Below are 144,179 nucleotides of genomic sequence, written 5' to 3' on the forward strand. Positions count from 1 at the left end.
AGCTTAAAATATAGACTTATTTAATTCTTTTCTGAACAATTTCTCATGTTGGGGCTTCAATACAAGAGGGACATTACATACAAGCAGCATGGAGGTATTTGGATGTTTTTTGGTGTGTCTTTTTGGACGAAGAAAAGTGAGCTCTGTTCTCAACCGTTATATGGACATGCACTGCTACGCCGAGACCCCCTGTAACTCAGAGAAGCCACGGAGGACTCTGAAACTTCTCCCAGCCCTTAGTCCACATGAGGGGGAGGAGGAGATAATGAGGGAAATTTCAATTTTGGGTGAACTATCCCTTTAACCCTAGAACACTAACGTTGGGTGATTTTCACCCATGAAATTATTGCTTCATAATTTTCATTATGTTGCTGTTGTCTGAGTTTCATGGGTCCCTGTAGCTTCATCCTGCTCACTGACGTCATTGAAGGTCGGCATGTTTCCCTGCTCCCATCCCTAGTTTTTGGTGTTTCTGGTGATGCTGAAAATGTTTCTTTTTTCTTTTTACTCCACCAAATAAGGCTCAAATGTCCCACAAATGGGTGAAGGACAAAGTCCCAGCTCCATTAGTTTTTTTCTTAAGGAAGTTTTTGTTAAAAAAACAAAAAAAATCACACATTTTTGACATTTTTTTATAGGGTCACCATGATACATTTTTTTCATTTTGTGAAACATTGTATAGTGGAAAATTAAGGAAGTGTACTTCAATTTGCCATGTATTGTTGTATTTTAATATACTTTGATGAGAAATATTTTTTTATGGGTATATTATATCGGGTAAAAAATACCCAGCGTTAGTGATGATGTTACTTTTTGTAACGTTAGTGTTCTAGGGTTAAGAACATAGACTTTTTAACAGTGGAAGGTCAGAATTACAGTTCAGTGAGTCGCTGAACGTTGTTTCCCAATAAACAGCGAGAGTTAAATAATAATCTGTGATGCTGCATGTTACCGTGGTGATGAGGCAACATAAACAGTTGTGATGGGGCAGTAAATTCTGTCTTTATTTATACTTTATTTATACTTTAATTATACTTTATTTTGCAACCGAGACCCTGACCAACATCAACACAACATCCGTCCATCCTCAGGCTCTCTGCTCAGACAGGTGGCTGCATGTTCCTGACTGTCTCTCTGAGCAGCAGCAGACTTGTCGTTGCCGCGGTGACGGGTGATGTTGTGCTGCAGCTGACTGTGTGTGTGTGTGTGTGTGTCCACCTCGTGGTCGTGTTGGTCCGCCACCGCCGCCGCTGCTCAGACCGAAGGAGGCGTGCCGCTTCCTGCAGAGTGTGATGACACAACGATGGTTTTAGGGAAGTGACCTCGGGGCAGGAGAGAGACAGAGAGACAGAGAGAGAGAGAGAGAGAGAGGAGTTCTCAGAAAGAGAAAGGAAGTCAGAGAGTTGAAGCAGTTCAGATCTGATCTGACACGGACCGAGACCGAGACCTGAGAGACCTGAGAGACCTGAGAGACTTGAGAGACGGGAGTAAAGATGGCCGCCTGGGACGAGAAGATCCTGTGGAGCTTCGTGTTGCTGTTGGCTGGTGAGTCTGTGTGTGTGTGTGTGTGTGTGTGTGTGCACTGCAAAAACTCAAAATCTTACCAAGAATATTTGTCTTATTTCTAGTCAAAACAAATCTCATTCTACTTAAAATCAGACTCATCACATTAAAAGCAGCTTGTTTTTAGACACTTTTTACTTCTTTCAAGCAGATTTTCACTTGAAATAAGTAGAAAAATCTGATATCGGAGCAAGTTTTTCTTTCTTATTACAAACACAAAAAAAAACTTGCTTTCACTGGCAGATTTTTCTACTTATTTCAAGTGAAAATTAGTTTGAAACAAGTGAAAATGATCTAAAAACAAGTTCATTTTTAGGTGATGAGTCTTACTTTAAGTGGAAAGAGATTAGTTTTGACTAGAAATGAGACATTTTGACAAGAAATAAGACAAATATTCTTGGAAAGATTTTTAGTTTTTGCAGTGTGTGTGTGTGTGTTACACAGAGATGGACAGAGTACTCAACCCCAGTACTTGAGTAAGAGTACAAATACTACTCCGTTACAAGTAAAAGTAGCTCAGTCGACATGTTACTCCAGTAAGAGTAAAAAAGTACTTGCTTCTAAAGGTGCTTAAGTATCCAAAAGTACATGCTTTTAAATTTACTTTAAGTAAAAATAAGAGTAAGAGTAAATTTCTTATTTTTCACATCAATGAATTACTATATTTTTTTCTAAATGAATTTAAGGAGCTTTTAACTCTTCTTCAGCTTGTGTCCAATAGGATTTTAGAAAAAAAAAAGAGAGCAGACCTGAAAGTAACGAGTACTTTTCAGCCTTCCTAGAAATTAACTCCAGTAAAAGTAATAATAATAATAATAATAATAATAATAATAATTCATTTTATTTAGAAAGCGCCTTTCACGCCACTCAAGGACACTTTACAGCAGTTAAAATCATCAAACACCAAAACACAGAATAACAACATTAAAAAGCACAGAATAAACAACATTAAAAACATCGGTAAGAAAGAAAGAAAAAAAAAAGTGTATTCAAGTAAGAGTAATAAGTACCAAAGAAATCTAATACTCAAGTAAAGTACAAATCCTCTGGATATGTACTCAAGTACAGTACTACTACAGTGTGATTCAGTTCTTTCTGGTCTAAATGTGTTTCTGAATCACTCTGTGACGTCTCTGTTCCCACTCGTTTGTGTGTGTGTGTGAGTGTGTGTGGTTTACCAACAAATCTGACACTAAATTCTGACTCAATACATCATCATAATAGTTTGATATAATATAAGTACAGCTCAGTTACTGTGTATTGTTCTCATTGGGTCGTACAGTGTGTGTTATAACCAGTAAATGTGACTGATTGTAGATACATATCTCTAAATTATGGTTTGTAATCATTTAATAGAATCTATGATCAGGTTACAGATATCAATCACTGAGCTGTACTGAACTTTAACTCTGAATCACAGACTCCTTCAACTGCCACCTCTCAGTGACGTCACTGCTAAATATGAACGACTGCTTATTTATTTAAAAAGGACAATGTACATCAGCTCTTTTCTCTTTTTAAGGAAAAGAGAAAGGAAAAAGCCCAACGTAAATGTTATGTACCAGAGTTAGCAAATAGCTAATTATCACCCGCTGTCCTCTGGCAGTTTACATAGAAAAGATTTCATTACAATTAGACAAAAGTCAAGACACAGGTAAACAAGACAGACATAGAATCAGACACAATATTGACAGATGAAGTAAGACAGACAGTACAATAAGAACTCGACAGAGCAAAGCACAGGGATCAGAGGTACGAAGAAGTTCTAACAAACATTCAAAACAGGCAACAAAACAAAAACCTGACATACAAAAACCAAACACAGAGACAGAGAGGTAGAATAAAGTGCTGTAGTGGCCATGCTTTACACTGTAAAGTACGTTAAGTGCAGTAAATCAGTTAAAATTAGAAGTGAGTGCAATTTTGACTGCTTTTCAGCCAGTTTTCTAAATGTGTTTTGAATGTGGTGTATGTATGATGTTCTCGTATTGTTAGTGGTAAACTGTTCCAAATATGACTGCCTTTGACTGACAGTATACTGACTGACTAAAAGTGGTGCGTCTTTGGTATTGCACAATCCCCGGTTAGTATTTACCTTCTGCTTAATGTAGTCGCTCAGTGGAGGTGGTGCAAGTCCTTTCAAGGCAAGGCATGCCCTTAGACCCTCACATCCACTGAGGAAAAACTCCATGGAAAACCCTTTTAACAGGGAAAAATCTGAGAAACCTCAGGGTGAGCAACAGAGGAGGGATCCCTTGAGATTGCTCAGGATGATGACATTGTTAATGTCTGTATGTCTGATTAAATATTAAAACAACACCATCTCTAAATACTGAAAGTATTGAAAGTGTTGTAAAGTCGGGGTGATTGACAGCTAGAAGGTAAACTGTAGTCTCCGATAGTCAGATCTTTACCTGTCCACCATCGATGAACCACAGCTGGGTCTCAATCCGAACCCTTCCATGAGTCGCCATGTGTCCATCCAAAGTGATTCGAATCACTGGGAAATGTGCATTAAAAAAATTCAAATCCAGTGTGTTTCCATTAAAGGTACGGGCTTTGGGGCGGTGTTTAGCTCAGTTGGTAGAGCACCGTCCCATGTGTTGAGGCTACAGTCCTCACTGCAGGCGACCCCGGTTCGAATGCTGTGCCGAGCGGCCCTATCCTGCGTGTCATTCCCCCCCTCTCTACCTAACATTTCCTGTCTCTCTCTGAACTACCCTGTCATTAAAAAGGTGAAAAAGCCCCCCCCCCCAAAAAAAAAAAAAAAAATTAAAAAAAATAGTACGGACTTTGGTGAAAAGTACAAACTCGCGCCAGTTTTCCGCAAGTTTGCACGGCAACCAGCCTGTGTAGCCGATGTTAAACTGGCGTTCTGCATTGTGTTACGTTATGGGCTGCCCCAGGTGGGGTTCGAACCCTGGTCTCCCACATGGCGAACGACGATGCAAACCATTGTGCCAAGAGGTCAATGACCGCTTGGCAGTCAGGTTAGCACGTCCTTTATGGTTGAATGAGTGCATCAGGACCCTCCATTACACCTATAAACGGTATACTGCCTTCCCGACCCAGAGTGTGGGTATCACCATGGAGAGAGAGTGGACTTCAAGCTTTACTGACAAGTGGGAAAGTGGATAGCAGTGATGTTTTTCTCCTTTATTAATGTTTAAAAAGTTACTACGGTGTTTCGTCCTCCGTCCACACAAATCTTATGTTGTCCACCATGTTGTTGTCTTGTGAGTGAACCGCAAACACCGGGAGCAGTTGGGGTTGAAGTGCTCTACGTCACGCTTAATTCGAACATAACTGTTTCCATCCCTTTCGAATCAACTAAAACCGGCTGTTTGTGTGAATCAGGGGATTTTAGTTCCAAGTACGGCGTTTCCATCATAATTTTCCGATGCGATACATCTAGATGCATCTAAACGGGTCCAGGGTGCCATTCCGAACGTTTACTTTCATGTTTTGGAAAGCTGGCCCTTGACTATTTTTTGAAAAAGAGAGTGCCATTCCAAACCTGAAAAAATGTCCGCCATCGAAAGGATTAGGGCACTTGGCACCTGGCACCTGGCGCAGTAAAAGCTATGGTAGTACAGTAGTAGTAGAGTATCTGCCTCCGTAGAGTATCTGCCTCCGACGAAATTTCGAAGGGGGGGGGGGTCTGGTCTACGTGCCGCGGGCGATCGTGTCAGGCAGGAAGTCAAACACAGAAACACGAGAGAATCCGGTCAATGTTCAAAATAAAACACATTCGGAATGACGGCCCTTCGGGGATTTTCGGAATGACGGACTGTCGGAATGGCGGTCGCGCCCCCATCTAAACAGGCTGATGGAAACATGGCTACTGTTATGTAGTTTATGTTCTTCTTACTTCTAGTTAGTAGCTGTGTCTCAATTCAGCGGCCGCAGCCTTCGGAGGACCCAGCCTACGCGGTCTACAGAGGAAATGGCTTCGGAGGCTCCTCTGAAGGCCGCATCAACCATCGGTAAATGAGACGGTCTAGCCTTCGGAGCATTTCCTGATTGCGTCCGAATGTAAACAACGCCCTAACGTTAAAAATTTGAAAGTGGTGCTTGCAACGGCTCTTCCGTTCCTCCGCTCCTCACCTAACGTTCGATAGCATGCTAGGTTGCTAATAACAACAACAGCGCACAAGGAATCTTGGGGTACGGGAGGCCATGAAGGATAGGTGCGGTGCGTCCTCTTAGAACTGGTAAAGGAAGGCTGCATTTGGAGGAGCCTTCAATTTAAATTGAATTGGTTTGTTACATGTTTAAGGGCTTGATGCATGTAGTGGAGTTTAACACCAGAAACACGAACAGCACCAACAGACTGCAGTTCCTAGTCTCCTCACCACTGGAGTCAGTCTCCATGGACTCAACATGTTTACAACCTGGTACAGAAACAGACTGGGTCTCTACTGATCACTGGAACTCTGTTTACTTTTTATTAAAGGGCCCATATTATGCAAAATCCACTATATACTGGTTTTGTAGCAGTTGTACGTGTTCCCTTGGACTTTCTATGACGCCTGAACGTGGAAAAAGTGTGTTCCCTTAACTAATACGTAGAGACAGTGTGTGTTGTTTTACAGTCACTCTGTAACTTCAGTCTGATGTCACTGTGTTTGTGTTTGTGTGTGTGCAGGTGCTGTGGGTCAGAGTGTGAACTATCCCCGTCCTGTCTGTGGTGTTAGAGGATCGACTGTCACCCTCCCCTGCTCCTTCACTCCTCAGTCCGAGAGGAACGGAGAACCGGTCTCAGTGAAGATCATCAGAGTCCTCTGGTGCAGAAATCATGAAATTTGTCAAGGTGGGACTCGATCTGTGTTCGACAGTGAGTCACGGACCAACAACCCCATCGACCGTCGCTACAGATACCTGGGAGACAAGAAGGGAGACTGCACTTTACAGATCACAGATGTACAGGAGAGAGATGAGGGAAGGTTTCACTTCAGGATGGAAGCTGAGGATGGTGTAGGACACTATGCTGGACGAAAAGGAGTGAATGTTACAGTTGTTGGTGAGAGAATCAATGACCTCATTCTGACACTGACATGAATCATTAATATTAATGAGCTGATGTAAAGTGTTGAATGAATTTCAGGGTCCATTAAACTGAGACTGAGCAGCTCCAGTGGAGAGAAAGAGACCCAGAGAGAGGGCGACAATGCGACTCTGCTTTGCTCCTCCTCCGTCTGCACCATCCACCAGCTGAACTTCACCTGGTTTAAAGATGACCTCGTCCTCTCAGAGTCTGGCCCCGCCCTCCAGCTCGGCCCTCTGACTGCACAGGATTCTGGGAGCTACAGCTGTGCTTTGAAGAGAGACCTGAGGTCACGCTCTGCAGGGTACCTGCTGCAGGTGGAGGCTGGTGAGTCATGTGGTTCCGTCTGCTCAGGGTTCTGGGGGCCGGTAACGGTTCATGCTCTTATTTTGAAAAGCTGACAGCGATGTAAAGTGGAGGTTGGATGTGAACGTTTTCCTAGGATGAGTGAACTGATGACCTAACAGGAAGTGGTTCAATGTGCTGTGGTGTTTCAGGGGGGGGCTCTGTCCCGCCCGTAGCCAGGCGCGCAGGAAGACGTTTTGTGCCAGGGGGTGCGGGTGCGCCGGGGGGGGGGGTTTGGGAGGGGGGATTCTGTACCCATTTCAATTTGCGCATCTGTGTTTTTTCCTTTTTATTTTTATTTTTCATAACATATGCGCATCGAGAGTGAGTGAGTGAGTGAGCAAGCGCCAGAGAAACAGCGGGTGCGCACCAGATGATTTCCAACCGGTAAAAACTGAAATTAGACGGTTAAAGAGAGGAAAAACACAGAATATAGGCTTATATGTCCAAGAGACTTTGTCCCGTGGTTAAGACGTGAGGGAGGGAGGACCCAGGTGAGGAAACTGTCACTGTCAGCTGCACATCTGTCAGCAGCTGCTCCAAACACACATTACAAACTTTATTTTGAAGGGACAGATTAGATTAGATGTTGATTTTGTTAACAGTGACTTTGTTGCACCCAAACATATCGGGTGCTGTCTTATCCGGTACAATCGACCTACTCCCTCCCCTCCAGCCCCCCTCAAGAGACCCCTCTCGCCCCCCTCCCCACGGTGCAGCTTGAAAACTCCTCTTTCTCCAAAGAGGGAGATGACAGAGTCTGAGAACTACTGTAGCCTAATCAAAGCTATATTGTTGCGAGTTGGCTCCAGCAGAAGCTTCGCGCCATGCACACTGCTTCGGCTGCCTATAGTTTATCAACGTTTTTTCGTCATTCTTCATTAGGATAATGTTAAGTTAATTTTGTGGTGGGGACACAATTGTTAACAAAAAGTGGTTCATCTCAAGTATGGCTTACAATGTTGTGGAACAGAAACAGCAACCACAAATATTTATAATCTATCATTTTATTGTCATCGCATTTTATTGTCATCGCAAAACCAGGGGGTGCTGCAGCCCCTGCCGCACCCCTACTTCCGGCGCCCCTGCCCGTAGCTGTGGCTGTCGCCTGTGTGCTGGTTGCTCTGGCTGCTCTGGCTGCGCTCACACTCTTCATCATCATCAGAAGGTCTGGAACAAGCACTTAGTGACACACAAATATCACAAATACAATGTCACATATACTTTCAGCTCTTCATTGTTGTTGTCATGGTCGTTTTGTTGTGTTTGTAGAAGACGAGCAGCAGCAGAGACAACTGTGGGAGGTCGAGACGGGCAAAACGTGAGTGACATATTGTTATTATGATTATACTGCAAAGGCGTGTCAGCCAAGTAGGCCCCACAACATCCAGAGAGTTGAGGTACTCAGGGCGGATCTCATCCACCCCCGGTGCCTTGACACTAAGGAGCTTCTGAACTACCTCAGTGACTTCAGATTGGGTGATGAATGAATCAACCTCTGGGTCCTCAGCCTCTGCTTCCTCTACGGAAGGAGTGTCGATGGGATTGTCTAAGTATTCCAGAATTCCTTCGGGGCCAACCGGTAGTCCTCCTCCATGGCCTCCCCGAACTCCTCCCAGACCCCAATTTTTCCTTCCACAACCACCTGTGCTGCCGTCCGCTTGGCCTGCCGGTACCCGTCGGCTGCCTCAGGAGTCCCATCGAGCCAAGCAGTCTCGATAGGACTCCTTGTTCGTCTTGACGACATCCCTTCCTTCTGGTGTCCACCACCAAGTTTGGTGGTTGCCGCCACGGTATGCACCGGAGACCTTTAGGCCGCAGCTTTGAAAGGCCTCAAGACTCAATGCCTCTGGCCTCTCTTGGGATCTGGAAGCTCTCCCAGAGGTGGGAGTTGAAGACCTCCCTGATAGAAGGTTCCTCCAAGCATTCCCAACAGACCCTCACAATACATTTAGGTCTGCCAAGTCTGACCAGCTTCTTCCGCCAACCAATCCAACTTGCCATCAAGATCCAACAAGTGGTGATCAGTTGACAGCTCAGCCCCTCTCTTCACCCGAGTGTCCAAGACGTACGGCCGGAGGTCAGATGACACGACTACAACGTCGATCATTGACCTCCGGCCTAGGGTGTCCTTGCACTGACGGACACCCTTATGCCTGAACATGGTGTTCGTTATGGACAAACTGTGGCTAGCACAGAAGTCCAATAACAAAACACCACTCGGGTTCAGATCGGGGAGGCCGTTCCTCCCAGTCACACCCCTCCAGGTAGCACTGTCCCTTAACAGAACGATGGAGTCCCCGTTTGGAGCACCTTCCAGCCCTCCCAGGCATACCCGTCAACATTGGGATTTGAAAATAAGGGACATTATCCACGACCCCGCTGGAGGAAGTCCCATGACCTCTTACATTTTAGAAAAGTGTACAAGACACTTAAAATGACCCCTAGTCAACCACTTACAAACTACAAGATGGTTTTCACAGCTCCTGTTTCCTTCCTGTCCTCTACTATTTGGTGGAGTGATTAATCAGGTGTTCCTGATCATTGTACTGAAGTCATCACATCTGATAATCACTTCATCCAGTAGTGGTGGACATGCTGAAATAAAGATGGCCACCTAAATTCAGAAAGAAGGAGCTGTGAAAATCATCTTGTAGTTTGTAAGTGGTTGACTGGGGATCATTTAAGAGTCGCAGGGTCGGGGCTTCGCGTTTGCACTTGTGATTTTTAAATCTCACGAATCTTTATGCGTACTTGTGGCGCTACAACTACTGTACTGCCACCTGCTGGGCCGGAGGGGAAAAAACGGTAGATTTACGGGAAGATATGTAAACAGGAAGACGGCTAGACAGATAGTTAAAATAACGGAATTTCCCGGGGAAAACGGTAGGGTTGACACAGGTCTGCTCCCGGGGCCTCCAGGAAGGCCGGGTACTCTGCACTGCTGAAACAACAGGCCTTGGGAGACCAGGGGCAGTTATCCCCCAACAACGTAGCTCATAGGATTGATTGATTGATTGATTGATTGATTGATTGATTGATTGATTGATTGATTGATTGATTGATTGATTGATTGATTGATTGATTGATTGATTGATTGATTGATTGATTGATTGATTGATTGATTTTATTTGCACACACACACACATCAACTGGAAGCGTCTTACAAGCATATTTCATTAGCTACGGTGTGTGAAAACGGGGTCACCCCATGGAAGCTACTTAAAGCTTCTAACAGGGGGCCCACAGACACACTTACACAACAGACATTAGTACAATAACACATTAACACAACAGACATTGAGTACAATAACACATTAACACAACAGACATTGAGTACAATAACACATTAACACAACAGACATTGAGTACAATAACACATTAACACAACAGACATTGAGTACAATAACACACTAGGACAGACATACAACACACATTACTAGCTTTCAAATGCAACTTTGTGTGTGAAAGAAAAACAACAATAAAATAAAATGAAAAAGAACGAGTAAGGACACAACATATAAAGGGCAGGATACAGTGCTTAAGGGCAGTATTGCCAACACTTGTCAGGGCTACATCGGTGAGAGAAGACACAGCGCTAGTGCCAAATTACCCGCTTGTGTACATGACAATCAATCAGACATGCATTGACAAGAGTTGTTTTTTTAGGTTTTAGGATATTACCCCTCTAATATGATAAGGTGGCGGTACAGGGACAAGTTCACAAAGTACTTCTACATATAAATATAATGTAAATAGAGGGCTCAGAGTGTATTTGATTGAATGAAGCCTTTTAAAAACAGTGACATGAGAATAAACTCTCACTCACATGTTTCACTGAGCTGTGATTCAACAAATATTAAAATAGATCTTTGCTTCATACTTCACAGTGTGAAACCACTGATGAGTCATTATTACTACTGTCATGATGTCTTTATATGGTGGTGACGCTCGTCCTCCTCCTACTCAGGCTCAGCCTCCTGATAACATCTACTGTGACGTGCTGACGGCTCCAGAGGAGGGGGCGGGGCCACAGGATGATGTCAGCTACGCCGCCGTGCTCTTCAATCACAGGAACCAGGCCAGGTAGGACACTCACCTGTGGACAGGAAGCTGCTCAACGGACAGGAAGCAGACTGAGTTCAGAGGAGGAGAGAGCAGCTTCAGTCCTGTGTCACAGTTCATTTATTCAAATCAATTTATTTATAAAGCACATTTAAAAACAACCAAAGTTGACCAAAGTGCTGTACAGTTCAGTGAACACAAAATTACAAACAAAGTGCTGTACAAAATAGCCATGGCTGGGACAGCCAGAATGAAAAATGACACACACTTGAGACCATCAGGGACATTTAAAGGCCTGGGAAAACAAAAAGGTTTTTAGGTTTGCCTTAAAGGCAGCTGCAGAGGAGGAACATCTGATTGAAATGGGTAGGCTGTTCCATAGCCTTGGGGCTGCAACGGCAAAGGCACGATCGCCCTTTCCTCGTAGCCTAGACCGAGGAATGGTCAGGAGCAGTTGATTCGAGGATCTAAGAGTCCTTGGGTTGGAAAGGGGGGAGAGTAGGTCACAAATGTATTGGGGGGCCAGGCCATGTAGTGCTTGAAAAACAAATAAAAGAACTTTAAACTCTGTCCTGTACTTGACAGGGAGCCAATGAAGGGATGCTAGTATGGGTGTTATGTGTTCTTCCCTCCTAGTTCCTGTTAGCAATATGGCAGCAGAATTCTGAACCAACTGTAAGCGGGATAGAGATGACTGGCTAATACCTAAATAATGTGAGTTGCAATAATCCAGCCCAGAGGTAATCAAGGCGTTGGTAACTGTTTTAAGGTCAGAGAGGGAGAGAATTGATTTAAGTTTGGCAATGTTTCGTAATTGGAAAAAACAACTTTTCACCACAGAGTTTATTTGTTTATCAAATTTTAAATCTTGATCGAAGATCACCCCAAGATTTCTGGCATGGGTATGAAGATTGGGCGCCAGGGGACCTAAGTGATTTATTATACCTTTGGAGGAGTTTGGGGGGGTCAAAAAAGACCACTTCTGTCTTCCCATCATTTAATTGGAGATAGTTATTTACCAACCATAGTGCACTTTTGTACTACTGTCGTACTACTGCACCAAATCTGTATTATTATTATTATCTATTGTACTGTAAACTAAATGCTGCTATTTTATAACATGCTTTTGTTTTTATTTATTGTATTTGTACCAGGGAACATCTATGTATGGGATGGAAATTAGCCTGTGGCTACAATCCGGCTTGTTTACGATTTTATGTTTCGTTCATGAACTTGCACTGTCCCACCTCAAATAAATTGAATTGAAATGAATTGACGTCTTGGAGGCAGTCAAGAATGGACTCCAAGGTGGAGTTGTTGCTATGACCAGGTTCGAGTGGAAGATATAACTGTGTATCATCGGCGTAGCAATGATATGAGATATTGTGCTTTTGGAGAATGGAGCCTAAAGGGAGCAGGTATAGGGCGAATAGGATGGGGCCTTAGATGGAACCCTGGGGTACGCCGCATGTGATTGGAGCAGATGAGGAGTAGAGATTACCAGAAAAGGATTGGTTAGAAAGGTTCATTCATTCATTCATTCACTGTCACAGAAAACAGCTGTCTCACTCTCTGTCTCTGTCTCTGTCTCAGGCCGGTGGTGCGGGAAGAGGACGCCACCATCTACAGCTCTGTGGCCACCAGAGGCTGACCACCCCGTCCTCCACACACTCTGTGAGTGTCTCCATGGTGACGACCTGAGGCCTTCTGGGAAACGGAGTTCACTGCTCACTTGTTGAGTTGTGACACCGCCACATTGAAGGGCGTATTAATCGATGGCTTGGACATTAACTCTGGTTCATTGTTCATGGTGTTATTGTTTATGAAATAATATATGAATGTTATGTCTCCACTGACGCATGGTTGGTATGTCTACGGGCCAATCAGAGTCCACCAGACACTGGTCGTGGGATAGGCTGAAATCATATAGGAAGGACTTCCTCTTTGGGTTTGAATGAATGGGGACCGATTCCTGAGGGATCTGCAGCTTTATCGTGTTTATTGAAAATCCTTTGTTGAAGTGTTACTGTGCGTTCACACCAAAAGCTTCCAAAGCATCAAAACGCTGGAAGTCAATTCATTTTCAATGAGAGCCCAGCGACCTGAGCGACCAAAGCGTCAACTGGTGTCACCGTGCTTCCAAAGTGTCCAAAGTGTCACCAGACGAGAAGTTGAGTCTTGGTTAACCTTAGGGTAATTAGCTAGTGGTTCGGTGGCAACCTCTCCTTCTGCTCCCCAATGACCAGCGCAATCGAACTTTGACGTCAGTCACGTGACGAGCGACCAAAGCGGCTAAAAATATTTGCCGTTTTGGAAGCTGTCTTGTCTGAAGTGCACCCTCGAGCGTTTTTGACGCTTTGGAAGCTCTTGGTGTGAACGCACAGTTAGGAATTACAGTAATAAGAAGAACAGCTGGGACCGGGGACAGGCGGAGGATTCCCTGATGCAGCACGGCACCGGCTGAGACGCCGGACAAAGAATCCCTTCATTCTTCTGGACCTGGGGAGACCGGTCTATTTTTTGTCTTTTTGCATACTTTGTGGAATATTTCATTTGGATTTGGAGACAGGATTAATTCGAGGTGGTGGACTCATATGGACTCGGGATTATGGACTTTTTTTTTCTCCTTTGAAGGGACAATTGTGCCGATGACTGATTTACTACTGCTTGTTTTGGTTGAGTGATAATTTACTGGAGAAAATTTAAGTGGCACCAACAGAGAGACCCAGGGTTTGTGATTTTTTATTTTTTCTTGTATTAAATAGGCGGAATTATTTGGAGCTTGTCTGTTTATCACTGAACACATAATCTAGTGTCATTATTCGTTAACATTTCTTTTAAAAAAAAAATCCCTTGAGCATGTTTTGTGGTAACTTAACTGAAATGTTTGGTTAAATTGTTAAAGAGTCTCTGAGGTGGTCGTGATGTCACCACTTGTTTTTACCTCTCACTTTTATGTCTCGTTTCTCACCTGTTTGCTGTGAATGATTGTGTAAGAGTTTTATCTGGCGCTTTTGTTAAGAAGCTGTGATGTAAATAAAGTTTTATTGGTTAAAAAACAACAGGCGCCTATGAGGGTTTAAATCACGTCAATACCGACAGTTAGCATTAGCACAACTGCTAACACTGTGTCAGTCACAGCTAACAAGCCATCAATTTGTAGTGTTGTTTGAATTATTTGTGGTTAATTTCATCCACTAGTGGACTATAACATAATGCACAGCAAATGTGAGTGAACACTACATTGTAGTCCCGTATACCACAATGCAATGCGGTCGTGTTTTGCCAGAGGAGAAAAGCAGTTGTGTAGATGTTATGTGATACTCAGGTATAGTATTCCCTCTGAAAATGGGGGGAAACCGCCGTTCCAACATCCCACCAGTCCAACATAGGCCTCTAATTGTCTAAATGGCAACACTTAATTTTCTATCAAACGTCCCGTCATTCCGACAATTCTTTCCTCCTATGGTCGGAATGACGGTATTTTTTTCTTTTTTTAATTAGATGCATCCTACCCTATGAAGAGTCTGAAATCTCCTCTCCTCATTCCCTATGTAGGTGAGCTATATCATAAACAGGGAGTAGGGAACAGGGAGGGAGTGAGTGTGCGATTTCAAACACGGCTCAGATGTGAAGAACCGAGTTAAAAACATGTAGAGAGGAAGTTTAAAAGCTGACGACTGAAGTGACGACATCGTCGCTGTGAAGTGTGAATGACAGAAACATCGAAGGCAGCAGTTTCACAACAGTTGAGACACCAGAGAGAAGGAAGTTGGCAACACAGACTGAGACAACAACACTTCTGTCTTGCTGCTCTGAGATCTTATCTCTGCTTTTAAAGGGATACTTCACCCAAAATTGTCACTCATTATCTCCTCTCCCTCATGTGGACTAAGGGCTGTGAGAAGTTTCAGAATCCTCCGTGCCTCCTCTGAGTTACAGGGGGTCTCGGCGTAGCAGTAGGCTATTTGTCCATAAAATGGTTGTGAATGGATACCAACTGTCTTCGTAACAAAAAGACACACCAAAAAACATCCAAATACCTCCATGCTACTCGTATGTAATGTCCGTCTTGTATTGAAGCCCCAACATGAGAAATTGTTATGAAAGAAATTAAATAAGTCTATATTTTAAGCTTGTTTGTAGCAGAAGCTCCCAGTGTCTCAGTTCACTGCTCTTCCTGTGTCAGTGCAAATCTCGCAAGATTTGCATTGACCGGCAGAACAATTTCTCATGTTGGGGCTTCAATACAAGAGGGACATTACAGACGAGCAGCATGGAGGTATTTGGATGTTTTTTGGTGTGTCTTTTTGTTACGAAGACAGTTGGTATCCATTCACAACCGTTATATGGACAAATACTGCTGCGCGGACCCCCCTGTAACTCAGAAATTTGAATTTTGGGTGAACTATCCCTTTAAACTCTGCAGACTTGTTTTCAGGAACAAACCTGAACTCTGGCCTATGAACAGCTCAGATCAGATCAGATCAGATCGATAAGGAGGGACGGAGGAGGGAAGTCTGAACCCTTCACCTCCAAAAGCAGAAGTTTCATCATCTTCCTCGGAGGCCGTGGGTCACTGCAGCTAACAATAGACACACAACACACACACTGCTGCTGCTGCATGACCTGCCAATCACTTTGTTTGTGTGTGTGCACACAATATGAGCTGCTGTGACTCTGCTAACATTTTATTTTATACAGTATATATTGTTTGTGTAAATTTCACTCAGCATTAACACATCATTCAAACGTTCATCACATTGTCCTGCTCCGTATTAGACAACAGTCTGATGTCTGGTGCTGTGAAGCTTCGTGAAGATGATTCCTTTACTCTATTTATTCATTTTTTAAAGGCTTTTTAGTATAGTTTAGAGCACTGGAATAAGAGAGTAACGACACTTCCATTGACTCCCGTGGTAAATGGGTTTTCTAGTGGCAGGATATGGGTAGGCCTATTGCAAAAGTGCCCAGAAAACCCATTCACTCCAATGTATGTGTGTTGCCCAGTTGCTGGTAAATTGATGAAAACGGCCGTGTTTTTGTTTTTAGGTGTCTTGGTCATATCAGATTATACTTATAATTTGTTTATTACAAAATGTAGATTGAAACATTCATGTAGACAACTGTTTTGTTTAGTTTTTTACTCTCCTATGTGTTAATGTTTATCTGTAAAGGATCCTCAATGATGCTATTAACGTGGGTGATCTATAAATGTCCTTAAATTATTGAAAACACCACACTGCTCATTCACCAACAATGCAGAGATGTCAGTTCTTGGGCGCTTTTGCAAAACCCATATTCCTCCACCAGGAGGCGCTGCCATTTAATTAATTAATTTAATTGGACCAATGCGTGTCGTTATTCTCTTATTCCAGTGCTCTAGTATAGTTGAGAGAGACAGGAAATGGGGAGAGGGAGAATGACATGCAGTAAAGGGCCGACAGCAGCACGGACTGGAGCCTCTATGGGCGCCTGCTCAACCCACTGTGCCACTCGGCGCCCCATGTTTATTAATTTTCATTAATAAAATAGAATTTAGAATTTAGAATAGTCTTTATTGTCATTGCACACAAATTGGACAACAAAATTGGTGAGGCATCCCCCCCAGTGCACTTCAATCTACTTAGAAACAACAACACTACACCTATTAATAATACATAATGGATATAAATGATGAATAAATATTGCGCTGTGTGAATAATGTAAGAAATTGGCAATTATTGCACTTAAAGAAAGAAACATGGCTGTTCTAAGTGTTTGATATTTCACATACTGTAGTAGAGGTACAACCCAACACTGTCCTGTAGGAGGCAGAGTTCAGCTGCTTTCCTTTTATTCTGTTTTCTAGTTCAGAGACAAACTGTATTTTTACTGTTTACTATTCAGATTAGAAGAAAAAAAACATGCAGATTTGATCAAATCCAGCATGTTGATCTCATTAAATAGAATAACTGTAAATGTTCTGTTGTTTATTAGTTAAATATGAACTCCTGACTTTAGATTGATTGATAACTGATAACATTTCTGTTTTCACAGTGACACTGCAATAAGTAGGCTATCGAAGCGGAAACTCAGTTTATAAAGATAAAGTGGAACTCCCCTCAAGCAGCAGATGTCGTCACAAACAAAATAAAGGAAGTTTACATTGGGCCATCTCCATGTTTATGTGAACAACAGGAGGTGGAAAATATTTGTCACCTTTTCTATGAATGCTGTCATGGTAACCTGTTCTGGGTCGAGGTTGGACATTTGCTTGAAACTTTAACTGGTATAGGCCTGAAGATTAAACTTGATAAAAAAATAAAAAAAAGAAAGAAGACAAAAGGCTTACGGGTAAGGACATATATTTTACATTCACAAATGTAAACAGTCTTCAAAAAGACCAAGGACTCAGGAATTTAAAATAGCAATCCGCCACCTACATTCGAACACTACATGGTATGAAAAACAGAAAAGCTATTGCACTTTTTTTTCAACTTTACTTAACAAAATCATGTACAAACAACATGGCTTACATCATTTTTGGAGGAATTGAGGAATGCAGAATAGAGACTTTACATGAGAAAGTAAAATACCCATGAAATAAATACAATATAATAAAATTAAAATTAAAAATTTAGCTAGGGCTTTTGTCGCAGAGCATATTTTTCAAATAAACTGAAAAGTTTCATTGCATATTTACCTTTCAATATGTGAAGGGCTTTGGTGAAAGAGAGAAATTTGTTATGAAACACATAGAACAGTGGTTTCACTTTCATATATTTACATTTGTGTATGTAAAATTTTCCGAGGATGAGTACGTTGTTTACCAGAAAGTCGTATTCATTATTGTCCCTAACAACTCCATAGATAATGTCTTTTTAGGAAAAGGGTTTGTAAAGCCGCATTATGTAATAACGCCGCATTTTGTAATAATCTGCAACATTTTGTAATAAAAATCTTGAATGCAATATGTAATAAACTTTGCCGCATTTTGTAATAAGTTGTTACATTTTGCGTCACTTATTACAAATTGCGGGTGTTGCACTTGTTTTTGAAGAAAATGTAATAATTTGGTGCATTATGTAATAAACCACCAACACCCGCCAATGTGGCACAATAGCCTATATGAATATCTACATGGACTGGACCACGGACTCCCAATTGGGGATGCACATTTAGATTTTTCTTTCTGACCGATAACCGACGCCCATTAACCGAATAAACTGATGAGATTAAAACGCTCGCGGGGGCGATTTTTTTTTTGCCGTTAAACACAGGGCCGACCCCTGGCATAAACACTCTATGCGGTTGTTTAGGGCCACAGCCGTTAGGTGGGGGGGCCACATGATCAGAAAGGTACCGGGGTTCATCAAGTCATTTAAACATCCTGAGGTCTGCACGTGCAGCTATGAGCTTTATATGTAATGTGAAGTCAATATTCAGCTTCTTTTATCTCACATTTGAGACATTTGGTGAAAATAGAACGGCAGAATGACAACATTTGTGCTCAAAAAACAATTTTACAAAATGTCATTTTAGACTTGTTTTCTACACGTATCTATTACTGTATTCATATCCTATTTCAAGCACCAAAACAGTTCATTCTCATGACTGAAGGAGTGTTTTCACAAGGGATTTGAAATGTTTCAAAAAGCAGACCTCAAATTTCCAGCATTTGTCCTAAATTATTTCTTTCTACAGTGTTCTAGGACAAACTGGCCTCAGTGTGCTTACAGCGGAGGTTCTAATATTTAGACATAAAACACTTGAGTATTGTTACATCTGCAAGTATCTTAAAAAGATACATTTAAGAAAATATGTAAAAGTTGAGAAAATGGCCTCAGACCTCAAAGGGCATTAACACGTCTGTTTTCAGTTTTAACCAGTGATTTGGTGTTTGTCTTAGAGTGCAGGGCCACAAACAAAAATCTTGTTTAGGGGGCCACCAACATCCTAGGGCCGGCCCTGGTTAAACATACACGTGCTCTGCAACAGCTGATTGCACTCATAAGGAGGTTAGATCATCCAATGTTTAACTGTTTTTATACTAAGTGCAGCCAAACTCCAGGCTGAAGAGAGAGGAACAGCCACAGGTGAACCATTGAATTTTTTATTTTTTTGCGCAGCACTGTTATTACAGGTGGTGCACATCTACTGTAAAATGTCTGTGTAGGCTCCATTGGTTGTCTGATCTTCCTTCACGGGGACTGCACAGCACATAGGCTACTGACTGTCAGTCTTCCTGTATAACTTTTTGCTGGGAAATATGACTGAAGGCACATGGAAGTCTGCATGGGTTGACACGCCCCCATGTTGACGATATATAGCTAATTAAAAAAATAAATAAATAACCAGTCATAGTTCTTGTTATCAGTTAAACAGTTAAACGGGTCATTATCAAAATACGGTGAAAAACATGTCCCTGCACTTTCCAGACACACAAATGCTTGAAAATTTAAAAAGATCATCCACATTAAACCAAAATTATGTGATTTAAAACCATCTTAAATGATGATGATTATTTCAGTTTATATATTTACTGTTTTGTTTTATTTTTTTCAGTTTTAATTTCCTTTGTACCTAAAAAAAACACTTGTCCCACTGCCATGGTTCAACTCTATTGGACAGTGTAAAAATATTTTCTCTTTTTTGTTTAAAAAAAAAAAAAAGTGGTCAATAATGAGCAAACACTGGGCTTAATATATGAATAAAATTAAATCTAAATTGGCTGTTTAACCCTTTAACAGTTTATGTATCCTGGGGGATGCAGACATTTGGCAGGCTGTGGGGGGGAGGGGCATTAAGTATCTGAACTTAATATCATGAGGAAGTCTTAAGGGGGGATGGGTCAAGTACCCAGGTCATGTGACTTTATGGCAGCATTCAAAACTAAATTGATACTTTTATGTCAAACTCCAAAATGGCCAACTACATGGACAGAGACACTAGGCATAAGTAAAGTGTTTTGGTTTTTCTTGTTAATTACATTATGGGGGGATTTGTTTTTGAAATGATTACTCTTTAAGGATAATTTAATGTATTCTTGTTGAAAAATAATGAATACCATTAACACAACTTTGATAAACAGGCATTGAATGTCTGTATCCTGGGGGATACGTTGTCCAGACAGGGGTATATAAACTGGCATAATCACTCTCAGATATATTTATGTTTGGAAGCCTAAACTCTACAGATAATCAATAATATAAAGGTGTTAAAGGTTGAAAATGGAATATTACTAGAATACCACCATCTATTGATCAACACAGGCAACAAATAATTAGAAAAGGGAGTGAACGACAGTAAAAGAGGGAGGATGTTCAGGTCATGATTAGAGTAGTATAGTGAATTCTTATGTAAAAGATCCAGTGATAGATACAGCATCTGACTGCAACAAAACATGATGTGTTGTGGGGTGGTGTTTAGCTCAGTGTTGAGGCTATAGTCCTAATTGCAGGCGACCCTGGTTTGAATCCCGCACCAAGTGGTCCGATCCTCCACACATACACTTGCACACACACAGAGCCACAGAGAGTGGCTAATTAATTGCTTATAATATGTTTTAAAAGTTCATAAATGAAATATTTGATAAATTGGTAAATGGCAAATTTATACCCTAAACGGGCAATGTATCTTGGGAGATACAAACTCTAAAATGAAAAATAAAGGTCATATTTTGAAAAAAATCATGAAATTGTGTTATTCTACCCCAGAAACATTAGAAAATAACATTTTTTTATTTTTCCAAAATTTTTATATATGCTTGTCCATTTAACAACAAACGAACAAACAATAGAATTCTGTCCTTCGATTTGGTGTCATTGGTGTTACTGATATCACAGACCATTATTTTGAAAGGTTAAGAATATGTAAGAGAACTCCCAAGGTCAGAAAGAAGAAGAAAAAGAGCCATTTAAGACAATACATTGTGAGTGTCTCTTTCATGAGTAAAAAGTAAGATATTTCCAATTAAAATGTCATTTTTCAATGTGGTTCTTTTTTTGTGTCATTGGTGTTACTTTGATTTGCGCTATAATTAAATATTTTTATGGAAAAAAAACTGTTTAATAAGTATAATTTATAGATTTTGAGGTGCTGACTCATGCTGGCTTTGAGCTAGCTTGGACACTATTTTGTGTAATTAGCCTTTTATAGATATTTGTCATTGGTGTTACTGTCATTGGTGTTACCAATGACAGAAAACTCAATACGTTTGATAGATGAAAAAAAAAGAAAAATATTAGGCTATAGTTGTCCATTATAGTTGGTAACATGGTCAACATGCTAATAAATACCAAATCTCTGTCGTAATAGTTCACCAGATGGGTAAGCTATTACACATACGCAAATTTTTTTGAATGTCGTTATACCTATTTGTTTTGGATAGAACTAGAAGACATGTTTACATTTTTGACAGGTATCAAGATTTAACTTAAAAAAAAAAAGATATATAATTCTCACTTATGATGAAAAAAAAACTTGTTTTTGTTTAATCTTTTTATTTTACAAGGAAAATATTACATCCATAAATGTAAATGGTCATCCAAAAAAACTAAATTTTATGAGTTTAAAATAGAAATCATATATTATATGCAGCTACTACAAAATATGAAAGACAGAAAAGCTATAAAAACCTTGGAATATTATAAATTATTACAAACAACTATATGATTTAATAATACCTATAATATAATATGAATAGCCCTTTCTATGTGTATATATTTTTTTGTTTATTTGTTTATTGTATGTTTATTGTTTGTATGTATGTATGTATGTATGTATGTATGTTCACTTATGATGAAAAAAAACTTGTTTTTGTTGAATCTTTTTATTTTACAAGGAAAATATCACATCCATAAATGTAAATGGTCATCCAAAAAAACAAAATTGTATTAGTTTAAAATAGAAATAAGATATTATATGCAGCTACGTTGTGTGTGTGTGTATGTATGTATGTATGTATGTACCGGTATGTATGTATGTATGTATGTCTTAATAAAAGAAAGAAAGAAAGAAAGAAAGAAAGAAAGAAAGAAAGAAAGAAAGAAAGAAAGAAATTACACATTGACAAAAATCGCTGTGCCTCTTGTAAACAGAGAGGCTCTTATTTTGGTGGTGCACGCTTCGCTGACGTCGGGAGTTTCTCTTCCGGGGTGAAGGGTTCACTTCCGGTAGAAAGATGGCGGCGCCGGACGAGTTGTTTTGCTGGGAAGGAGACTGGGGTCTGCCGTCCGTCAGCACCGACTGTCTGGTGGTTCTGGTGAGTTCCCGTTAACACTGAACCGGACCGAACCGGACCAAACCGGACCAGACCAGACTGGACTGAACCGGACTGGACCGGTAGACCGACTGTTGGTCAGAGTCTTCCCCGGCGGAGACGCGCGGTTCCCGGCTGCTCTGCGGGTCAGAGAGCGGCGCCGGTACCGACAGTCAGTCAGTCAGTCAGTCATAGATGTTTATACTGAGTTCATTTGCAAAAGCAGATAAGAGCCATTTTGAAAAAAAATGAGCTGAGGCTTTGTAATTATTCTTTGCATAGTGTTGCTTTCAATAAAACTTTATTTTTTTGAGATATGTCTGTTTTTTTTACATCTCAAAGTCACTCAACTTTGGTTTGACTGATATCACCTTATGTAAATAAAAAATAAAAAATGAAGATTCTAGAATTTTTTAAAAAACGGAGTTGTTGTTCTGCTTTTGCAAATGAACTCTTCATACATACTCAGTATATACAGTACAGGTCAAAAGTTAGGACACACTCGATGCATTTCCTTTATTTTCATGACTATTTACATTGTAGATTCTCAGTGAAATTCCACTAATGAACCTGACAAGGCTCAACACCTGTGAAGTGAAAACCATGTTCAGGTCAGGTTCACCTCTTGAAGCTCATCAGGAGTGTGCAAAGCAGTAATCAGAGCAAAGGGGGGCTACTCTGAAGAAACTAGAACTGGTGGGGGCAGAGATAGAGGAGGAGGAGGAAGAAGGAGAGGAAGAAGAAAAGAAGAAAGAGAAGACAAAGAAGAAAAGAAAAAGTGTTTTCAGTTCTTTAATTTCACACTTTTTTTTTTTTTTAATTCCACATGTGTTCATTCATAGTTTTGGTGCCTTCAGTGAGAATAAAGGAAACACATTGAATGAGAAGGTGTGTCCAAACTTTTGACCTGTACTATACTGAGTATATAGTCAGTATATATACAGCGGGGAAAATAAGTATTGAACACGTCAACATTTTTCTCAGAAAATATATTTCTAATAGAGCTATTGACATGAAATTTTCACCAGATGTCGGCATCAACCCAAGTAATGCACACATACAAAGAAATCCGAACATTAATGTCCATAAATTAAGTTATGTGTAATATTTATATATATTTAGCCTATATTTTCTGAGAAAAATGTTGACATGTTCAATACTTATTTTCCCCGCTGTATCTATGGGTGTTAGTCCGCTGGTTCTGGTGTGGGTTCGGACAGAAACGGGTCAGAGGTCCTGGTCCAGCTGCTCATGTCTCCGTTAAACCGGCGCTGAAGTTTCAGTTTAACGTGAGGTCTGATGACGTCCACACAGATGGACAGAGGCAGGGAGACCGGGGACAGCTGCAACATGCTACAAATACAATATATTTCATGTCTAGTAAAAGGATTATTATCAAAAATGTAAGTTCTATAGTGTTATTTATTCATCAGCTTTGATCAGATGGCATGCAGTTACAGTATAGATTTGTCTAGATGAGGAGGAATTACTGCATGTGCAGATGTCAAATATTCAAATTGATTGAAAAGAAAAAGACTTTCAGTGACATAGGATGAATGGAACAATTTGTGAGGGAATAACTTTTATATTGCCATTGTCATTTATTCTCTCATCATTTTAATATTAGCAATACAACAGTAAAAAAAAAAATTAATGTCAAAATACTGTTTTGTGGTCTGTTTTTATTCATATACAGCCATGATTAAACCCCATGTGCTAGCTAAACAAAGTGCTCTTCATGCTAATCATATCATATTCTCAGTGAGAATGAACTCTTTGCTGCTCAGCTGCACTGATGTGCTGCTTTTAGGGGTTAGGGTTTCCTTCACAGACAAACACAGCTTGTGTCCAATAGGATTTTAGAAAAAGACCTGAAAGTAACCAGTACTTTTCAGCCTTCCTACTAATTAACTCCAGATGAGTGCACATATAATGTTACAGCCTTGATAACAGTTAAACGTTATTTCCGTCACATACGAGGAACACAATTTCACACCATACAACAATCACAGCTTAATATAAACGTATTTCATACAGGCTACTGCAATAATACACAAAAATATGCATTAAAACCTCACCAAGAACTTAAAATGTCTAAATTCTAACCGTTTAAGACGAGGGCATGACGCCATGTTTTGATGTTGTTGTGACGTCAAGTCGGAAAGTCGGAGCTCTGATATACGTTACGTTACTCTGCGTTACTCAGAGTGAAGTAAACACAACAGTGGTTATATTTTCCTTTCTCTCTGTCTCAGTTTATTTAGTGTCTTAATGTTGTGGTGTTGTAGTGAGTTACTTTACTTTATTAAATTCATTCAACTGGTTCTTTCTGGTTCTGCTTTCTAGCTTTTTCTTTAAATTCAGTCTTTGTCCAAATCTCCTCCAGACATTTAGTTTCTTCATCAGACCACTGCAGATTATTTTCCTCCTCCTCCTCCTCCTCCTTCCTGCTCAATGTCACACTATTATTTTGGTCTGAACGAGCAACATTTTATTAAATCCTTCCCTGCATCTAAGGCTACGAGTCAGCGTGCCACATCCTTTCTCCTCTGAACAGGAGACATTAAACAGAAAATCTAGACATTCATTCATTCTGTTAGAGCAGAAATATTAGAAACTAGAGCCCCAGGCTGAATGAATTTACCTGAAATTGCCCTTTAACATTGTACTTAACACAGAGGAATGAGCTCAGTATGATAATTACCAACTTGCCAGATTCTGATTTGTCTTTTTTTTTAATTTTTCAATTCAGTTATTAAATTCAAATTCAAAACAGGACAAGAGGACAGGATAGGAAGTAGGGTTGCAAAGGGGTGGAAAATTTCCAGTAAATTTCCGGAAAATTTCCAGAAACTTTTCATGGGAAGTTAAGCTGGGGAATTTTGGAAATATTCCAAATTGGAAACTTTCCATGGGAATTATGGAAATGTATGGGAATTATTGGGAATTAATGGGAATTAACTGGAAATTGGGGGTAATTAATTTAAATAAACTGTATCATATGAGTAGAACTTTATCAAGTTTTAATTCTTGTATGAACAATCAGTTATTTTACTGAACCACAAAAACATGAATGTTGAGTAAAATATTACTCACCCTCACCAATCAAATTTGTAAATTTCGGATTTATTCCCGTTTATTCCCATATATTCCTATTAATTCCCATATATTCCCGTTCATTCCCATGGAAAGTTTCCAACTTTGAAAATTCCCGGAATTTTGCAACCCTACTAGGAAGCCATTTCATTCTGTAGATGTGATGTTTTTGTCAGAGTAATAATTGAATTCAGTTTGAATAATTATAAATATCTCTATTAAATGATATTTACCTAAAGTGTTCTATCTGTTTTTGTTAGTATATAATAATAATATGTAATAATAATAATAATTTGTTAGTATCGCCTCTCTTCACTGGCTCCCTGTCCAGTTTAGGGTGCAGTTCAAAATTTTATTGTTTGTTTTTAAAAGCCTAAATGGTCTAGCCCCTTTCTATTTATCTGACCTCATTAAGCATCATGCTCCAGCTAGAGCCTTGAGGTCAAGCAACCAGTTACTGCTGGCTTGCCCCAGATCTAAACTAAAGAGCAAGGGCGACAGAGCATTTTCTGTTGTGGCCCCAAAATTGTGGAACACGTTACCCCTCCACATCAGAGCAGCTGAAACTCTGGAGCTTTTTAAATCACTTTTAAAGACTTATCTCTTCTCTCTGGCTTTTAACTCACCTTGACACCCTGACACCCTGACTTTTTATGTTTAATGTTTAGTATAGCTTTTAATTGTTTTATCTTATCTTAGTAACTGTTTTTACGGCCCTATTTTTCTGTTAATCTATGTTTGATGATTTTGTTGTTTTATTTATACTGCTAGCACCTGTATGTTGTGCAGCACTTTGGGCAACCAAGGTTGTTTTTAAATGTGCTATAGAAATAAACTTTGAGTTGAGAGTTGAGTTGAGAGTATAATGCGGCATCTTTTCAGTCGTTTCTCTGAACCGGTTCAAACGAGCTGCAGAGAGCTGGAATAGTTCTTCATACGACCACCAGGTGGCGCCAGAGCCTCTCTACACACACACACACACACACACACACACACACACACACACACTGCTGTGACTTCACACCTGTATCAGCTGCAGTCAGACCAGACATCCAGATGTTTCCTGGTAGACAGTCAGCATGTGAAGAACTTTCACCGTCTGACAACCTGTAAAGACTCACTGTTGTGTTTTACGTGTCACTAAAGTGCTTTACAAGTTGTAACCACTCCTATGCACGCACACACGCACACACACACACACACACACACACACACACACACACACACACACACACACTCAGACAGCTGTGAACGCTCTTTAAAGCAGAACTATGCAGGATTTGGGCTGTAATTATTGTGGCTCAGAGACACTGTGAGTACGAGATAAGAACGCTATGAGATAATAATAACACAACGTTACCACACAGAGTTGTTTTAGAGGGAAATTCATGCAAAACCAACTGATGCGTGTTGCCTTCAGGGACAGTTTTTCATCATCAGTCTCTGTATTTCCCTCTAAAACAACTCTGTGTGGTAACGTTGTGTTATTATCTCATAGCGTGGTGAATGTGCAGCTCACAACTTGTCCACCAGAGCGTTGTGGAGTTGTTGGATTGTGCACTGCAAAAACTCAAAATCTTTCCAAGAATAATTGTCTTATTTCCTGTCAAAATGTCTAATTTCTAGTCAAAACTAATCTCTTTCCACTTAAAATAAGACTCATCACCTAAAAACTAACTTGTTTTTAGATAATTTTCACTTGTTTCAAATAAATTTTCACTTGAAATAAGTAAAAAAAATCCACTTGCTCCACTATCAGATTTTTCTACTTATTTCAAGTGAAAATCTGCGTGAAAGAAGTAAAAAGAGACTAAAAACAAGCTGCTTTTTATGTGATGAGTCTTATTTTAAGTAGAATGAGTTTGTTTTGACTAGAAATAAGACAAATATTCTTGGTAAGATTTTGAGTTTTTGCAGTGTACAATCCAACAACTCCACAACGCTCTGGTGGACAAGTTGTGAGCTGCACATTCACCACGCTATGAGATAATAACACAACGTTACCACACAGAGTTGTTGTAGAGGGAAATACAGAGACTGTTGATGAAAAACTGTCCCTGAAGGCAACGTGCATCAGTGGTTTTGCATGAATTTCCCTCTAAAACAACTCTGTGTGGTAACGTTGTGTTATTATCTCATAGTGTGGTGAATGTGCAGCTCACAACTTGTCCACCAGAGCGTTGTGGAGTTGTTGGATTGTGTATTTGATGAGTTTGATGAGTTTGAAACCAAGAAATCCCATAATGAGCCTCCGTAGTGTAGCTCTGAGCAGCTCACGGCTCTGCTCCGCCGTTCTAAAAATAGCTTGCACCGTCAATTAAAGGTAACGAACCTACTGCTATGACTATAGAGAATGTTAAAGCAGATATCATCGGCACGGCCGTTTCGGCTAATGCTGTGTTCAAGGCAGGCTTTTGAAACCGTAAGTTACAGCTTCAAGTCACAACTACGACTTGGTAGCGTTCCAGGTAACCCGTAGCTCGTGTTTTTACCGTCCTGTTGTCTGCGAAAGTTCCCTATAACGGCCACTCGTAACTTCCGACCCGTGAACTCGTACCAGATCGAACTGGTATGACTTCACAGGAAGGAAAAACACAAAGTACGAGTTTCCTTGAACGCACCATGAGTTAGCAGCCCCCGCCCTTGTCAGGCATCAATTGGTCCTCGTGCTACGTCACCACATTCACGCGCATCCCTTGGCTGCACACACAGCCCTTCATGCCGTTCTCTCCCCTCATTGGATAACACTTGTATCCCACAAGGAAAATTTTCTCCTCGGGTTACAGCAGAGCAGAGTGACGGAGAGACTCGTGTTTAGGCTGAAATACTTCATGTAAGTGATTGCTGACGGAAAATAGGACTATTTAGGACTTATATTAACAAAAACATTCCACTGATATCTGCTTTAAGTTACGTCACGCCGCTTTGCATTGTGGTACGTTGGGCGCCATCTTTGGAGGATCGCGGATGTAAACACTTGCTCGTACGTCTCCCAAAAAAAAGTCCCCCAAAGTCTTGAATCCAGTCCCTTAACGGCAAAACGTAAGTTAGGGATCAACACCGTTAATTGTTAAAAGTTGTAGTTTTTCTGTGTACCTTTGTTTCTCGTTAAATTTGAGTTTATCACGATACGTTCCTCCTTCGTTTCCCTTCCCCTTCTCCATTTCTTTTTTCTTTTTGTTCGTCTTCCTCATCTCTTTTTCTTTCTTTCTCTTTTTCTTCTTGCTCGTTTTCCTCCGTTTTCCCCGCTCTCTGTTTACGTTTGTGTTCCTCCAAAGATGGCGCCGACTTCCCACAATGCAAAGCGGCGTGACGTCAGCTTCACATTCTCTATTGGGATTATGGCAATGGGCCAATTTGCCAAAATGTTGAACTATCCCTTTAAAAAAAAAATTGAATAATTAATCAGTTGTTGATTAGTTGTTTAATATCGGCTGTTATTATAATATATATTATAATAACAGTGATAATCAAGTTATTGGTGAAACTCCTCATCATGTGGGTCAGGCTGAAGAATTGAGGACGTCGTGTCTTTAAGTAGAGGGGGGAGGGGGGGACGAGGTCGTCACGGCGACCACCCACAATGCTCCGGGGCCACCGGCGCTGGTTGTTTCCATGACTGATGTATGTGGTGGTTGGTGGGCGTCATGGTGACAGCAGCAGCAGCAGCGGTGCAGCCTGCAGACCGCGCTCAGGGCAGCGCTGCTCCTGATGCTGATTAGAGCCGACAGAAACATGTTGGTGTTGGACGGAGATCTGAGGCCGCGGCAGCAGTGCACTCTGGGTAATGACGGCTCTCCTCCTCGCACAGCGGTCGGAAAAAACACTGATGATCTGCTGCTTTTTCCAAGAGCTGCTGCTGCCGTGGAAACGGCTGCTGCTGCTGCCGTGGAAACGTCCCACAGAAGCTCCTCTGTCTGTCTGTCCACCTGGTCCTGGTTTACTGTAAACCACTTCCTGTTTACGGCCTCCCGTTGCCCTGACGACCCAGGCTGCGTCTGTCTGTGTCAGAGAAAGAAAGTAAACCAATCCCATTAAAGGAGACACATTCTGCCCCCTTTTTCCACCAGTTTTAAAGGTCCAGTCTGTAAAAATGTTGGGAAAACCGTGACATCCAGCTTACAGATTCTAGTTTGCAGCGCAGATTCTAGTTTGTTGATGTTTTAAACAGGTAGAGGTCAGAGAGTTTTATCATGACATCAATCAATCAGATCACGAAATAAAACTTTGACTCCCATTAACTTACATGGAGATTTTTTCTGAATTGAGGTCCCATGGCGACGTTACTTCCTGCTTCCACTTTGGCTCTCTATTGCACGGAATGTTCGTGTCAGAGTGCGTGACATCATCGGTCCAGATTTTTTCTCTTTCCACACTCCTCCTGGACACAATTTACACTCTACACACATGATTTTTTCCACATTTGTAGAGAAACTTGTTCTGTCTCTCACCATGTGCTCAAAATATCAGAGAGATTTACAGAATTTGAATTGTCAGCCTCTAAGTGCGGCCACGTCTGTCTCTGCTACTCATTGACTCCAATACAAATATTTTCTGAGAGAAGCAGAACGGACCTCTGTTTTAAACTCGCAAGTGTCTCCAAAATATTTACTGTAGAAACACCAAAATCACACCAAATCGTTCAGGAAGTCCTTACAGCGATGATGGTCTGCTTCTTCTTCTGATAGGAGTTACCGTTTTGTCACAGTAAGCCTAAATGCGAGACCGATGCAGAGGCAGAAAATCGCTCTTTTTCTCCACGTTTCTGTCTGTCTCAGCCTGGGGGGCCTCTATCGTCATTGACAACCACCTCAAGTTGCCGTAACCTCTGATTCTCAGGCCAGAGCTTGTTAAGGTTCATAAACAATCCACCTGGCGCTCGTTAACACGTTTATAAACACACACAAGTAACTTTATGTAGTTACAGCTCCTCCATATCAGTGCCTGTCAGATCAATTCTGTCTTGACCTGAAGATCGTGGGTTTGATTCACATGTTGACAGACCAGTTGATGAACTGAAAGAAAGAAGTGTAGGCTTGTTTATCCTGTTACATGCAGCGTCTGTTGTCTGTCTGACGTCTGCCCCATTTCAGGTGAATGCAACATGAAAAATACGTTCAGATATGCAACCGCACCGCTAGATGGGGGGAATTCCTACGTACTATACCTTTAAACTTCAAGTCTGAGTTGTTAAAATGACAGAAATCTGTTTCGATGAATGTAAATAAGCCTCAACTTTGGATTGACTTAAAATTTTATAGCCGATACATTAAAAAAAAAGAAGAAAAAACAGGTTTGTTTTCACTTTAAAGTTTAAAATTAGACAGATAAAGCAGTGCAAAACTATAAAATAATCACTGCATTCAAAACTAAAAACCTATAGACGCTTGTTTATCCTGTTACATGCAGCGGCTGTTGTCTGTCTGACGTCTGCCCGATTTCACCTGAATGCAACATCAAGATTAGAATACGTTCAGATATGCAACCGCACCGCTAGATGGAGGGAATTCCTACATACAGGTAATACTCAGAAAATTAGAATATCGTGAAAAAGTTCATTCATTTAAGTAATTCAACTTAAAAATATATTATTTAGACTCATAACAGGCATTGCAAGATATGTCAAGCTTTTATTTGTTAGAATTTTGATTATTATGGCTTACAGCTTATGAAAACCCCAAAATCAGAGTCTCAAAAAATTTGAATATCACATGAAATAAACAGAAAAATGAGTTTAAATAAATGAAATGTCAGCCATCAGAAAAGTATAATCATTTTGTGTACTCAGTACTTGGTTGGGCCCACATTTGCCTGAATTACTGCTTCAATGAATGAACTTTTTCACGACATTCTAATTTTCTGAGTATTACCTGTATACAGGGGCTTTAAAACCAGCTTCCTCGGGTTGATTCAGGTCAACACAGCACTGACATCATCACCGCTGACATCACCACTGACATCATCACAGCTGACATCACAGCAATGACATCACCGCTGACATCATCGCTGACCCCCATGTTCTGCTTCAACAGGTCAGAAGTCAGAGGTTAAAACTGTTGAGCGGCTTTCAGCAGCTCTGAGTTCACTCACTGCAGCTGTGTGTGTGTGTGTGTGTCTGTGTGTGTGTGTGAGAGTAAGTGTGTGTGGTTGTGTGTGTGTGTGTGTGTGTGTGTGTGTGTGTGTGTGTGTGTGTGTGTGTGTGTGTGTGTGTGTGTGTGTGTGTGTGCGCTCCCTCCCTCTGTGGAACAAACGACTTCATGGCTGCTGCTTCAGATTTATGAGGAAATTCTTTCTCATTTTTCCTGGTTGTAAAACTGAGTGAAGTTCGACTCAGAGGAGGCGTTTGATTTCTGCTGCGGGACGACTGACTCACTCACTGCAGCCGGGAGGAGCTACAGAGTAGACACCACACACTCACTAGCTACATGTAAACAACAGTGTCAGTACCTGATTGGTTCCCAGAACAGCATGTTTCCACGGAGACAGTTTCCATCCAGAATGAGTCTTTCAGGTTTTAACTGTTTAATCTGATCTGATGGCGACCTGTGGTGTAAAACATAGATATAGAAGCCTCCTCTGACGCTGCTGTATCAGTATTTTTCAGTATCAGTATTTTATTTTACACAACACACATGATAATTGTAGGCAAAACAGAAAAGGAAGAAGGCTAATGTGTGAAGCGCCAGGTCTCCCAAGAAGCTACTTAAAGCTTATGGCAGGAGCCTCCAACATAAAGCTAACAAATACATATTTATACATATATCAAGTCATGAAGGTCCATTGGAACGATACGTCAACGTGGCGGCCATCTTGGTCAGCGGGAAGCCGTGTCTACTTCCTGCATTAGAGGTCTATCAACCATTAACATCACCACAACTCACTGAATATTCAACCCATTCTCAAGCCGTTTGGTTTATTATAAATGTCAGACAGATATTTATGATTTTATTTTTTATATTAAACATACACTTCCATACTCAGACACACACCCACATGCACACATACACTGAAATGTGTTCTACAGGCAGGGTTTCCCCCAGAAAACTTGTTAAGCCCGGTGGTAGGGTGGCACCGGCGGCCCATCGGCGGGCCACCGGTGCCCAAGCATGTTTTTTGTGACAGGGGCCTGACCCTGACCGATGGCAGGGCCCTGTAGGTAACAGATTCATTAATGGAGCAGTAGCATTTATAAGGTGTGATTCCATAAGGCCTTAGGATCCATGTTAAAAGTTGATTAGTAGTTTGATTGGTAGTTTATTATCATAAACATCTGTTATTATAAGACATTTATGTAACATATTAAACACCAGCTATAGCAGAGTCTTACAGAAAGGCACTCTTGAAATGCTGTTCAATAACCACAAAAATAAATAAATAATAATATTTAAATAAATAGCATCAACTGTTTGCATTAAAAACTAAAAAGAACAACTGCCTGGTGTCTCCTTTAGCTTTATTTCTCAGATTTTTTTTTTTTTTATTCTCCAAGATTTTTTACATCTGGAGCATAGACTGTAAAAGATTTGGAGTCACGTAATGACGTACCACGCTCTTTTTACAGTCAGTCGTCATGGAAACGTGACACTCGCGGATTTACTGTTTGGACCAGAGAAAACAAACGTGTGTGATCGCGAACTTTACGAGCTGAAAATGAAACAATGGATCATTTTCACATCAGGTCAAAGCCCCGCGGCTCACAGGAGTCCGGAGCTCTGACGCTGCAGGGGACGACGTGCTAACAGCTACCAGCTAACAGCTAACAGCTAACAGCTAACAGCTACCAGCTACCAGCTACCAGCTAACAGCTAACAGCCGCTACAGCAGCTGACTGAGCCTCTTGGAGCCTTGGTTCGGCCTAATATAATACATCCATGGGCTCCGCTCACGTTAACGTGGACTCGGTGCGTTCCTCTCGGTGCGTTCCTCTCGGTCAGCTGGTGAAGCAGCGGTCTGATGCTGTCTATTGTCTGAGGAGCAGGATGTCCGTGACGTGTCCCGTTATGCGCGACGAAGTTGTGACGTTGTCAGGTGATGAAAAAGACACCTGATCACGTGTTTATTGAGTATAAAAACTGATAAAATAAATAAAATAAACGATGCTTAGCCTGGCGGGGGGGCAAGTAAGGCCTGGCGGCCCTCCAGGCTTATAATACACTGGGGGAAACCCTGACAGGGTCTGACTGCTGGTCAGAGGTTTATATGTCTATGGTCAGAAAGCCCTGACCAAGATGGCCGCCGTGTTGACGTACGCTGAGAAGCCTGGATGCTGCATCTACGTGTCTCTATCTATGGTGTAAAATATAATATAACACCTCTCTGTCTCTCTGTCTTCAGGCCTACGCTCAGTTTGCTGGAGCTCCTCTCAAACTGAGGAAGATCTGTAACCCCTGGAGGAGTCCTAGTGGTGAGACTGCTGCTGCTCTTCATCCTCTTCTTCATCTCCTCCTCTTCTACTTCTTCATCCTCTTCCTCTCTCCTCCTCCTCCTCCTCTTCTACTTCTTCCTCCTCTTCCTCTCTCCTCCTCCTCCCCCTCCTCCTCCTCATCTCTCTCTTCCTGTCTCTAGGAGCTCTTCCTGCTCTGAGGACCAATCAGAAAGAGACTTTGTCCAGAGTCTCTGACATCATCATCCACCTGAGGAAACAGGTAAAAACTGTGTGTGTGTGTGTGTGTGTGTGTGTGTGTGTGTGTGTGTGTGTGTGTGTGTGTGTGTGTGTGTGTGTGTGTGTGTGTGCAGCCGAGTGGAAACTCTCATAAACACCGGGAAGCAGCCGACACATTCCTGACGGTCCATAAAGCCCAGAGCCAGAGGACACAGGAAGTAATCTGATTACTTACAGGGGAGTACTCTGATACTCTGGTACTCTGGCTGCAGGAAGTACACACACACACACACACACACACACAGACAGCTGGAAGCCATTACCCAGCATGCCCGGTGGTCGGGGCCTTCAGGAGAAACCACAGAGACAGACGAGCTGCTGAGGAAGGAGACCAGACCACAGACAAGTCAATTCAGTTCAATTCAGTTCAACTTTATTTATAAAGCAGTATAGCTACATAGTTACAGTAGATAAAAATAAAAACATAAATCATAAAAAATCTATTAGAAATATAGACGTACAGTACCTTTACATGCAGTCAATATTCGGGTTGAAGGGATAGTTCAACATTTAGTCAAACTGCCCCATCACCATAATCCCTATAGTCATAGCAGTAGGTTCGTTACCTTTAATTGTCGGTGCAAGCTGTTTTTAGAACGGTGGAGCAGAGCCGTGAGCTGCTCAGAGCTACGCTACGGAGGCTCATTATGGGATTTCTTGGTTTCCCTCATCAAACTCATCAAATACACAATCCAACAACTCCACAACGCTCTGGTGGACAAGTTGTGAGCTGCACATTCACCACGCTATGAGATAATAACACAACGTTACCACACAGAGTTGTTGTAGAGGGAAATACAGAGACTGATGATGAAAAACTGTCCCTGAAGGCAACGTGCATCAGTGGTTTTACATGAATTTCCCTCTAAAACAATTAATTAATTACTGATTAAACACCTGTAGCTACGCCTGTCTTCAATATTTACAGGTACGGTAGCTCCTGTAGGTCAAAATACCTACATTCCATCATGTGCAGAACACAAATTAATATTCCTTTCAATGGGTATATCCCAATAGGCGTATACATGACCAGATATTCGGGTTAGAAAGGAGTCTTTTTTGGGTTTAATATGAGCATATATGTCACGATTACTTGTTTTCACAATTAATCGTGGTATTAAACGGCACAATTAATTCATCGTGGGGATTGATACTTGGTCATATATTAATAGATACTTGAAATATTTTGTGTAAACAATGAGTAATGTAATTATATTCTGACTATATTTGATTTTACACATTCATAGTGTTGTTAAATTAATTAATGCAGAATAATCGTGATAATCGTAACACCGTGATTATTTCTCTGCCGAATAAACGTACCAAGAAAATGTATAATGGTGACATCACTAGTCATCTATAAACGTCCACAAAAAGGGACCGTCAGAGACCTCTGGGATTTTTAGCTTTTAGATGAACATCTCTAAGAAAGATGCGTTTTATATTTAAGCAATATATCCCTCCAGGCCGTGGTCTATCCTCATTCTACCACTCTAAGGGGCGTTGTTCCCCCTTAGAGTGGTAGAATGAGCAGAGACCACTGTTAGCTTAGCATTAGCCTTTAGCCCCTTAGAGTGGTATAATGAGCATAGACCACAGACTGGAGTGATATATAGCTTTTATAAACCGGTTACCAATAATGACAATATGAAAGAGGACATGTAGTTTTCTGTTCCCAGCTGTCCAGACGTTTAGCTCCAAGTAGCTCTGTCACTGCTCAGTCCCCTCTACCATTGTTAACCCTCTGGAGGTCAAAGTTCACCTTCAACATGTCAATTACACTACTTTACTACATTTTTAACATCGTAAAAACATCGACTGTCTGTTGCTACGGACTGCGACAGTCCGTTGTCATGGATACATGACAACAACTTCCATTCATACCAGTCATACGTGCCTGAGGCGGAGTGATAGCCTACGCTGTGATAAGGCTTTAGAATAGTAGCCGTGGTAACTGCTCATTATACCACGGTTAACAACCAATCAGATCGCAGGATTTCACCTTTACGTTTTTAACTATTTTTATATATCAATCTGTGTGTGTGTGTTTCAGAAGTACAATGCGGACTACGACCTGTCGGCGAAGGAGGGGGCCGACAGTCTGGCCTTCATCTCCCTGATGGAGGAGAAGCTGGTTCCTGCTCTGGTCAGAACACACACACACACACACACACACACACTCACAGTTACACACACACCCAGTCAGTCAGCTGTTGGCGGTGTCCAACGTTCTCATGGTTGTTCAGATCTACACGTTCTGGGTGGAGCCTAAGAACTACGTGGAGGTGACTCGGCGCTGGTTTGCTGAACACATGCCGTTCCCCCTCAACCTGTTCCTGCCCGGACGCATGAGAGGAGTTCAGCTGGAGAAGCTACGGCTGCTGAGGGGGGACGAGGGGCTGGAGGCCGGGGACGAGCTGGAGAAGGAGGTGAGATCACTGGTTTCCATGGTTTCACTGGAGCGTTTCTGTGTTTCCGTGGTTCTGGGATGTAGACACTCTGACCCCGACCCGACCTGTCAGACTGTAGATCAGTAGCATGTCTTGAAAAGTACTAAAGGTGATACATCAATTTTGGGAAAATGAAGACCCTTAAAAAGTATTAAAAAGTCTTTTCACGACTCTATAAAGTCTTAAATTTTGAAGGTATTTTTTCTGAACCAGCTGTCCAAGAGTTTGAGTCCTAAAAAACATTGTAAAAGTGTGTGAATTTATTCATTTTATGAAAAACAAAGATAAACCGGTATGTAAAAAAGAAAAGAATGGTTTTTTTTGGATAAACTTTGCCTTTGATTTGTTATCCCAGCCTATTTTTAATTCTGTTGTATCATAGTGGTCTATAGTCTTTATCACAAACTAAAACTGTCAAGTTAAAAGTGTCACGGATGTAAATGGTCACAGCTTGAAGTGGCGGTGAGGAAAAAGTCTTAAAAAGGTTTTAGAATTAACTTGAAGATTCCTGTATTTACCCCGTTCAGAGTCTCCTGTCAGCGTTTCCATGGTTTCCGTGGTTCCGTGGTTGAGGGATGTAGACAGTCTGACCCGACCCAGACCTATGAGACTGTAGATCAGTAGCATGTTTCCTACCAGGATGAACTCACTCATGGTTCACTCTGATTCTACTGACAGGGCGTAGAATTAACTAACCCCCGCCAAGCGCCGATGGCGGTAAAAATGAGTTTGGTGTGTAAAACAAAAACACAGACCAGCCAGTGGCTGACTGCAGTTCCTTTTTAGAGTTTATTTCTCTAGCCCCTATAGGACGAATCTCCTTGTTGTTTACAACTACTTCCTGGTAGAAAACCAACATGAGAACAATAGTGACGGACGAGAGTTTCACTATATTTATCTAATTTTTCATGTCACTATATCACCGTTTAGACTAATCTGATGTTTGTAAAGTTTATAAAACCAATGATTGGACAAACATTACTATTTCTGTGTGCACATTTTTGTAATTAGTCATGGTTATCATAGATTAGCTGGGCTAACGGTTAGCTACCTGTTTAACTTTAATAACTCAGTGACTCAATAAACGCTCCATGAAAAAATATTTTCTCCAGCGGATATCTGAGTTCCAACATGACTGAGCTAACTGGAGTAGTTTCATGTGGTGTCCCACAACGGGAGGGTTTTAACAGCTGACGTCCTGCTGTTAGCTTAGCTGCTGCCGTTAGCTTAGCTACCGCCGTTAGCTTAGCTACCGCCCGAATCGTTGCTTTGGGGCTCTGTTACGGACAGAAAGCACCACATTTACATCAATAAATTAATGTTTTACAATGAACCGATCGGTCTACAGTCAATTTAATTTACAGAGGGAAGTTTGGTGTGACGGGCTTGTGTTTTCATGTAGCTACATCCACGGCGCACAGCTCCGTTAAGTGCTCCGTTTAGCGTTGTTGGAAATCTGTACTTTGGAGAAAGCCATTAAAAATAGTCTTTGAATTTAAATATACTTTCTTTGTGTTTATTCTACATTAATTTGATGATAAGCTTCAGTCTTAAGCAGAAAAAAATGTAATTTATTGATAAATTAATCGCGATTACAATTAAAATTGTTCAGTTAATTAGTGCACATAGGCTACCAATCACTGCTACTATTTCCAATCTACAGGTGCATCAGGATATCATGAAAGTTTATTTATGTCTGTAACTCAATTCATAAAGTGAAACTAACACATTATATAGATCCATTACACACTGAATGAAACGTCTCATGTCTTTTATTTAGTCAGTTTATTTTAATTCTGATCATTATTACAATTAAAACAACGATTAGCATCTTTTATTGGTCCTTCCCCGATGGTTTCAGTAGATAGATTGTATGTTTCCATGGTTTCAGTGGAACGTGTGCAGTCGGAGGAAAAAGTGGATCAACAGCTGGAAACTGGTAAAACACACTTACAGTCAGAGTTATTAACTTATTAACTGTGTGTGTGTGTGTGTGTGTGTGTGTGTGTGTGTGTGTGTGTGTGTGTGTGTTGCAGCTGTACCGTGACGCTGCAGAGTGTATGAACCTTCTGTCCCAGAGACTCGGCTCACACAAGTTCTTCTTCGGAGACTCGTAAGTTCACGTCAGAGTCAAACACACACACACACACATAAAAACATTTAAAAAACTCACAGATGATTGGAAAACGTGTACTAACTGTATCTGTGTGTATCTCTGTGTATCTGTGTGTGTGTATCTGTGTGTGTGTGTGTGTGTGTGTGTGTGTGTGTGTGTGTGTGTGTGTGTGTGTAGCCCCTCCTCCCTGGATGCCTACGTGTTCGGTCACCTGGCTCCGGTGCTCAGGTCCAAACTGCCCAACATGAAGCTGCAGCAGCACCTCAAGTCTCTGGAGAACCTCAACCTCTTCTGCTCCAACATCCTGCAGCTCTACTTCCCCCGGGACGGAAGAGGTGAGACGACCCCTGACCTCTGACCCCCTGACCCCTGATTAATAAAATGAAACTAAAACACAACGTTAATAGACCGAATCTCAACTACTTCCTGGTAGAAAACCAGCACGTAATCTGAACGAGAACAGTAGTAACGTACGAACGAGAGTTTAGCTATATATCATATTTTTCACGCCCTATCACCGTTTAGACAAATCTGAAATGATTGAAGAAACATTACTATTTCTGTGTGTGTGTTTTGTGTTGCTATGTGTTGTATTTATTCAGTTTGGGGGAATCACAGTGTCTAGAAAGCATCAGTGGCTCAGCTGACAGGGACAGCTAACGGTAGCTAAGCTAACGGTAGCTAAGCTAACGGCGGAAGCTAAGCTAACAGCAGTAGCAAAGTTAACGGCAGTAGCAAAGCTTTATTTTTATTTATTTTTATTTAACCTTTATTTAACCAGGAATAATCCCATTGAGATTCAGAAACTCTAACGGCAGCAGCTAAGCTAACGGCTGTAACTTAGCTAAGCTAACAGCGGTAGCTAAGCTAACAGCAGGACGTCAGCTGTTAAAACCCTCCCGTTGTGGGACACCACATGAAACTACTCCAGTTAGCTCAGTCATGTTGGAACTCAGATATCCGCTGGAGAAAATATTTTTTTCATGGAGCGTTTATTGAGTCACTGAGTTATTAAAGTTAAACAGGTAGCTAACCGTTAGCCCGGCTAATCTATGATAACCATGACTAATTACAAAAATGTGCACACGTAAATAGTAATGTTTGTCCAATCATTGGTTTTATAAACTTTACAAACATCAGATTAGTCTAAACGGTGATATAGTGACATGAAAAATTAGATAAATATAGTGAAACTCTCGTCCGTCACTATTGTTCTCATGCTGGTTTTCTACCAGGAAGTAGTTGTAAACAACAAGGAGATTCGTCCTATATACTCAGTTTGTGGAAAGAGGACCAACAGTTAAAAGCTGGAGCTTAGGTCATGCATGCAAAGTTATCAGACATTTCGAAATGCACCTGCATTGTTTTGTGACTCAGTTAAATAGAAAAGTCTGTTAGTCCAGTCATAGATTCAGTCATTGTAGTTTTCTTAAAAGTAAAGTTGAAATATCGTCTGGTTCTCCTGAACTCAGTCTCGTGTATCGTTCACCCCACTGAGCTGCATTAGAGCTCCTCTCCACTGTCTGTGTTGCCAGAACAGAAGCTGCACTGCAAAAACTCAAAATCTTACCAAGAATATTTGTCTTATTTCTAGTCAAAACAAATCTCATTATACCTAAAATAATTATATTTATACATATACATACATAGTTATAGATAATTTAGACACTTTTTACTTCTTTCAAGCAGATTTTCACTTGAAATAAGTAGAAAAATCTGATAGTGGAGCAAGTTTTTCTTTCTTATTACAAGCACAAAAAACTTCCTTTCACTGGCAGATTTTTCTACTTATTTCAAGTGAAAATTAGTTTGAAACAAGTGAAAATGATCTAAAAACAAGTTAATTTTTAGGTTTTAGTCTGATTTAAAGTGGACAGAGGTTAGTTTTGACTAGAAATGAGACAAATATTCTTGGTAAAATTTTGAGTTTTTGCAGCGTGATCTTGAGTCTGAACCCTAGAGAGGAAGTGGGCCTTTCCCCTTTCACAAAGTCTTACCAAGAATATTTGTCTTACTTCTAGTCAAAACTAATCTCATTCTACTTAAAATAAGACTCATCACATTAAAAGCAGCTTGTTCTTAGACACTTTTTGCTTCTTTTAAGCAGATTTTCACCTGAAATAAGTAGAAAAATCTGATAGTGGAGCAAGTTTTTCTTTCTTATTACAAGCACAAAAAACTTGCTTTCACTGGCAGATTTTTCTACTTATTTCAAGTGAAAATTAGTTTGAAACAAGTGAAAATGATCTAAAAACAAGTTCATTTTTAGGTTTTAGTGACAAATATTCTTGGAAAGATTTTGAGTTTTTGCAGTGTGATCTTGAGTCTGAACCCTAGAGAGGAAGTGGGCCTTTCCCCTTTCACAATAAAGTGCACACTGCAGAAACTCAAAATCTTACCAAGAATGTTTCTCTTATTTCTAGTCAAAACAAATCTCATTCTACTTAAAATAAGACTCATCACAGCTTGTTTCTAAGACATTTTTACTTCTTTTTACTTCATTTTGACTTCTTTTTACTTCATTTTTACTTCTTTTTACTTCATTTTTACTTCTTTCAAGCAGATTTTCACTTGAAATAAGTAGTTTTAGTCTTATTTAAAGTGGACAGAGATTAGTTTTGACTAGAAATGAGACATTTTGACAAGAAAGAAGACAAATATTCTTGGAAAGACTTTGAGTTTTTGCAGTGTGATCTTGAGTCTGAACCCTAGAGAGGAAGTGGGCCTTTCCCCTTTCACAATAAAGTGCACACTGCAAAAACTCAAAGTCTTACCAAGAATATTTGTCTTATTTCTAGTCAAAACAAATCTCATTCTACTTAAAATAAGACTCATCACATTAAAAAGCAGCTTGTTTTTAGACACTTTTTACTTCTTTCAAGCAGATTTTCACTTGAAATAAGTAGAAAAATCTGATAGTGGAGCAAGTTTTTCTTCCTTATTACAAACACAAAAAACTTGCTTTCACTGGCAGATTTTTCTACTTATTTCAAGTGAAAATTAGTTTGAAACAAATGAAAATTATCAAAAAACAAGTTCATTTTTACGTTTTAGTCTTATTTAAAGTGAACAGAGATTAGTTTTGACTAGAAATAAGACAAATATTCTTGGTAAAATTTTGAGTTTTTGCAGCGTGATCTTGAGTCTGAACCCTAGAGAGGAAGTGGGCCTTTCCCCTTTCACAATAAAGTGCAGGTGTTTGACCCGTCCTCCACCTTGTCGTCCTCAGAGAGCGGCGGTCAGAAGTCGTCGTCCCCCCACCAGCCCGAGGCCGGGGACTTCGACCACGTCCCCAACAAGCTGAGGAAGCAGCTGCTGTCGGCGCTGGTGGCGTTGGGCGCCATGCTGAGCTACGCGCTGCTGACCGGCATGGTGTCCATCCAGCACGCCCAGCAGGAGGCGCTGGAGGAGCCGCCCGACATGCAGCCGCTCGACGCCGAGGACGAGGAGGGAGACGGCTGAGCGTGGCCGACGCCGCGGTCGCCCACGGCAACGCTCTGTACGGACACATTCAGCTGCACTGTCACCAAAGGAAGGAAGTCACGAAAAAAGAGACGATTTTCAAAATAAAATAAAAATCATCGGCACAGCACTGCACATCCCAGAGGTGTTGGAGTGTCGGTGACATCACAGAAACAATAAGTGAACCAGTAAACATCTGTCTGTGTGTTTTCTTTAAAGGGATAGTTCAACATTTTTGGCAAATTCCGCCCATTGCCATAATAATCCCTGTAGTCGTAGCAGCAGTAGGTTCGTTACCTTTAATTGTCGGTGCAAGATGTTTTTAGAACGGCGGAGCAGAGCCGTGAGCTGCTCAGAGCTACGCTACGTATGGAGGCTCATTATGGGATTTCTTGGTTTCCCTCATCATCAAACTCATCAAATACACAATCCAACAACTACACAACGCTCTGGTGGACAAGTTGTGAGCTGCACATTCACCACGCTATGAGATAATAACACAACATTACCAGACAGAGTTGTTTTAGAGGGAAATTCATGCAAAACCACTGATGCGCGTTGCCTTCAGGGACAGTTTTTCATCAACAGTCTCTGTATTTCCCTCTAAAACAACTCTGTGTGGTAACGTTGTGTTATTATCTCATAGTGTGGTGAATGTGCAGCTCACAACTTGTCCACCAGAGCGTTGTGGAGTTGTTGGATTGTGTATTTGATGAGTTTGATGAGAGAAACCAAGAAATCCCATAATGAGCCTCCGTAGCGTAGCTCTGAGCAGCTCACGGCTCTGCTCCGCCGTTCTAAAAACAGCTTGCACCGACAATTAAAGGTAACGAACCTACTGCTATGACTATAGGGGTTATGGCAATGGGCCAATGTGACTACATGTTGAACTATCCCTTTAAGACGTGTGACTTCATGTTAATCCAACTGGCTCAGCTCATAGGGGATCAATAAAGATATCGATTAGAGAACTGGCATCTCATTGTGTGAAGAGGGGGGTTGTTCGGGGTCAAAGGTCACATCTGGACCTGAGCTGTGGGGTCGAGTCACAGCTGCTGTCAGGGAGAAAAACAGCAGCTGAACCATCACATCATCTCAGCAGAGCAGCCAATAGGAGCAGCCCACACACACACCCGTCAGTCCCCGCCCGTCCTGACCGGGTCTGGACCCCGGGGACAAACAGCTGCACATGACGGCACCGCACAGGAATCTGGTCTGAGTCCAGTCACAGAGAGAGAGTTAGTTAGAGAGTTTGAGGAGCTGCTGCTGTTAAAGCTGCTGCTGCTCTGAGGCTCTGAGGCTCCACAGGCCCAACGATCAGATCAATACCTCAGGATCTAACCAGTCTATCAGTCAATCAGTCAAGACTACAGAGACAGTAGAGACAGAGACAGTGGAGACAACAGAGATAGTAGATACAGTAGCGACAATACAGACAGAGATAGTAGATACAGAGACAATAGAAACGAAGAAAGAAACAGTAGATACAGAGACAGTAGAAACAGTAGAGAAAGAGACAATAGAAACAGAGACAGTAGATACAGGGACAGTAGATACAGAGACAATAGAGGCAGAGAAAGTAGAAAACAGTAGAGAACGAGACGATATAAACAGAGAAAGTAGAGAAAGACAGTAGAAAACAGTAGAGAAATAGACAATAGAGACAGAGAAAGTAGAGAAAGAGACAATAGAAACAGTAGAGACAGAGACAGTAGAGATAGTAGATACAGAGACAGTAGAAACAGAGAAAGACAGAAAACAGTAGAGAAATAGACAATAGAGACAGACAGTAGAAAACAGTAGAGAAATAGACAATAGACACAGAGAAAGTAGAGAAAGAGACAGTAGAGACAGAGACAGTACAGAAAGAGACAATAGAGACAGAGACAATAGAAACAATACAGAGACATTAGAGACAGACAGTAGAGAAAGAGACAGTAGAGACGGAGACAATAGAGACAGAAAGTAGGGAAAGAGACAGTAGAAACAGAAAGTAGGGAAAGAGACAGTGGAAACAGAAAGTAGAGAAAGAGACAATAGAGACAGTAGAAAAAGAGACAGTAGAGATAGTAGATACAGAGATAATAGAAAGAGAAAGTAGAGAAAAAGACAGTAGAAACAGAAAGTAGGGAAAGAGACAATAGAGACAGTAGAAAAAGAGACAGTAGAGATAGTAGATACAGAGATAATAGAAAGAGAAAGTAGAGAAAAAGACAGTAGAAACAGAAAGTAGGGAAAGAGACAGTAGAAACAGAAAGTAGAGAAAGACAGTAGAAACAGAAAGTAGAGAAAGAGACAGTAGAAACAGAAAGTAGGGAAAGAGACAGTAGAAACAGAAAGTAGGGAAAGAGACAGTAGAAACAGAAAGTAGAGAAAGAGACAGTAGAAACAGAAAGTAGAGAAAGAGACAGTAGAAACAGAAAGTAGAGAAAGAGACAGTAGAAACAGAAAGTAGGGAAAGAGACAGTAGAAACAGAAAGTAGAGAAAGAGACGATAGAAACAGAGACAGTAGAGACAGGAACAGTAGAAACAGTAGAGAAAGAGACAATAGAGATATATACAGAGACAATAGAGACAGACAGTAGAGAAAGAGACAGTAGAAACAGAAAGTAGAGAAAGAGACAGTAGAAACAGAAAGTAGGGAAAGAGACAGTAGAAACAGAAAGTAGAGAAAGAGACAGTAGAAACAGAAAGTAGAGACAGAGACAGTAGAAACAGAAAGTAGAGAAAGAGACAGTAGAAACAGAAAGTAGAGAAAGAGACAGTAGAAACAGAAAGTAGGGAAAGAGACAGTAGAAACAGAAAGTAGAGAAAGAGACTATAGAAACAGAGACAGTAGAGACAGGAACAGTAGAAACAGTAGAGAAAGAGACAATAGAGATATATACAGAGACAATAGAGACAGACAGTAGAGAAAGAGACAGTAGAAACAGAAAGTAGAGAAAGAGACAGTAGAAACAGAAAGTAGGGAAAGAGACAGTAGAAACAGAAAGTAGAGAAAGAGACAGTAGAAACAGAAAGTAGAGACAGAGACAGTAGAAACAGAAAGTAGAGAAAGAGACAGTAGAAACAGAAAGTAGGGAAAGAGACAGTAGAAACAGAAAGTAGAGAAAGAGACAGTAGAAACAGAGACAGTAGAAACAGAAAGTAGGGAAAGAGACAGTAGAAACAGAAAGTAGAGAAAGAGACAGTAGAAACAGAAAGTAGGGAAAGAGACAATAGAGACAGACAATAGAGATAGAGACAGTAGAAACAGAAAGTAGGGAAAGAGACAGTAGAAACAGAAAGTAGGGAAAGAGACAGTAGAAACAGAAAGTAGAGAAAGAGACAGTAGATACAGAAACAGTAGAAACAGAGAAAGTAGAGAAAGAGACAATAGAAACAGTAGAGACAGAGACAATAGAAACAATACAGAGACAATAGAGACAGACAGTAGAGAAAGAGACAGTAGAAACAGAAAGTAGAGAAAGAGACAGTAGAAACAGAAAGTAGAGAAAGAGACAATAGAAACAGAAAGTAGGGAAAGAGACAGTAGAAACAGAAAGTAGAGACGGAGACCATAGAGAAAGAGACAGTAGAAACAGAAAGTAGGGAAAGAGACAGTAGAAACAGAAAGTAGAGAAAGAGACAGTAGAAACAGAAAGTAGGGAAAGAGACAGTAGAAACAGAAAGTAGAGAAAGAGACAGTAGAAACAGAAAGTAGGGAAAGAGACAGTAGAAACAGAAAGTAGGGAAAGAGACAGTAGAAACAGAAAGTAGAGAAAGAGACAGTAGAAACAGAAAGTAGGGAAAGAGACAGTAGAAACAGAAAGTAGGGAAAGAGACAGTAGAAACAGAAAGTAGAGAAAGAGACAGTAGAAACAGAAAGTAGAGAAAGAGACAGTAGAGATAGTAGATACAGAGATAATAGAAACAGAGAAAGTAGGGAAAGAGACAATAGAAACAGAAACAGTAGAGAAAGAGACAGTAGAAACAGAAAGTAGAGAAAGAGACAGTAGAAACAGACAGTAGAAACAGAAAGAGACAATAGAAACAGAAACAGTAGAGAAAGAGACAGTAGAAACAGAAAGTAGGGAAAGAGACAGTAGAAACAGAAAGTAGAGAAAGAGACAGTAGAAACAGAAAGTAGGGAAAGAGACAGTAGAAACAGAAAGTAGAGAAAGAGACAGTAGAAACAGAAAGTAGGGAAAGAGACAGTAGAAACAGAAAGTAGAGACAGAGACAGTAGAAACAGAAAGTAGAGACAGAGACAGTAGAAACAGAAAGTAGAGAAAGAGACAGTAGAAACAGAAAGTAGGGAAAGAGACAGTAGAAACAGAAAGTAGAGAAAGAGACAGTAGAAACAGAGACAGTAGAAACAGAAAGTAGGGAAAGAGACAGTAGAAACAGAAAGTAGAGAAAGAGACAGTAGAAACAGAAAGTAGGGAAAGAGACAATAGAGACAGACAATAGAGATAGAGACAGTAGAAACAGAAAGTAGGGAAAGAGACAGTAGAAACAGAAAGTAGGGAAAGAGACAGTAGAAACAGAAAGTAGAGAAAGAGACAGTAGATACAGAAACAGTAGAAACAGAGAAAGTAGAGAAAGAGACAATAGAAACAGTAGAGACAGAGACAATAGAAACAATACAGAGACAATAGAGACAGACAGTAGAGAAAGAGACAGTAGAAACAGAAAGTAGAGAAAGAGACAGTAGAAACAGAAAGTAGAGAAAGAGACAACAGAAACAGAAAGTAGGGAAAGAGACAGTAGAAACAGAAAGTAGAGACAGAGACAGTAGAGACGGAGACCATAGAGAAAGAGACAGTAGAAACAGAAAGTAGAGAAAGAGACAGTAGAAACAGAAAGTAGAGAAAGAGACAGTAGAAACAGAAAGTAGAGAAAGAGACAGTAGAAACAGAAAGTAGAGAAAGAGACAGTAGAAACAGAAAGTAGGGAAAGAGACAGTAGAAACAGAAAGTAGGGAAAGAGACAGTAGAAACAGAAAGTAGAGAAAGAGACAGTAGAAACAGAAAGTAGGGAAAGAGACAGTAGAAACAGAAAGTAGGGAAAGAGACAGTAGAAACAGAAAGTAGAGAAAGAGACAGTAGAAACAGAAAGTAGAGAAAGAGACAGTAGAGATAGTAGATACAGAGATAATAGAAACAGAGAAAGTAGGGAAAGAGACAATAGAGACGGAGACCATAGAGAAAGAGACAGTAGAAACAGAAAGTAGGGGAAGAGACAGTAGAAACAGAAAGTAGAGAAAGAGACAGTAGAAACAGAAAGTAGGGAAAGAGACAGTAGAAACAGAAAGTAGGGAAAGAGACAGTAGAAACAGAAAGTAGGGAAAGAGACAGTAGAAACAGAAAGTAGGGAAAGAGACAGTAGAAACAGAAAGTAGAGAAAGAGACAGTAGAAACAGAAAGTAGAGAAAGAGACAGTAGAAACAGAAAGTAGAGAAAGAGACAGTAGAGATAGTAGATACAGAGATAATAGAAACAGAGAAAGTAGGGAAAGAGACAATAGAGACGGAGACCATAGAGAAAGAGACAGTAGAAACAGAAAGTAGGGAAAGAGACAGTAGAAACAGAAAGTAGAGAAAGAGACAGTAGAAACAGAAAGTAGAGAAAGAGACAGTAGAAACAGAAGGTAGGGAAAGAGACAATAGAGACAGACAATAGAGATAGAGACAGTAGAAACAGAAAGTAGGGAAAGAAACAGTAGAAAGAAAGAGACAGAAACAGTAGAAATAGTAGAGACAGAGACAGTAGAAACAGAGTAGAAACAACAGAGATTGAGTGAATCCGTCTGAGCTGCTGCTTCACTTCACTGTTCTTCAGTTTTCCTTCCTGCTCCGTCTCAGTAGAAGCCAGTCAGAAAGGGGGGTAAGGAGGGGGGTGAGGAGGGGGCCAAGAGGAGGAGGGGGGAGTTTCCTCTCCCCCCTCCTCCTCTCGGCCCCCTCCTCACCTGCTGTTAAAGGCAGGTTTCCATGGCGACGCTCCAGCCGGAGAAACAAACAGAGAAACCACAGCAGCCGCTCCGAGTCTTTGTTCCACTGATTCAACGTCTGACGCTTTTTACTGACCGTCAGGCCCCGCCCACTGGGGGGAGGGGCTTAAACACTATGCCCCGCCCACTTATAGACACTATGGCCCCGCCCACCGAGGGGAGGGGCTTAAACACTGTGGCCCCGCCCACTGGGGGAGGGGCTTAAACACTATAGCCCCGCCCACTGGGGGGAGAGGCTTAAACACTATAGCCCCGCCCACTTATAGCCACAATGGCCCCGCCCATTGAGGGGAGGGGCTTAAACACTATGGGCCTGTCCCAATATGCACACTCGATCACACTTACACACTTGGTCTCTTGGCGTGTGCGTTCATGTTCTTAGTGTCAGTTCAGTGTGTCCCGTTTCTCCAACGACTGAAAGTTCAGCGTGTTGATTTGCACTTTACCCACACAGAAGGTCAGACCGCATCCCAGCGGTGTTTGGCCAAGTATAAATCCCACAATGCACCAGGTGAAGTCCGCCGTCACCCAGAGCCACAAGTCACGTTTAGGAAATGCGATTGAATTAATCTCAATAAAATGAAATTAACTTTCTATCTCATAATTCTGACTTTTTAATGTCATATTTTATATTCATCATGCTCTGTTCATGGTTTTACATTTTCGTTTTTCTTGTTTGTTTTATTTATTTACGGAGTTGGGCTTACACATTTATGATCTGAATCTTGCCCATAGAGACACTTTAGGAGTAGATGAGACTGATCCAGCAGCACTGGTTATTACACAACACACATTGCACAACGGCACAGGCTGCACTTGTCAAGTTTGTCCCGATTGCTTTTAAATCTCCCCCCACACGCTTGGCCACTTAATCCATGCTGAACACTATATGTAAATATACGTTCCGCCGGCAAAACGTCACCAAAGTGGTAACCAAGGTAACCAAGCGCACTGAGCCAAGTGTGGAGGAACGGGACAGGCCCTGTGGCTCCGTCCACTTGGGGGAGGGGCTTAAACACTATGGCCCCGCCCACTGGGGGAGGGGCTTAAACACTATGGCCCCACCCACTTATAGACACTATGGTCCCGCCCACTGGGGGGAGGGGCTTAAACACTATGGCTACGCCCACTTATAGACACTATGGCCCCCGCCCACTGGGGGAGGGGCTTAAACACTATGGCCCCACCCACTTATAGACACTATGGTCCCGCCCACTGGGGGGAGGGGCTTAAACACTATGGCTACGCCCACTGGGGGGGAGGGTGACGTCAGAGACAGTATGGCCCCGCCCACCGAGGGGGAAGGGGGTGACGTCATATACACTATGGCCCCGCCCACTGGGGGGAGGGGCCACACAGAGCTCCGCCCCCTGGAAACTCAGGATGAAAACAACTGATCATCAGGTTTGATTCTTCTCTGTTTCTCCTTCTACTGTTATGTGACTCTAAGCCTCTGACAGGTAGGCTAGTTGATCAATAATCAATACTATCACTGATCAATGTTTTCTCATTAAACTGAAGAGTGGTCAGCAGGACGAGCTGTGAAGTCACAGGAAATGTAATAAAACATGAATTAATAAATCAAAGATGAATCCATTGATAAAATACGTTGTGACGTCACTGCTCCAGGTAACATTGTTTATGTCAGTTGGTTGATTATAGATTATAGATTATTCATTTCATGTCACATGTTCCATATTTTTCTTTGTCCTGCACAGTGTGGCTCCACCTGTTACAGGTAAAGTGATGACATCATGACTCAAAGCGCATTATTAAAGCACCTGTGACATGCGCAGTTCGCTCTCTGTAATAAGATTAAGATTAAGATGCTTTATTGTCATTGTATATCATACAACGAAATTTCCATTTGAGGCATTCCCAGATACCCATAGCAGCATTTAAAATAATGTTAATAATAATAATAATTCATCCTAAAAGTCTAAGCAATAAATACTAACAACAACAAAAAGAAAACATAGATCAAACAATAATCAGCAACAACAACCTCAGACCGGTGGTCCTCAAACTTCTTTACACCAATGACCCTAAATTGACACAAATCAGCCCACGGACCCCCATTGGACAAAGTTTTGAAGCAAATACACAAATATTTGTTATGAGACTGAAGAATGTTACTTTTTTAGTCAATGTGTGTTCAAATTAGGGCCAATGGCGGGAGAAATTTCTGGAAAACAGAAACTGAACAGAAAAAAAGTAAAAAAAAAATAAAACTAGAAAAAGTGGTCAAATTTCTTATATTTAAAAATTTTAAAATGAGTGAACGGAAAATGTTAATCTAAGAAGGGTATAGGCAAAATAAGCTGATGCTTCAGCCTCTTACACCTTTTCTGTCAAAGTGAATTGTATTGCTTGTTGTGTTTTTGTTCTGTTTGTTTTGTATTTATACCTTTATATTTGTCTATTGTATTTGTTTTTATAAGACCGAAATAAACACACTAAACTAAAAACTAAAACTATATATAAGTTTTAAAAAAATAATAATTTTGAAAAAACTTGAAAAATTCTAGAAAAAAGTTGTGGACCCCCTTGAACCCTCTCCAGGACCCCTGGGGGTCCCCGAACCCCACTTTGAAAACCGCTGTCATAGAGCTCTGTCCTCGGTCACGCGCTTTATGGTGAGCGGTGTGCGCGCAGGATAGTGAAGCGCGCTCCAGCAGCAGTAGTTTTGTCTCGTGAACGCGCATTAGTTTGTGCTCCGTGTCTCCTCAGCGGCTCACAGCTCCTCTCCTCCCCGCTCACAGCGCCTCTCCGTCGGCGTGGCTCCTCCTGGTTGTCCCCCCCCCTCCCCCGGTTCTCCTACTCCGCTGCTCCGGCTCAGAGCTCCGGTCCAGTCCGGTTCAGCTCGGTCCCTCTCGGTTCTCCGCCCGAAGCCCGAAGCCCCAGTCCGGTCCAGTCCAGTCCGGTTCTGGTCTCTGGTCTCTGGTCTCAGCTCCAGGACTCAGCGTCGGTCCAGATCCCGGTCCATTCTCCTCTTGGATAAGTTTTTTTGGATAATTTTTTTTTTTCTTTGGACTCGTTCCCCCGGTTCGGTTCGGTGGGTCCTGGTCCGGGTCAGACACCATGGGTCGGACTGTCCCGGTTCTGGTCTCGGTTCTGGTCTCGGTTCTCTGCAGCGCGCAGCTCACGGCGGGAGTCCCGGACGGACCGGACGTCCAAGGTGAGTCCGTTCTCCGGTCCAACGGCACCTTCAGCCTTCTGTGTGTGTGTGTGTGTGTGTGTGTGTGTGTGTGTGTGTGTGTGTGTGTGTGTGTGTGTGTGTGTACAGTGGTGGACAGTAACGGAGTAAATTTACTTGAGTACTGTACTTATTTGTACTCTTACTCAGGTAGCCTACTGGGGTCGAGTACTCTGTCCATCTGTGTGTGTGTGTGTGTGTGTGTGTGTGTGTGTGTGTGTGTGTGTGTGTGTGTGTCCATCTCTCCTATTGATCGCCTTTCAAACTGAGACTACACTGCAAAAACTCAAAATCTCTCCAAGAATATTTGTCTTATTTCTTGTCAAAATGTCTCATTTCTAGTCAAAACTAAACTCTTTCCACTTAAAATAAGACTCATCACCTAAAAATGAACTTGTTTTTAGATCATTTTCACTTGTTTCAAACTAATTTTCAATTGAAATAAGTAGAAAAATCTGCCAGTTGTTTGTGTTTGTAATAAGAAAGAAAAACTTGCTCCACTATCAGATTTTTCTACTTATTTCAAGTGAAAATCTGCTTGAAAGAAGTAAAAAGTGTCTAAAAACAAGCTGCTTTTAATGTGATGAGTCTTATTTTAAGTAGAATGAGATTTGTTTTGAATAGAAATGACATTTTGACTAGAAATAAGACAAATATTCTTGGTAAGATTTTGAGTTTTTGCAGTGTATAATGATAAATCTCTCTGATTGATCAACAACAGAACCACAAACTGAGTCCAGAACCGACCTGGGGTCTGTTGTTCACACCGGTTTAATCAATAATTAAATAAATAATCTTATTGAACTTATTGACTTTAGTCTGTAAGTGATCTGGACGTTCATTGTTGTTTCTACTGTTTCTATTGTCTCTGTATCTAGCCTACTGTTTCTATTGTCTCTACTGTTTCTATTGTTTCCTTCTCTACTTTCTCTGTTTCCACTATTTCTAGGCAAGGCAAGGCAATTTTATTAGCCCGTTTTTACCACCAGTTTGTCTCAAAGGGCTTTACATCCCATCATAACAACATCCTCTGTCCTTAGACCCTCACATCCACTGAGGAAAAACTCCATGGAAAACCCTTTTAACAGGGAAAACCAGGAGAAACCTCAGGGTGAGCAACAGAAGAGGGATCCCTCATGTTGTTACAGACAAGAAAACAGTTTATAGCAAACTGAGTCCAGACCAGAACCCAGTGAGTCCAGTAGCCTATCTATCTATCCGCTGTGTCAGAACCGATCTGGGGTCTGTTCCAAGGCCGTAATTACCATATACAATGGGGGGGACACACCCCCCCCAATATTCAGATATGCTCAAAATGTCCCCTCCAATATATAGCTAGTTGATTTAAAAAATAAAAAAGTATCCCATGTGTTAGCGAATTTACCGTACTTTCCGGACTATAGTATAGAGCACCTGAGTATCAGCTGCACCAGCTAAATGTTAAAAGAAAATACATATCTAGGCCGCACTTGAATATATGCGTCAGGTTTTCATGTTGTAACATGAGTTTTATACCATGGTCTGGGTGAATCCTCGATTCTGATTGGCTGCGGGGTGTCCAAAAAGTGATAATGGACAGACAGCCATAAAGATGTTCCAGTAAAAATTGCCTGATAACGTTCTAAATATTACTGCGCTGGCTCAAACGCTTGTTGGTAACCACGGCAACGGACACTCGGACCATAACAACTTTTTTTCAGCGCATCACGGCACTGAAGTCTGTAAACACACAAGCGGTAAGAAGTAAAACTTTGTGTCACGTAACATTTAAGCCGTCACCTCACCTCCCTTCACTCATCATCCATCAGGCTGTGGCAGAGTCACCATGGCAACACGCTGTGGTCACAGCGGGTCCCTCTTTTTTTCTTTTATCGCTGACGAGAGTTATTAAATAGTCCGCTCAGCTCAGCCGCTTATTGTGAAAGACGTGTGATTTGAACGGTAAAAACAACATTAAATCATGAGTGAACGATTTAATATGTATTTATCTCGTAAGTGACCATGGTATGGTACGGAGCTGGTGGGCGGGGAAGAAAGTAGCGGCTTATAGTCCAGAAAGTTTATATACAGTATATATATAGGCTATAGAAAGAGAGAAATTTAGTCCCCCCCAATGTTGACTCTATGGTTACGGCCTTGGTCTGTTCACACCAATTTATTCAATAATTATTGATCTTATTGAGCTTATTGACTTTAGTCTGTAAGTGATCTGGACGTTCTCTGTCGTTTCTGTCTCTACTGTCTCTTTCTCTTATTGACTTACTTGTCTGTAAGTGATCCAAACACACACACACACACACACACACACACACCTGGCTGAACAGGTAAACTCACTCACCTCTGTAACCATAGCAACACCTGTCTGAGACTCCTCCCTCTGCATCTGTCAATCAGCTATTTCCGATCAGATGTCGATTAGCTTCATCAGTGTAGACCATGAATGCGTCAACGCGGCGGCCATCTTGGTCAGGGGGAAGCCGTGTCTAGTCAACAGAGGCAGACGTCTATCAGCCATTAAAACCACCACAACTCACTGAATATTCAACCGGTTTTCAAGCCGTTTGGTTTATTATAAATGTCAGACACATATTTATGATACAACAACAAAATATATAGGCTAGTGTATATTATGTCTATATGGTCAGAAACCCCGTTTCAAGATGGCGGCGCTATTGACGTACGCTGAGAAACAGAACGCGGCATCTAGTCAGTATATACAGTATATCTATGAGTGTAAACGATGAGCGGCTGATCAGAAACTTTATTTATAACTTCACTAACTAACAATTTTTTTTTTTTCATTTCAAAGCTTTATTTCAAATTCACAATGTCATACATTCCAATTTGAACTCATTTGAGGAAAAAACATTTGCTTGCATTTAAAACAGTACAAGCTTACAACATATCAAACAGTTAATATAAAATAAAATAAAATAATAATTACAGGGGTTGACATTTCAACACCTAGTGCATTAAGCGTGTTTAAGAACACAGGACTGTAAACTTAAAGAGCAAGAGACTCTGACATTGTTTCATACAACTCATTTATGGACTGGTTTTCCTCCGATAACACCTTTAGGGATGTTATATAGTTTTTAATTTCACTAACTAACAAATGATCAAAGTTCAGCTCAGTGAAGCAGGTCCTGTGTGTGGCTCCGCCCCCTCAGTGATCGACGTGCTGGGGCTGCAGGATGCGCGGCAGAGCGTGGCGGCGGTGGAGAAGCTGTCCGGCGGTCTGAGCGCGCTCAGCGACGTCTACGTGGTGTCCACGCTGCGGCTGCCGGCCAAGCTGGGCGGAGTTCTGCTGGGACTCTACAGCAAGCAGGACAACAGGAAGTACCTGGAGGTGGCCGTCATGGGCAAGATCAACAAAGGTGAGTGGAGGAGGAGGAGGTTTCCATGACAACGAGGAGGACAAAGGTGAGTCGAGAAGGAGGTTTCCATGACAACAAGGAGGACACGAGCTTCTATTGTATGTTCAACGTTGAGAACCCGAAGAATAGAGCAGGTTGAGATCTTAGGGTGCTTTCACACCTGCAGTGTTAGTGCGCTCTAAATTTAGATCGCACTAAGGCCCCGTTTATACGTACCCGCTTATTTTTAAAAACAGAGACATTAACCATCGTTTGCACTCTCCGTCGCCCCTGAAAACGATGCTTTTTAAAAACTCCGGCCAGGGTGGAGATTTTGGAAAACTCAGTTTGCACGTTTGCATGTAAACAGAGAAAAACAGAGATTTGAGTAGCCGACGTACCGTGGCGTCTAACCGTAACCATATTACATAAATAAATAAATTATAATGATAAAATGTAATGCAGACTGATGTGTTCATTGTAAAACATTTATTTATTGATGTAACGTTAAATGGGGTGATTTCTGTCCAGAGCCCCGAGGCAGCGCTGCTCTTCTGTCCAATACACACAGGAAGCTTCACTTTACATTCAGACTAACTAATGCTACTGATACAGCTGTTAGATTTATATCACTGAGACCAACATTTATCTCCTAGAAATACTTTAACCAGCCGGTGGTAAACCTCTAAAAACCTGTGGGTAAGTTAATTAGCGATGGTTTTCTCCCCCGGGATGACGACGGAGGTTGGCCGGCCGAGGTTGATGAGGTTCTTGTTGTCCTTTAAGATCTCATGAACTTCTAGTCGCAGTTCAAGAGGTTCCACAGAGTTCCCACGCATCCTGGAAAACCTGGAAAATCTGGAAAATGGTTGAGTAATTTTCCAGTCATAGTTAAATGTCCTGGAAAAGCTTCAGTTGCCCTGGAAAATTATTTATCACATGATGACATCAGCGACTAGAGCTCTGTTTGACTTCTTCGGACCCCGCTAAGGGTTTATTTTCCAAAGAAGTTCCCAGTGAGGAAACCAAAGACTTGGAGTCGATGTTTCCAGTATTGAACCGGAGCATAAGAGTGTAGGCTACTACATCTTTAAATCAGACTTCTGGGCTGAGAGAGGAATAAACATAGAAACAATCATGTATCAAAATAAGGGACAACTGTTGAAAAGAAAACCAAACTCCAAAGCATGAATGGTACAGGGGATCCCGTTTAGGGTCTTATGAACTTCTAGTTTCAGTTCAAGAGATTCTAGTGGTCCATGAATAGGATCTAGTGGTCCTTTAATATCTTTCTGGGCAAATTGAGTCGTAGGCAACTGGACCTGTATTTGTCTGGGAAGACGTTTCTCCTCTGATCCAAGGGGCTTCATCAGTTCGTACGCAACAAGTCTCACTAGTCCAACTAGCTAGACAAAGACAGTGGAGTGAGACCCAGGTATTTAACCTCTGGTCTCAAGTCCTTTAAAGGGATAGTTCAACATTTTGGCAAATTGGCCCATTGCCATAATCGCTATAGTCATAGCAGTAGGTTCATTACCTTTAATTGTAGGTGTAACAGTGTTTCCCCCAGAAAATTTGTTAGTTAAGGTGGTGTCTGACCTGTCGACGGGGGGGGGGGGGGGTCGATCGTCGGGGGGGGGGGGGACGCACCGTGCCGCGCCGTATTAAGTTTCGCTTTCAACACGCGCTGCTGTTATGCATGCACGCTTCTCTGTGGTGTGTATGTGTGTGAGACAGTGTTGGGCAAGCTACTTGGAAAATGTAGTGAGCTAAGCTACAAGTTACTCTACATGAAATGAAGCTTTACTACACTGAAGCTACCCTCAAGCTACGCTACAATAAAATGACAAAAGTAGCTTAGCTACATCAAAGCTATTTTTTTTAGAAGTTAAATAAAGTTTTTCATTTATATCGGCCCATTGTGAGTGCTGAAAGATCTATGCAAGTACATTCCAAAAAAACCCACGTGTCTTTTCAAACAGTGGTTCCTAACCTTTCTTGGTCAGATTTTTTTTAAATTCATCAATTAGGCTACTAGACATTTCAAGCGACCTCATTTGAATCTCAGGCGACCCCACGTGGGGTCCCGACCCCAAGGTTGGGAAACACTGTTTTAAACGACGTCGGCCACGGACGGAGTGGGCGACATGCTGGGACGAGGAGCTTTCGTTTTAACTGCTGCAGTCGTCTCTCCCTCTCGTAGCCTACTCAGCTGTTCAGGGTGTTTGGTTTGATTCATTAAAAGGCGCGTTCCTACAGGAACGGTCCCTCACTCAGCCTCTCAGTGGCCGTGTCTCCGCTGCAGACAGGACGCACCGGGCTCTTGGAGCGACGTGCAACGGTGCGCGCGGTCGCTGTGCAGCGATAAAGTTGTCCAGCTACGGCTCTGATTCACGAACTTGACTATCCCTCCTCCTCTGTCACCTGCTGTGTGCTGCTCCGCTGCAGCAGATGGGCATCAACAGATACGTACATTACGTCACATGGAAGCGGTGCGTTTAAGGTCTAGAAATGCCTGGGGAAATGTAGCTTCTGTGGACGCTACCGCGCTACTGATCAATTAAATAGCTTAACTACTGAAAAGCTATTTGATGTAGAAAACAGCGACGCTACGACCACGCTACTGAGAAATGTAGTTAAGTTACTAACGCCGCTACTTGTAACGACGCTACTGCCCAACACTGGTGTGAGAGGATGCGGCCATCGTCCGACCGGGGGGGGGGGGGGCGGCGAATATCGCTACATTTTTTTTTTTTTAAGACGTTAGTTTAGGCGGCAGCTCTTTGTTGTTAAGGCGGCCGCCTTAACAGGAAAGCGCTGCGGGAAACCCTGTGTAAGCTATTTTCAGTACGGCGGAGCGCAGCAGCTGGCTGCTCAGAGCTACGCTATGGAGGCTAACGGAATTTCTTGGTTTCCCTCATTAAACTCATCAAATTCAACATCCCAAAACTCCACAGCGCTTTTGTAGACAAGTTGTGAGCTGCACAACCACCACGCTATGAGATAATGACGGAACGATACGAAACGGAGCCGTTTTCGAGGTAAATTCATACAAAACCGCTGATGCGCGTTGCGTTCAGGGACAGTTTTTCAGCAAGCAGTCTCCGTATTTACCCTGTATTTACCTCGAAAACGGCTCCGTTTCGTATCGTTCCGTCATTATCTCATAGCGTGGTGGTTGTGCAGCTCACAACTTGTCTACAAAAGCGCTGTGGAGTTTTGGGATGTTGAATTTGATGAGTTTAATGAGGGAAACCAAGAAATTCCGTTAGACTCCATAGCGTAGCTCTGAGCAGCCAGCTGCTGCGCTCCGCCGTACTGAAAATAGCTTACACCTACAATTAAAGGTAATGAACCTACTGCTATGACTATAGGGATTATGGCAATGGGCCAATTTGCCAAAATGTTGAACTATCCCTTTAAGATCTTTTGAACTTCTAGTTGCAGTTCAAGAGGTTCTAGTGGTCCGTGAAGATGTTCTAGTGGTCCTTTAAAGGGATAGTTCAACATTTTGGCAAATTGGCCCATTGCCATAATCCCTGTAGTCTTATGAGTCTTCGGTTATCAATAAAGTAACCCCTGTTGTTTTACTTTGATAGGTCACTTCCTGCTTCACAGTTTCTTCTCCTTTCTACTCGTAAATCTCATACTTGTGTGTGTGTGTGTGTGTGTGTGTGTGCGTGTGTGCGGTTCTGATGCAAGTTTACTTTTCAGCCACGATGTGGAAATAACTTAGGAGCCTCCACTCTCCCTGTAACAGGTTACAAGTCGTTTATCTAACATCACTATTAGTCCGAAGCTGTTTAATGACGGTAAAAATGAAACATAAAGTAAATATCCTGCTACTTTCTCTTTTCTGTGCTGCGCTGGTCAGAGCGGCGTCCCGAGCAACGGTCTAATTTTACATGAATAAAATCTCTTTTTATCATTATTTTGTGTTACATTATTGAATGATTTAGTTGTATGCCGTGTTCTAAGCGGGATAATGTATAGTTGGTCGGTTGTTATGGAGAAATAAACCCCGACAGGTTGTATGGAACCCCGACGCGAACCTCCGAACTATACATTATCCCTTACTTGGACTATCCCTTTAAATGAAGTTCTCCCCCCCCTCCAGTCCTGGTCCGGTACGTCCGAGCCGACGGGAAGATTCACACCGTCAACCTGCAGAACGCCAACCTGGCGGACGGGCGCAGCCACTCCATCATCCTGCGGCTGGGGGGGCTTCACCGTGACAACATGAACATGGAGCTCTACGTCAACTGTCGCCTGGCCGACTCGGCCCAGGGCCTGCCCCCCCTGGTGCCGCTGCCCCGCGAGGCCGACATGGTGGAGATACGGCACGGACAGAAGGCCTACGCCCGGCTGCAGGTGAGGCCGCCGCACTTCCTGTCTCAGCCAGGTCTGTACACTGCAAAAACTCAAAATCTTACCAAGAATATTTGTCTTATTTCTAATAAAAACTAATCTCATTATATTTAAAATAAGACTCATCATATTACAAAGCAGCTTGTTTTTAGACACTTTTTACTTCTTTCAAGCTGATTTTCAATGGAAATAATCTGATAGTGGAGCAAGTTTTTTTTCCTTATTACAAGCACAAAAAACTTGCTTTCACTGGCAGATTTTTCTACTTATTTCAAGTGAAAATTAGTTTGAAACAAGTGAAAATGATCTAAAAACAAGTTTATTTTTAGGTGATGAGTCTTATTTTAAGTGGAAAGAGATTAGTTTTGACTAGAAATGAGACAAATATTCTTGGAAAGATTTTGATTTTGATTTTTGCAGTGCACAATGTTGGAGCCAGGTATGAACCAGATGTAAACCAGGTGTAAAACAGGTTTGTACCAGGTGTAAGACTTTTAGACTTTATTTATTTGCACAGAACAAAACATTTACTTATCTCTCTTACTAGTGAGAAAGATATGAAAAAAAATGTGCAGGTGAGGTCTGAAACCCAAAAGGTGTGTGCCAGGTGTAAACCAGGTGTTGAACAGGTGTAAAAAAGGTGTGAAGCAGGTGTGAATTAAGTGTGAGCCAGGTGGTGTCTGACTCTGCCCCCCCTCTGTCCTCAGGGGGCAGTGGAGTCCCTCAGACTGGCTCTAGGGGGCAGCGTGGCCAAAGCCGGAGCTCTGACCGACTGCCCCTTCCAGGGAGACGCCTCGGCCTACAACTCAGGTGAGTTCACCTCAACCTCAACCTCACACCACCTCAGGTGTTGTGACTGAAGCTTCACCTGAGGAGTTAACTCACCTGTCCCTGTGTCTGTCCCTGTGTGTTTCAGTGAGCGGAGAGATGAACTCCATCCTGGGTGAGTTTCTGATCACAGCTGATAACCATCAACGATCAATAATCAGCTGATCGTTATGAGTCTCTGCTCACCTGTCCCCTCCCCCACAGGTGACCACACCAAGGCTCTGATTGGTCAGCTCATCATCTTCAACCAGATCCTGGGAGAGCTGCGCCAGGACATCAGAGAACAGGTGAGACACAGGACAGGTGAGACAGAGAACAGGTGAGACAGAGAACAGGTGAATTAGATTAGATTATACTTTATTTCATCCCCGAGGGGGAAATTCCTTCGTGACAGCAGCATTTAACAAAAGGAAATAAAAGCAGGACAAATAATGAAATACACAATTAAAAAAATACTTTAAAAAGAAGAAGAAGACAAAAGAAGAAAATGCTACGGTGCTCTCTACCTGCTGGGCAAAATAACAGATTTTTCAAAAAAGTGCTTGCTGGTAGACAACTATGGAAAAAAAAAACAATTTAAAGTGCACAGGGATTTAAAAAGAAGTGTGACAGACATTACAAATTAAATTGAACTGTTAAAAAGTCTAACTGACATAGGGATGTGGACAGGTGTAGACAGGTGGGTATAGACAGGTGTGGACAGGTGAATCGTGTCAATCCCAACTATATAGATATATATTTTTATTTTATAATTTAACGAATCATGTTAAGCACAACTGTATAGATATATATTTTTATATTTCAATGAATCATGTTAATTGCAGCTTTATATATATATATTTTTTACAATTTAAAGAATCATGTCCAACCCTGTAACTATGTATGTGTATGTTCTCTACCAGTCCTCCGTCTTTATGGACTTTTCATGTTAATAGTTGTATTGTTTTGGGGACTACGGATGTAATACTCACTGTCCATTAATATGCACTGTCCTGACTAAAGAAACAAATAAAGTAAAGTAAAGTAAAGTGAGTGGACAGGTGAGCCGGTCTCTGTGCTGACAGGTGAGGTAGTCTACCTGTGCTGACGTGTCTGTCGTCCTCAGGTGAAGGAGATGTCTCTGATCAGGAACACCATCCTGGAGTGTCAGGTTTGTGGTGAGTCCTCCATGTCTGTCCGTCCGTCCTCTCACTAACACACCTGTCTGTCCACAGGTGTGTTGATCCACAGGTGTGTCTGTTAAGGTCTTTGCACACTGAGTCCGTTTTTTTCGTCCTAAATTGCCGCACGTCAAAAAATAAATTGGACCTCATGTTGTGTGGATCATGTTTACAAACCGAGTCCCAAACTTTCCTCCGTTATTAAAGTTTTCGGAACAGGTTCGATTTAATGCGTTTTTCACATCCGTGAAAAACAAAGTGATGATGATAGTTCCACTGCTCATTAACAAGCAGCAGATCCCCTCTATTGGCTCCTCTCAGGATGGACACTTTCTCTCTTTCATTTCTCGACAAGTGAGAGAACCACAAAGTGACGTTTTTTGTCTCCCTCTCCGAAATTTTGAACACAAAATAAAAACGCATGCGAATAAAACACAACAGACTCAGTGTTAAAAGACCTTTAGTCTGAGGACCTGAGTGAAGACAGTGTGTGTGTTGATCTGAGGACCTGAGTGAAGACAGTGTGTGTGTGTCCGCGTCCCTTCAGGTTTCCATGAGCCGCGGTCCCGCTGCTCCCCCAACCCCTGCTACCGCGGCGTGGCCTGTCAGGACAGTCTGCACTACCCCGGCTTCACCTGTGGGCCGTGTCCACCGGGGACCAGTGGCAACGGCACGCACTGCCGGGACGTGGACGAGGTCACACACACACACACACACACACACACACACACACACACACACACACACACACACACACTAATGCTGCGTTCCAGACAAGTTGGAATTCAGAGCTTTCCGAACCTTCTACTTGAAAAAGTGCAGTCGAACGCCACCTGAAGTCAGAGAAACAAATCTACCCCGACCGAAAATGCACTTAAAGGGATAGTATCATATTTTTAAAGTGGGGTTGTATGATCTCCAAATAGCCCCTAAGTACTTTAATTGCAGTAGAAGACTCTCTGCACTCCTCCCATTAGCAACGCCAGCCCATAATAGCCCTGCCCAGAGATTTACAACATACAGTGTTGTGAACAGACCCAAAGAAACGGCCTATTTTCACGGCCTAAAAGAGGTTTTACCTGAAAAAAAATACACAGTTCCATTGTTCACTATAATATAATTTTTTCCAGCCCTTCAAAGTGCAGGAAAAACATAGTTTTTATTTGGACCGAACCAACTGCTGATCGGCGGGCGCTAACCCTGGGCGGAGGGATACGTGAGTTGGTTCGGTCCAAATAAAAACTGTGTTTTTCCTGCACTTTGAAGGGCTGGAAAAAATTATATTATAGTGAACAATGGAACTGTGTATTTTTTTTCAGGTAAAACCTCTTTTAGGCCGTGAAAATAGGCCGTTTCTTTGGGTCTGTTCACAACACTGTATGTTGTAAATCTCTGGGCAGGGCTATTATGGGCTGGCGTTGCTAACGGGAGGAGTGCAGAGAGTCTTCTACTGCAATTAAAGTACTTAGGGGCTATTTGGAGATCATACAACCCCACTTTAAAAAATGATACTATCCCTTTAAGTGTTCTTATTTTGTCCGTTTTTATTTTACTGTATGAACTTTTAGAGCCTTTAACACCCTGCAGCACTAGTAGCACTTTCTTGTGTTTTTATGTATTAGATAGATAGATAGATAGTTAGAACAATAGATAGATAGATAGATAGATAGATAGATAGATAGATAGATAGATAGATAGATAGATAGATAGATAGATAGATAGATAGATAGATAGATAGATAGATAGGTACCGTCTGGCTATTGTAAAGGGATATACAAATAAAATTTGATTCATTGATTGATTGATTGAACAACAACTATCCCACAGTGACACAGGTTTGTGTGTGTGTGTGTGTGTGTGTGTGTGTGTGTGTGTGTGTGTGTGTGTGTGTGTAGTGTGAGCTGCAGCCCTGCTACTCCCCTGCAGCCTGTGTGAACAGCGTGGGGGGGTTCAGCTGTCTGCCCTGTCCCCCCGGCCTCTGGGGGGCGCCGCTGGTCGGGACCGGACTGGACTACGCCAAGACACACAGACAGGTCCTACAGACACACACACACACACACGGGCTGGCAGAGGTGGGGACTTGGACTCGGGACTTGAGACTTGACTTGGACTCGAGTCCCGATTTTGATGACTTAAGACTTGTTTGATCAAAAAAAAAAAAGACTTGAGACTCTACTGGGACTTGATGCCAAAGACTTGAATTCAAGTCAAGTCACAAGCAGCAAGCACAAATATTGTCACATCAATGTACTGTAGCAGCCAGAGACATTCCTATAGACCTCACTCCTGTTATCAGTCTTGGCTGTATAATTAACGCCGACACACTAAAGCCTACCACACATGAAGATAATCTGGCTGATTTTCCCCCTTCAGACCAAAGACAAAAATCGTCCAATTATTTTAGGCTTTTAAGATTATCTCTTGAGATTCTGGTTCTGGATTGTAGTGTTTTAAGATTTAAATTCTCCTGACAACCGGCTCCTAAAACGGTCGGCGGCGACAAACCGTAAATATTAAACATGTTCAATATTTACGATTGTCGGCCCCAACAATCGTGACCGTTTGGATCAAAAGTCGTCTTGTGTGAGGGGGAACACGACAATCCTGAGTCACCGTCTCCGCAGAATGTGACGTGAAATTGAATGTGACCAATAAAGAAGCAGCTGACTGCAGCACATGTAGCATAACAAACCAGTGTGGCTAACGGCTCCATGGCTACCAAAGACGGTTTAATAGAGTATCTTTGATGGCTAGCATCAACAGAGTAGCTACGTCAGATCACGTTTGATCACACGAGATTTCTGGCGTGTTACTGTACGTCAGTTTTTAATAGCTTTATTGGCATGAGAAGGCAGCGCTTATATTGACAAAGCATATCAGTTTAGTTTAGTTTAGTTTATTGTTTTATTGTACGTGGACAGTCCCAATTAATCAACTGTATTAAATACAGTAAAAAGGGCAGCTTTAGCCAGCATGGCTAATATCCTGCTGTAGTCCCCGGCCAGATGACAATGGGCATCCTAAAAACAAACAACAACAACAACAATATATTACAACACAATGATTAAAAAGAATCACTAGGGATAGAACAGGTAGGCATCAGTACAATCATGCAAAGACAGCACATAGAAACATACAAGAGCAGCACATGCAATATACCAGTAATCACACACAATAGGCTACATCAGCACATACTGTACTACACATTCTGGGATGCAGACAGACAGGGGTGCATGCAGACAGCACATAGACAGCTAAAACACAGACAGGCAGCATGATCATGGTGCAAATAACACAATATCTTAGTGGGTACAGGTGTAGTTATGAGTGAGCCATGTTTTTAGTTTGGATGTAAAAGTACAGTATGTATTTCTTTAATATGGGTGGGAAGTGAGTTCCAGTTTTGTAATGCTTTAACAGAAAATGATAGCTGGCCAAATGTACTTTTCCTGAATGGGACTGTTAAGTCACCACGAGTGGCGCTTCTAGTGACCTGACCAGTGTTGTTGTGTTGGTTTATGAATGAGGTCAGTGGTGGAGGAGCTAAACCAGGCAGGATTTTAAAGACCAGACAGATGTCACAATAGAATATTACAGTTTTTTTTTAAGTGCTAACAAGCAGTGGTCGAAACTGAAGTCACATTTTCAAAACTCTTAACACAGTTTGCAAAACACAAGTCCATGTGGACCAAACTGAGAAGCACTTTTCATTGCTTTCACACAAAATGCATCAGTGACCACAGTCACCAAAACTCATGGACTCTTTTCTCTGTTACTAGTTCACCACCTGCTTAACACTAGACTGTTACAGCACATGTTTCACATGCTAACACACTTTGTTCAAAACAGTTAAAAACACAATCAAAACAGAATGATGGGAGGGGGGGCATGGGGAATTTCTGTTGCAGGAACATTTGAAATCAAAAATAATTTATTGAATACAGTAAAATAAATAAAAATATTATGCAACTCCAAACACAGGTGAGGTTAGTTTCCAGCTCAAAACCGATCCAGGTGATCTGTGTTTGGCCTCATTAGAAACCATATGAAAAGGCGAGGGGGGGGGGGGGGGGGGGGCAAGGAGAGGGAGAAGAGGAAGGAGAGGAAGACCAGAGTTGTGTTGTTGTTGTTGTTTTTACTTACATTATTCTACCTCTGGAGATTCTGCATTTTTCTCTTTAAGTAAACTTTTTATTTTTTGTAAGGTCCCTTAGTACCTATACAAGGGCACAGAGAAAATACATTTTCTTGACGTAAATTGCTGCATTCCTGATTCATTCTTGTTGCAATATATTATCTAGAACACTCAAAGTGCAAATATATTGCAGTATTTATTTTTATAATAAAACTGATTTACAGATTTTGAAAAAAAAACATTCAAACTTCAAAGATCAAATTTATTTTAAGTAATGTTCTTTGTTGTTAGTGTTTTGTAGTTCAGTGTGCTCAGAGTGACAGTGTTTGTTTCCACAGTGATACTATGTGCTAGTGTTGTGGTTGAATGGGCTTATTGTGAGACATGTATGAAGTGTTTTGTTGGTGAGGCAGCGTTTTGGGGATGAGGTTAACTGTTTAGCTGAGATGCCTGATGGAAACGCTGCTGTTAAGAGTTTTGAACATGTGACTTCAGTTTCGACCACTGCTTGTTAGCAATCGAAAAAAACTGTAATAAAAATAAACAGATGAATAAGTGACAGAATATTAACAATAAAATATAAACAACTTAACAATTGAGGCTTGGTCATGATCTTTATGTATCATTAATTATAATCAGTTTGTTTAGGACTCGAAACTAAAATCTCAGGACTTGGACTTGACTTGAGACTTGAGAGCAAAGAGACTTGAGACTCTACTTGGACTTTCTCCACCTCTGCTGGCTGGTGACCAACAGTAACGTTTATTATTGTGTTGTTGGTTGTCGACCAGGAGTGTGTGGACATCGATGAGTGTATCGACCTCCCGGACGCGTGTGTGTCCAACTCCGTCTGCATCAACACCGTGGTGAGTCAACATGATGACATCATCTAGAGTTTAACATGATGACGTCATCTAGAGTTTAACATTTTAAACTTTTAACAACAAAAGCATTTCTGTTCAGAGCACCAAATGACTGGAATCACCTCCCCATGTGTATCACATCTTCTCCATCTCTTAATTGCTTTAACCAGGCCCTGTCTTCACATCTTGAAACTACTTGTTCATGCTTTCATTGAATCTGTCACCACATTTCGCTGAATACCCGTCCAAACTCGGTTGCAACTTGTCTGATTGATTTTTGTCTGTCTGTCCAGATTTTGTCTTTGTCTTGTTTTGTTTTGTTTTGTTTTTGTTTTTGTTTTTTTTATTGTATTGTTCTGTATCCTTTCATTGTACTGTGATGTGTTGTGTTGTTGTGTTTTATGTTGATGTGAGGAGCGCAGGATCCCCTCGAAAACGAGTTGCGACAACTCAAGGGGTTTATCCTGCTGATAATAAACAACTTAAACAACATGATGACGTCATCTAGAGTTTAAACTAGAAGAGTATGGAGCCAAATTAGGGTCAAATATTTTGTGCTTGGAAAAGTAAAATTTGAAACTGAAATTTCAAGTTTTGATCTTGAATTTTGAAAAATACATCAACGAATTAAAAATAAAAATAAATGTACAAAAAGTTTTTTTTCAGGTGAAATATAATTATGATCAACTCTGGTAATTCTTTTGAATAAATTATTGATTTTCATTTTTCACTTTCATCTGTTTTGATATTTGGGATCCTATTTCTTTCAGTTGCATGTTTTATCTTTTCAGATTTAGATCTTAGTTTTTTACAGTTTCAAATCTTTTTTTCAGATTCAGATCTTTCTTTTTCAGATAAAACATGCAACTGAAAGAAATAGGATCCCAAATATCAAAACATATGAAAGTGAAAAATGAAAATAATTAATTTATTCAAAAGAATTACCGCAGTTGATCATAATTATATTTAACCTGAAAAAACTTTTTGTACATTTATTTTTATTTTGAATACGTTGATGTATTTTTCAAAATTCAAGTTCAAAACTTGAAATTTCAGTTTCAAATGTAACTTTTCCAAGCACAAACCATTTGACCCCAATTTGGCTCCATAGAAGAGTATTTATTGTGTCCAAACCCAAAGTTTAGACTGAACATCTGTCATTTTAGAGTGAATAACAACAATGTTTTGTAATCTTTGTGTTGATAGTTTAACTGTCTCTGTGATGAGTTCCACGTTTTGTTTGAGTGAAAGAATACGAGTGTCATTAATTTCAGAGAAGAACATCCGCCAAAGTGTTACTGTGTAAATGCAGTGTCAGTATGTAAATGACCCATCTACACTAGCTAACAAAAAGTTAGGGATGTTTGGCTTTTGGGTTAAATGTCAGAATGCACCTTTAATGCTCTATAACCTTTACAGGTGAACTGAATTGAACCTTCTCTAAACGTTTGACTGCACACGTCCAGTTGTTGTTCAGTGTTTCAGTTCTTATTGAATAACATGCTGTTCTCTAACGAGCTGATTAACCACAAACATTCCATTTAGTGGTTCAGTTGTCATGGAAACACTCAATGTTCTGGTTCAGTGACAGTTTGTAGCTAGACAGTCCTCTCCTCTCCACCGTGTTACCATGGAGACATCATGGGACCAAGACGACACTTTTTGATCAAACTGATCAACTTATTGAGACATTGAGAGTTGTTTGTTGTTGCTATAGCAACCACTGTTGTTAGATAAAGAAATGACCACTGCATCCTTCTACTGAAAAGACCTCATGATAGAACATCACTGTAGCAGGAACTGTTTAAAGGGAGATTCTGGTCAAATAGGCTATAGGGTGGATTCGCCTAATGTGGGACACTTAAGCGTAAATGGGTGTAGGTCTTCCTATAGCAAAAGAAAGTTAATGTAAATGTGGGCTCACACAAGCTGTGATATTGCATGATCAAAATCACATGACATCTCAAATGTCCAATCATAGGTTTAGGAGGGAGAGCCTTCAAACCGGAGGCACCCTGTGTGCAGACCACCAAAATGCTAGGTACTTAGGGTTTGGACAAAAATAATGTTAAGGCCATAATTTATTAAAAAAAACAAAATTATTGCAATTTTTTGTCAAAATGTGTTTATAATATGTTGATGCATTAAAATATATCTTAATATGCTGTAACCATTCTCAATATTTAGGATTTAGATCAACATTTCTACTGTCCCACTTTAGGAAACATGCTTTCCTAAAGCGGGACAGGTGGTTGTTCCTAATGTGGGACAGGGCTTTTCCAGGTAAAACTAATAGGTTGAACAATAACAATGGTTGTTTACATGGTTTTATTGTTATAATGCATTGTTTTGAATATTTTACAACAAAAGAAAATTATATTTATTAACTGGAAGTGGTCATAATACTGTTAAAGGAGTAAATGGCTCTGATTTTTTTTCTTTCTTGTTTCTAAATCTTGTGTTTTTTGATAATGTTCATGAAAAATGTTGTGTTTAGAAGTAATCAAAGGATAGCACATTACTGATTAATTAAATGGAATGTATTTCAGATCACAGTGGAAAAGAAGAGTAAGGCAATGAGACAAAATCAGGGAAAGAAAACATGGGAAAAGAAAGGAAAATAATCAAGCAAGAGAACTCAACCAGTGGAAAAAAGACAGGATGAGGGGAGACATTAGTGAATATAGGGAGATCACTGAGGATGGTGGTGTCCCACAGTTGAAGTTGTTGACCAGGGCTTGGAATGACCCTAGCGAAGGGTAAAAGGTCACATCCACCACACAATTGGTAGAAAACCATGAATACTATAGAAGATGAAGCAGAACTAGGACAATAAGTGATATTATTGAACACTGGTTTGCAATCTAGCATTTATCATGTATATTAAGATGACTTTTAAACAGACTTTTAGTGTCCCACATTAGGAGCATGACTGTCTCACATTAGGGAACGGAAATTGCCGCAAAAAACTTTGCAATCAGAGTTGAAATATGTATGGTATTTCTTTTAGGAGTGTGATATCAGAATTTTCTCTTTGGATTCCATTAGATCACAACCTAAGGATTTCAGAATGGTACAGGATGTAGATTGAAAGTGTTTGCTTCATATCACAATATACACCAGAAGTCTAAATTGCAAAAAATGTCCCACATTAGGCGAATTCACCCTACCTAACTTTATTTGTAATTTTCAGTTATCGTATAAATCAATCATATTCTCTGTATTATATCCCTAACTTTTTGTGAGTAAATAAACTAAAAGTTCTTTCTAAGTTATTAAGCAAGCGAGGGTCAGACTGAGAGATCCAGAGACCGGTCCACTGTCCTCGTTCACAGTCAGTGTCTAGAACAAAGTGTCAGAAACCAAACCAGCCGTGTGTTGGTGGTGAGTCCCTGAACGCCTCACAGCGGCCCAGTGCTGTGGCGCCCCCTGCTGCCCCCTGCTGCCCCCTGCTGCCCCCTGCTGCCCCCTGCTGCCCCCTGCTGCCCCCTGCTGCCCCCTGCTGCCAGCTGCTGATTATTGGTGCTGTTTAATGTTTATGCTCCATACCATAGATGTGGTAGGGCTGTCAGTCTCCCCCCCAAATTAAAGATTAGAATTTCTAACGATTCTTATCTTAAAGGAATAGTTCACCAAAAAATGAATTATTGACTCACCTTCATGCTGATGAATACTCCGGAGTAGTTTTTTATTCCTCAAAGTGCATCTGCAATTGACACTGTAATCCAAGTGTCCTGAAGGGAGACAGTCCAGAGTTTACTGGAAACTACCTCATTTAGGACATTTAGGACATTTTTACAACCTGAACAGTCCTGGATTGAATTTGCCTGGAGCGCATGAACGTTAAGAGCACAACACAGGACTGTTTACGCTGTAAAAATGTAAAAATGTCCTAAATGAGGTAGTTTCCAGTAAACTCTGGACTATCTCCCTTCAGGACACTCTGACTGCAGTGTCAATTGCAGATGCACTTTGAGAAATAAAAAACTACTCCGGAGTATTCATCAGCGTGAGAGTGAGTCACTAATGACTGAATTTCATTTTTTGGTGAACTGTTCCTTTAAGTATTCAAATTATATTCAAATTCTTTCATGTTTCATGTTTTTTAGCTCATTATAATCACCTATAGCAGCTTATTATTACATCCTGCGTCCACTAAAGGGCATTCCAACCAAATCTGTTATGTAACATTCACAACACACTTAAGTTTTACTAACTCAGTATAAAACCTCAAGAAGGGAAATGTAAATATTCTAAGTAGTGGAGCAACGGATCACAGCTGATCAGTGATCGGCACCAAGTGGTCCATGGATCACGTAGTCATTGCTGCAGCTGCACGGCAAAAACCCTGAATCTCACCAAGAATATCTGTCTTATTTCTAGTCAAAACAAATGTCATTCTACTTAAAATAAAAGCAGCTTGTTTTTAGACACTTTTTACTTCTTTCATGCAAATTTTCACTTGGAATAAGTAGAAAAATCTGATAGTGGAGCGAAAAACTTGCTTTCACTGGCAGATTTTTCTACTTATTTCAAGCGAAAATTAGTTTGAAACAAGTGAAAATGATCTAAAAACAAGTAAATTTTTAGGTGATGAGTCTTATTTTAAGTGGAAAGAGTTTAGTTTTGACTAGAAATGAGACATTTGGACAAGAAATAAGACAAATATTCTTGAATAGAGCTGGACACTTCCCTCTCTCTCTCTCCCTCAGGGCTCCTATAAGTGTGGCGGCTGTAAACCTGGTTTCCTTGGTAACCAGACGTCGGGCTGTTTCCCCAGGAAGTCGTGCGCCGCGTTGACCTTTAACCCCTGCGACTCCAACGCCCACTGCACCATGGAGCGCAACGGAGAGGTGTCCTGCCAGGTGAGCGCAAAATAAACCCTCTGTAACACATTTAGTTACATGTAAAACTGTCGCCATGCAGCTTCCTACACTGCAAAAACTCAACATCTTTCCAAGAATATTTGTCTTATTTCTTGTCCAAATGTCTCATTTCTAGTCAAAACTAATCTCTTTACACTTAAAATGAGACTCATCACCTAAAAATTAACTTGTTTTTAGATCATTTTCAAGCAAATTTTCCACTTGAAATAAGTAGAAAAATCTGCCAGTGAAAGCAAGTTTTTTGTGCTTGTAATAAGAAAGAAAAACTTGCTCCACTATCAGATTTTTCTACTTATTTCAAGTGAAAATCTGCTTGAAAGAAGTAAAAAGTGTCTAAAAACAAGCTGCTTTTAATGTGATGAGTCTTATTTTAAGTAGAATGAGATTAGTTTTGACTAGAAATAAGACAAATATTATTGGTAAGATTTAGAGTTTTTGCAGTGTGAACATAATATCATGATAACTGCATTATTACATGACATAGTTGACACAGTTTCAGTGGCTATAACGCTGTGCTTCGTGTAACAAACCGACCATGGGCTCAGTCCTCACATACTGGCACTGTGTTTACATCACAGCCCATAATTATGTGCCCTGCTAACCAATGAGTGTCCGTGATACATGAATAAAGTTAAATATGATTGGCTGTCACTGTGGAAGTGGAATCAACAGCAAAACTCTGTTACATCAATCAATCAATCAAAATCAATCAAAATAAACTTTAATGTCCCCGGAGGGAAAATTGTCTTGGACAATCAATGCTGTAGCTACATCCTGCAGAACAGATTTTAAAACCATTCACCATTTCACATACTCACACACAACCAACAGAGATCACTTACAGACAGTACCACTAAGTTCATAGTTCATACAAGTAATAAATCATTATTATAATAAATAATTACTGCACTTTCTCCTATATATATTGCATCTTGCCTCAGTGTTGCCACAGTCTCTGGGTCTAAATTGCACCTTTTGTATATGTGGACTCGACCATCAGCATCAATTTAAAGGTGCTGAAGAAATAGAATATGTAGCCTATCTATAAAAAAAAGACAGAAATTTATATAACAATTAAAATGATGGATATAAAACAACAAAACCCTTAAACGTGTGTGTGTGTGTGTGTGTGTGTGTGTGTGTGTGTGTGTGTGTGTGTGTGTGTGTGTGTGTGTGTGTGTGTGTGTGTGTGTGTGTGCAGTGTAACGTGGGCTGGGCCGGCAACGGGAACACGTGCGGCGTGGACACGGACATCGACGGCTACCCCGACCGCTCGCTGCCCTGTCTGGACAACCACAAGCACTGCAAACAGGTCAGAGGTCACGTCACCCTCGTTTCCTCGTCACCATGACGATGCATTCATACTCTTTGGGAAAAAAGGCTACAATAAGAGTATAATAAATATATAGGTGAATGCGGTAAATATCGAAAGAGTTAGCGAGAACAAAATCTATCCAAGAATATTTGTCTTATTTCTAGTCAAAACAAATCTCATTCTACTTAAAATAAGACTCATCACATTAAAAGCAGCTTGTTTTTAGACACTTTTTACTTCTTTCAAGCAGATTTTCACTTGAAATAAGTAAAAAATCTGATAGTGGAGCAAGTTTTTCTTTCTTATTACAAGCACAAAACAACTTGCTTTGACTGGCAGATTTTTCTACTTATTTCAAGTGAAAATTAGTTTGAAACAAGTGAAAATGATCTAAAAACAAGTTCATTTTTAGGTGATGAGTCTTATTTTAAGTGGAAAGAGATTAGTTTTGACTAAAATTGAGACATTTTGACGAGAAATAAGACAAATATTCTTGGAAAGACTGAGTTTTTGCAGTGTAAGAGTAATTATCGATGATGACCACTGCACATAAAACACCTGCAAAACCAGTTGGCCAGGAGTGTCTCCTCCGTACTATGGAAAGCTCAAAAATGTTTAAATCAGAAGCTTCTCCATGTAGTATATTCAGCATTAGTACCACCACATCTGCAACACCGTGCAGAAGTGTGGGGAAACACGTACAAAAGTGTCACGCACCCCCTGTTCACACTTCAAAAAAGAGCCCTAAGAATCCTACACTCTGCCCAGTACAGAAACACACAAACCAGTTGTTCATCAAGGCAAAAATCCTCAAACTACACGACTTCATCAACTATAAAACTCTACAGATTATGTACAGGGCCGCAAACAGAGACCTTCTGCATAACTTACAAGGTCTTTTCATAGAGAAGTGACACAATCTGAGAGGAAACATGTTATTTATGCAGAGGAGAGTGAGAACTAGGCTAAAATCCTTTTCTGTCTCAGTCACTGCTGTCAAACAGTGGAACAAACTAGATAGAAAGATAGAAAAAGAAAGTAGGAAACTCTATTCTAGACAATTATAAATGGATTTAAACCCAGAGAAAGAGGTTTAAGGTTATTCTGGACTGGCAGCTCTGCTGTTGGATCATGTATGCTAAGAAAGAAACATTGTGATGAAATGAATGTATTATTTTATGCTTCTCCCATTTTCCCTTTCGGTCGTGTTGCTGGTGTTGTGGAGCTGAAATTGTGTGTGATGAAGTTTGATTCAATTAACATGTCCAAAATAAATGAATAAACGCTGCAGCTCCGCCCCCTCGCCACTCAGCAGCTGTGTGTGTCTGTGTGTGTGTGTGTGTGTGTGTGTCTGTGTGTGTGTGTGTGTGTGTGTGTGTGTGTGTGTTCAGGACAACTGTGTGTTCACGCCGAACTCGGGTCAGGAAGACGCCGACAACGACGGGATCGGAGATCAGTGTGACGAGGACGCAGACGGAGACGGGATCAAGAACGTGGAGGTGAGACACACGACTACACTGTAAAACCTCAAAATCTCACCAAGAATATTTGTCTTATTTCTAGTCAAAACTAATCTCATTCTACCTAAAATAAGTATATTTATACATATACATACATAGTTATACATTAAAAGCAGCTTGTTTTTAGACACTTTTTACTTCTTTCAAGCAGATTTTCACTTGAAATAAGTAGAAAAATCTGATAGTGGAGCAAGTTTTTCTTTCTTATTACAAACACAAAAAACTTTCTTTCACTGGCAGATTTTTCTACTTATTTCAAATGAAAATTAGTTTGATACAAGTGAAAATGATCTGAAAACAAGTTAATCTTTAGGTTTTAGTCTTATTTAAGAGGAAAGAGATTAGTTTTGACTAGAAATGAGACAAATATTCTTGGAAAGATTTTGAGTTTTTGCAGTGTAGAGAGGGTTTGATGTAACATCATGTACAAACAACATGGCTGACATCTTTTTCAACTTTCCAAAGGAGCGAGTGCATAGGAGAAGTGCAAAAGATATGAGAAAATAAAATATTCATACAATAAAATAAAATAAAAGTTAGCTGGGGTTTTTGTCGTAGATCATATTTTTCAAATAAATTATAAAGTTTAATTGCATATTTCCATTTCATTATGTTTCAGGCTTTGGTGAAGGAAAGAAACTGGTTATAAAATACATTTAACTTAAGTTTCACTTTCACATATTTACATTTGTGTGTGTAAAATTTTTCAAGGATTAGTATGCACTGCAAAAACTCTAAATCTTACCAAGAATATTTGTCTAATTTCTAGTCAAAACAAATCTAATTCTACTTAAAATAAGACTCATAACCTAAAAATTAACTTGTTTTTAGACACTTTTTACTTCTTTCAAGCAGATTTTAACTTGAAATTTTTAGGTTTTAGTCTTATTTAAAGTGGACAGAGATTAGTTTTGACTAGAAATGAGACAAATATTCTTGAAAATTTTTTTTTTAGTTTTTGCAGTGTAGAAAGGGTGTGATGTCATGTGGTCATGTGACCTGTGTGTTTCCAGGACAACTGCCGGCTGGTCCCTAACAAAGACCAGCAGAACTCTGACAGCGACTCGTTCGGCGACGCCTGTGACAACTGTCCCAACGTCCCCAACAGCGACCAGAGAGACACGGACAACAACGGACAGGGGGACGCCTGCGACCAGGACATCGACGGGGACGGTGAGAGACACGATAAAGGATAATTACAATTTTTTTTACAATCTGGACCTTATTTCTAGCATAAAATCCAATCATTTCCTCACCAGATAACTTTGGTGTCATTACAAGTGGTTGTGATGAAATGAGCTCCAGCCGAGAGGCGCGTATATCCGTATTATTATCAATACTATGAATAATCATGCTGCTATGAGCACTTTGCACTTTGTCCACCACACATAGGCTACAGTTATATACTGTATGTGTCCACCACACACACAGTATATAACAATCAACATCTTGCTGCTATAAGCACTTTGCACTTTACCTACCTCATACATGTTGTTGTCTAAGTGTTGTCCATTGTCTAACTGTGTCTGTTTATGCCTCATCTTTGTATAGTAGCTTGTATTCTGTGTATTTTATTACTTGTATGTTATGTGTAGGGACGACAGATGGAAATTAGCTGGGAGCTAAATCTGGTGCAACCATCTTTTCATTTTTTTTCCCTTCAAATGATTAATGTAATTGCACGTTGTCCCTTGACCTACTGACCTCTGACCTGGATGATGTCATCTCTGAGCGCCACACAGCGCGGCTCATTCTGATAATAATCATTCTGCTTCGGCGTTCAGGTCCATTTTTATCTCAACCAGCCGGAGCTTTAGTGAGTCCAGGTTGAGGAGAGGAAGCCTGTGGAAGCTGAACTTCATCCAGCTGCTCATTTTGTTCTGACAAGTCAGAAACACACAGAAACGAACCGTAGCATTAGCATTAGCATTAGCAACAAGCCGCGCAGCCTCAGTTAGATTTCATCAATGAGACCAACATTTATCTCCTAAAAATAATTTAACCAGCCGGTGGTAAACCTCTAACAACCTGCAGGTAAGTTAATTAGGGATTGTTTTCTCCCCCGGGATGACGACGGAGGTTGGCCGGCCGAGCAGCTCTCGGCTGGAGCTCATTTCATCACAACCATTGAGGAAATGATCGTAGTTTATGCTAGAAATAAGGTCCAGATTATAAAAAACTGTAATTATCCTTTAAAGCGAGGGACCGGTCTGATTCAGTTCAGTTGGAGCTCAGCTGATCAATGGAGCTGAGATTGATTGATTGATTGATTGTGTGTGTGTGTGTGTGTGTGTGTGTGTGTGTGTGTGTGTGTGTGTGTGCAGGTATTCCCAACGTCCTGGACAACTGTCCGAAGGTGCCGAACCCGATGCAGACGGACCGAGACCGAGACGGAGTGGGAGACGCCTGTGACAGCTGCCCTGAGCTCAGTAACCCCATGCAGGTGAAGCCCCGCCCCCCTGAGAGGCCCCGCCCCCGACCCTCAGAGGCCCCGCCCCCTCCTCAGAGTTTACACAAACACACACACAAAAGATCAGGGGCCGGATTCACCAATATGTTCTCAAGAAAGATCTTAAGAAATGTCTTAAGAAGAAAACTAAGAAGTTCATAAGAAAGTTCCTAAGTGCAATTCCTCAATATTTTCTTAAGAACAGTCATTTCTTACGAATTTCTTATTTTTCCTACTTAAGAACTTCTTAAAATACGTCACTGCATTGCACCATTAAACAGCGTATAGTTCAGTCACTCACTAACCATGGAGAAGGACAAACAGAGATGCAGAAAACATAGGCAAGGCAATTTTATTAGTATAGCCCATTTTTACCACCAGTTTGTCTCAAAGGTCTTTACATCCCATCATAACAACATCCTCTGTCCTTAGACCCTCACATCCACTGAGGAAAAACTCCATGGAAAACCCTTTTAACAGGGAAAACCAGGAGAAAGCTCAGGGTGAGCAACAGAGGAGGGATCATCACCCAGGACAGAGATGTTGTTACAGACAAGAAAACAGTTTATAGTTTATAGGAGCTAGAGGTTATGGTAATGTACAAAGCTTCTCGAAACTCCTCTTCACGGTTCGTCCAAATTTGACAAACCGGGAAGAGGAGCTTCGAGAAGCTTCCGCTACAAACAAGCTTGAAATATAGACTTGTTTAATTATTTTTCTGAACAATTTCTCATGTCGGGGCTTCAATACCAGAGGGACATTACATACGAGCAGCATGGAGGTATCTGGATGTTTTTTGGTGTGTCTTTTTGTTACGAAGAAAAGTGAGCTCCGTTCTCAACCGTCATATGGACATGCAGTGCTGCACGGAGCCCCGCTGGAACTCAGAGAAGCCACGGAGGACTCTGAAACTTCTCCCAGCCCTTAGAAATTTGAATTTTGGGTGAACTATCCCTTTAAGAAGGTTTTGTGTCTCTGCTCCTCAGACAGACGTGGACAACGACCTGGTGGGAGACGTCTGTGACACCAATCAGGACACGTATGTGATCATCAAACAAACACACGTCACACTGTCATGTCATGTCATGTGTCTGTGATGTCATCAGTCCTTCAAGTACCACACACCACATTTCTGGATGAAGGTCTAAACTGGAATAATCATATTAATCAAGTTTGCAAAAGATCAATGAAAATGCTAAATTGGTATACTGAAAAAGGTTTCTCCTCTGATCAATCCGTCTGCTCATGTGACTTTATATTATTGTTTTTTATTTCCATATTTAAATTATTGCAATATTGTCTGGTCTGCAACTTATCCAACTTACCTGAACAAGTTACTAAAATCTAAATCTAAATCTAAAATCTATATCTAAATCTTAAATCTAAAATCTAAATCTAAAATCTATATCTAAATCTTAAATCTAAAATCTAAATCTAAATCTATATCTATATCTAAATCTAAATCTATATCTATATCTATATCTAAAATCTAAATCTATATCTATATCTATATATCTAAAATCTAAATCTATATCTAAATCTAAAATCTAAATCTAAATCTAAATCTATATCTAAATCTAAAATCTAAATCTAAATCTATATCTAAATCTAAAATCTAAATCTAAATCTAAATCTATATCTAAATCTAAAATCTAAATCTATATCTAAATCTAAACTCTAAATCTATATCTAAAATCTAAATCTAAATCTATATCTAAAATCTAAATCTATATCTATATCTAAATCTAAATCTAAATCTAAATCTATATCTAAAATCTAAATCTGTATCTATATCTAAATCTAAATCTATATCTAAAATCTAAATCTATATCTAAAATCTAAATCTAAATCTATATCTAAAATCTAAATCTAAATCTATATCTAAAATCTAAATCTATATCTAAAATCTAAATCTATATCTAAAATCTAAATCTAAATCTATATCTAAAATCTAAATCTATATCTAAAATCTAAATCTATATCTATATCTAAATCTAAATCTATATCTAAAATCTAAATCTAAATCTATATCTAAAATCTAAATCTATATCTAAATCTAAATCTATATCTAAAATCTAAATCTATATCTAAAATCTAAATCTATATCTATATCTAAATATAAATCTAAATCTATATCTAAAATCTATATCTATATCTAAATCTAAATCTATATCTAAAATCTAAATCTAAATCTATATCTAAATCTAAAATCTATATCTAAATCTAAACTCTAAATCTATATCTAAAATCTAAATCTATATCTAAAATCTAAATCTAAATCTAAATCTATATCTAAAATCTATATCTATATCTAAATCTAAATCTAAATCTATATCTAAATCTAAACTCTAAATCTATATCTATATCTAAATCTAAATCTAAATCTATATCTAAATCTAAACTCTAAATCTATATCTAAAATCTAAATCTAAATCTATATCTAAAATCTAAATCTATATCTATATCTAAATCTATATCTATATCTAAAATCTAAATCTATATCTAAATCTAAATCTATATCTAAATCTAAATCTATATCTAAATCTAAAATCTAAATCTAAATCTAAATCTGAACACTAAATCTATATCTAAAATCTAAATCTATATCTAAAATCTAAATCTATATCTATATCTAAATCTAAATCTAAATCTAAATCTATATCTAAAATCTAAATCTATATCTATATCTATATCTAAATCTATATCTAAAATCTAAATCTAAATCTATATCTAAATCTAAACTCTAAATCTATATCTAAAATCTAAATCTATACCTAAAATCTAAATCTATATCTAAATCTAAATCTATATCTAAAATCTATATCTAAATCTAAATCTATATCTAAAATCTATATCTATATCTAAATCTAAATCTATATCTAAATCTAAATCTATATCTAAATCTAAATCTATATCTAAAATCTAAATCTAAATCTAAATCTAAATCTAAAATCTAAATCTATATCTAAAATCTAAATCTAAATCTAAAATCTAAATCTATATCTAAAATCTAAATCTAAATCTATATCTAAAATCTAAATCTATATCTAAAATCTAAATCTAAATCTATATCTAAAATCTAAATCTAAATCTATATCTAAAATCTAAATCTAAATCTATATCTAAAATCTAAATCTAAATCTAAAATCTAAATCTAAATCTATATCTAAAATCTAAATCTATATCTAAAATCTAAATCTAAATCTAAAATCTAAATCTAAATCTATATCTAAAATCTAAATCTAAATCTATATCTAAAATCTAAATCTAAATCTATATCTAAAATCTAAATCTAAATCTAAATCTATATCTAAAATCTAAATCTAAATCTATATCTATATCTATATCTAAATCTAAATCTAAATCTATATCTAAAATCTAAATCTAAATCTAAATCTATATCTAAAATCTAAATCTAAATCTATATCTAAAATCTAAATCTAAAGTCTAAATCAGTGATGTCATGGCCCCTCTGCAGCGACGGCGACGGTCTCCAGGACAGCAGAGACAACTGTCCCGACATCCCCAACAGCTCCCAGCTGGACTCGGACAACGACGGCCTGGGGGACGACTGTGACCACGACGACGACAACGACGGCGTCCTCGACGACTACGACAACTGCCGACTCATCGTCAACCCCAACCAGAAGGACTCTGACGGTAACGGCCTACGCCCTACTGATGTCACCGTTACTCGTTTTCTAGGGGTGGGAGAATAAATCCATTCACATAAATATCGCAATATCTTTTTTGACGGTTTTTAAATCGATTTTTTTTTTTTAATCTATTTTCTTTCTTTTTTTTGAAATTTTTTTTTTTTTTAATTTTTTTTGTTGAAATTTTTAAAATATTGTGCAATGTGCATTTGTTGGCCTTTTTTACATCCAGAGAGTCCAGGTTTTGAAAATGGTTTAAGTTCACTTTATAATGGAGTATGTTCATTTATAGGCTCCTACAGTATTTGTGTGCAGATAAATGTTAAAAATGCTAAAGAGTAAAAATCATAGAGAGAATCTGCAATATTGTAGAATCACAATTTAAATCGAATCACCGTCCAAAAAAATCATAGAAGAATGGAATCGGGAGAAAAGCATATCGTCCCAGCCCTATTGTTTTAACAATTAATCGTGGTTTTAAACGCCACAATTATTTAATCGTAAAGATTCCTAAATACTAGGGCTGGGAGGATACACTTTTCTCCCGATTCCATTCTTCTACGATTCTTTGGATGCCGATTCGATTTTAAATTGTGATTCTACGTTATTGCAGATTTTCTGGATTTTTAGTCTGCATGTTTAACAGCAGTGAAACAGTTGAATGATTATGATTGTCTACAGACTATTCCAAGAAACATATTTCCATCACATGTAAGTCAGTTTTTAAGATTTATTCAGCAGTAATATATATGTTTACTCTCTTTTCAAAAGCCTGGAAAGCATAAAAGAGGCAATAATAAAAGAGTCTAGAAACAACAGGCTTCTGAAACCTTTCTGACAGAATTAGATCTAGACGGAGGTAAACTGCTACATTTAACATTTATCTGCACACAAATACTGTAGGAGCCTATAAACTAACATACTCCATTATAAAGTGAACTTAAACCCTTTTCAAAACCTGGACTCTCTGTATGTAAAAAAAAAGGTGAACAAATGCACATTGCACAATATAAAAATAAAATAATAATAAAATAAATAAATCGATTTTTGAAAAAAAAAGAAAAAATCGATTTAAAAATCGTCAAAAAAAATATTGCGATACTTAACCCTTTCTCCCACCCCTACTAAATACCGTCACTTTCACAAAAATTTGATGTTGGAACCTTATTGGCAGATGTTTGTAAAAAGCAAAAAAAACAAACAAGCAAAACAAAACAAAAAACGATTAAAATAAACGCAAACATTTGGTATAAATAACAATTTATGACCTGAATATTTCAAACACTTCCTCTGGGGATCAAGAATTTGTCATATATAGGGTTGCAAAGGGGTGGAACATTTCCAGTAAATTTGCGGAAAATTTCCAGAAACTTTCCATGGGAAGTTAAAGGGATAGTTCACCCTAGAATGATATTTCGCTCATTATCTCCTCCCCCTCATGTGGACTAAGGGCTGGAAGAAGTTTCAGAGTCCTCCGTCCCTTCTCTGAGTTACAGGGGGTCTTGGTGTAGCAGTGCATGTCCATATGACGGTTGCAAAGGGACACCAGAGCTCTTCGTAAAAAAACACACACAAAAAAACATCCAAATACCTCCATGATGCTCGTATGTAATGTCCGTCTTGTGCTGAAGCCCCAAATTGCGTAATTGTCCCGAAAAAAATTAAATAAGTCTATATTTTAAGCTTGTTTGTAGCGGAAGCTTCTCAAAGCTCCTCTTCCTGGTCCGTCCAAATCTCGCGTGATTTGCGCCGGCGTCAGTGCGGTTACTGCGAATCACGCGAGATTTGGACGGACCAGGAAGAGGAGCTTCGAGAAGCTTCCACTACAAATATAGACTTATTTAATTTTTTTCGGGACAATTACGCAATTTGGGGCTTCAGCACAAGACGGACATTACATACGAGCAGCATGGAGGTATTTGGATGTTTTTTTGTGTGTGTTTTTTTACGAAGAGCTCCGGTGTCCCTTTGCAACCGTTATATGGACATGCACTGCTATGCCGAGACCCCCTGTAACTCAGAGAAGGGACGGAGGAATCTGAAACTTCTTCCAGCCCTTAGTCAACATGAGGGTGAGTAGATAATGAGCAAAATATCATTCTAGGGTGAACTATCCCTTTAAGCTGGGGAATTTTGGAAATATTCCAAATTGGAAACTTTCCATGGGAATTATTGGGAATTTATGGGAATTAACTGGAACCATGCAAAATAATATAATTAAAAAACATGACATTTCAACAGATTTATTTGTGAGTAGAACTTTATCAAGTTTTAATTCTTGTATGAACAATCAGTTATTTTACTGAACCACAAAAGCATGAATGTTGAGTAAAATATTACTCACCCTCACCAATCAATTTTGTAAATTTCGGATTTATACCCGTTTATTCCCATATATTCCCGTTAATTCCCATGGAAAGTTTCCAACTTTGAAAATTCCCGGAATTTTGCAACCCTAGTCATATATTAATAGATACTAGAAATATTTTGTGTAAACGATGAGTATTGACTATATTTGATTTTACACATTCATAGTGTTGTTAAGTTAATTAATGTATAATAATCATGATAATCGTAAAATCGTGATTATTTCCCTGACAATAATCGTAAAACAAGAACATCTATCAGCCCCCTGCTGACCGTAGCCCCTCCCCCTCTGTGTGTGTGTGCGTGTGCGTGTGTGTGTGTGTGTGTGCGTGTGCGTAGCGAACGGCGTGGGCGACGTGTGTGAGAACGACTTTGACAACGACGCGGTGCTGGACCTGGTGGACGTGTGTCCCGAGAGCGCCGAGGTGACGCTGACGGACTTCAGAGCCTATCAGACGGTGATCCTCGACCCCGAGGGCGACGCCCAGATCGACCCCAACTGGGTCGTCCTCAACCAGGTGACCTCATCACGCCGCGTGACCTCATCACGCCACATGACCTCATCACGCCGCATGACATCATCACGCCACGCTCACACAGGAAGTGGAATAGTCTGATCTCTGTAGAGTAATCACCTTAAATGTGACCTGATCCATCAAAATGAGTCACAGTGACCCAAATTTCAAAGTTGAGATTTTGGTATCAATGGAAAGATTAGAAAATCAGCTTTAAAATGATACCCTAGTCAGAGTCATACATTTGATGGTTTTCGAGATGTGGCCATTTGAATTACGATCTCCTACTCTCTTATTCTGTTCTAAAACCTGAGAAAACTGCAGTTAAAGTTTTTGCCAGTGACTCTGGCATCTGTTCCTGTACCACGTGATTACACACAACCTATACGGTCCCTTGTTGTCATAGAGGCACCATTCAATGACCCTCGGAAAGCAGAGAATCTCACAATTCAGATGCTTTTTACAGCTCGTCTCTATCATAAACGGTTCAGAAGTTGTCATGTTTTGTTGACATTTTGTAAAACATGTGCAAGCGTGTACGTTCGGTTTAGCATCGATGCTAACAGAGCGTTAGCGTCGATGCTACTCGGTTTAGCATCTGTTTCTGTACCCGTCCCTGCTCGCCATAGATGCAACATTCAATGACCGTCGGAAAGCGGAGAATCCCGCGATTCAGATGCAGTTTACAGCTCGTCTCTATCATGAACGGTTCAGAAGATATTTCATGTTTCGCACCGAAGCAACACTCATTTTCAGAGGGTTTAAGTTGCAGGTCGACTTTAATCATCATTTACCTACCTGCCTTTTCTCAATTTTCTGGACTGTGAAACTTTGGGAGATTGTTTTTGAATGTCATTGCTTTGAAATTAGGGTAAAAAAAATTTTTTGATTTTCTATGGGTTTTCCATGTTATCAGCTGATTATCTAAAAATAGAACGTTGCGACTTCCGACTCATTTTGATGGAACGGGTCACAAATGTGATGTCACTCAGGTGTAGTCAGATATTATGATGTCACTCTTTCCCATTACACCTAAAGAATTTGCCATAATATTTGATGCTATCTATGCCTGCCGAACTGTTGATGTTATTGAGAGGAGATAGTAGACCACAACTAAATGTAAAATTTGAGATTTAATGTTAGATGGTATAAATTTAACAGATAAAAAATGCACCAATAGACAGTTAAGGAAACTTTCCCAAGAAATGATTAGGCTACCCCATCAGCTAAACTATTCTGGAATTCAAACTGTATAAATGTAGATATAAACTGGAGCTCAGTGTGGACTTCAAGCAACAGATACTGTGTCACAGACAAGATAAAGGAAGTTTCTTTTAAAATCCTGCATTCAATTTATCCTGTCAATCAGGCCATCCCCGAACAAGAGGAGGAAAATATTTGCCACCTTTTTTTTTGAATGTCGTTATACCTAACCATTTGTTTTGGATGTTTAAATGTTTGACAGGCATCAAGATTAAACTAAAAAAAAAAGACATAATTCTCACTTATGATAAAAAAAAATTTAAGGGAAAGGAATTGTTTTTGTTGAATCTTTTTATTTTACAAAGAAAATATTACATCCATAAATGTAAATGGTCATCCAAAAAAACAAATTTTTATGAGTTTAAAATACAAATCAGATATTATATGCAGCTACTACAAAATATGAAAGACAGAAAAGCTCTAAAAACCTTGGAATATTATAAATTATTACAAACAACTATATGATTTAATAATACCTATAGTAGCCTATATAATATAATATTAATAGCCCTTTCTATGTATATATGTATATTTATTTATTTGTTTATTTTATGTTCATTGTTTGTATGTATGCATGTACTATATATATATGTATATCTCTTACTAAAAAAAAAAAAAAAAGATGTCACTCAGGTGATGTCACTCTGACCTCAGACTCACCTGTCCTACCTGTCCTACCTGTCCTGTCCTCAGGGGATGGAGATCGTCCAGACGATGAACAGCGACCCCGGTCTGGCCGTAGGTAGGTGGTGTTTCACCTGTAGCTCCTTCTCCTCCGGTCCCGGTCCAGACTCTCACCTGTCCTCACCTGTGCTGTGTTGCTAGGTTACACGGCCTTCAACGGCGTGGACTTCGAGGGGACGTTCCACGTGAACACGGTGACGGACGACGACTACGCCGGCTTCATCTTCGGCTACCAGGACTCGTCCAGCTTCTACGTGGTGATGTGGAAGCAGACGGAGCAGACGTACTGGCAGTCGCTGCCCTTCAGGTCCATGGCCACGCCCGCGCTGCAGCTCAAGGTACAAACACCTGGACACACCTGTAGAAACAGGCCACGCCCACTCACCTGTTAGCTCTAGGCCACGCCCACCTCACCTGTAGCTCTAGGCCACGCCCACTCACCTGTAGCTCTAGGCCACGCCCACCTCACCTAGCTCTAGGCCACGCCCGCACTGCAGCTCAAGGTACAAACACCTGTAGAAACAGGCCACGCCCACTCACCTGTAGCTCTAGGCCACGCCCACTCACCTGTAGCTCTAGGCCACGCCCACCTCACCTAGCTCTAGGCCACGCCCGCACTGCAGCTCAAGGTACAAACACCTGTAGAAACAGGCCACGCCCACTCACCTGTAGCTCTAGGCCACGCCCACTCACCTGTAGCTCTAGGCCACGCCCACCTCACCTGTAGCTCTAGGCCACGCCCACCTCACCTGTAGCTCTAGGCCACGCCCGCGCTGCAGCTCAAGGTACAAACACCTGGACTCACCTGTAGCTCTAGGCCACGCCCACCTCACCTGTAGCTCTAGGCCACGCCCGCACTGCAGCTCAAGGTCTGTTAACACCTTTACTCACCTGTAGAAACACCTGTAGCTCTAGGCCATGCCCACTTCACCTGTAGCTCTAGGCCATGCCCGCGCTGCAGCTCAAGGTATTTAGGCCACGCCCACTCACCTGTAGCTCTAGGCCACGCCCACCTCACCTGTAGCTCTAGGCCACGCCCGCGCTGCAGCTCAAGGTCTGTTAACACCTGTAGAAACACCTGTAGCTCTAGGCCACGCCCACCTCACCTGTAGCTCTAGGCCACGCCCGCGCTGCAGCTCAAGGTACAAACACCTGGACTCACCTGTAGAAACACCTGTAGCTCTAGGCCACGCCCACCTCACCTGTAGCTCTAGGCCACGCCCACCTCACCTGTAGCTCTAGGCCACGCCCACCTCACCTGTAGCTCTAGGCCACGCCCACTCACCTGTAGCTCTAGGCCACGCCCACCTCACCTGTAGTTTTAGGCCACGCCCACTCATCTCACCTGTAGCTCTAGGCCACGCCCACTCACCTGTAGCTCTAGGCCACGCCCACCTCACCTGTAGCTCTAGGCCACGCCCACTCACCTGTAGCTCTAGGCCACGCCCACCTCACCTGTAGTTTTAGGCCACGCCCACTCATCTCACCTGTAGCTCTAGGCCACGCCCACTCACCTGTAGCTCTAGGCCACGCCCACTCATCTCACCTGTAGCTCTAGGCCACGCCCACCTCACCTGTAGCTCTAGGCCACGCCCACCTCACCTGTAGCTCTAGGCCACGCCCACTCACCTGTAGCTCTAGGCCACGCCCACCTCACCTGTAGTTTTAGGCCACGCCCACTAATCTCACCTGTAGCTCTAGGCCACGCCCACTCATCTCACCTGTAGCTCTAGGCCACGCCCACCTCACCTGTAGTTTTAGGCCACGCCCACTCATCTCACCTGTAGCTCTAGGCCACGCCCACTCACCTGTAGCTCTAGGCCACGCCCACTCATCTCACCTGTAGCTCTAGGCCACGCCCACCTCACCTGTAGCTCTAGGCCACGCCCACTCACCTGTAGCTCTAGGCCACGCCCACCTCACTCTGTTAACACCTGTAGCTCTAGGCCACGCCCACCTCACTCTGTTAACACCTGTAGCTCTAGGCCACGCCCACCTCACCTGTAGCTCTAGGCCACGCCCACCTCACTCTGTTAACACCTGTAGCTCTAGGCCACGCCCACCTCACCTGTAGCTCTAGGCCACGCCCACCTCACTCTGTTAACACCTGTAGCTCTAGGCCACGCCCACCTCACTCTGTTAACACCTGTAGCTCTAGGCCACGCCCACTCGTCTCACCTGTAGCTCTAGGCCACGCCCACCTCACTCTGTTAACACCTGTAGCTCTAGGCCACGCCCACTCACCTGTAGCTCTAGGCCACGCCCACCTCACCTGTAGCTCTAGGCCACGCCCACTCACCTGTAGCTCTAGGCCACGCCCACTCACCTGTAGCTCTAGGCCACGCCCACTCGTCTCACCTGTGCCCCCCCCCCCTGCAGGCGGTGAAGTCGCGGACCGGGCCAGGTGAGTACCTGAGGAACGCTCTGTGGCACACCGGGGACACGGCCGGAGAGGTGACGCTGCTCTGGAAGGACCCGAGGAACGTCGGCTGGAAGGACAAGACCTCGTACAGGTGGCACCTGAGCCACCGGCCGCAGGTCGGATACATCAGGTAACAGACCATAATACTGTAGCACCTGAGCCACCGGCCGCAGGTCGGATACATCAGGTAACAGACCATAATACTGTAGCACCTGAGCCACCGGCAGCAGGTCGGATACATCAGGTCAGACCCCCAGACAGACCATAATACTGTAGCACCTGAGCCACCGGCCGCAGGTCGGATACATCAGGTAACAGACCATAATACTGTAGCACCTGAGCCACCGGCCGCAGGTCGGATACATCAGGTAACAGACCATAATACTGTAACACCTGAGCCACCGGCCGCAGGTCGGATACATCAGGTCAGAGAACAGACCATAATACTGTAACACCTGAGCCACCGGCCGCAGGTCGGATACATCAGGTCAGAGAACAGACCATAATACTGTAACACCTGAGCCACCGGCCGCAGGTCGGATACATCAGGTCAGAGAACAGACCATAATACTGTAACACCTGAGCCACCGGCCGCAGGTCGGATACATCAGGTCAGAGAACAGACCATAATACTGTAACACCTGAGCCACCGGCCGCAGGTCGGATACATCAGGTCAGAGAACAGACACCTGTGCAGGTGTAACAGATGTGCTCTCACTCCACCCATAAAAGACGTGCTAACCAACCTGCCAAGTGGTTGTCAACCTCTTGGTGAAGAGGTTAGCATCGTCGCCTCCGGTGCGGGAGGTCGTGGGATCGAACCCCACCTAGGGCCGTGAAAAACACAACGCAGAGGGCCAGATATGACATCGGCTACACAGCGAACAGACCATAATACTTTACATCCGTCATGGTTTGGACCAGAGACAAACAAACGAGTGTGAACGTGAAACGTTCAAACTGAAAAATGAAACAATGAGTTATTTCTGCAGTGGAAACAGGCTGAGACTGTTTACCTTTTACTGCACAGTACATCAGTGTAGTAGTACTATAGTACAGTGTAGTAGTACTATAGTACAGTGTAGTAGTACTATAGTACAGTGTAGTAGTACTATAGTACAGTGTAGTAGTACTATAGTACAGTATAGTAGTACTATAGAGAATGTGAAGCTGACGTCACGCCGCTTTGCGTTGTGGGACGTCGGCGCCATCTTTGGAGGAACGCAAACGTAAACAGAGAGTGGGGACTGGATTCAAGACCCAGATTTCCTCTCCACTGACTTATCCAGACATCCTGAACTATCTGGTTTTTGGTATTAGTGCATAATACTACTGTGGCAGCAGTACTGTCCCACCATGATATTACTTTGAAGCGACTTTGGGGAACTCTTTTTAGGGAGACGAGCAAGTGTTTACATCCGCGATCCTCCAAAGATGGCGCCCAACGTCCCACAGCGTGACGTAACTTCACATTCTCTATAGTACAGTGTAGTAGTACCATAGTACAGTGTAGTAGTGCTGCCACCTTCTGACCAGTTTGAGAATCACACTCATTTAATGAAGTTGAGTTTAAAACCTGAAAAGTTTCAACTTTTTAACTTTTTGTCTCATTGATGAGACACTTTAAATCCACATGTTACTCTCTAGTAGGTATCAGTAGTAGTAGTACTACTATTGTACTCTGTACTATATACCTGCCTAATACTTTAGTAGTAGTAGTACAGTGTAGTAGTAATACTGTTTTCTGTGTGTCTTCCACTCGTCTCTTTTCTCTCCTCCATTCTCTCTCTGGTCTGGCTCAGACCTCCTCCTCCTCCCCATGTTCTCTATTGTACTCGTCTCCATGACGACCAAAGCCCAGGCAGGAATTCTCCTCGGTAACCGTTGATATGCAGATCAGACAGAGACGCTGCTGAAGTCCCACAGTCCTGGTTCTGGTCCTGGTTCTGGTCCTGGTCCTGGTCCTGGTCCTGGTCCTGGTCCCTCAGGGTCCTGGTCCTGGTCCTGGTCCTGGTTCTGGTCCCTCAGGGTCCTGGTCCCTCAGTCCTGGTCCCTCAGGGTCCTGGTCCTGGTCCCTCAGGGTCCTGGTCCTGGTCCTGGTCCTGGTCCCTCAGGGTCCTGGTCCTGGTCCTGGTCCTGGTCCTGGTCCCTCAGTCCTGGTCCTGGTCCTGGTCCCTCAGGGTCCTGGTCCTGGTCCTGGTCCTGGTTCTGGTCCCTCAGGGTCCTGGTCCCTCAGTCCTGGTCCTGGTCCTGGTCCCTCAGGGTCCTGGTCCCTCAGTCCTGGTCCTGGTTCTGGTCCCTCAGGGTCCTGGTCCTGGTCCTGGTCCCTCAGGGTCCTGGTCCTGGTCCCTCAGGGTCCTGGTCCTGGTCCTGGTCCCTCAGGGTCCTGGTTCTGGTCCTGGTCCTGGTCCTGGTCCCTTAGGGTCCTGGTCCTGGTCCTGGTCCCTCAGGGTCCTGGTCCTGGTCCTGGTCCTGGTCCTGGTCCTGGTCCTGGTCCTGGTCCGTAGTGAACCAGTTAAACTACCAGAAGGTTGTCATGGTTGTTGCTAGGCAGCGTAGCTACATGAGCTGCAGGAAGCTAACATCCTAGCAAACATGTCATCTTTACCTATCTGTGCCTAAACTCTAAACCAACCAATGGCTTCACTTACTTTTAGCTTTTTGTTTCCTATTTTACATCTGGACACGTCAGTTTTACTAAACTGAACCAGTCGGGAGTTATCGACGAGATTTGGTGAGATGCTACGTCACTTCCTGTAGCTCATGTAGCTACGCCATCTAGCCACAACCGGTTGAGACAAGGCGGCCATCTTTATTTCCTGTCCTTCACTATTGCCGTTGTGGCATTTGCCCTCTGGCCGGTCCGTCCCTGCTGAGGGGTCACAGGGGATTTTTGAATCTCGCGACTCAAATCTCGTGAATCTTCATGCCTACTGTTCTACCGTACTGCCCCCTGCTGGACCGGAGGGGACATACAGGAGATGGACGGGAAAATATGTAAACGGGAAGACGGCGGTGCAGCTGTGCGGCGGGTGGTGACAGGCTGTGGGTGTATTTGTTTCGTGGCGGGGTGCACACTGCAAAAACTCAAAATCTTTCCAAGAATATTTGTCTTATTTCTAGTCAAAATGTCATTTTCTAGTCAAAACAAATCTCATTATACGTAAAATCACGTAAAAAGCAGCTTGTTTTTAGACACTTTTTACTTCTTTCAAGCAGATTTTCACTTGAAATAAGTAGAAAAATCTGATAGTGGAGCAAGTTTTTCTTCCTTATTACAAGCACAAAAAACTTGCTTTCACTGGCAGATTTTTCTACTTATTTCAATTGAAAATTAGTTTGAAACAAGTGAAAATGATCTAAAAACAAGTAAATTTGTAGGTGATGAGTCTTATTTTAAGTGGAAAGAGATTAGTTTTGACTAGAAATGAGACATTTTGACAAGAAATAAGACAAATATTCTTGGAAAGATTTTGAGTTTTTGCAGTGCAGCTGTACGAGGGCGGGTGGTGACAGTCTGTGTGTGTGTTTGTTTCGTTGCAGGGTGCAGCTGTACGGGCGGTGACAGTCTGTGGGTGTGTTTGTTTCGTTGCAGGGTGCAGCTGTACGAGGGGATGGAGCGCGTGGCCGACTCCGGCGTCGTCGTGGATACGACCATGAGAGGAGGACGACTCGGCGTCTTCTGCTTCTCCCAGGAGAACATCATCTGGTCCAACCTGCGCTACAGGTGTAACGGTACGACGCATAATACGCCCATCGTCCTGGTTATTATGGGTTATTAGGAGCTGCTGCGTCGCCATGGTAACAGTCGCCCATGGCTAACCCGTTGTTGTTGTTGTTTCAGACACGGTGCCCGAAGACTTCAAGACATATCGTAAACAAGTTCTGATGCACATCCAGGTCTGAGAGCTGCAGACGGACTGAACACACACACACACACACGCACACACACACACACACACACACGCACACACACACACACACACACACACACACACACACACACACACAGCTTCTCTGAATCCATGTTAATTGTATTGTAATTCTGAGTGTGAGTGAGTGTGTGTGTGAGTGAGTGTGTGTGTGGGGGGATGAGTATTTTATTTTGAAGGGGCCTCAGTTCCTCTAAATGTTCTCACATGTACAGATCAAATAAACTCCTCCCACTTTTCCAACATGTGACTTTGTTCAGTTTTTTTTATATTAACCACTTTTTCTAGATTTTTTTTTTTTTTTAAATTTTGAGAATTTTTTACCAGTTTCTTCTAGAAATTTTTTAAAACTTTTTTTTTTCTAGAAATTTTACCCCTTTTGAGAATTTTAAAGTTTTTCTGAGAAACTTTTACCACTTTTTTTCATTATTATAATTTCTTTACTTTTTTAAAAAAAAATTACCACTTTTTCTAGATTTTTACCCAGTTTTTTCAAGAAAAATTTTAAATTTTTACCACTTTTGAGAATTTTTTTTTTTTTAAGAGATCTTCTTAAATCTAGAAAATTTTAACCTTAGAGGGAAATACTGCTTGATGAAAAACTGTCCCTGAAGGCAACACGCATCAGTTGTTTTGCATGAATTTCCCTCTAAAACAACTCTGTGTGGTAACGTTGTGTTATTATCTCATAGCGTGGTGAATGTGCAGCTCACAACTTGTCCACCAGAGCGTTGTGGAGTTGTTGGATTGTGTATTTGATGAGTTTGATGAGGGAAACCAAGAAATCCCATAATGAGCCTCCGTAGCGTAGCTCTGAGCAGCTCACGTCTCTGCTCCGCCGTTCTAAAAACAGCTTGCACCGACAATTAAAGGTAATGAACCTACTGCTATGACTATACACTGCAAAAACTCAAAATCTTACCAAGAATATTTGTCTTATTTCTAGTCAAAACTAATCTAATTCTACTTAAAATAAGACTCATCACATTAAAAGCAGCTTGTTTTTAGACACTTTTTACTTCTTTCAAGCAGATTTTCACTTGAAATAAGTAGAAAAATGAGTGAAAATTAGTTTGAAACAAGTGAAAATGATCTAAAAACAAGTAAATTTTTAGGCGATGAGTCTTATTTTAAGTGGAAAGAGATTAGTTTTGACTAGAAATGAGACATTTTGACAAGAAATAAGACAAATATTCTTGGTAAGATTTAGAGTTTTTGCAGTGTAGGGATTATGGCAATGGGCCAATTTGACAAAAATGTTGAACTATCCCTTTAAGCTTCAGATACAGTAGAAAAGGAGTTCATATGTGAAGATTATCTCACTGTTCTCCCTCTTGAACTCACCTCCTCTTCCTCCTCCTCCTCTTCCTCGGTGGGGGTCGTGACCCCGGGGCCGGGGAGGCCGGGACGAGTGCAATATTGGAGTGGGCGGAGCTTAACAACAGTGCACCGCATCCCGGACCTGCCCGACCCCGGGAGGAAAGAAACATCAAGACAAACAGTAGTAGATATCTATATGTAAAAAACACAAAACAAAAACTATAATGACACACTGCAAGTTAGAGAAGTCCAGCCCCCCCTTACATTGTCATACTGTCATACATCTATAATTCCATACAATTTAAAAGATTAAAACATATAACTTTAAAGGGACAACGAGGAGTTTTGGAAAAGCAAAGTGTTTCCACACTACATATATGATGTAGAAATTCTTTGACCGGCGCAAGACAGACTCATGTTTTCATTCATCAAGAATTAAAGTCAGAGGTTGGAAGACGATCACATACCGTCGTAGTTCCCACCATAAACGGAGATTCATACGGCGGCGTTATTCTCATGACTCGCCACGAAACCGAAAGTAAAGAAACGCTGGTCGGCTCGCCCAGCATTTCCACCACCACTAATAATAACAAAATAACCATAGAGACAAAACCATAGATTTATCTAAAATGGACCATTAACAAGTGGTAACGGAGATTCATACTAGGGGTGGGCGTTGCCAAGGACATCACGATACGATTCGCATCACGATACTTGAGTCACGATATGATATGATATTGCGATATTCTATAGGCCTATATAGTTCACTGAAAAATGTAAAAGGCATTATTATGCATCTTAAAATCCGAGTTGTATGTACATCAGATGATAGTGATAATTCATGGGACAAACTGAGTCAAAACAATGTAATTCAAATTATCCATGACGTTTTATTGTAACTATACAAGCGCAAGTTACAACAACATATCTGCATGTACACCACACTGTCTGAGGTAGCAGTACAATGAAGTTGTACTGGATTTATGTCTGAAACATGATTTATTATTTGAAAAAAATCGATATATCGAAATATCGATATATTGCCGTATCGATATTTTTGCCCACCCCTAATTCATCCACATTAATATGAGACTTTTTTATTGTCGCGGAATTTTTCGTTCTGCCGCTGGAGAAACTCCTCGTTGTCCCTTTAAAACAATTTAAAAGTGAGTACAAACAAACCCTCTTGGTTAGCTATAAAGAACTGGACAGCTCATTTTACACTTCTTTTTAGAAAGGATTTCAGTTAGTATGTTTATAATCATGGCTCTATTTCATATTAAAAGGACAACGAGGAGTTTCTATTTGGTTATAAAAAGTCTGATATTAATGTGGATGAATCTACGTTACCACTTGTTAATGGTCCATTTTAGATAAATCTATGGTTTTGTCTCTATGGTTATTTTGTTATTATTAGTGGTGGTGGAAATGCTGGGCGAGCCGACCAGCGTTTCTTTACTTTCGGTTTCGTGGCGAGTCATGAGAATAACGCCGCCGTATGAATCTCCGTTTATGGTGGGAACTACGACGGTATGTGATCGTCTTCCAACCTCTGACTTTAAATCTTGATGAATGAAAACATGAGTCTGTCTTGCACCGGTCAAAGAATTTCACGGTGCGGAGGCTCATAAATGTAGTGTGGAAACACTTTGCTTTTACAAAACTCCTCGTTGTCCCTTTAAAAGATTAAAACATATAACTTTAATATGAAATAGAGCCATGATTATAACCATACTAGCCTAACTGAAATCCTTTCTAAAAAGAAGTGTAACATGAGCTGTCCAGTTCTTTATAGCTGACCAAGATGGTTTGTTTGTACTTACTTTTAAATTGTTTTAACTAACTCATAAATTAATTTATTGTAGCTATAGACTATATAATGACTAGATAACTTGATAGATAATTTATGAATAAGGGGTGGGAGTAAATAAGTTTTACTTCTTCCCACTCCTTTTCGGATATGAGCAAAGAAACAAACACAAAAAAAATCTAATTATCTTTATTTTCAATTATTTTATTTTATTTTGTTCATATGTTGTCTTTGCAAAGTTTTTATTTGTTATGTCTGTCCATTTCTGTATTATGTTTTATTTCTTTTAACATGTCTGAAATAAACTAGAACTAACTAACTAACTAACTAAGTTAATGCACATTTTCATTTTTATATTTAACATGAAGAACCGGAGGAGTTGAAACGTCGTCACACAACAATCAATCAATCAATCAATCAATTTATTATTTAAAGTGCAAAATCACCATGGTAACATGGTCTCAATACACTTTACAATAAAAACAAGTACAATAGTAACAACAGATAATAAAAAAACATTCAAAAAAACACCAGAGAGGAAAAGGATAAAACAGTTAAAGCAGAAGTAAGCGATCCGATGGTTTTGCACTGCAAAAATTCAAAATCTTACCAAGAATATTTGTCTTATTTCTAGTCAGTAACCCTAACCCCCTTAAAATAAGACTCATCACATTAAAAAAGCAGCTTGTTTTCAGACACTTTTTACTTTTTTCAAGCAAATTTTCCACTTTAAATAAGTAGAAAAAAGTTTTTCTTTCTTATTACAGGCAGATTTTTCTACTTATTTCAAAAATTAGTTTGAAGTGAAAATGATCTAAATACAAGTTCATTTTTAGGTGATGAGTCTTATTTTAAGTGGAAAGAGATTAGTTTTGACTAGAAATGAGACATTTTGACAAGAAATAAGACAAATATTCTTGGAAAGATTTTGAGTTTTTGTAGTGTGTTCCTGTCAGCAGATGGAGTTAGCAGCCCCCGCCCTCGTCATGGATCTATTGGTCCTCGTCCCTACGTCACCACATTCAGGCGCATCCCTTGGCTGCACACACAGAGAGGACTGCCCCTTTATGCCGTTCTCTCTCCTCATTGGATAAAGGTTGTAGGATACAAGGAAAGTTTTCTCCTGGGCTCAGAGCAGAGCAGAGTGACTGACAGACCCGTGTTTCAGACCAAACACTCTATAGAAGTGATTGCTGTCGGAAGATACAACTATTTAAGACTTAGATTAACACAAACATTCACCTTACTTCTGCTTTAATGTGCATTTTTATTTTTATGATTGGATAGAGCAGGTGCCCATATGCAAAGGCTATAGTCCTTGGCCCCGGTTCGATTCCTCCGGTGGCCCTTTGCTGCATGTCATTCCGTCTTTCTGTCTCTCTACAGCTGCCCTGTCACTTAAAGGCCTAAAAGCCCAAAACTAAACTTTAAAAAAGGAGAAGAAGTGACTGTGTTTTGCTTGAGTGGCTCATTTTACCTGAACAACGCTCATCTCAAAACTGTTGGACAGGCGATGTTTCAAAAGCTACAGGACTTGAACAATTATATCTTATTATGTCATTTCAACAAAAAAATATTAAAAACAGTCAATATTAACTACAAAAACACAATTCAGTGTCACACAGTGCCTTATCTTAGTTTCCTAAGTGATTTACCAAAAAAGTGGCCCGATTTACCTGATGTCACCCTATTTAAGACTTATATTAACACAAATATTCTGCTTAACTTCTGCTTTAATGCACATTTTTATTTTTTATATTTAACATGAAGAACCGGAGGAGTCGAAACGTCGTCACACAACATTTTAAAAAAAACTTTATTGACACAGAGGCAGCAGACGGAGACTCAGATGTGGACAGATACAAACAAACTGAGACTCACCAATGCTGCTTCTGCCTTCGTCCCTTCGTCCCTTCGTCCCTTCGTCCTCTCGTCTGTCCGTCGGTCTCAGACTCAGTCCTGGTTTTGGTCCAGTCCCTCTCCCTCCTCCCCCCCCCCCTCCTGTGAAGCCTAACAAAGGCTGTGGGGCTGCCCAGCGAGGCGTGCAGGGGCCCCGCTCCTCTCTCTGCTCTCTGAAAGGACGGAGACTAGAGCTTCAACAACTTCAAACTCACACACACACAACTTTATTGACACGATGAAACTTTTTTTTATTAACAGTCACAACACTAGGGGGAGTGGGGGGAGGGGGGGGGACCATGGTAACCCACGGCAACGCGTCAAACTTCAGTATGAGGCCATGACCTCGGGTACCAGTTGAACAGTGACGGTCGCCACAGCAACAAGACACAACAGTTGGTTGGTAGCTACCCACCTGATGTTACACTGCAAAAACTAAAAGAAAATATCTTACCAAGAATATTTGTCTTATTTCTAGTCTAAATTAATCTCTTTCCACTTAAAATAAGACACATCGTATTAAAAGCAGCTTGTTTTTAGACACTTTTTACTTCTTTCAAGCAGATTTTCACTTGAAATAAGTAGAAAAATCTGACAGTGGAGCAAGTTTTTCTTTCTTATTACAAGCACAAAAAACTTCACTAGGCTATCAGATTTTTCTACTTATTTCAAGTGAAAATATGATTGAAAGAAGTAAAAAGTGTCTAAAAACAAGCTGCTTTTTAACTCTTTGACTGCCAAAGACGAGTTATCTCGTCTTAGCGAATCCAAGCGTAGTCTGCCAAAGACGAGATAACTCGTCTTAGCGTTTTTTTAATGGCAACGCCATGTTGAATGTCTTGCCCTGCTCCTCTGTGAAGATCAGACTTGTATCATCAAAATAAAGTGCAGAAAAACACATTTGGATTGAGAGATATAAAAAATATAGCGTATTTCTCCCCCCTCACGGAGCGGAGCGGGTGTCTGACTGCAGCGGCGCCGCTCCGTGACACTCTGGCCGCCGGTGAGAGCTGAGGGGGCGGCGGCGGGGCTCATGGCGGCTCGGCAGCTCGTTGAAGCTCCGTGCAGCTCCGTGATACAAAGCACAAACGTTAGTAACAACAACCCCGTTGATTGCTCGTCGTTAGTCATCAAGAGCGTTTGGAAAGTCGCCAGATTTTGCGAGAAATCACTCAGATAGCAGCTTGAAAATCCCCGATCTACAGTAGTGTGGATGAGGAACGGACGGCGCCGGCGAACGTGACGAGAGGAGAGCTATGGTGTCTGTCTGTTGTGAGCGTACATGTCTGTGGCTGTGAGTTCAGGGGGCACGTGACGTCAGCCAGAGCTGTAGGCTGTGTGTGTGTAGATGTGTGTGAGACAGAGAGAGTGAGTGACACCGCTGCCTGCTGACCAGAGGAAGCTGGATCTGATCTAAAGTGCTGTGTTTCGGCTACAAAAACCTGTCGAACTGATCCGCGCGCGCGCGCGCACACACACACACACACACACACACACACACACACACACACACACACAGACACACACACACAGACACACACGCACGCACACACACACGCACACGTATGCACATGCACACGTCACGTACGCACACACACTAAAAAAAAGAAAAGAAAAAGTTGTAACTCAAAGAAAAGAAGGAAAAAAGGCTGCAGTAGTGTGTGTCAGTAGCTAAATATTTTGTCTTTTGTCATCAAAAGTCATTTGTCAGTGTTGATTTAGTTGTTGTTTACAAGAGAACAACTGTACAGATGTTGAGGCATCACTAAAGCAAAATATAAAGGAGCCAATTGTACTGGTTCACCTGAAAATGACAGCCGACACAAAAACCTCTTTTTCTCAAGATTTTGGTGCCAAAATGGCATTTTGGGCTAAACTAACCTATATTCAACCGCTAATTTCACAAGACTGGAACAAGATAGAAACAAACAGTTTTTTTTTTCTGGAAACTAGAGACCCTCATCTTTCCTTTGATGGGTTGAATGTGTATGTAGTAACAGTACATAATATATGGTGGGTCTACGGAAATCAGTCAAAAAGCTGGAAAATGCCTGGCAAGCTGGAGGAAGCTGCTGTGAGAATGGCTGGCAGTCAAAGAGTTAATGTGATGAGTCTTATTTTAAGTGGAAAGAGATTAGTTTTGACTAGAAATGAGACATTTTGACAAGAAATAAGGCAAATATTCTTGAGATTTTGAGTTTTTGCAGTTAGTAACATGTGTTAACAACCTGTCAATGTGTTAACACTGCAAAAACTCAAAATCTTACCAAGTATATTTGTCGTATTTCTAGTCAAAACTAATCTCATTATACGTAAAATAAGACTCATCACATTAAAAAGTAGCAAACAAGTGAAAATGATCTAAAAACAAGTTCATTTTTAGGTGATGAGTCTTATTTTAAGTGGAGAGAGATTAGTTTTGACTAGAAATGAGACATTTTGACAAGAAATAGGACAAATATTCTTGGAAAGATTTTGATTTTTTGCAGTGTAGCTACTGTACAACAAGCGTCAGTCAGGTGGTGAAGCTCCGCCCCCTGCTGCTCAGACAGGAAACTGCAGCTGATTTGACTGGTTCAGTGATTTTACAGTGAAAACAGAAAACAGTTTCATCACAGGAAGAAGTTTTTACAGTCAAAAACAAGATGAAGAATGAGAATAATACTGTAAAAATACAAAAAATATCAAAACTATAATAAAACAAAATCAAATCAAACGGCCACTGGGACACCTAGGGACTGAGTTTACGCCGGATAAACAGAGTCCATGGTCCACTTACCCATATACTGTATGTAAACTCACCCAGTGCGCTCCAGCTACCCAGTACCTTCAAAATTAAAGCATTGATAAATACCCAAATTAACTCAAATAATACTACACTGCAAAAACTCAAAATCTTACCATGAATATTCGTCTTATTTTTAGTCAGAATGTCTCATTTGTAGTCAAAACAAATCTCATTCTACTTAAAATAAGACTCATCACATTAAAAGCAGCTTGTTTTTAGACACTTTTTACTTCTTTCAAGCTGATTTTCACTTGGAATAAGTAGAAAAATCTGAAACTAAAGGTGTAGCTATTCCTCAAAATTAAACAACAAAAATTAAAGCAGAAGTCAGGTGAATGTTTGTGTTAATCTAAGTCTTAAATAGTTGTATCTTCCGACAGCAATCACTTCTATAGAGTGTTTGGTCTGAAACACGGGTCTGTCAGTCACTCTGCTCTGCTCTGAGCCCAGGAGAAAACTTTCCTTGTATCCTACAACCTTTATCCAATGAGGAGAGAGAACGGCATAAAGGGGCAGTCCTCTCTGTGTGTGCAGCCAAGGGATGCGCCTGAATGTGGTGACGTAGGGACGAGGACCAATAGATCCATGACGAGGGCGGGGGCTGCTAACTCCATCTGCTGACAGGAAGTTAGAGACAAAACCACCGGATCGCTGACTTCTGCTTTAAGGGACCCTTAGTGTAAAGTGTTACCAAAGTAAGAAGCAGGAGTAAATAGCTACGGCATTCTAGTTTTATTTATTGCATTGACGACGTCTGGGACAAAGACTTTTCCTCGTCATCGGTCTGGAAGCTTCCCTGAAGGTAAGCAATGTAGAAGAATAAAATAACTAAATACAACGGAGAAGTTATAGCTAATAAAAATATGTGAAGTTTTCTACAGAGAGATGTGCACTGATTAATGGATTCACTTAATTACAGTAAATCAATATGAGCAACTTGACGTCTTACTGATCAGCTTCATTATTAATGAATTCTTATTAGAAAACAATAAAAAAGTTGAAGTGAAGTTTCTGCTTCAGGCGACAAACAGACGACTTCCTGCAGCCTGAAGTAAAAATAAACTGCTGCAGGGTGTGTGTGTGTGTGTGTGTGTGTGTGTGTGTGCGTGTGTGTGTGTGTGTGTGTGTGTGTGTGTGTGTGTGTGTGTGTGTGTGTGTGCGCGTGTGTGTGTGCGTGTGTGTGTGTGTGTGTGGACAGTTGTCGTGCAGCAGGTGCTGGTTGTTGGTGATTTATTTAGAACCGACTGAAGCTCCCAGTCAGCTCTGAACGCAGCACGAGGCTAAAAGACCCACAGTCAGACCAGAACCTCAGACCGGGACTCTACAGACCTGGACTGAGCTGGACCGGGTCCACGCAGAAACCTGGACCGTTCTGGACCGACCCGGACCGACCCGGAGCGTCTTGGATTAAAGGCCTGAGAGTCCTGCAGCGTTTGGACGTCCTGCAGGACGGAGCAAGGACATGGACGCACTCTGACCCCGAGGTAAGAGACTGTTGTGGTTCTGGTTCAGACCTGGTTCAGACCTGGTCCTGGTCCTGGTCCGGGTCCTGGTCCGGGTCCTGGTCCTGGTCCTGGTCCTGTCTCTCCTGTTGTTACAGGTACTGAGTGACTGAGTGGGCGGAGCTTCAGAGGACAGGAAGTCCTGCTGCAGTGCAATAAAGATTTAGTTATTGAATTAGTTCCATGAGATCAGTTGTTGAATCAATAACTCAATATATTAAAGGGACAACCAGGAGTTTCTATTTGGTTATAAAAAGTCTGATATTAATGTGGATGAATCTCCGTTACCACTTGTTAATGGTCCATTTTAGATAAATCTATGGTTTTGTCTCTATGGTTATTTTGTTATTATTAGTGGTGGTGGAAATGCTGGGCGAGCCGACCAGCGTTTCTTTACTTTCGGTTTCGTGGCGAGTCATGAGAATAACGCCGCCGTATGAATCTCCGTTTATGGTGGGAACTACGACGGTATGTGATCGTCTTCCAACCTCTGACTTTAATTCTTGATGAATGAAAACATGAGTCTGTCTTGCACCGGTCAAAGAATTTCACGGTGCGGAGGCTCATAAATGTAGTGTGGAAACACTTCACTTTAACAAAACTCCTCGTTGTCCCTTTAAATCAATAGCTCAGTAGATTAATAATTAATAATCAGTGATCAGTTTGATCGACGGAGAATCAAATGTTTCAATTTTCAAGTTGTTTATCAGCTTCAATCAATCTCGGCTAGGCTAACACCATCTCAGGAAGGCTAGGCTAACACTGTCTCTACTAGGCTAGGCTAACACCGTCTCAGCTAGGCTAACACTGGCTCAGCAAGGTTAGGCTAACACTGTCTCAGCTAGGCTAACACTGTCTCCGCTAGGCTAGGCTAACAATGTCTCCGCTAGGCTTAACAGCGTCTCAGCTAGGCTAGGCTAACACTGGCTCCGCTAGGCTAACACTGTCTCAGCTAGGCTAGGCTAACACTGTCTCCACTAGGCTAGGCTAACACTATCTCCGCTAGGCTAATACTATCTCAGCTACGCTAGGCTAACACTGTCTCCGCTAGGTTTACTAATTGTGTGTATTTAAGGCCACGGGGCAAAAGCACCAAGGCCCTGTTGTCATCAGTGATGTGTATAACGGCCGTTATAAAATAACGTCACTAGCTGCGCTACTTTTTTCAGTAACAGTAGCCTAATCCAAAAAGTTTATCAAAACTATATACGAAGGTACAGTTTGTTGTCCTGTTACTTTTCTCTACAGTATACACATTTTTCGCGAAATTTGCCATAGAGAATGAATGGGATGAGGTAAAAAAACAAAAAACAAATGATTGGACTTTTTCAAACATCTACTGCTCTGATATACTTTCACGTAGAGACTCCATTTAAACTGTAAAATGTAGACACAAGTCCTGTCTATTGGTGTATCAATCCATGTTTTGATATTGTCATATAGTTTTTTATCAATCACTGTTCAATGACCATGATCATTTTTGGAGAAATGTTGAGATTATAATGAGTGTGTATTGCACGGAATGTTTGTGACATCAGCTAGAGTGGGTGAATGTGTCCGAAACTGTCTGAAACATTTCTCTTTCCACGCCGCTCATGGGCACAGTTTACACTCTACACACATGATTCTTTCCACAGTTGTAGACAAACTCGTCCTCTCTCTAACAATGTGCTCAACAGAGCAGAGAGACTTACAGAGTTTTAACTGTGAGTCTTCCAGTGCGACCAGGTCCATCGCTGCTCCTCATTGACTTAATGAGGGTTATGTTAGAGACCGGTGTCTATATGGGACAGGCTTTTTATTAATTTTGAACAACTCTTATGCTGAGCAAAGATGGAAAATCTATAATATGATCAAATTGTTCTGTTGTAAAGAGTAAGAATAGAAGGAAAGAGTCACTCCGGCTCTTTCCTTGGGTCACAGTCAACAGGCCAGGCCGAACAACACAACTGAAGGCATCGGGTTGGATTGAAAACATAGAAAATTAATGCTGGTGAGTCCGGCCGCATCAGGTCCAGACAGCTGCGAATCGTACTGGGTCGGGTCTTTAAGAACTCTAGCAGGAATGAAACAGCTTAGGAACTGTTTAAACAGGCGATCGTGGGCTTTGAGAGGTTTTGTACATTCACAAGAACTTGCAGAAAATAGAAACAGACCCGGCTTCTAATTGAGACCGGCTTTTATTTGCTCAGAGCTGGAGACAGACGGTATGACGGTCTGGGAGAGCGTTTTGGAGTTGACGCCAATATGACCTGGAATCATTTTGGGCTACCTGGGGACGTGGCCTACTCTTGAATTACAAAACAGCGCCACCATGAGGCCAAGTGTCTCCAGGTCTGCTGTTTTTACACGGGGGGTGGCCTGTACACTGCAAAAAATCAAGTATCTTACCAAGAGTATTTGTCTTATTTCTCGTCAAAATGTAATTTCTAGTCAAAACAAATCTCATTCTACTTAAAATCAGACTCATCACATTAAAAGCAGCTTGTTTTTAGACACTTTTTACTTCTTTCAAGCAGATTTTAACTTGAAATAAGTAAAAAATCTGATAGTGGAGCAAGTTTTTCTTCCTTATTACAAGGACAAAACAACTTGCTTCACTGGCAGATTTTTCTACTTATTTCAAGTGAAAATTAGTTTGGAAAAAGTGAAAATGATCTAAAAACAAGTTAATTTTTAGGTGATAAGTTTTATTTTAGGTGGAAAGAGATTAGTTTTGACTAAAATTGAGACATTTTGACAAGAAAAAGGACAAATATTCTTGGAAAGATTTTGAGTTTTTGCAGTGTAATGACCTCAGAATGTGTACACTTTAACTTTTTGGGGCCACCCAGAGAGTTAAAGGTAGCCCAAATGAGGACCCTAATTCATTTGAGGTAACTTTTGCTGTTTTGTAGGCTACCTGCTTTTTACCAATTGGTGATTCCCATTCTGAAGGGTTCCCTCAATTTGATGAGGGAAACCAAGAAATCCCATAATGAGCCTCCGTAGCGTAGCTTGCACCGACAATTAAAGGTAACGAACCTACTGCTATGACTATAGGGATTATGGCAATGGGCCAATTTGACAAAATGTTGAACTATCCCTTTGATGTAGACTTGACCAACGCGTTTCCTCCCAGGGATAAAAATTGAAACATGGGATCATTGGGGTAAAAGCTCCTCATATCAGTGCTTAGATGATCATGTGTGTATCTGATCAGCTCTGTCTCGACCTCACGATCGTGGGTTTGATTCCCATGTTGACACAGCTAGGTCACACCCCCGGCGGTGGCCCCCCCGTGGCCCCTCCCAACATTTCTGTGAGGGAATTTTCTAGTTATGTTTGTGACTCAGGGGCAACTGCAGTTTAAATATAGACACACACACACACACGCACACACACACACACACACACACACTCTGACCCCTCCCACCTGCTGCAGCCTGAAGGTCAGCTGATCAGAGCAGCGGTTCAACAGCTGTTCAGGATGACATCACTGATCACTGGTTATTGATCAACTGGCTGTTCCTAATATTCTGACTCGCTCGCCACACGTTGTTGTTGTTGTCGTACAGGCGGTTGTCATGGCAACGCGGCCGCCACAGCTGCTGCGTGACAACTAGTCACCGCTCAGTCAGTGTAGTCTATGACAAGCGGATTTAACATTTAAAAGCTAAGTTTGACTCTCCAGAATTAACATTGTAGATATCAACAACGTCTTTCTGACTGGTCCTAACTACATTTTGAATAGTTGGATTTTTCATTCAAGATCTCTGTAATTCAGTTTTGCCTCTTGTCAAAAAGAACATTTCAGATCCACAACTACATTCTTCCTTCACTGTAACCATTCATGTGTATGGGGTTTGTCATTACAGATATCTATAGTTCAGTTTCAGATATCCACTATGTGAATTATAACTGAATTACGACTAGTACTAATTCCAGTTTGAGATATCTACAACGCCATTTCACCTAGTCAAAACTTAATTACAGATATCTGAAAAGGGACATGTAGATATCTTTAATTGAGGTGAATTAAAGATATCTGTAACTGAATTACAACTAGTACTAATTCCAGTTTGAGATATCCACAATTTGATTCCGACTAGTCATAATTCCGTTTACAGATATCTACAACGTCATTTTGACTAGTCAAAACTTAATTACAGATATCTGAACAGGGACATGTAGATATCTGTAATTGAGGTGAATTAAATATATCTGTAACTGGAATTATGACTAGTCAGAATCAAACTGTAGATATCTCAAACTGGAATTAGGAATAGTCGTAATTCAGTTACAGATATCTGTAATTCACATAGTGGATATCTGCTGCTGAACTGTAGATATCTGTGATGACAAACCCCATACACATGAATGGTTACAGTGACGTCATTTGTCCTAGGAAGAACGTAGTTGTGGATCTGAAATGTTCTTTTTGACAAGAGGCAAAACTGAATTACAGATATCTTGAATGAAAAATCCAACTATTCAAAATGTAGTTAGGACCAGTCAGAAAGACGTTGTTGATATCTACAATCTTAATTCTGGAGAGTCAAACTTAGCTTTTAAATGTTAAAATGGTTTGCCGTATTTTGACTAGTCATAATTCCAGTTACAGATATCTACAACGTCATTTCACCTAGTCAAAACTTAATTACAGATATCTGAAAAGGGACATGTAGATATCTTTAATTGAGGTGATATCTTGAACTGGAATTATGACTAGTCAGAATCAAATTGTAGATATCTGTAACTGGAATTAGTACTAGTGGTAATTCAGTTCCAGATATCTGTAATTCACATAGTGGATATCTGCAACTGAATTGTAGATATCTGTAATGACAAACCCCATACACATGAATGGTTAAAGTGAAGGAAGAATGTAGTTGTGGATCTGAAATGTTCTTTTTGACAAGAGGCAAAACTGAATTACAGAGATCTACAACACATCCAGTCTGACTTTTATATGTTAAAATGGCTTTGACATAGTCAGTGACACAGATGACCTGTCAGTCAGTCAGTCAGTCAGTGGCCAATCAGTGAGCAGCAGAGCCACGGTAAGCCCCGCCCCCTCCTCCAGCAGCTGTTTGCTCTGCAGAGAAAACAAACAAACAGAGAAGAGAGAGAGTGAACCCTGACCCTGTGTGTGTGTGTGTGTGTGTGTGTGTGTGTGTGTGTGTGTGTGTGTGTGTGTGTGTGTGTGGACCAGGCCGTTGTTCAGTCATGACTCCGAGGAGCGACGACAACGACGCCGACGCTGCAGGTAGGACACCTTGCTCCTTCACTCACCGTCCAATCACAATCCTCCTCTGTGTTTTTTATATACAGCACAGCACAGCACTGGCAGAACCAATCCCGTCGCTCCGTTGGGCTGGTGGGCGGGGCTTAACGAGCCCAGGACAAGTAGCATTAGCACAACGACGACAACACCGAGTCAGACACACGGGGTCAGCCCTGTAGTCTACTTGCCAGCCCATAGGGCCCCATTGTGAACCCGGGAATGTTGAGTACCCCAAAGTTTTATGTTAGAAATAGATAGTATGGGTCCCCAGTATTCAGAAACTGACGGATGCTAACTTATATATATTGGGCAATTAGCATAACAAGCATAATTAGCATAAATTAGCATAACTGCCTATATGGGCAATATTTCAACAAAATTGACTTGGCTGATCTGGGCAATATTGGAGTGGTTTTAGGGGTTATTGATGATGCTGAATCCATTTCTGACATTTTCAAAATGGCTGTCTAAACCGGAAGTGACCAGATTTTAACCGCCAGTGGGCCGATTTTGATGGATTTCTAAATCTGGTCACTTCCGGTTTAGACAGCCATTTTGAATTTTGAAAATGTCAGAAATGGATTCAGCATCATCAATAACCCCTAAAACCACTCCAGTATTGCCCAGATCAGCCAAGTCAATTTGGTTGAAATATTGCCCATATAGGCAGTTATGCTAATTTATGCTAATAATGTCTGTTATGCTAATTACCCAATATATATAAGTTAGCATCCGGCAGTTCCTGAATACTGGGGACCCATACTATATATTTCTAACATAAAACTTTGGGGTACTACTCAACATTTCCGGGTACTCATTGTTGGCAAGTAGACTATGTTCCCACAGCCCAGTGATCCCACAGCTCTATGTTCCTTCATTTCTAAGATTTTTCTTCTCAAAATGAAACTCAAGTCATGTCATTTTTATTTTTGATACCGCATTTAAAGGGATGAAGCTTGTTTTCCCTTGCTCCAACAGTGGTCGAGTTACCGCTATTACCGCTAACGTTACCAAGCAGCTATCTTAAATTACCCCGTTAATAATGTCAGGAATTCCTGGTGTAGGCTACTTACTGTACAAACTTTCTAATGCTTCGTTTACTGTCTACTAGCCTACTAACACTATTTGTACTAGGTAGAAGTTTGTTGTCTAAATTGCACTAACTCATGGAGGTTTAATTTCGGTATAAGGGTTCATCACTCAACCCTATGTTGGAGTAGCGGTGTTCCCAGATTTAGCTAAAAGCTACGTTACATCTGTAGTCAACTGCTACTGGATAATAGGTTGGATGTAGTTGACGACCAACTTGGGAGAAATGGGGATAAAATCTGATGGAAATTGACTAACCCTAACCCTAAAAAAAAACCTTAGAAATGAGGGAACAAAGGGCTGAGGGAACATAGGCACGGTCCCAGACACACGACACAAACTGCTCGGCCAATCACAGAGCTCCGACCGGCCGGCCGAGGGAAACACTCAGTACGTTTACATGACACTTGAAAAAAACGAATTATTGCCTTAATCCGACTATAACTGGAGAACTGAAGTGCATGTAAACACCTTAGTCCGACTGAAATCGGAGTTGAGAACTCCGATTAAGACACCCAGATAATGCGATTGGAATTGGATTTTCTCCGTCATGTATACACCTTAATCGGACTGAAGCTGGACAATGCATGAGCGCATGCTCCACAACAGTAGAGATGGCACCAAGTGGAGCAGAGAAGCCGCCCGAACCCGGCAAAGTAAAGAAAAAAACCCAACGTTAGCGCCGATTCAATGCATTTCACACAGCGCCACCAGCAAGAGTGTTTTATAGAGAGAGAGAGAGGAAAAGAGGAAGCCCGTATCCTATTCTCAGCGAGAATCCGGTCCAGACAGGTGCGTCTGGTTGGGAACTGCAGTTGAGAATTTATTATTAAGCTACTACGTTGTTTATATTCAGTTTTTTAGGAGGTGACAGAAAAGTCAACAGGACAGGCGGCGTATTAACCTGCTGAAACGACGGGTGACGCCGCATGAGGGGGCGATGGACCCGTCAGTTATTCGGTTTTTTCAGTTGCATGTAAATTGAGACAAGGACAGAAGTCCGACTTGACGCCAAAATCGAATTTTGAGCCGAGCTCGATGAAGCTCTGCATGTAAACGTACTGAGTGACATGTTTCTGTCCTCCAGAGTCCTGGACCTCTCTGTGATCCAGATGATGGAGCGTCGGGTCGCCGCTGGACCACACACAGCGTTACCATGGAAACACTGCATCCACCTGACTCTGCTGCTGGTCCAGCTGAGTTTACCTGAGGGTACGCACACACACACACACACAGGATGTAGCTTCAGGCTAACACTGCATCAGCTAGGTTTACTAATTGTGTGTATTTAAGGCCACGGGACAAAAGCACCGAGGCCCTGTATAACTGGCGTTATAAAATAACGTCAGAAGCGGCGCTACTTTTTTCAGTCACAGTACGGTAATCCAAAAAGTTTATCAAAACTATATACAAAGGTACAGTTTGATGTCCTGTTACTTTTCTCTACAGTATATGCTTTTTTTGTGAAAAACTGTGAAAAATTTGCCACAGAGAATGAATGGGATGAGGTAAAAAAAAAAAGCAAATTATTGGACTTTTTCAAACGTCTACTACTCTGATATACTTTCACCTAGAGACTCAATTTAAACTGTAAAATGGAGACACAAGTCCTGTCTATTGGTGTATCAATCCATGTTTCACCAGGTATTATAGTTTTTTATCAATCACTGTTCAATGACCATGATCATTTTTGGAGAAACGTCTACTGCTCTCATAGATATACTGTATACTGACTAGATGCCGCGTTCTCAGGCAGCTCTATTGAGTGGAATGCGTCAACGCGGCGGCCATCTTGGTCAGGGGGAAGCCGTGTCTACTTACTGCACTAGTCAACAGAGGCAGACGTCTATCAACCATTAAAATCACCATAACTCACTGAATATTCAACCGATTTTCAAGCCGTTTGGTTTATTATAAATGTCAGACAGATATTTATGATACAACAACAACAAAAAATGTATAATTTTTTTTTTAATGTATTAAACATACACTTCCATACTCAGACACACACCCACATGCATAAATACACTGAAATGTGTTCTACAGGGTCTGACTGGTCTGACTGCTGGTCAGACGTTTATATGTCTATGGTCAGAAACCCCTGACCAAGATGGCGGCGCTATTGACGTACGCTGAGAAGCAGAAGGCGTCAGTGTATATATCTATGTACTGCTCTGATGTAGCTGCAGCCCAGAGCCTTCAAAATAAAAGCCTCCTTGTGTCTCTGCAGCTGCAGCTTCCTGTCGGATCCTGAGGTGTAACTCTGACTTTGTGGCGGCGACCTTGGACCTGGGCAGCAGCAGCAGCAGCAGCAGCAGCATTGGTGGCGTGGGGGGAGTAGTACCGGGCGGAGCAGCAGCAGTGGGGGGCGGGGCTCTCAGCAGGGAGGCGGTGAACGCCGGCTACTGCAGCGCCCTGCGCTCCTACGCCACGTGCACCCGGCGGATGGCGCGGGCGTGCCGCGGCGACCTGGCCTACCACTCGGCGGTGCAGGGCATCGAGGACCTGCTGATCCAGCACCGCTGCCCGAGGGCGGGGCCGACGGCGGGGCCACGCCCCCTCCCTCAGGGCACGCTGCCCGGCGACGCCTGCCTCTACGAGCACCGCGAGGGCCGCGCGCCCGACTACCTGCACTGCGGCGTCTTCGGAGACCCGCACGTCCGCACCTTCAACAACGACTTCCAGACGTGCGCCGTGCAGGGGGCGTGGCCTCTCGTAGACAACGAATACCTGTTCATACAGGCCACCAGCTCGCCGGCCGGGGGCGGGGCTTACGGCACCGTGCTCACTAAGGTGAGTCATGACCTCTGATCAGCTGACCCTCACCTCGCTGCAGTGATGTCACAGTGTTGCAGTTTGGCGGCTGCAAAATGGGCGCCGTAACGAAGCTTCACCACCATAGGGCAAATTACAGAGGGGTTTGACCCCCCTAATTACGACTTCAACCCCCCTAAAAGAGGTACAAATAACAGATAGGGGGGGTTGAAACATTTATCTTTCTTATTAGTAATCATAAATACTACAATACAGTATTTCCATAGTCATGCCAGGAAGTGTTGGAAGCTAGGAGTGTGAAACTAGCATCAGCTATAATCTCTGTCTGCAGAACATCAGTCACATTGACTTGTTTGTAACAAGTGGAAGTGTCACTATGGTAACCTGCATTGTCCCTATCAAATAAATTGAATTAAATTAAATTAAGATGCTTGTAGTAAAATTTCAGACACCCCTAGTGGACTAAACCATTTCATTGCCTGAATCTGCGTGTGTCACTGACTATGAACACGAGATACCGGGACTGAGTCCAGGTGCGCTGTGTAAAATGTTGACCCCCCCAATTGTCATTGCATAATTCGCACTCTGTTCACGACTATTCCCGGTGTGGCCCCGGCCGGCTGATAATGTACATAATGAGTGGGCTAATATACAAGACCAAAAAGTACCAGTATGCACCCCGTCCGGGATTCGATCCCTGCCACCCATGCTGAGAGCAGCTGCTCTACCCACTGTACCGCCACAGCAAACACTATAAAAGTTTTACCCAGCACTTAAGTACTAACCAACCTTTAAAAATGGCAGACCTTTTATCAGGTTGCCCCTTTTTCAAAAATAATTAAGGGCCGGTATTACGAAACATTAAAGTAAACTTTCGGAATGGCGCACTGGAACCAAACCCGTCCATAGAGGTTGTTAGCTGGAGTTAACATTAGCTTGCTAGCTAAAATGGACATGACAGAGTTGTTTTAGAGGTAAATTCATGCTAAACCACTGATGCACGTTGCCTTCAGGGACAGTTTTTCATCAACAGTCTCTGTATTTCCCTCTACAACAACTCTGTGTGGTAACGTTGTGTTATTATCTCATAGCGTGGTGAATGTGCAGCTCACAACTTGTCCACCAGAGCGTTGTGGAGTTGTTGGATTGTGTATTTGATGAGTTTGATGAGGGAAACCAAGAAATCCCATAATGAGCCTCCGTAGCGTAGCTCTGAGCAGCTCACGGCTCTGCTCCGCCGTTCTAAAAACAGCTTGCACCGACAATTAAAGGTAACGAACATACTGCTATGACTGTAGGGATTATGGCAATGGGCCAATTTGACAAAATGTTGAAGTATCCCTTTAACAAAACTTGTTAAAAACTTGGTTCCTGGTGTGGACAAGGCCTGAGTAGCTGCTACTTGCTAATAGAGCTCAGTAAAAGAGAGTAAGGACAGCATTGGTCCAATGGCAGCGCCTCCTGGTGGAGGAATATGGGTTTTGCAAAAGAACTGACATCTCTGCATTGTTGGTGAATGAGCAGTGTGGTGTTTTCAATCATTTAAGGACATTTATAGATCACCCACGTTAATAGCATCATTGAGGATCCTTTACAGATAAACATTAACACATAGGAGAGTAAAAAAAACAGTTGTCTACATGAATGTTTCAATCTACATTTTGTAATAAACAAATTATAAGTATAATTCTGATATGACCAAGACACCTAAAAACAAAAACACGGCCGTTTTCATCAATTTACCAGCAAGTGGGCAACACACATACATTGGAGTGAATGGGTTTTCTGGGCGCTTTTGCAATACCCATATCCTGCCACTAGGGGCGCAAAACCCTTAAACCCTTAAACCCTTAAACCCCTAAACCCTTAAACCCTTAAACCCTTAAACCCTCAAACCCTTAAACCCTTAAACCCTTACCACGGGAGTCAATGGTGTCGCTACTCTCTTTTACAGTACTCTAGGGTGGACAAGGCCTAAGTCGCTGCTACCTGCTAATGCTGCACTGTGACATCACAGAGTGACATCACAGTGACATCACGCTGACTGACTCCGCCCCCCCCCCCCCCCCTCTCTCCTCAGATCACCATCATCTTCAAGAGCAGCCGTCAGTGCTCGGAGCAGCAGCTGTACCAGGCCGAGGTGGACGACGTCCCGGCGGCCTTCGCCGACGGCTCGGTGTGGAGCGGCGAGCGTCGCGGCCGCCGCAGCCTGACGGTCCGTAGCCAGAGCCCCGGGCGCCAGGCGGAGATCCGCGCGGCGCACATCGGCACGCTGCTGGTGGTCCGGCAGAGCGGCCGCTCCCTCGGCCTGTCGGTGCGCTCACCGCGCGCCGTGGTCGAGGCCTTCGGCGCCGAGCAGGACCTGCAGCTGTGTGTGTGGGGCTGCCCGGCCTCGCAGCGGCTCGACACGCTGAGGCCGCCGCCGCCGCCGCTAGGCCACGCCCCCCACACCGCCGCCGCTAGCGCCCACGCCGCCGCCAGCGCCCACTGTGCCGCGCTGCTTCCTGTCAGAGACGTCTACTACCAGGTAGCCCTTACGGAAGAAAAATATATTGCAATATAGTCCAGGCAAAATAGCGTTTTCCAACAGACTAATTGTCACAGAAGGTTTTTCACCATCCATCATTTCTATGAGGTGTCTAGAACAACATACTAAAAGTCCTAATGAATCCTAGTTGGGGAAATATGTTTAATTCTCATCATTATTTACTGTATAAAGTCTATGGTGCAGACAACAATACACCCCAATGGGGCTATTTTTTCCTTTACTCCTATCACAATGAAACTTTACACAATGAAAGTAGACATGAAATGTAACATTTTTTGTATTACAAGTTTCTTTGAAAATGAATTTGAATATGCAAATGAGCCTCCTACCACAATGAAACTTTACACAATGAAAGTAGTGTAACATTTTTCAGGGTTCAAAGCGTGAGAAAAAAGTAGCGGCTTATAGTCCGAAAATTACGGTATATAATTGAGGACTCAGCTTCAGGAAAAGCAAGTACACTCAATATGAAAGACAATAGGGCTGGGACGATACGCTTTTCTCCCGATTCGATTCTTCAACTATTTTTTGGATGGCGATTCGATTTAAATTGCGATTCTACGATATCGCCGATTCTCTCGATTTTTAGTCTTTAGCATTTTTAACATTTATCTGCACACAAACACTGTAGGAGCCTAGAAATCAGGCATGTCCAAAGTCCGGTCCGGGGGCCAATTGCGGCACGTGTTCAAATTCCCACCGGCCCCGCAGCCTCTGTCATGAAATCGATAATATGCGGCCCGAAAACACGTACCAAAAAAAAGCTATTTTATATTTCACCAGAAGATGGCAGCCAACCTGTGGCCGCGTGACCCTCGACCCTTTCCAGCCCATTTCTAAAACATAATATAATATAAAATATAATATGCAATGTTTCAAATGAACCTAGATATGTTTATGCTTTCTGAAAGTTTAGACTTTTTCTTCATTCTATGTGGTCTTCAAATATGAAAATCAGAGTGATTTTGGTAAAAATTCGTTTAGATTTATTTATATTCTATATGAAGAAATGAAAGAATGCCATTTGCAATAAAAGAAAATGCATTAAATAGTTCATTTGCATTTAACGTTAATGGTTCAAAGGATGTCAGGCTGAATGGTCGGCCCCCATACATTTTCACCTCAACAAATTTGGCCCCTCTTTGCAAAAAGTTTGGACACCCCTGCTATAAATGAACATACTCCATTATAAAGTGAACTTAAACCCTTTTCAAAACCTGGACTCTCTGGATGTAAAAAAGGCGAACAAATGCACATTGCACAATATTTTTAAAATTTCAACAACAAAAAAACAAAAAACGATTTTTGAAAAGAAAATAGATTTAAAAGTCGTCCTAAAAGATATCTATCTCTATATTAATGTGAATGTGTTTCCCCCCCACCACCAGGCGTGTGTGTTCGACCTGCTCTCCAGCGGAGACCTGAACTCCAGCGCCGCCGCCGTGGCCGCGCTCCACGACGCCGCCGCCATGATGTCATCAGAGCGGGACAGGGTCCACCTGCTGCTGGTCGCCTCGGCTCAGCGTCGCCTAGCAACGCCTCACCTGGCGCTGCTGCTGCTCGGCATGCTGGGAGCTCTGACCTGATGACATCACCGCTCAGCCGAGGCCAGGGGGAGGGGCCACGTGTGACCGGACTAAAAACTATTAACTGTCGCCTAGCAACAGCAACGGGACTGTCGCCTAGCAACAGCAACAGGACACGCCCCCTGGTGTCTCACCTGCGTCATTTGTATTTAGAGATAAAACTGTGAATTTGAATTTTATTTTTTTGAAGACGAAGACGAAGATGATGATGATGATGATGATGATGATGATGATGATCCTCGTATTGACACTATTGATCCAGTTAAAGGACAATTCCTCTCAAATCCAACCTGGTGCTCTAGTTTCTAATATTTCAGCTCCAACAGAATGAATGTGGAGATTTTCTTGTTACTGTCTCTTGTTCTGCAGTAGTTCTGTCTGTCTGTCCCTGCGTCGCCACGGCAACGTAGAATGTTTAGGCTGTTTTACATCCCATAAACCAGACAACGTCAGATGTCTTCAAACGGACACCGAGGAGGGGGTTGTTACCTTCTAGAAAGACGACAGAGCTGGAAGACAAAGTTCCATGTTGAGTCTCAGTCTGTTTCCAGGTCTGAAGCTCCAGTTTGTTTCATCAAGTGGTGCAAGTGTATGTTTATTAAAAAAATAAATACTATATATTAAAAAAAAGTATCAATCTATGTTGTATCATAAATATGTGTCTGACTGTGACATTTATAATAAACCAAACAGCTTGAAAACTGGTTGAATATTCAGTGAGTTGTGGTGATGTTAATGGTTGATAGACCTCTAGTGCAGGAAGTAGACACGGCTTCCCCCTGACCAAGATGGCCGCCGCGTTGACGCATCGTTCCAATGGACAGCAGCGTCAGAGGAGGCTTCTACGTGTATATATCTATGACCAGGACCCTATTGTTTTCCTCTTCTCCTCTTTCTTCTAAGGAAGTCCTACTTCCCATGCATAATCTGTGAAAAAATCTTTACAGAACCGTCCGGCCCCATGTCAGATTTACTCAACTCCACATGTGCCCCCATTTAAAAACTTTAAAAATTCCTACCAATCCAGTGGTAGATGCTACAGTTTTGAAACTTTTACTAACCTGTCACCCCAATACTGCTGAAACTTTTGTCCACTTAAACTCATTACACATTATGAAGTTCATCACTCAGTTTTTTTCAATAACTGTAAAACTTATTAAATGTATCTCCTCCCACAAGTTTCGCTCAATTGTCACCAAACTTGCTACAGAGCATCTCCAGACCGTCCTCCAGAATACTTCGTTTCTCAGATTTTTGATTAAGCAAAAATTGAGCCTCCAGTGCATTAAACGTTTAGTAGTAGTAGTAGTAGTTTATTCGATCTTTAACACAAAATTGTTAACAGTTGAGCAACCTTCCACCATCATTCGTTCAACTAGTTCATAAATATCGACACTATCCAGCTTGCCTACTACCCTTTAATTCAATATTCCATTAAATCCATTAGAGCTCTTCATGGTTTCAGAGTCATAGAAAGAAACAAGTATCCAATAATTAACAAGTGTAGCCAAAAAAATAAAAGAAATAAATAATTAATTTTAATCCTGTTTATAGCTTTCTATCATACTATGTTTTATGTTTTAATCTATTTTTAAATTGTGTTATGTTTTTGCATTGAGATCCTCTGTCAAGCTATTCCACAGACTCGTTTGACTGTAAACAGTAGGCTACTGTAAACATATACCATCCAATTCTTGATAAATACATTTTCAATCTTCCTGAAAAGATGTTGTGGTTGATGAAGTTTGGTAAATATCAGAGTTTTATCTCAAAAACAGAATTTTCTAGAACATGTTGAATTCTGCTCTCATGGGAACAGCTGCAGTCAATGTAAGAGTGGCATTTCTAAACATCACATTTTCTCCTATGAAGCAAAACACTTATCGTTAAAAACAAATCACCAAAAATAAATATTTATTTGGAATACTGAGTCTAGCTGCTAGAAAAGCAATTACAAAGAAATGGCTCAAGCCATATGTAATGGAAAGAATCACTTTTTCAATGAGGCTCCAGCTCCAAATTCAATGACATCTGGAAGCAATGGAAAATGTACATTTCCCTGAAACGTCCTTCTTCACTGCAAAAACTCAAAATCTTACCAAGAATATTTGTCTTGTTTCTTGTCAAAATGTCTCATTTCTAGTCAAAACTAATCTCTTTCCACTTAAAATAAGACTCATCACCTAAAAATTAACTTGTTTTGAGATAATTTTCATTTGTTTCAAACTAATTTTCACTTGAAATAAGTAGAAAAATCTGCCAGTGAAAACAAGTTCTTTGTGTTTGTAATAAGAAAGAAAAACTTGCTCCACTATCAGATTTTTCTACTTATTTCAAGTGAAAATCTGCTTGAAAGAAGTAAAAAGTGTCTAAAAACAAGCTGCTTTTTATGTGATGAGTCTTATTTTAAGTAGAATGAGATTAGTTTTGACTAGAAATAAGACAAATATTCTTGGTAAGATTTTGAGTTTTTGCAGTGTTTTGTTTAAGCTTCTTTTCTATATCAAGTTGTACTTGATTGGTTAATTACTTGGCTGTAATATTGTGACAGAAAACACCCCATGTTCATGTTGTGTTACTTTATAAAATGCTTTGTAAAGGGAAAAACAATAAATGAAAAAAGAAGAAAAAGAAAGTGAACTCATCCTCCCACAAAAATAAATAAATAAATCACCAATATTTCCATGCTGTCAAGATGCTATTTATGTATTATCAGATTTTTGTTTAGATAACACAATTTAGGATAACATTTTGACAATTTTTGAAATCTGCCTTGACAACTGCAGCCTGGTGATTATTTGAGAAGCCACACATCAAGTTTCACTTCCAGATAATTAGCTTAGTGAGTTGGGAGCTGGTTCTTGGTGCCAGAGGATGTGGGTTTAAGCCCCAGCAAGGATGATGATGATGATGATGACACAATATCTGTCCGCTCCCATTCTACGTTGCTGTGGCGATGCAGGGACAGACAGAACGACTGCAGAACAGGAAACAGTAAAAAAAAAAAAAAGAAAATCTACACATTCATTCTGTTATTAGGGCTGAAATATTAGAAACTAGAGCCCCAGGCTGGATTTCAGTGGAATTGTCCTTTAGTTTAGCAGTTGAATGTATTGATCATAAGTACAGTATCAACACCCCGGGGGTTCAGTTTTATCATCATTTTCCTCGTTAATGTTGCACAACTCAGTGACAGTAAAGCGTGATCGGAGGTTGTAATTAGTCACGCCCCTCCTTGGAAATAGACGGAGCCGCAGGCTGCAGGTGAAGCAGCAGCTCGTCACATGACACGTGAACCGCTCACCTGAGTTACCGGAACGGAAGAGAGCATGCTGCTACTGGCTCCACTGTGTGTGTGTGTGTGTGTGTGTGTGTGTGTGTGTGTGTGTGTGTGTGTGTGTGTGTGTGTTCTTGTACATGCTATGTTGTGAGGACCGGAACGAGTTTTTAACCAACAGACTGAGGACATTTTGGCCGGTCCTCACTTTTTCCAAGGGCTGTTTGAGGGTTAAGACGTTAGGTTGTAATTAGGTTTAGAGTAATGGTTAAGTTTAGGTTATAATTAGGTTTAGAGTAATGGTTAAGTTTAGGTTATAATTAGGTTTAGAGTAATGGTTAAGTTTAGGTTATAATTAGGTTTAGAGTAATGGTTAAGTTTAGGTTATAATTAGGTTTAAATTAGGTTTAGAGTAATGGTTAAGTTTAGGCATTTGTTTTGGATGGTTAATCAGAATGCCTTTATTTGTCATTATACTCGCGGTATAACGAAATTAGAGCCCCCCCTTCAGTGCAAAACAAGCAATACAATAAAAATACAATATAAAAACATTATTATAACCTTTATTTATTCTCGAGAGACAAGAAACAAGAAACACAATCATCTGAAACAGTTACAAATGGAAACACAGTTATTCATGACCAAGTACCTAAACTCACTGAGTGAAGGGAGCGCGTCCAATCTTTTTTTTTTTTTTTTTTTTTTATCAGTCATGAAGTTTATTCACACACACACACACACACACACACACACAACACATATTTTGTGTGAATCAGGTCTCCCATTGAAGCTACCAAAAGCTTATCGCGGGAGCCTGGATACATATAACACAAAACAATACAGCAAATACAAGACTAGAATACACATGAAACATTAACAGCAAATCCCTCGTGCCAACAGCAATTAGAATGCTCAATAGCAGATAATGTGAACTGACCTGTATGCCTGTATGCATTTCTGTTGTTTTTTTGTTTTTAAACGTTTGTATGTATGTTTGTATTTATTTTAACTACTTCTTTTTATCTATCTGACATGGGCCGTGCAATGACCATATGAATTTCGTCTTTGAGGATAATAAAGTTGAACTTGAACTTGAACTTGAACTTGAATACACACACACACACACACAATAAAGCACGTACAAAACTAACAATACAGTACATGAAACATTAACAGACAACGTGGACCCCAAGCGTACCAACAGAAGGTTTTCAAAACATGTAGATAAAAAAGCAGATGATTATAAAATTTACATTCAATTTACTATGGTTCAGATGTTCAATGGTTGCAGCTTATATATACATAAACTAAGTCATTTAATTTTTAGCTTTTTCTTGAAAATGGAGATGGACGTCTCCACCCTCAAGCTCTCATCTAGCTCGTTCCAGAGCTGCGGTCCTCTGCACGCAAAAGACAGTCTAGTTCTTTTCTCAGGATGTGCTGTAACGCGTTCCAAGAGCGAGGGGCGTCATAACAAAAAGCAGTCTTGCCAATACTCGTAAAGACTCGAGGATTTCAATAGTATAAATAGTATAAAAAGAAATAGATAAAAATAAATTATATGCACAGTTTATTGCACAGTGAGTTATGTATTATTGCACAGTACATTGAGCCAAGGTTAGGTTACACTCTTAGAAATAAGGGTTCTTCTAGAAGGGCCGGGGTTCTACCTGAGGGTACCTTGAGGATGTCGTTATGATGGGATGTAAAGCCCTTTGAGCAGTGTTGGTAATAACGGCGTTAGAGTATAACGGCGTTACTAACGGCGTTATATTTTTCAGTAACGAGTAATCTAATTGATTACTTTTCCCATCGTTACAACGCCGTTGCCGTTACTGAGAATGTGAAGTGGCGCGTTACTACAGTTCGGTTGAATGAAACGCAAGGTGGTTTCGACCACACATCAGCTGCCTCAGGTCAGGGCATGACGGCGAGCTAAAGGTAACGCAGCTAACGCAGCATCCGAGACCCATCAGCTGTGCGCCAGTGCAGCCCCTGGGACACAGCTCGAGAGTCACAGCGAGACACAAGCACCCACTCCACCCGAGCAGCAGCAGCGGTATGAATCCGACAGACAGACGGACTCCAATTATGACGCCTGAAACGCTAAACACAGAGCACTCGCTCTGGGTAAACACAGCTGATAGATCGAAAAAAAAAAAAAAAAAAAAAAGACCGCTGGAGTGAATTTACCTACTTTCCGTCAGGTTCTTGAATGTAACTCGGTCAAGATGCAGCATGATGATGATGGTAAAATTTACAGATAAAAATACGCGTTTTTTCATCAGCATCAGTCTACAGAAATGACGGTTAGAGGGGGAAAGGCTTTATGCACAGCTCCACAGCTCCACTGCTCCTGATTCCAGGTGTCTGACCATTGTTGTGACTACTGAGGTCAGAGTCACAGACACACCTGGATTAATCAGTTTGTCCAATAATGCAAGACAGGAAATAAAGGAGCTGGTTTAAGTTCAGGAAGTAAGTGGAGCTGTGCATAAAGCCCATTCCATCAACCTTTATTTAGTGGGAGCATTGGAAAAAAAACACCAAAAAAAACGTTTTAAAGTAACGAAAAAGTTACTTTCTCAGTAACGCATTACTTTTTGGTTTAAGTAACTCAGTTACTAACTGAGTTACTTTTTAAATGAAGTAACTAGTAACTGTAACTAGTTACTATTTTTCATTAACTTGCACAACACTGCCTTTGAGACAAACTGTTTGTAAACATGGGCTATACAAATAAAATAGCCTTGCCTACCTGGAACCATTTGCTTCTGAAAAACCATTTCCTGAAAAAAGGGTTTTTCAAGGGTTCTTGGTAACACTAATGGTTCCAGTAAGAACCATTCTGATTTGATTTTGATTTGTCTCAAACAAGCACATCAAAAGACAAACAATCTATGTAACAAGAAACAAAACAATAATGATACTGTGCAAGTTTGAGAAGGGGCTGAAGGAAGCAAAGTTTATCAAGTTACATTGTGATTCATGTCATACATCTGTAGTTCCATACAATTCAGAAGATTAAAAACATATTGCTTTAATATGAAAGACCATGATTATAAATAAAAAGAGTAAAATTAGCTGTCAAGTTCTTTATAGCTGTCCAAGAGTGTATGTTTGTACTTACTTTTAAATTGTTTTAAGTTATTGCACATTTTTATATCCTCATCTAGTCTATTCCACGTTTTTACACCACAAAAATAGATGCTAAAACTTTTCAGGGTAGAATGGATGGTAGATTGTTTAAAGTTACAGTTCCCTCTTAAATCATATATGCTTTCTCTGACCTACATAAACATTTTTTGGATGTTTATTGGTAGCAACCTATTCCAGGCTTTAAACAAAATCTGACCTGTTTTGAATTTGACAAGGTCCTCAAATCTTAAAATACCCGATTTTAAAAACAAGGGATTTGTATGATCAAGGTACCCAGCATGATGAACCATCCTTATGACTCTTTTTTGTAAAATGCAAATCTTTTGTAAAGTGCTTTTATATGTGTTTCCCCCATACCTCAACACAGTGAGATAAGTACGGATCAATGAGTGCATAGTGCAGCATTTGAAGTGACTTCTGATCTAAAACATGTCTAGTTTTACCCAGAATTCCAATACTTCTGGATACTTTGGAGCACAAATATTTCACGTGAGATTTCCAGCAGAGCTTGTGATCTATTAAGATTCTGATCCAGAGAACCTTTATAAAAGGTTCTAGCAGGAGCCAAAAAGGGTTCTCCTATGAGGACAAGCCGAAGAACCTTATATGGTTCAAATTAGCACTTTTATTTCTAAGAGTGTAGGGTTAGAGGTTAGGGGGAATACATTATGTCAATGACAGTGTCCTCACAAAGATAGATTTACAAGTGTGTGCGTGCGTGCGTGGTGTGTGTGTGTGTGTGGTGTGTGTGTGTGTGTGTGTGTGTGTCAGTCAAAGTTCCAGTGAAGTGTGAGCGATGGAGGAAACGATGACACAACATCTGATGCAACGTGTTTCTGCTACGATGATGACCTCATCGCTCATCGTCTCATGTTTTCAATTAAACATAAATAAAAACTCATCAGAGTCTTTGATTCATTAACGAGAAAAACCAAATGTTTTAGGACTAATTGTTTTCACATTATTAACAGTTTCCCAGCTTCACAACACAATCTGATGTAATTGAACATCAGAGACTGTTCATTAGTTTTTATTTAGTTTGGTTTTTATTTCAGTCTATTTTTAGTGAGTTCAACAAGTGATGAATCAGTTTAGTTTTTATTTTTAGAGGAATTGACTCGTTTTTATTTAGTTTTATTTAGTCTTAGTTTAGTTTATATTGAGTCTTAGTCTTAGTTGCAGTTGTTCAGGTTTTAGGAGAAAGCCTCTGTCAAGTTTCAATACTTTATTGTACTTTATTGTTGATTTGTTTCAGTGTGCTTCACACAGACATACAAACACAAACAGACACACAATACAATACATGATACAATCAGAATAAAGTGCACAATAAAGGTAGTAATAAATAGATAATCAATAAATATATGGCACATTAAAACAATACCCTACCCCCCTAAATCGGTCAGACCTCTGAAGATGAACTTGTTCCCTTTTTAGTTGCATCCATCCCATAATGTTCCCATCAGTCCTCATCACGTTAACATTCCCTCTTATCCAGCTGTGGGTCGAACTCCAAGTCCTTTTCTTCCTGCAGCTTTAGACATCGACCAGAAAACTACAACTAAGCTGCTGTTACCTGATGAAACTTTACTTTACTGACGTTTAGCATCGAACCTGGAGCTTGGAGCGCTTTTCCCCAAAAGGAACATGCCATTTTTGTTCCCATACCTGCAGTGGAGTTGTGGCTTTGCAGATTTTTGCCTATTTTTGAGTGAGAAGTTGAGTTGTGACTTTGAGCGAGAAGTGTAATTGTCCCATTGGTCGGGTTTAGACAATGAAGAAAGGAGTTGGTTAAGTTTAGTAAAAAGAGACCAGGTCGAGGCTAGACAGGCCAGATAGATAGAGAGAGTCCAGATAAGTGGCTTTAATCAATAAGTATTTTAAACTATTTATTGCACTCTCCGCACTTTCTTTTTTTCACTTTTCTTTCTTGCATATGTGTGCCCTTGTTACTATTGTAGTGTATGTATAGTGTATGTATGTATTGCAAGTACAAAGCAGCTGTTACATACATACATTTGCAAGGCCAAGCTTAAAACAATTGTGTATTTCTGTTGCAGGTGTAAAAGTAGCTATGGCATTCACAAAGCAAGGAATTGAAAAGTTGTACAAGTATGTCTCAGTTTAAGAAAATGTTTAAAAAAGAAAAGATACGCGGCAAAGCAAAAAAACAGACAGGGAGCGTTGTAAAAGGTTTGACAGCAGAAATGATCTGTAGGAAGTTGAAGGGTTAAAACCTGGGTGGACAACCTGGTCAACTAGCTGCTGGAAAGCTACAGGGGACAAAACCCCTTTCTGGGGTCGTTCTGCTGGAGAAATGATGTAAATGCAAATATTTAGGTACAACAATGGCATAAATAGTCATACAACTCTAAAATTATCTTGGACTCAAACGGAAGCTTATGAATTAAGGAAGTTTTCTATATACATGTTAGGCATAAATATTCTCCATAAAGTGCTGAAAAATAATCATTTTCATGAGAATTTGACAGGCGAACAGTACTTTTTTTTTGTCTTTTTTGGGATGTTGAGGGTGATATCTTAAAATCGAGTTGCAACAAACCCCAGAATCTTTTTTTCCTGCCTCCCCCTATGTGTCAAGATACTCTCTGCCAAATGTTATAGTTGTATGACTATTTATGCCATTGTAGTACCTAAATATTTGCATTTACATAATTTCGCCAGCAAAACTACCCCAGAAAGGGGTTTTGGCCCCTGGGTAGAATGGAATAAATAAAAAAAAACGGTGTGTGTGTGTGTGTGTGTGTGTGTGTGTGTGTGTGTGTGTGTGTGTGTGTGTGTGTGTGTGTGTGTGTGTGTGTGTGTGTGTGAGTGAGTGAGTGAGTGATTGTGTCACGTTCAGGAAACCCCGGGATGTTGGAGCTTCTTGGGTAAAAAGTGTGTGACTCAGTCTGAGGTTTAGACAGAAGTGGGAGAGAGAGAGGGGGAAGAGGATGAAGATGATGATGATGATGAAGGTGAGGAGGATGAAGGTGAGGAGGATGAAGGTGAGGAGGATGAAGGTGTGACTTGACTTCCTGTCATGTGACCGACCGACCTCACCTTCACACACTGACTCAGCTCTGGAGCTCCTGGGAACTGGATTTGGAGAAAAACTGATGTCAAGCGGTTCTTGGGATTCAGGATGGAGAAGGATAAAAGGAGGAGGCAGCATGAAGACCAGACCACATCAGACCAGGACCAAGACCAGACCACATCAGACCAGGACCAGCACCAAGACCAGACCACATCAGACCAGGACCAGCACCAAGACCAGACCACATCAGACCAGGACCAAGACCAGACCACATCAGACCAGGACCAGCACCAAGACCAGACCACATCAGACCAGGACCAGCACCAAGACCAGACCACATCAGACCAGGACCAGCACCAAGATAAACCTTCTCCTCCTCCTGAAAACAGTGAGTGTCTCCGTCACTGACCTTGTGGTTCTGGTCCAACTGGACCCGGTTGTGTGTGAGTGTGAGGCTGTATTTGAAACCACATACTATACTGCTAGTACGTACCAATTTGTCCAAAATGCAGTATGCAGTATGCAAACAAAAGCTAAATCTGCAGTATGCGAAAAATTCCCAGAGGTCGTACTGATTCGGGAAATATCTCCAGTATCTGACCTGTCCACATTGCGTACTGTATCCCACAATGCAATGGTCCCCTGACATCTAACCGTAACCGTATCTTTGCCGTGGACCAACTATGTTATAGTTTAATAAAATAAAACTTAATGCAGACTGTTTCGGTTCATTGTAAAACATGTATTTCTTGATGTAAATGTGGTGCTAGTATGCGGTTTTGAAAACAGCCAGTGTCTTTCTTCATGTCTTTCTCACACTCATCCTCTCCTTGCCGCAGTGCATTGTGGGTACTTCCTGCTGCTGCTCCTGGGCCTGTGGGCGGGGCTTACGGCCGGTGCAGCTCTGCGCGACGGCGCCGCCCCGGTGGAGGTTCAGAGCATCATCGAGGACCTGCAGATGGCGCTGACGGTCTACAGCAACCAGCTGAACGAGACGGTGAGACCACGGTCCTGGAGGGTGGGTTTAGTTTGGTTTGGTTTGGTTTGGTTTAGTTGGGTTTGGTGTGGTTTGTTTGGTTTAGTTGGGTTTAGTTGGATTAGGTTTAGTTGGGTTTGGTTTGTTTGGTTTAGTTGGGTTTGGTTTGGTTTGGTTTGGTTTGTTTGGTTTAGTTGGGTTTGGTTTGGTTGGATTGGGTTTAGTTGGGTTTGTTTTCTTTGGTTTAGTTGGGTTGGGTTTAGTTGGGTTTTGTTTAGTTTGGTTTGGTTTGGTTGGATTGGGTTTAGTTGAGTTTGTTTTCTTTGGTTTAGTTGGGTTGGGTTTAGTTGGGTTTGGTTTAGTTTGGTTTGGTTTGGTTGGATTGGGTTTAGTTGGGTTTGTTTTCTGTGGTTTAGTTGGGTTTGTTTTCTTTGGTTTAGTTGGGTTTAGTTTGGTTTGGTTTGGTTTGGTTTGGTTGGATTGGGTTTAGTTGGGTTTGGTTTGGTTGGATTGGCTTTAGTTGGGTTTGTTTTCTGTGGTTTAGTTGGGTTTGTTTTCTGTGGTTTAGTTGGGTTTGTTTTCTTTGGTTTAGTTGGGTTTAGTTTGGTTTGGTTTGGTTTGGTTGGATTGGGTTTAGTTGGGTTTGTTTTCTTTGGTTTAGTTGGGTTGGGTTTGGTTTGGTTGGATTGGGTTTAGTTGGGTTTGTTTTCTTTGGTTTAGTTGGGTTTGGTTTGGTTGGATTGGGTTTAGTTGGGTTTGTTTTCTTTGGTTTAGTTGGGTTGGGTTTGGTTTGGTTTAGTTGAGTTGGATTGGGTTTAGTTGGGTTTGGTTTGGTTTAGTTGGGTTTAGTTTGGTTTAGTTGGGTTTAGTTTGGTTTTGTTGGGTTTAGTTTGGTTGGACTGGGTTTGTTGGGTTTGTTTTCTGTGGTTTAGTTGGGTTTGGTTTAGTTGGGTTTGGTTGGGTTTAGTTGGGTTTGTTTTCTTTGGTTTAGTTGGGTTTAGTTTGGTTTGGTTGGATTGGGTTTAGTTGGGTTTGTTTTCTATGGTTTAGTTGGGTTTAGTTTGGTTTGGTTTGGTTGGATTGGGTTTAGTTGGGTTTGTTTTAGTTGGGTTGGGTTTGGTTTGGTTTAGTTGGGTTGGATTGGGTTGGATTGGGTTTAGTTGGATTGGATTGGGTTTAGTTGGGTTTGGTTTGGTTTAGTTGGGTTTAGTTGGGTTTGGTTTGGTTTGGTTTAGTTGGGTTTGTTTTCTTTGGTTTAGTTGGGTTTAGTTTGGTTGGATTGGGTTTAGTTGGGTTTGTTTTCTGTGGTTTAGTCGGGTTTAGTTTGGTTGGATTGGGTTTAGTTGGGTTTGTTTTCTGTGGTTTAGTTGGGTTTAGTTTGGTTTGGTTGGGTTTGTTTTCTTTGGTTTAGTTGGGTTTAGTTTTGTTTAGTTGGGTTTGTTTTCTTTGGTTTAGTTGGGTTTGTTTAGTTTGGTTTGGTTTGGTTGGATTGGGTTTAGTTGGGTTTGTTTTCTTTGGTTTAGTTGGGTTGGGTTTGGTTTGGTTGGATTGGGTTTAGTTGGGTTTGTTTTCTTTGGTTTAGTTGGGTTGGGTTTGGTTTGGTTGGGTTTAGTTGGGTTTGTTTTCTTTGGTTTGGTTTGGTTGGATTGGGTTTAGTTGGGTTTGTTTTCTTTGGTTTAGTTGGGTTGGATTGGGTTTAGTTGGGTTTGGTATGGTTGGGTTGGGTTTGGTTTGTTTGGTTTAAATGTTTAAACTTTTTGGGAGTAATTGTACCACTTTTTTTCCCAGAAATGTATCTACAATCTTTCAAAAATGTATGCCTAATTTAAACGTACATTGATTGTTTGTGTATTTCTGGTGTTTGCTTCAAAGTTTTGTCCAATGGGGGTCCGCGGTCTAATTTGTGTCAATTTTAGGGTCCTTGATTATAAAAAAGTTTGAGAACCACCGGTCTATGTGATACAAGTATGAACAGTTTACCACCTAAAAAGCAGTTTACCCACTACAACACATTAGACTACACCATTGATTTACACTGTGGTGTGAATCTCCCCAGTCTGAGATAAAGAGCTCTGTCTAACTCTAACCTCTGGTGTGTTGCAGGAGGAGGTGAGGATCCTGCCGGCTCCGCCATGCAACCGCGCCGCTGCTCACCTGGACCAGGTGAGTCTCACACTGCAGCTGCTAAGAGCTGGGAGAAGTTTCAGAGTCCTCCGTGGCTTCTCTGAGTTACAGGGGGTCTCGGCGTAGCAGTGCATGTCCATATGACGGCTGCAAATGGATACCAACTGTCTTCGTAACAAAAAGACACACCAAAAAACATCCAAATACCTCCATGCTGCTCATATGTAATGTCCGTCTTGTATTGAAGCCCCAAAATGCGAAATTGTCCTGAAAAAAATTATATGAGTCTATATTTCAAGCTTGTTTTGTAGCGGAAGCTTCTCGAAGCTCCTCTTCCTGGTTCGTCAAATTTGAACGAACTGGGAAGAGGAGCTTCCGCTACAAAACAAGCTTGAAAAATAGACTTATTTAGAGGTATTTGGATGTTTTTTGGTGTGTCTTTTTGTTATGAAGACAGTTGGTATCCATTTGCAACCGTTATATATGGACATGCACTGCTACGCCGAGACCCCCTGTAACTCAGAGAAGCCACGGAGGACTCTGAAACTTCTCCCAGCCCTTATTAGTCCACATGAGGGGGAGGAGATAACGAGGGAAATTTCAATTTTGGGTGAACTATCCATTTAACTCGTTAACCCTCTGTGTCCCGTCAGAGCGACGTGCTGGTCGACAGCCTCTCCTTCTACCAGAGCTGCGCCGGTCGGCTCAGAGCGCTCTGTCCTGACGTCACGGTGCTGTGTCGCGTCATCACGCTGAACCAGGACCTGCTACAGCACCTGGTAGGGCTCTGCTTCTTTATTTTATTTTATTTTTTTCAAGCATGTGTTTATTAGTTTTGTTTGCAATTTACAGTAAATCAAACAGGACATTCTTACAAGCAAGAAACAGAGCAAACTTTTTCTCCCTATTCTCCCTGCCTTCTTTATTTGTTGAAATACAAACAGTATCCAATGAACAGAAAGAACAGAGACTAACAGAGGAGCCATTAAATAAAAAGGTTGTAAATGGCATGGCAGACATAAATAATAATGGAAATTTGTCTTTGGCTTCACAAATGATCACATAAAAAACACACAGTAAGTAAATAGCACATCATTCAATTCACATAACAATAAAGTACGACGGCGTATTAGGGCCACAGTGACAAATAAAAAAATTACAAACTTAGAGAATAAAGTCGTAAATGTACGACTTTATTCTCATAATGTTATGACTTGTTTTCTCATATGAAATGTGCGACTTTATTCTCGAAGTCTGTGTGTTTTTTTTTTTCTCAACGTGGCCCTAATACTCCGTCGTATTGAGGAGTTATGTGGAAATTTTAATGTTTTAATCGCCTTTTAATTAGTAGTAACTTAAAAATACTGCTACATTTCTACATTTTGGGAAAAACAAATTTATCAAAGAGTAATGTTTTTCTTCTCTCTATTTGTGTATATTTTTATTTTACTTTATTTATAATTAAACATTGATGGAGGAGCATCCAAACTTTTTCCAATCAATGTTATCTGTGCAACACCTGGTTAGTATCTGAGCTCTGATTGGCCGATTCATCCACAGTGTCAGTGATGACTAGAGCTCTGTAAAAGAGAGTAAGGACACCTCCATTGACCCTGGTAAGGGTTTAAGGGTTTAGGGTTTAAGGGTTTAAGGGTTTAAGGGTTTAAGGGTTTAAGGGTTTTGCCCCCTAGTGGCAGGATATGGGTATTGCAAAAGCGCCCAGAAAACCCATTCACTCCAATGTATGTGTGTTGCCCACTTGCTGGTAAATTGATGAAAACGGCCGTGTTTTTGTTTTTAGGTGTCTTGGTCATATCAGATTATACTTATAATTTGTTTATTACAAAATGTAGATTGAAACATTCATGTAGACAACTGTTTTTTTTTTTTTTTACTGGCCTATGTGTTAATGTTTATCTGTAAAGGATCCTCAATGATGCTATTAACGTGGGTGATCTATAAATGTCCTTAAATTATTGAAAACACCACACTGCTCATTCACCAACAATGCAGAGATGTCAGTTCTTTTGTAAAACCCATATTCCTCCACCAGGAGGCGCTGCCATTGGACCAATGCTGTCACTACTCTCTTTTACAGAGCTCTAGTGATGATGAAAGACAGAAAGTTCAGGGTCATTAGGAGATGTATTGATTGATTGACTAATTGATTGACTAATTGATTGATTGATGTTTACAGGTGGACTCTCACCAGGATGCGGACGGCTGCCCCTCCCCCCGCTCCCCTCCCCCCACCCCAGACTTCAACTCCATGATGGAGTCGGTGCAGTGTGTTCAGTGCTGGAGGCAGCAGGTGGCAGCGCTGCGCCGGTAACAACTCACCTCAACTCAACCCAACTCACCTTCATAGATATAGATCTATATACTGACTAGATGCTGGTTCCCAGGCAGCTCTATTGAGTGGAATGTGTCAACGCGGCGGCCATCTTGGTCAGGGGGAAGCCGTGTCTACTTCCTGCACTAGAGGTCTATCAACCATTAACATCACCATAACTCACTGAATATTCAACTGGTTTTCAAGCCGTTTGGTTTATTATAAATGTCAGACATATATTTATGATACAACAACAAAAAAAATTTTTTGAATTATTATTTTTTTATGCATTAAAGGGACAACGAGGAGTTTTGTTAAAGTGAAGTGTTTTCTCACTACATTTATGAGCCTCCGCACCGTGAAATTCTTTGACCGGCGCAAGACAGACTCATGTTTTCATTCATCAAGAATTAAAGTCAGAGGTTGGAAGACGATCACATACCGTCGTAGTTCCCACCATAAACGGAGATTCATACGGCGGCGTTATTCTCATGACTCGCCACGAAACCGAAAGTAAAGAAACGCTGGTCGGCTCGCCCAGCATTTCCACCACCACTAATAATAACAAAATAACCATAGAGACAAAACCATAGATTTATCTAAAATGGACCATTAACAAGTGGTAACGTAGATTCATCCACATTAATATCAGACTTTTTTATTGTCGCAGAAACTCCTCGTTGTCCCTTTAAAGGTTGAATATGTAGAATATTTATTAAAAGCTATATTTTTTCAAAAATAATACATATATAATATATTATGCTGTTAATGACGGTAAAAATGAAACACAAGGTAAATATCCTCCTGTCTGTCCTCTGATCAGAGCGGAGTCCCTAGCAACGGCCCGTTTTACCTAGCAACGGTCTGGCAATCGACTGCTGGAATTCTTTTTCTGTTGTTGTTGTTCTGGTAATTCTACATAGTCGACCTTTAAACATACACTTAGATACTCAGACACACACCCACATGCATAAATACACAGAAATGTGTTGTACAGGGTCTGACTGGTCTGACTGCTGCTCAGACCTTTATATGTCTATGGTCAGAAACCCCTGACCAAGATGGCCGCCGTGTTGACGTACGCTGAGAAGCAGAAGGCGGTATACATCTAGTCAGTATATAATATATCTATGAAGTCACCTTCACCTGAACGCCGGCCGACTTCCTGCTCTACAACACGATGACGCCATCGCTTCGTTTCTCCTCCACAGAGTAAAAATCTATTTTCTCAACAAGGTGAATCTGATTCACAGAACAATCAGACGTCATTGATTAGATTTGATATTTGATATTTATTAGTTTCTAATGACTTTATTTATTGCTGTGTATGTATTGTGTCTGGACACCGGGGGGCGCTGCTGCTGCTGCTGCTGCTGCTGTTTGTACACACACACACTGACTCTGAGCTTTATGATATATTTATATTAAGATATTTGAACCTGTTGAATTATTTTCTGCTCAATAGATTTTAAATAAAATTTTGGAATAAAATAAAAACAATGTGTCTGAAGTTGTTTTTCCATCAAAACTGCTTCAATCAGCAACTTCCCCCCGAGGCTGCAGTTCCTCTCCTCGCCACTAGAGAGCGTCGGTCTCCACAGACTCACACAGAGAGAAGGTCTGGCTGTTTTAAAGACACCGAGGAAACTAAAGAAACAGCACAGAAAACAATGGCTGTGTCCAAAATCCCCCCCTACTCTCTATCTAGTGCACTACATAGTGACCACGCCATTTTGTAGTGGTGTCCGAATGTTTAGTGATTATTAATGTTCACTATATAGTGACTGAATCTATCCCAGAATTCACCACGAGATGTAGTGAACAGCCGATGGTCACTAACCAGAGCAAGATATCCCATCATGCATTGCCACAGCGACCCAGAGCAACCGGTGTAGCTACCAAATAAATGCAGTAGTGCAGCAGCCTCAATAAATGTGTCCAGCTGCCAGAGTTGTCCGGACGCAGCTTCCACAGACTCCCACAACAAACGTCAGAGCAAATTTCCTAACAAGCGTTTTGAACTGACCACAGACTCTGGATAGCGATGCTAATTTCTGCTCTACCAGCTTCAGTCTGATACACAGTCACATTTTACACTCAGCATCTGGACTTGGTCATCTAGAAGTGAGGTCTGGGGTCTTAAAAACTTTTTTCTCGAAATCTTTTCACTTTTGTCTAGAATTTTTCAACTTATTTAACCTTTTTTTTCTAGAATTTTCTCAACTTTTTTTGGGAGACAATTTACCACTTTTTTTTCCTAGAATTTTGACTTTTTGGGGAGGAAAATTTTAGGAATTTAACCAGTTTTTTCTATAGAATTTTTCCTTTTTTTGGGAATTTAACCATTTCTTCTAGATTTTTTCTAACTTTTTTTATGAGTTTCACCATTTTTTTCTTTTAGATTAGATTCTTTTAGATTTTTTTTACATTTTTCTGTAGAAATCTTTTTACTTTCTTTTTGAGAAGTGTTAGCACTTTTTTGTCCAGAAATTTCATTAAAAATTTTCCAAAACTTGACACCAATTTGAAGGTACATTTACTAAGAAAGTAACTTTATTCAGTTCCAGAACAATGTGTATTTCTGGTGTTTGTTTCTAAATGTTGTCCAATAGGGGGGTCTGTGGTCTAATTTGTATCAATTTAGGGTCCTTGATGTAAAATAGTTTGAGAACCACCGGTCTAGAGAGGGTTCTATCTGGATCAGACTGAACAACTGGGATAAAAGTTGGATTAGATGGAAAGATGGATGAAATGACCCTGGATGTGTGTCAGCGTTACGCCATAAGAAACAAACGGCTCAGACTGTTTTCATTTAGATTTAATAATGTTGTTGACTTTTATTGCACAGGATGGAGGTGTTCAGTTTAGTTTAGTTCATTTGCACATTTGTGGAATCAACAAAATAAATGAAATAAAAAATAAAACGTGCAGGTGAGGTAGAAACCCACTCGGGCTCATCTTTAAACCTCACCTATAAAAGGTTATTGCACAAATAACAAAGCAAAACAAAAAAATTAACATTAATATACATTAGCTTAATAACATTACACAAAAAAACATCAATACAAAATAGAATAAGATCAAGGAAACAACAATTAATTGTAAGTTCAAATAAAAACAAAAGAGAAACTGCAAGGTGGGCGGAGCCTACTGAGCCGGCTGCAGGTACACCTGGTTGTCATGGTGATCTGCAGCATCTATGGTGTCGTAGTAGTAGGCCGGGTTGTCGGGGTGGATGTAGGCGTAGTTCTGCTCCCCGGGGTCCAGCTCGTCGTCGTCGGAGGGGGCGTGGCCTAGGTGGGCGTGGTCAGCGTCCGCCAGCTGATTGGACCGTTTCAAACCGGCTTTAGTGGCGACGGCTCGGTAGAGAGAGAACACCAGTCCAAACTGAAACATCTGTGGAGAGAGAGAGAGAGAGCAGCGCTAGTCGTCCTGGGGTCACATTTAAAGGGACAGTTCAACATTTAGTCAAATTGACCCATTGCCATAATCCCTATAGTCATAGCAGTAGGTTCGTTACCTTTAATTGTCGGTGCAAGCTGTTTTTAGAACGGTGGAGCAGAGCCGTGAGCTGCTCAGAGCTACGCTACGGAGGCTCATTATGGGATTTCTTGGTTTCCCTCATCAAACTCATCAAATACACAATCCAACAACTCCACAACGCTCTGGTGGACAAGTTGTGAGCTGCACATTCACCACGCTATGAGATAATAACACAACGTTACCACACAGAGTTCAGTGGTTTTGCATGAATTTAACTCTAAAACAACTCTGTGTGGTAACGTTGTGTTAATAATAATAATAATAATAATAATAATAATACATTTTATTTGTAAAGCACTTTTCATAAAGTAATCTCAAAGTGCTACAGAAACCAAAAACAAAAAAAACAAAAGACTAAGAGAAAAATCAGACACGATTAAAATCAGCAGTAGATAGAACAGCTAAAGGAGGAGATGAAAGTGCAGAAAGAGAATAAAAACATCTAGGAACGACCTAGGAAAGTTATTATCTCATAGCGTGGTGAATGTGCAGCTCACAACTTGTCCACCAGAGCGTTGTGTTGTGGAGTTGTTGGATTGTGTATTTGATGAGTTTGATGGAGCTAACTGTCTGGAGAGGTGGGACTAGTTTTTTCACAGTGAGGCTATTTTATTAGATAATATGTATTTCTGGTTGAATAAAACTACATAAAATTGATTGCGTATTCCTCTTTCATATTGTCATTATTTTATAAAAGCAATATATCACTCCGTCCCATCATCTACATCAAAGAACGTGTGTAAGGTACTCCAGTGTCTGACCTGGATGAAGATCAAGCCGACGTCCATACTGACGATGGTCAGGACGTTCTCCTGGAACCACACACTCAGCGCCGCCGAGCAGCCCTGCACACACACACACACACACACACACACACACACACTGAGTGAATGCAGAACACACTAACTCTGCCCTTCAACGGAAGAACGGGGTAAAACTCCTCAGAGTGCAGTTCTGAGAAAAATGAGTTTAAAGTATTGTTGTTGTCCAGTCAACTGTATTGAACTGAGGATTCTGAAATTGGTCAAATCCTTGTTTTTGCAAGTTATTAGTCTAGCTGTGTAATAATATTTAACTCAAACTTAACATTTGACCCTTATTTCAGAGTTACCTCTGTCTGTTTTGCATTAAGGCAAAATCTAAGCTGGACATACAACGTAAGAAAGAGGAAACTAACTCCTATTGGTTCATAATGATAGCAGCCTGTTGTACAGTAGGGAGTGTTGTGCATTCTATACACAGAGAGAAAAGGTAACTGTAGTTAGTTGTTCTCTTGTTGTCACCGCAGGTTTTGGGAGTTACTGTGAAAACCACCCTCAGATATAAATAAATCCCAAATAAGATAATGTTGAGTCAAGATATTTATCCACATGATGTAGTAGCAGACCTTTAATGTCCCAAAAATGACAAAATCTCATTTGTGACAAAAAATGAGTTACCCCCTTCTTGCGTTGTAGGGCAGCGTTGTGTGAGTGTGTGTGTGTGTGTGTGTGTGTGTGTGTGTGTGTGTGTGTGAGCAGCTGACCCGTGTGTAGGAGTTGTTCCCGTGTGCGAGCGGCGGCCTGGGCTGCAGCTCCGAGGAGCAGAAGGAGGAGTTGGAGCAGCGAGGAGAGGAGGAGAAGCAGGAGCAGGGCAGCACGTCGGAGCGGTTCAGCTGCTCCGTCTGCAGGTACCGGTTCCCCAGCCAATCAGAGGGCTTCGTCCGGCCGCAGCACTTCGCCTGTCGCCACGGCAAAGTTCACGTCATTTGTAATGTAAATGTAAAAACAAACAAAAAACCCTGATTAAAATAAACTTAAACATTTGGTATAGATGATAATAGATAATGGCTTGAATAATTCAAACACTTTCCCTAAGGAAGATAATTGGTCCTTTTTTTCTATAAAAATCTATAATCATGACATCCCTATTCCCCCGTTTTGTACGTACGCACTTTTCGCCGCCAAATCCGACACGGCTCGACACGGTTCTACTCAGTTTTTATTTATTTATTCTTTTTTTGCTTTTAGTCTACTTGCCAGCCCATAGGGCCCCGTTGTGAATCCGGAAATGTTGAGTACCCCAAAGTTTTATTAGTTTCTGGAAGTGACCAGATTTTGGTCCATCAAAATCAGCCCACTGGCGGTTAAAATCTGGTCACTTCCGGTTTAGACAGCCATTTTGAATTTTGAAAATGTCAGAAATGGATTCAGCATCATCAATAACCCCTAAAACCACTCCAATATTGCCCAGATCAGCCAAGTCAATTTTATTGAAATATTGCCCATATGCAATTATGCTAATTTATGCTAATTATGTCTGTTATGCTAATTGCCCAATATATATTAGCATCCGGCAGTTTCTGAATACTGGGGACCCGTACTATCTATTTCTAACATAAAACTTTGGGGTACTCAACATTTCCGGGTACTCATTGTTGGCAAGTAGACTATTTTACACGCTCTAGTGTGACGTCCGACAGGAATCAAACCCGCTGAGTTTAAACACAGACTGGCAGCAGCAACACTGATCTACTGAGACTTGTTATTCTGTCACCGGAGTTAAAGCTTCAGTTGGTAACAGTGATTCAGTCGTATCTGCTGGAACTGTCACTATATTCTGATAGTTGGACATTAAATGGGTCATTTAGGACAAAATCCAACTCCTCTGGCTCCACCTACAGCCTGCACTGCAAAAACTCAACATCTTACCAAGAATATTTGTCTTATTTCTAGTCAAAACTAATCTCATTCTACTTAAAATCAGACTCATCACATTAAAAAGCAGCTTGTTTTTAGACACTTTTTACTTCTTTCAAGCAGATTTTCACTTGAAAAAAGTAGAAAAATCTGATAGTGGAGCAAGTTTTTCTTTCTTATTACAAACACAAAAAACTTCTTTCACTGGCAGATTTTTCTACTTATTTCAAGTGAAAATGTGTTTGAAACAAGTGAAAATGATCTAAAAACAAGTTCATTTTTAGGTGATGAGTCTTAGTTTAAGTGGAAAGAGATTAGTTTCGACTAGAAATCAAAAACCACTTGTTTACATAGAGGCTTGTTTATCCTGTTACATGCAGCGTCTGTTGTCTGTCTGACGTCTGCCCCATTTCACCTGAATGCAACATCAAGAATACGTCCAGATATGCAACCGCACCGCGAGATGGAGGGAATTCCTACAGACTATACCTTTAACATGCACGTGCTGATTTGCATTGACCATATATGGTGGTGTTGGGCGGTTCAGAGGGACTCACGTAGCGCTGCAGGTTGTCCAGCAGCCGGTCCTCATACCTGTTGCCTTGGTAACCAACGATCATATGGTCCACCTGGTCCTCCAGAGCCTGCTGTACCTGGATGACATCACAGTGACATCACACACCTGGATGACATCACACACCTGGATGACATCACACACCTGGATGACATCACACCCCCTCTTTCAAAATAAAAGTCTTTTTCTCACCTTGTCGCTGTTGACGAGCAGCAGCAGCGTCAGAAACAGCTGGCCCAGGACCAGCACGATGAGGAAACCCAGGTACTGAGACCACATGAGACCAGCGGAGACCAGCAGAGACCAGGAGGGACCAGGAGAGACCACATGAGACCACATGAGACCACATGAGACCAGGAGGGACCAGGATAGACCACATGAGACCACATGAGACCAGGAGAGACCAGAAGAGACCAGGTGAGATCAGCATAGACCAGCAGAAACCAACAAAGACCAACAGAAACCAAGAAAGACCAACAGAAACCAACAAAGACCAACAGAGACCAACAGAGACCAACAGAGACCAACAAAGACTAACAAAGACTAACAAAGACCAACAGAAACCAACAAAGACTAACAAAGACCAACAGAGACCAACAAAGACTAACAGAGACCAACAGAGACCAACAAAGACCAACAGAAACCAAGAAAGACCAACAGAGACCAACAAAGACTAACAGAGACCAACAGAGACCAACAAAGACCAACAGAAACCAACAAAGACCAACAGAAACCAACAAAGACCAACAGAAACCAACAAAGACCAGGAAAGACCAACAGAGACCAACAAAGACCAACAGAAACCAACAAAGACCAACAGAGACCAACAGAGACCAACAAAGACCAACAGAGACCAACAGAAACCAACAAAGACCAGGAAAGACCAACAGAGACCAACAAAGACCAACAGAGACCAACAAAGACCAACAGAGACCAACAGAAACCAACAAAGACCAACAGAAACCAACAAAGACCAGGAAAGACCAACAGAGACCAACAAAGACCAACAGAAACCAAGTAAGACCAACAAAGACTAACAAAGACCAACAAAGACTAACAAAGACCAACAAAGACCAACAGAAACCAAGAAAGACCAACAAAGACCAACAAAGACCAACAGAAACCAAGAAAGACCAACAGAAACCAACAAAGACTAACAGAGACCAACAGAGACCAACAAAGACTAACAAAGACTAACAAAGACCAACAGAAACCAACAAAGACTAACAGAGACCAACAGAGACCAACAAAGACTAACAAAGACCAACAGAGACCAACAAAGACCAACAGAAACCAAGAAAGACCAACAGAGACCAACAAAGACCAACAAAGACCAACAGAAACCAACAAAGACCAACAGAAACCAACAAAGACCAACAGAAACCAACAAAGACCAGGAAAGACCAACAGAGACCAACAAAGACCAACAAAGACCAACAGAGACCAACAGAGACCAGTAGAGACCAACAAAGACCAACAGAGATCAACAAAGACCAACAGAAACCAACAAAGACCAACAAAGACCAACAAAGACCAGGAAAGACCAACAAAGACCAACAAAGACCAACAGAAACCAACAAAGACCAACAGAGACCAACAAAGACCAACAGAGACCAACAAAGACCAACAGAGACCAACAAAGACCAACAGAAACCAACAAAGACCAACAAAGACCAACAGAGACCAACAGAGACCAACAAAGACTAACAGAGACCAACAAAGACCAACAGAAACCAAGAAAGACCAACAGAGACCAACAAAGACCAACAGAAACCAACAAAGACCAACAGAAACCAACAAAGACCAGGAAAGACCAACAGAGACCAACAAAGACCAACAGAAACCAACAAAGACCAACAGAAACCAACAAAGACCAACAGAAACCAACAAAGACCAGGAAAGACCAACAGAGACCAACAAAGACCAACAAAGACCAACAGAGACCAACAAAGACCAACAGAAACCAAGTAAGACCAACAAAGACTAACAAAGACCAACAAAGACCAACAAAGACCAACAAAGACCAACAGAAACCAACAAAGACCAACAAAGACCAACAGAAACCAACAAAGACCAACAGAAACCAACAAAGACCAACAGAAACCAACAGAAACCAACAAAGACCAACAAAGACCAACAGAAACCAACAGAAACCAACAAAGACCAACAGAAACCAACAAAGACCAACAGAGACCAACAGAGCCCAGGACAGACCAGAAGAGACCACAGCTGGTCCAGATGTTCTACCAGCTGATCCAGATGTTCTACCAGATGATCCAGATGTTACTCACCAGCAGCAGCAGGAATCTGTGTTCTCTGTTGGTTCCAACGCATCCAACAACACTGACCAACACAACCACCACACCGACCACCAGCAGACCGAAGGCCACGGTGCGCAGCTCCACTACACACACACACACACACACACGGTCATTACACGGATACTAACACAGGGTTTATACAGGAATCTTGAAGTTCATTTAAACACCTTTTTAAGACTTTTTCAAGACCTTCTCAATATTTTTCAACACCTCACCGCCACTTCAAGATGTAACCATTTACATCAGTGACACTTTTAACTGAACAGTTTTAGTTTGTGATTCAGACTGTAGTAGACCACTATGATACAACACAATTCACAATATATAGGCTGGGATAATAAATCAAAGGCAAAGTTTATCAAAAAAGAAATATTGCTCAACTCCCCAAAACAAAATCTACAATCAGGACAGTCATGACATGAGCCTCAGCTGGTTTGATTTTGTTTCTAGTAACTTAGGGCTGTAGCACCTTTTAATACTTTTCAAGACCCCGCGGATACCCTGTAACAGGTGTTGTACAGGTGTTGTACCAGGGTTCCTACAGCTTAAGCCAAGTTACATTTAAGACTTTTTAAGACTTTTTTAAAGCCACTTGAAATGAAATTTAAGACCGACTTCATAATAAACACAAATGCAGAACACACCACAATTACATAGGGTTAGGGACAATTTGACCCACTTTCCTCTGTGATCCAAGGTAAAGTGACTGTTACATGAACATTGGATTGTGTCTCTTTCCAGCTGTCCTTTCAAAATAAATGTATAAAAAGTCTGGAAAAAAAAAAAACACTGACTCGGGAGCTGGTGACGGTGAGAAATTTAGCGTTGACGGCCGCCACTAACTTCTCTATGTCGAAATGTTACCAATTATTTTGAGATTTGAGACTAACTACAACCATAAAATACCACTTACCATGTGTTCACATTTTTAAGACTTTTGAAAAATTGATTTAAGACATTTTAATGCCAATTAAGGCCTTGTTTTTAGATTAATGAATTCAATGCCTTTTAAAGGTGTACAGAAATGGCCGTTTGTCCCGTTTGTCGCGCCGAGTTGTCACGAGCTGCAACACGAGTTTACCCGAGTAAGGAAAATGAATTTGATTGGTCGTTATCGAGCGGGCGGGATATTCAAAGTTTGGGGCGAGCCCGAGCTCCGTGTGTGTGTGCGTGTCTCAGACGTTTGAATGACGGATTACGGATCCAATATCAGTGGCTAGTGAATCGTGTACAGGCTGACGTATAATCCGTGCGCCTGCATTATCCAATACGAAAAAAAAAACTACACTAAAATACACACTTTCATCACGGATTTACTCAAAAATAGAATTTTGCACAAAGTTTGGCCTACATCGTCTGATAGATGAGTTATTACACTAATTTTATGACCCAGAGTGGGCTCAAATTCAATTTTCTTTTCTGTACACCTTTAAGACTTTTTAAGGACCAGTAAGAACCCTGTGTACAGGTGTTGTACAGATGTTACCTGAGGGGACGACCGTCAGGAAGTTTTCTGTTCCAAACAGGATCCAAACACAACCAGCCACACTCAGCCCCAGCACCTACACACACACACACACACACACACACACAGAGGTCAAAGGTCACATGTTCCCACCAACAAGACTTCACAATAAAACACACGTCACTAAATCTCTTCGTATATAAAACGCTGTAGGAAAACTGATCAGTCTCAGCTGTTACAGGGATCAGTATGAGAGGTTACCGTGGGAACCAGAGGTTACCGTGGGAACCAGAGGTTACCGTGGGAACGAACGGCCTCACCATGAAGATGCTGTTGATGACTGCCGAGCAGAACTTGAGCAGCTGGATCTTCACCTGCAGCTTCATGATGTCGCCTCGTCGTCTGGTTCTGGTTCAGGTTTCAGGTCTGAGAGCAGAGTCCACTTCCTCATTGTGTCTAAACATTAACACACACACACACACACACACACACACACACACGCAGCAGGAACAAGGAAGCTGCTGTGATTTAATGAGTAATGATCAGGAATGTCTCACGTTACAGCTGAAATGACCCAACGACCCGCTGCTGCTGCTCTAGAGAAAACACACAGGAGTTTGACTTTAATCCCCTGAAGAACCTTTAAAAGGATAGTTCACCCAAAATTGAAATTATCTCCTCCCCCTCATGTGGACTAAGGGCTGGGAGAAGTTTCAGAGTCCTCCGTGGCTTCTCTGAGTTACAGGGGGTCTCGGCGTAGCAGTGCATGTCCATATAACGGTTGCTAATGGATACCAACTGTCTTCGTCCAAAAAGACACACCAAAAAACATCCAAATACCTCCATGCTGCTCGTATGTAATGTCCCTCTTGTATCGAAGCCCCAACATGAGAAAATGTTCCGAAAAAAATTAAATAAGTCTATATTTCAAGCTTGTTTGTAACGGAAGCTCTTGGAAGCTCCTCTTTCCATCTGTTCAAGACCTCACTAATGTCCTTGTTTCAGACCCCTGCTGTTGCTATTAGTTATTATTTTCTCTTTATTTATTTTCATGTACTTTTACCTTTTTTTTTTGCCCTTGTGATGGGGTTATGGGCTGATGGGGTATGGTGGGGTGGGCGGGAGGGATTTGGGAGCTGTTGTTCACACTTTAAGTGTATGTTTTGTGTTGTGTATATGTGACTGTATTGTATTGTATTGTATTGTCTGATTGTTTTGATGTATAGGACCCCCTGGAAGACGAGATGATGCATCTCAAGGGGTTATCCCTTAATAAATTTGAAATTAGTTACGAAGACAGTTGGTATCCATTAGCAACCGTCATATGGACATGCACTGCTACGCCGAGACCCCCTGTAACTCAGAGAAGCCACGGAGGACTCTGAAACTTCTCCCAGCCCTTAGTCCACATGAGGGGGAGGAGATCATTTCACAATTTTGGATGAACTATCCCTTTAACATTTCAGATCATTGTGATCCAGATTAAACCTTTTGAACAACTGGACCCCGGAGGTTCTTAAAGTTTCTGGAGATATCCCATCATGCATTTGCAGTCACGGATCGCTGTTACGATGGTGGTCGGAGCGTTTTAATTACGTAACGTAATAAAACGTAATTAACTGTGAGTCTGAGTCGTTGTCTGAAAGTGTTTTTCCTCTGACCAGTGAGTTACTATCTGGTCCACTCTTCCAGTGTTTGAGCTAAGCTAATTAGCGACTTTAGGTGGAGGCAGGCTAACACTACCGGGAGCGTGCCTATGTTCCCACAGCCCTATGTTCCCTCAGCCCTATGTTCCCTCTGGACTCTCTCTACCTATCTGGACTCTACCTATCTGGCCTGTCTAGCCTCTACTGGGTCTTTTTACTAAACTTAACCAACTCTTTTCTTCATTGCCTAAACCCAACCAATGGTGGGACCAAAGGGCTGAGGGAACATAGGGCCTAATTTTCAGTGACAACAAAAGTTAGAAATGAGGGAACATAGGGCTGAGGGAACATAGGGCTGTGGGAACATAGGAATGACCCCACACTACCTATACACTTCCAGTGTTTGAGCTAAGCTAATTAGCAACTTTAGGTGGAGGCAGGCTAACACTACCTATACACTTCCAGTGTTTGAGCTAAGCTAATTAGCAACTTTAGGTGGAGGCAGGCTAACACTACCTATACACTTCCAGTGTTTGAGCTAAGCTAATTAGCGACTTTAGGTGGAGGCAGGCTAACACTACCCATACACTTCCAGTGTTTGAGCTAAGCTAATTAGCGACTTTAGGTGGAGGCAGGCTAACACTACCTATACACTTCCAGTGTTTGAGCTAAGCTAATTAGCAACTTTAGGTGGAGGCAGGCTAACACTACCTATAGTATAGGTAGTGTTAGCCTGCCTCCACCTAAAGTCGCTAATTAGCTTAGCTCAAACACTGGAAGTGTATAGGTCCTATACACTTCCAGTGTTTGAGCTAAGCTAATTAGCGACTTTAGGTGGAGGCAGGCTAACACTACCTATACACTTCCAGTGTTTGAGCTAAGCTAATTAGCGACTTTAGGTGGAGGCAGGCTAACACTACCTATACACTTCCAGAGTTTGAGCTAAGCTAATTAGCGACTTTAGGTGGAGGCAGGCTAACACTACCTATACACTTCCAGAGTTTGAGCTAAGCTAATTAGCGACTTTAGGTGGAGGCAGGCTAACACTACCCATACACTTCCAGAGTTTGAGCTAAGCTAATTACGGCGATACGGCTCTATCTCCATGGTAACTACACGCACAGTGGAAAGGATGGTGTCTATCTGCTGGTCATGGACTCGGGAGTGAGGCAAGACACGAAAAAATAAATGTTGGCGTATCCCTTTAACACTCTATCTATTCTGGATCTGGTAATCTAGAAAAGTTTGTATCTGGATCAGTTTGATCCAGTCCAACTGGGATAAAAGTGAAGATGGATTATTGATTATTGGTCCTGGATTTAACATTTCAGATCATGGTGATCCAGATTAAACCTTTTGAACAACTGGACCCCAGAGGTTCTTAAACCGATAACGGATCGCTGTTACGATGGCAGTCGGAACGTTTTAATTACGTAATTAACTGTGAGTCTGAGTCGTTGTGTGAAAGTGTTTTTCCTCCGACCAGTGAGTTACTATCTGGTCCACTACCAAGGGAACGAGGGAGTGATTACAGATGGAGGGGTCAGAGGTCACTGCCTCGTTCCCACCACATCGTGTTTTTACTGCCTGGTCTGGTCTGGTCTGGTCTGGTCGGCCCGGTTACCACGGCAACGCCTCGTGCCTCCAACGAGGGTTAGTTAGTTTCATTTCATACTGTGGACGTGTGCTGGGAGTTTTCTCTGGGAATCTGGACCTGTGTGTGTGTGTGTGTGTGTGTGTGTGTGAGTGTGTGAGTGTAGGATTTTTCCTGAGCCGTTTTCTGTCACACTGAAATTTTGGAAAGACCCTGCTGGCACACACACACACACACACACACACACACTGATACACACACACACACACACACACTCTGATACACAGAGATACACACATACACACACTGCAAGTTAGGATTTGTCCAGCTCATGTTTCTTCTTTATGAAGGAACATGCCTGTGTGTATCTGTGTGTGTGTGTGTGTAGGTGTGTACCTGTGTGTGTGTGTGTGTGTGTGTGTGTGTGTGTGTAGGTGTGTGTACCTGTGTGTGTGTGTAGGGGGGTTCAGACAGGAAGTGTCAATCAAATCTCACCTTGGGCGCCGACCACTTGGCCCCGCCCACATCTGCTCTGTCGGCTTCATTAACACTTCACACTCTGAGCACTTTGTCGTTTTTAAATGTTCTTCACTGCAAAAACTCTAAATCTCTCCAAGAATATTTGTCTTATTATTTCTAGTCAAAACAAATCTCATTCTACTTAAAATAAGACTCATATTAAAAGCAGCTTGTTTTTAGACACTTTTTACTTCTGTCAAGCAGATTTTCACTTGAAATAAGTAGAAAAATCTGATAGTGGAGCAAGTTTTTCTTTCTTATTACAAACACAAAAAACTTGCTTTCACTGGCAGATTTTTCTACTTATTTCAAGTGAAAATTAGTTTGAAACAAGTGAAAATGATCTAAAAACAAGTTCATTTTTAGGTGATGAGTCTGATTTTAAGTAGAATGAGATTGTTTTGACTAGAAATGAGACATTTTGACAAGTGCATCGGTGTGTTCTCCTCCAGACTCATATTAATGAACATTTTAATATGACCCTTAAACCCTACATCCAACATCTGCACTGCAAAAACTCAAAATCTTTCCAAGAATATTTGTCTTATTTCTTGTCAAAATGTCTCATTTCTAGTCAAAACTAATCTCATTCTACCTAAAATAAGACTCATCACATTAAAAGCAGCTTGTTTTTAGACACTTTTTACTTCTTTCAAGCAGATTTTCACTTGAAATAAGTAGAAAAATCTGATAGTGGAGCAAGTTTTTCTTTCTTATTACAAACACAAAACACTAAACCAATCACATAACAAAGAAATTAACAGTCGACAATTACGTTTCCTTGTTCTTACAAAAGATGAGATAAAGTAATCCCTGACAGAAAGGACTAATGACAAAAATAAAAAGCAAGTAAACAGGCAGAGAGCCCGGCCTCAACAAAACAAATGAAACAAAACGGACAGGACAGGAAATAAAGGGCATAAAAAACTTGCCAGTGGAGCAAGTTTTTCTTCCTTATTACAACCACAAAGAACCTGCTTTCACTGGCAGATTTTTCTACTTATTTCTAGTGAAATTTATCAAAAAACAAGTACTTTTTTAGGTGATGAGTCTTATTTTAAGTGGAAAGAGTTTAGTTTTGACTAGAAATGAGACATTTTGACAAGAAATAAGACAAATATTCTTGGAAAGATTTTGAGTTTTTGCAGTGTGGATCACTTCATCACATTAAAAGCAGCTTGTTTTTAGACACTTTTTACTTCTTTCAAGCAGATTTTCATTTTAAATACAGTAGAAAAATCTGATAGTGGAGCAAGTTTTTCTTTCTTATTACAAACACAAAACTTTTTTCTACTTATTTCAAGTGAAAATGAGTTTGAAACAAGTGAAAATGATCTAAAAACAAGTTCATTTTTAGGTGATGAGTCTTATTTTAAGTGGAAAGAGTTTAGTTTTG

At 41.2% G+C, this 144,179-nt stretch overlaps 6 protein-coding genes and 1 long non-coding RNA gene across 8 annotated transcripts; 6 read left to right on the forward strand and 1 right to left on the reverse strand.

The window, feature by feature from the left end:
- The first annotated feature begins 1,389 nt into the window (after positions 1-1,389).
- Positions 1,390-7,057, forward strand: LOC146972833 (sialic acid-binding Ig-like lectin 12). The gene is made up of 4 exons (XM_085803271.1): positions 1,390-1,545; positions 6,212-6,586; positions 6,662-6,937; positions 7,053-7,057. The coding sequence occupies exons 1-4, from the start codon at positions 1,494-1,496 to the stop codon at positions 7,055-7,057; spliced, it is 708 nt and encodes a 235-aa protein (XP_085659397.1). The 5' UTR covers positions 1,390-1,493.
- Positions 7,058-8,039: 982 nt separating this feature from the next.
- Positions 8,040-12,684, forward strand: LOC146972834 (uncharacterized). The gene is made up of 4 exons (XR_015037960.1): positions 8,040-8,123; positions 8,228-8,276; positions 10,926-11,041; positions 12,614-12,684. It is a non-coding gene; the product is annotated as an uncharacterized LOC146972834 (long non-coding RNA).
- A 9,452-nt stretch (positions 12,685-22,136) lies between these two features.
- On the forward strand, positions 22,137-42,131 carry mtx1a (metaxin 1a). The gene is made up of 8 exons (XM_085803191.1): positions 22,137-22,265; positions 33,693-33,762; positions 33,924-34,003; positions 36,074-36,166; positions 36,267-36,449; positions 38,507-38,583; positions 38,764-38,921; positions 41,816-42,131. Exons 1-8 carry the CDS (start codon positions 22,185-22,187, stop codon positions 42,046-42,048), a joined length of 975 nt encoding a protein of 324 aa, XP_085659317.1. The 5' UTR covers positions 22,137-22,184; the 3' UTR covers positions 42,049-42,131.
- Positions 42,132-50,703: 8,572 nt separating this feature from the next.
- thbs3a (thrombospondin 3a) lies at positions 50,704-91,199 on the forward strand. Its single transcript, XM_085803190.1, has 23 exons — positions 50,704-51,218; positions 54,407-54,613; positions 58,710-58,963; positions 59,668-59,770; positions 59,877-59,903; positions 59,993-60,075; positions 60,894-60,945; positions 61,496-61,644; positions 62,844-62,981; positions 65,875-65,949; positions 70,659-70,811; positions 72,034-72,144; positions 73,539-73,646; positions 74,681-74,840; positions 75,992-76,110; positions 77,103-77,155; positions 79,595-79,776; positions 82,479-82,657; positions 84,611-84,659; positions 84,743-84,939; positions 86,981-87,153; positions 90,619-90,758; positions 90,868-91,199. The coding sequence occupies exons 1-23, from the start codon at positions 51,122-51,124 to the stop codon at positions 90,927-90,929; spliced, it is 2,871 nt and encodes a 956-aa protein (XP_085659316.1). The 5' UTR covers positions 50,704-51,121; the 3' UTR covers positions 90,930-91,199.
- Positions 91,200-99,999: 8,800 nt separating this feature from the next.
- Positions 100,000-114,242, forward strand: hjv (hemojuvelin BMP co-receptor). 2 transcript variants are annotated; one of them, XM_085803188.1, is made up of 6 exons: positions 100,000-100,256; positions 105,469-105,522; positions 107,717-107,841; positions 108,860-109,422; positions 111,485-111,931; positions 113,341-114,242. In XM_085803188.1, exons 3-6 carry the CDS (start codon positions 107,742-107,744, stop codon positions 113,536-113,538), a joined length of 1,308 nt encoding a protein of 435 aa, XP_085659314.1. In that variant the 5' UTR covers positions 100,000-100,256; positions 105,469-105,522; positions 107,717-107,741; the 3' UTR covers positions 113,539-114,242. The 2 variants fall into 2 exon arrangements, with proteins under 2 accessions (XP_085659314.1, XP_085659315.1); XM_085803189.1 differs by lacking the exon at positions 100,000-100,256 and having other exon boundaries at positions 105,391-105,522.
- Positions 114,243-123,119: 8,877 nt separating this feature from the next.
- LOC146972838 (uncharacterized) lies at positions 123,120-128,443 on the forward strand. Its single transcript, XM_085803272.1, has 5 exons — positions 123,120-123,399; positions 123,851-124,008; positions 126,091-126,150; positions 126,765-126,890; positions 128,309-128,443. The coding sequence occupies exons 1-5, from the start codon at positions 123,120-123,122 to the stop codon at positions 128,441-128,443; spliced, it is 759 nt and encodes a 252-aa protein (XP_085659398.1).
- A 2,800-nt stretch (positions 128,444-131,243) lies between these two features.
- LOC146972839 (tetraspanin-19) lies at positions 131,244-139,415 on the reverse strand. Its single transcript, XM_085803460.1, has 8 exons — positions 139,345-139,415; positions 139,046-139,121; positions 137,530-137,642; positions 135,431-135,505; positions 135,222-135,317; positions 133,512-133,706; positions 132,748-132,831; positions 131,244-131,839 (listed from the first exon to the last, which is right to left on the reverse strand). The coding sequence occupies exons 1-8, from the start codon at positions 139,408-139,410 to the stop codon at positions 131,591-131,593; spliced, it is 954 nt and encodes a 317-aa protein (XP_085659586.1). The 5' UTR covers positions 139,411-139,415; the 3' UTR covers positions 131,244-131,590.
- Between the last annotated feature and the right edge of the window lie 4,764 nt (positions 139,416-144,179).

The sequence above is a fragment of the Trachurus japonicus genome, chromosome 16 (assembly GCF_045865225.1).
Source record: "Trachurus japonicus isolate A0001 chromosome 16, Traja_1.0".
Classification (NCBI taxonomy): Eukaryota; Metazoa; Chordata; class Actinopteri; order Carangiformes; family Carangidae; genus Trachurus; species Trachurus japonicus.

Excerpts from the sequence above, each read along its gene's own strand:
- LOC146972833 (XM_085803271.1), top strand. The coding sequence starts at position 1,494 with ATGGCCGCCTGGGACGAGAAGATCCTGTGGAGCTTCGTGTTGCTGTTG. Across the intron at positions 1,546-6,211 it reads CTTCGTGTTGCTGTTGGCTG|GTGCTGTGGGTCAGAGTGTG; the intron begins GTGAGTCTGTGT and ends GTGTGTGTGCAG. Across the intron at positions 6,587-6,661 it reads AGTGAATGTTACAGTTGTTG|GAATTTCAGGGTCCATTAAA; the intron begins GTGAGAGAATCA and ends AAAGTGTTGAAT.
- thbs3a (XM_085803190.1), top strand. The coding sequence starts at position 51,122 with ATGGGTCGGACTGTCCCGGTTCTGGTCTCGGTTCTGGTCTCGGTTCTC. Across the intron at positions 70,812-72,033 it reads ACGGAGAGGTGTCCTGCCAG|TGTAACGTGGGCTGGGCCGG; the intron begins GTGAGCGCAAAA and ends GTGTGTGTGCAG. Across the intron at positions 73,647-74,680 it reads ACGGGATCAAGAACGTGGAG|GACAACTGCCGGCTGGTCCC; the intron begins GTGAGACACACG and ends GTGTGTTTCCAG.
- hjv (XM_085803188.1), top strand. The coding sequence starts at position 107,742 with ATGATGGAGCGTCGGGTCGCCGCTGGACCACACACAGCGTTACCATGG. Across the intron at positions 109,423-111,484 it reads ACGGCACCGTGCTCACTAAG|ATCACCATCATCTTCAAGAG; the intron begins GTGAGTCATGAC and ends CTCTCTCCTCAG. Across the intron at positions 111,932-113,340 it reads TCAGAGACGTCTACTACCAG|GCGTGTGTGTTCGACCTGCT; the intron begins GTAGCCCTTACG and ends CCCCACCACCAG.
- LOC146972839 (XM_085803460.1), bottom strand. The coding sequence starts at position 139,410 with ATGAAGCTGCAGGTGAAGATCCAGCTGCTCAAGTTCTGCTCGGCAGTC. Across the intron at positions 137,643-139,045 it reads CCTGACGGTCGTCCCCTCAG|TGGAGCTGCGCACCGTGGCC; the intron begins GTAACATCTGTA and ends GTGTGTGTGTAG. Across the intron at positions 133,707-135,221 it reads TGGACAACCTGCAGCGCTAC|GCGAAGTGCTGCGGCCGGAC; the intron begins GTGAGTCCCTCT and ends CCGTGGCGACAG.
- mtx1a (XM_085803191.1), top strand. The coding sequence starts at position 22,185 with ATGGCGGCGCCGGACGAGTTGTTTTGCTGGGAAGGAGACTGGGGTCTG. Across the intron at positions 22,266-33,692 it reads CCGACTGTCTGGTGGTTCTG|GCCTACGCTCAGTTTGCTGG; the intron begins GTGAGTTCCCGT and ends CTCTGTCTTCAG. Across the intron at positions 38,922-41,815 it reads CTTCCCCCGGGACGGAAGAG|AGAGCGGCGGTCAGAAGTCG; the intron begins GTGAGACGACCC and ends TGTCGTCCTCAG.
- LOC146972838 (XM_085803272.1), top strand. The coding sequence starts at position 123,120 with ATGGAGAAGGATAAAAGGAGGAGGCAGCATGAAGACCAGACCACATCA. Across the intron at positions 123,400-123,850 it reads TTCTCCTCCTCCTGAAAACA|TGCATTGTGGGTACTTCCTG; the intron begins GTGAGTGTCTCC and ends TCCTTGCCGCAG. Across the intron at positions 126,891-128,308 it reads AGGACCTGCTACAGCACCTG|GTGGACTCTCACCAGGATGC; the intron begins GTAGGGCTCTGC and ends TGATGTTTACAG.